This window comes from Bos javanicus, chromosome 7 (genome assembly GCF_032452875.1).
Source record: "Bos javanicus breed banteng chromosome 7, ARS-OSU_banteng_1.0, whole genome shotgun sequence".
Lineage (NCBI taxonomy): Eukaryota > Metazoa > Chordata > Mammalia > Artiodactyla > Bovidae > Bos > Bos javanicus.
In genome coordinates, this window is record NC_083874.1 from 100919525 (window position 1) to 101063703 (window position 144179).

A 144179-nucleotide genomic window follows, 5' to 3' on the forward strand; every position below is an offset into this window, starting at 1 on the left:
ACGCTTTCAGGGTTTTTCTAATGAATTTGGCTTTTCACATAAGGTGGCCAAAGTATTGGCATTTCAGCTTCAGCATCAGTCCTTCCAACGAATATTCAGGACTGATTTCCTTTAGGATGGACTGGTTGGATCTCCTTGCAGTCCAAGGGAATCCCAAGAGTCTTCTCCAATACCACATTTCAAAAGCATCAATTCTTCGGCACTGTTTTCTTTATAGTCCAACTCTCACATCCATACATGACCACTGGAAAAACCATAGCTTTGACTATATGGACCTTTGTTGGCAAAGTCTCTGCTTTCTAATACGCTGTCTGGGTTTGTCCTAGTTTTTCTGCCAAGAAGCAAGTGTCTTCATTTCAGGACCACAGTCACTGTCCACAGTGACTTTGGAGCCCAAGAAAATAAAATACATCACTGTTTCCACTGTTTCCCCATCTATTTTCCATGAAGTGATGGAACCAGATGCCATGATTTTAGTTTTCTGAATGTTGAGTTTTAAGCCAGCTTTTTCACTGTCCTCTTTCACTTTCATCAAGAGGCTTTTAGTTCTTCTTTGCCTTTCTGCCATAAGGATGGTGTCATCTGCATATCTGAGGTTATTGATATTTCTGCCAGCAATCTTGATTTCAGCTTGTGAGTCATCCAGCCCAGCGTTTCTCATGATGTATTCTGCATAGAAGTTAAATAATCAGGGTGACAATATACAGCCTTAACATACCCCTTTCCCAAGTTTGAACCAGTCCATTGATGGGAATACCAGACCACCTGATCTGCCTCTTGAGAAATTTGTATGCAGGTCAGGAAGCAATAGTTAGAACTGGACATGAAACAACAGACTGGTTCCAAATAGGAAAAGGAGTACATCAAGGCTGTATATTGTCACCCTGTTTATTTAACTTATATGCAGAGTACATCATGAGAAACGCTGGGCTGGATGACTCACAAACTGGAATCAAGATTGCCGGGAGAAATATCAATAACCTCAGATATGCAGATGATACCACCCTTATGGCAGAAAGTGAAGAGGAACTCAAAAGCCTCTTGATGAAAGTGAAAGTGGAGAGTGAAAAAGTTGGCTTAAAGCTCAACATTCAGAAAACAAAGATCATGGCATCTGGTCCCACCACTTCATGGGAAATAGATGGGGAAACAGTGGAAACAGTGTCAGACTTTATTTTCTTGGGCTCCAAAATCACTGCAGATGGTGACTGCAGCCATGAAATTAAAAGACGCTTACTCCTTGGAAGGAAAGTTATGACCAACCTAGATAGCATATTCAAAAGCAGAGACATTACTTTGCCAACAAAGGTCCGTCTAGTCAAGGCTATGGTTTTTCCTGTGGTCATGTATGGATGTGAGAGTTGGACTGTGAAGAAGGCTGAGCGCCGAAGAATTGATGCTTTTGAACTGTGGTGTTGGAGAAGACTCTTGAGAGTCCCTTGGACTGCAAGGAGATCCAACCAGTCCATTCTGAAGGAGATCAGCCCTGGGATTTCTTTGGAAGCAATGATGCTAAAGCTGAAACTCCAGTACTTTGGCCACCTCATGCGAAGAGTTGACTCATCGGAAAAGACTCTGATGCTGGGAGGGATTGGGAGCAGGAGGAGAAGGGGATGACAGAGGATGAGATGGCTGGATGGCATCACTGACTCGATAGATGTGAGTCTGAGTGAACTCCGGGAGTTGGTGATGGACAGGGACGCCTGGCATGCTGCGATTCATGGAGTCGCAAAGAGTCAGACATGACTGAGTGACTGATCTGATCTGATCTGATCTGATTGTTCCATATACAGTTCTAACTGTTACACTTTGTCCTGCATACATTATTCTCAGCAGACAGGCAAGGTTGACTGGTATTCTCATCTCTAAGACTTTTTCACAGTTTGTTGTGATCCATATACAACCATAAATAATAAATTATTGTATGTTATACACATTTATATATGTAACTTGAAATTTGGCATTTTTGTTCATTTTATTTTTAAATATTCATTTTGACAGCTCCACCTCAGTTTCACCATTTAATAGCAATTGGTTTCCATTATAAAAATATCACATAATGCATTTATGTTATCTTACCAATTACAATTTTTATTGTTTCCCTATTTCCTCACACAAATCATTACTTCTATGAACATTTCTTAGCATGTCTCTTTCTGAACATATGTAAAGGTTTTCTAAGATGTATACTCCTAGGAATGGAATTTTGGGGTTACATGGTATATACACTTTCAACTTAGAACATAAAGCAAATAAGTGTTCACAATGCTTCTACAGTTTCACACTTCCACCATATAGAAGTGTAAAAGTGTAAAAGTGAAAAAGAGAAACTCTATTTGCCCAAATTCTCAACAAGAGATCTTGTTATGTTTTTTAAATTTTTAATTCTGATGCATACAAAATGACTCAATTTTCAATTATATTTTCTCAGGGTATATGCCCAGGAGTGGGATTCCTGGGTCACATGGTAGTTCTATAGTGTTGTATCGGTTTACATTCCCACCAAAAGTGCAAGTGGGTTCCCTTTAAGATTTAATATTGTGTTGATGCCCATACTACCTAAAGCAATCTATAAATTTAATGCAATCCTTATCAGAATACCCATTATATTTTCTACAGAACTAGAACACACAATCCTAAAATTTATATGGAACCACAAAATGATCCAGAATAGCCAAAATAATCTTGAAAAAAAATAACAAAACTGGAGGTATCATGTTCCCTGACTTCAGACTATACCACAAAGATACAGTAATCAAAATCGCATGGGACTGACACAAAACAGAAAGTACAACGGAACAGGATACAGAGCCCAGAATTAAGCCCAAACACTTACAAACAACTAGTCTATGACAAAGGAGGCGTGTCATATAAAATGGATAAAAGATAGTCTCTTCATAAATGGTGCTGGGAAAACCTGCCATCAACACATAAAACGATGATATCTGAACATTTTCCCACACCATATACAAAAGTAAATTCAAATGAGTTAAAGACCTAAATGTAAGCCTCAAAACAAAACAAAAAAACTCCTAGAAGAAAACATGCAGAACACTCTTTGACATAAATCATAGCAGGATTCTTTTGAGTCTGTCTCCTGAGGCCAAAGAAACAGAAGCAAAAATAAGCTATTCCTACCTAATTAAATATGAAAGGTTTTTCACAGCAAAGAAAACCGTTGACAGCCTACCAAGTGAGATAAATACTTCCAAATGATATGGCCAATAAGGGGTTGATATCCAAAATGTATAATCATTTCATACAACTCAATACCAAAAAAACAAACAACCCAATTAAAAAATGGGCACAAGACCTGCATACACATCTTTTCCAAAGAAGACATATGAATGGCCAAAAGGCACATGAAAAGACACTCAGTATCACTAATCACCAGAGAAATGCAAATCAAAACCACAGTGAGACAGCACCTTGCATGAGTCAGAATGGCTATCATCAAAAAGTCTACAAACAACAAATGTTGGTGAGGGTGTGGGTAAATGGGAACTCTAACACACTTAGAAGGCAAGTGGGAGCACACCCTAGGAGGACAGTATGTTGGTTTCTCAGAAAAACTAAAAATAGAACTGCCATGTAATTCAATAACTCTACTTGATATATATCCAAAGGGAAAAAACAAAAAACAAATCACTAATTCAAAAAGATACCTTCACGCAGTGTTCACAGCAGTACTATTTACAACAACCAAGATACAGAAGCAGGGACTTCCCCGGTGGTGCAATGTTAAGACTCTGAGCTTCCAATGAAGGGGCCCTGGGCTCAATCCCTGGCCAGGGAACAAGATCCTGAATGCCATAATAAATAAAAAATAAAATAACTATACTATTTTTTTAAAGATATAGAAGCAAACTAGGTTTGTATCAACAGATAAATGGATAAAGAATATGTGTATGCATGTATATCCATATATACCATGAGGGATCACTCAGACCTAAAAAAGAATTCTGTCATTTGCAAAAACATGAACAGACCTAGAGAATGTGATGCTTAGTGAAATAAGTCCCAAAGAGAAAGACAACTATTTTATGTTATCACTTATATGGGATTTGAAACAAACCAAACAAAATCTAAAGTCATAGAAAAAGGATCTGATTTGATCAGGGGCAATTAAGATGGTCAAAGGCACAAACCTCCAGTCGTAAGATACAGAAGTACTGGGGATGTATGCCACGTGATGACTACAGTTAGCACTGTGTCACTGAGAGTTAAGAGGGAAGATCCTAAGAGTTCTCATCATGAGGAAAAAACATTGGCTCTTTCTTTGTTTTTCTTCCTTCCTTCCTCTTTCTTTCTTATCTATATTAGACGACGAATGTGACCGCGGTAAACTTACTGTGGTAATCACTATACCATACGTGTAACTCAAGGCATCGTGCTGTACACCTTAACCTTACACAGTGTGCGTTGTGCCCGGCTGTGTCTGACTCTTTGTGATCCCCTGGACTACTGCCTGCCAGCCTCCTCTGGTCGTGGAATTTTCCAGGCAAGAATACTGGAGTGGGTTGCCATTTCCTACTGCAGGCCAGCTCTTGTGTTTCCTGCATTGGCAGGCAATTTCTTTACCACTGTGCCACCTGGAGCCCAACCTTATACAGTACTGTGTGTCAATTATATCTTAAAGCTGGGGGGAAAGGGGGAATAAACTCTTAGTGCTGAAAAGGAAAATGTTCTGTTAATAAACCAGACCTTGATGCTTTTCTAGACTATATATGTAAGGTTAAATGCTAAATGTTAAATCAAGAAAGCATCAATCTAGTTTACATAAGAATCCAGAGAAGAAAAAGATTGAAGAGACAGGATAGTCATAGGTATTAAGACTTTGGTGAAAATGCAACTTAAAGAGCACAAATAAACTCATCAATTCTAAAACATAAGCACTCTGCTGTAACACCAGGTATTGTTGTTTAGTCACTAAGTTGTGTCCAACTCTTTTGATCCCATGGACTGTAGCCTGCCAGGCTCCTCTGTCCATGTGATTTCCCAGGCACGAATACTGGAGTGGCTTGCCATTCCCTTCTGCAGGGACAGAACCCTTGTCTCTTGCATCTCCTGTATTGGCAGGTGGTTCCTTTACCAATGAGTCACTAGGGAAGCCCAGTATTAAGTAGGCTTTGCTTAAAAATGTCCCTTCAGGCAAAATCAAGCACCCAAAATAATTAGGCTGATGGAGAAAATACTGCAGAGGTAAACCATTCAAAAACCTATGCAACTTTGTAACCACAGTCCTAACAAAAATAATCACAATCTTAATGAATTTTAGCTTAGCTAAATCTCTCTAGCATTTTCACCCAGCATCACAGTCAATCGGTACTTTAAGTTTTAAGGCTGGGGCTCACCTCCCTCCTTTGAAGAAGTAGTTCCTTGAGGGCACCAACTGTCAATAGAAAGCTGTTTCATCAAAAATTTAAATTTAAAATCTGATATTTAAAAATGTCTTTGCAGCTTCTTCATCTGCAGTTGCAGCTTCACTGGATACATTAACACTCTAGAATGTGTATTGATCCTTGATAGCATTAAAATACTCAAAACTGATTACAAAGAAAAGTATTTCAATAGGATTTTTAGCTGGCCTTTTTCCTTAAGACTAAGGTTTTCTCATTAACATTGAGAAGCTTCCACTGATTGTTTTAAAAGCTGCTAAATTGGTGTTAACCAGTGACTTTGGGGTTATATTTTCTCTATCAATCCTCTGTGAACTAGTTTGCAGCATAGAAACACATGTTCTATTGTAGCAGAATATTATATGCAAATTGAAGTCCTAACACTACTCTCCAAATTGATATAATCTTTACTTTTACTCTACTTACGCAAAAAATACATATATAGATATTTACACATAAACACAGAAACATACTACAAGTTCCTTCAAAATGGATCAGAATATTATTATCTTATTTCCTCTTTGCATAAATTTTCAAATAATATTTTTGGACAATATTAAGAAAGAATATAAATACCTTACAAGTATTAACCTGTAATTCTAGGAAAACCTATACTGTACATTGGTGTTTAAAATCCTACATACATTAAAAACATAAGAGAAACACTTTATAAGAAAGTACTTTATTATGAAAATACAAATCACCACAGATTACATTTCTACTACTTTTGCAATCACATGTGATTTTCCTTTTCTGAATGTAGCACAGCAACAGATCTTGTAGAATCTTTAAAGGAAAAACTTCTGTTTTCACATTCTGATCCTCAGATATTCTACTATCCTGCTGGTTCAAACAGAGAACAGTCAAGTTTCACATAAAGGCAAGTTTATAGATTTTCATAAACACATGTTACAGCTAGGTAGAAAAACGTATAGGAAGATATGAACACTCCCTGCTTCACATTTCCTTCTGCCAGCCAAGACCATGAATAGGGCCATGTCTGCCTTTACACACAGGGTCACTGACTAATATGAATAACAAAGGAGAAATTTTGTCAGTTGTTCATTCTCCCAAGAGAACAAAAGCAACATTGTAGAGAAGTTTTTGTTTCATAACAATTTTATTTTTTAATAGTTGGAAAATTGCTTTATAATTTGGATAGGTATTAAATCATGTATGAAATAATTATATCAACATTTTTCTATTGAAACACATTTAAGCTTAAGAAAAACTCCACAAATGGTTGGCACGTTTTCTGCATTCAGATTTGAACATTTCTTTAAGTGAAATGATTATGATTAATCATAAAATTAAATATAAAAACACAAAAATGGATATCAACTGAGGTATCAGTAGTCTTTACCAATAAAATTCAAGTCAAGAAATTAAGTAAAACAGAGAAGTATATGATCATATTGAATTTCATGTCTACTAATAGTAAAGAAGCGTGAAAATATGTATTGTAAACTGGCCAACTGACTGTTTGGATAAATTTTCTGAGAAAACCTTTCCATTACCAAATAAAGGAAAAATGCTAATTTTTAAATAGTTTGACATGTCTCCTTTTGGAGAGCAAATATGACTTTCATGTAAATATTTATTGTATGAACTGGATTGGCACATCTAGTCTTATTTTGAAAATTATTTATAAATATGCACAGCCCAAAGGAAAAGTAGCAAGAATAAACTACATGAAACCTAAATAATTCTGCACAAAAAAGGGAACGTGTTAGTTCTTCAGTTGTGTCTGACTCTTGCGACCTCGTTGAGTGCAGCCCTCCAGGCTGCTTTGTCCATGGAAGTCTCTAGGCAAGATTACTGGAGGGGGTTGCCATTTCCTTCTCAACAGGATGTTCCCAACCCAGGGGTTGAACTGGGGTCTTATTTCTGGGAAAGGCTGAGGGCAGGAGGAGAAGGGGACGACAGAGGACAAGGTGGTTGGATGACATCACCGACTCAATGGACGTGAGTTTGAGCAAGCTCCGGGAGATGGTGAAGGACAGGGAAGCCTGGCGTGCTGCAGTCCACAGGGTCGCAGAGTCAGACATGATTTAGAGACTGAACAACTCCCTCACTGCAGGCAGATTCCTTACCATTTGAGCCACCAGGGAAGCCCAATCCTACATAACCAAAGACTGATAATGAATATATAAGACATCACTGCAGTTACAATTAACTTTTGTGTATTTTCTACTTTCACGTCATCTTTTTCTTTCAGAGTATGACCTTTCTATTGTAAGTATTAAATATGTGTGATATCTTTTAAAAATGCAAAACATAGACTATATTATTATTTTATACTCTATAAAACTTATAAGATCACATGAGCTTATTAAACATGTAGTTATATTAAATTATTTTAAATTTTATTAATATCCAATAATATCCCATTGATAGATTGACAATTGTGTAATTCTTACATAATGTTGATTCTTCTCTTTCATTTTTTTTAACTCTTGGATTCTTCACAACTGTAGCCAAGACATCACTATTTTCCTGTGGTAGATTTCTATATAGGCTCAATGCAACAGCATTAAAGAAAATAGTAGCTACTTTGCAGGTAAAACCTGAATTTGAAAAAAAAAAATACAGTCATCAGATGCATCAATTTATGTAGAGCAAAATGTTTATGGAAAGAAAGATATTTACCAAAGAAAAGGTGAACATATTTCATCTCTAAAGTTACCAATTTTCCAATTGTAGAATGTAAGTAATGTCATAAACTTATATCAAGTTACTTAAAGGAAAATGTGTTTAAATGTTTGTAAAACTTTTTAGATTTCTTAAATGTATGACCCAAGAAAAATGCAAAGTATATTACTATTTCACAGAATGTATTAACTCTAAAACATAAAAATACATTTCTACTTTCAAAACTAATTATCAGTGGAAACTGGAAACTTTTAAAGTCACTTCATGCAACTTTACTCTTTTTTGAAATATATATAATTTTCTAAATGCCAACAGAAACATTTTAGAATAACTAATTGACTATGTTTAAGTTTTTAAATTCATTTTCATTTTTCAAGTTTCAGAAAAGTATAGGCATTATATCAAAGTACTTGAAATTTGGATGCAAATAACCCTGTTAAAGTAAAAAATATTTTATAGCAACAATATCAATTATAGTGGTTTCAAAGATAAAATAGGAAACATTAATGAGTCTATATCATTTGTAATGATACATTTCAAACATTTATTTATAACAGCCAAACAGGGCAAACAGCCCAAATATCCATTTATAAGAGCATGAATAAACTATAGCATATTCAAAAATGAAATCGTATTCAGAAATTTTTAAAAAGCACAAACTCCTGCATAGAGTAACATGGATGAATCTCCCCAAGGTGTAACATTAAGCAAGACAGGTGAAATCTGCCCCGCCCCCAGCATATATTCTATTCCATTTCCATAATTTCTAGAACCGGCTAAACCAAGGTTTTGTAATAGAAATATGAAAGTGGCTTATCTGTGCAGAAGGAAAACTGACTCGAAAAGGGCGTGGGATGAATTTCTACAGTTGTTTTGGATGCGGCTTGCACAGGTGCACCCAATTATCAAAAGCCTGACATGGAACACCCACGACATAACCATATGAACTCCTGTGTTAATTGTAGTGAACTCAATCTTATTTTTTTAAAAAACAGTACCACTTGATACATTTTTCACAAACTAAATAGCGTGACCAGCATTTGGATGAAGAAAATTAAGCATTGCCAACACACCAGAAACCCTTCTCATATTTCCTCAAAGTCACTGATGACAAAAGTTTAATCTTATTTGCTTTGGAAGAATATTTATAGCAGGTTAAAATTCTATAAGTGGAGTCATACAATACATATTCATTTGCATCTAGTTTCTTTCCTGCAACATTATGTGATTCATATTTTATGAAGTTGTGTGCTTTTAAATTTCACTGTCTCATAATATTCCATTGTTGATGTTATCACAATTTATCCATTCCATTGTTTTATGAATATGTATATATATTTAGCTTCCAGCCTCTAAGCCTCACATTTTAGATTAACTCAGTTCAGTTCAGTTCAGTGGCTCAGTCGTGTCCGACTCTTTGCAACCCCATGAATCGCAGCATGCCAGGCCTCCCTGTCCATCACCAAATCCCAGAGTTCACTCAGACTCACGTCCATCGAGTCAGTGATGCCACCCAGCCATCTCATCCTCTGTCGTCCCCTTCTCCTCCTGCCCCCAATCCCTCCCAGCATCAGGGTCTTTTCCAATGAGTCAACTCTTTGCATGAGGTGGCCAAAGTACTAGAGTTTCAGCTTTAGCAACATTCCTTCCAAAGAAATCCCTGGCACTCTCAGCCGCCGCCCCTGACCTCAGACGTGGAGTAGCTCCTCTCTGCGACTTAGATTAACTACTTAATAATATTATAAATGTGAATGCACAGCCTGATAACTGGGAATCTAAATGACATAGATTTACTTATTATTTATGTAACCATACAAAATTTTATATGCAGCAGGAGCTTTTATACTGTAAAATCTGACCTCACAAACTAGCTTACATATAAAACATAGTTACTCTTTACTCATCTGTCCTAACCTAGAAAGTGTTGCACCGATGCTTTTTAAGATGTTCTTAAAACAGATGAGTTGTCAACACAAGCTTAACAAATCTGAAGCACCACCCTAGAAATACAAACCCATGAATATAAAAATTGTTTTACCAGAAACAGGTTATGAGCACCTCTTACCAAAGTAGTACTACAGGGAGTTACAATGTTGACCCAAAGAAGACACTGGTTTCTCATTAAGCTTTTTATTAATGGGTCTCAAATTCTGTGACAGATTTTTGGTCAAGTTGTTTTCATTAAAAAGTACTGATTTTAAGAACTAATAACTTAAACTGCCACACACAAAACATATGGTCCACAGAACATTCTCCTTTCCTTCTGAAGGTTTTACAATGCATTGTTATCATTAACCAGTCTTTGGCTATTAAACATAAATGGCCAATTGAGACAAACAGTTCTGAGACCGTTCTTCCACCACTGTTAAGACTTGGGGTGGCAGGTATTGGGGATAATATTCATTTAGCCTTCTGAGCTTTCTGGGCAGACTTGGTGACCTCGCCAGCTCCAGCTGCCTTCTTGCCCACTGCTTTGATGACACCCACAGCGACCGTCTGTCTCATGTCACGCACAGCAAAACAGCCCAGGGGAGGAGAGTCAGAGAAGCTCTCGACACACATGGGCTTGCCGGGAACCATATCAACGACGGCAGCATCACCAGATTTCAAGGATTTAGGGCCATCTTCCAGCTTTTTCCAGAACAACAATCAATCTTCCCCTTCAGCTCAGCAAACTTGCAAGCAATGTGAGCTCTGTGACAGTCCAGCACAGGTGCATATCCTGCACTGATCTGGCCTGGATGGTTCAAAATAATCAGCTGGGCTGTGAAGCCAGAGGCTTCCATTGGTGGGTCATTTTTGCTGTCACCAGCCATGTTGCCATGACGAACATCTTTGACAGACACGTTCTTGGCATGGAAGCCCACATTGTCCCCAGGAATGGCTTCACTCAGTGCTTCATGGTGCATTTCTGCAGACTTCACTTCAGTCATTACACTGACTGGAGCAAAGGTGACCCCCATGCCAGGTTTGAGAACATCAGTCTCCACACGACCCACAGGGACAGTACAAATACCACCAACTTCATAGACATCCTGGAGGGGCAAACGCAAGTGTCTGTCTGTTGGGTGAGTTGGTGGCAGGATGTGGGCATTGCCATCCTTACGGGTGACTTTCCATCCCTTGAACCATGATTGCTGTTAGCACTTGGCTCTGGCATGTTGTCACCATTCCAGCCAGAAACTGGCACAAAAGCTACTGTGTCGGGGCTGTAGCTAATTTTCTTAATGTAGGCGCTGACTTCCTTAACAATTTCCTCGTATCTCTTCTGGCTGTAGGGTGGCTCCACGGAACCCATTTTAACTCCAACAATTAGTTGTTTCACACCCAGAGTGCAGGCCAGAAGGGCATGCTCATGCCCGCTCTTGGAGATGCCAGCCTCAAATTCACCAGCACCAGCAGCAACAGTCAGGACAGCACAGTCAGCCTGGGAGGTGCCTGTAATCACGTTTTTGATGAAGTCTCTGTGTCCAGGGGCATCAATGATGGTTACACAGAACTTGCTGGTCCCAGATTTCCACAGGGAGATAGCAGTGGTGATACCATGCACGTTCAGCTTTCAGTTTGTCCAAGACCCAGGCGTACTTGAAGGAGCCCTTCCGCCTCGGCAGCCTCCTTCTCGAACTTTTCCACTGTTCTCTTGTCAATCCCGCCACATTTGTAGACCAGATGGCCAGTCGTGGTAGACCTCCCTGAATCTATGTGCCCAATGAAGACACAACAATGTCGATGTGGGTCTTTTCCTTTTCCATTTTTGGTTAGGTTTAATGGTGGTTTTCAAGACACTTGTGTCCTGGAGGCAAACCCGTTGTGCAAGTGTTTTATGACTCTTTGATTATCCACTTTTCTAAAGAGTTCTTTCCAACATTTTGTTCATTTTTCTATTACGTTATATATCCTCTATTTATTGGTGTTCTGTGGGGTTTTTTAAAAAAGTATCCTGGACATTAGTTCTTTTTCACCTTTTTACTTTTTCCACTGTCTTCTAACATTGTGGTTATCTTTTCTGTCTCTCAGCTGTTTCTTTGGATGATCAAATTTTATTAATTTTATAGCTTGTGCTTTTTGTATCCTTCTTTATGCAGTCTTTTCCTACTTCAAGGTTGTGAATATATTCTACTGTTAATCTCTCACACTTGCTTCAGCGCATCTAGAAATGATTTTTGTGTATAATGTAAGGGAGGGATCAAGATACATTTTTCCAGATATGGAGATATAAAGTAATCTATTACCCTTTAGTTAAAAGACCACCTTTTTACCCGCCTAGTGTCTCCTTTGTCATTATCAGACGAGTGTGCAAGTGTGGGTTTACTTCTGGGTTCTCTACTCTGTTCTATTGGTTAATGTGCTGACACTCGCACTAATACCCTTTTGTATTGATTATTACAAGTTGATAGTAGGTTTTGCTATCTGGTGGCATATACCTTTCAATTTTGTTTCTTCTTTAAGATTCTCTGGATAGATCTTAGCGCTTTGGCTTCCCATATGAATTTCAATTCCCTTGTCAATTAAAAAATTTCCTTCTGGGATTCTGTGACCACACCAAGGCTATAAATTAGTTTAGGAGAGGTGGTATTTTTAAATCTTCTTATCTGTAATCGTGATACATTTTTTTCATTTATTTAGGTTATGATTTCCCTCAAATAAATTTTATATTTATCTGTGTAAAGGTTTTATACAACTTGCAACAAATTTTTTCTTGGTACTTGATTTTTAAATGTTACTGTATTTTTTAGATTATTTCTGTATTTGGTTGTGCACATGATTTGTGTATTGATTGTATACTAAGCAACTTTACTAAATTCATGTATTAATTCTAATATGCTGTGTTTCTTAATTTGAGTGCTAATGATACATATGCTAACTTTATAAAAATGTGTTCAGCTATACATTTATAATATGTGCTCTTTCTTTATATTTTCTATAAAAATTTTACCAAAAAACTCAAACTTGATGAAGTTGGTTGATGAATTTCCTTGCTACCAAAGAGAACCAACAGATTGATAAAATACATTTTTCCTAACTTTTTTGAGTGATAAAACTTTTGAGGATTTGATGAATGCCACAGTCTTCCTCTATAGAAGATTCACGACTGTATAAACAGAATTTTAGGATTTCAAAAATACACAAAGTTTAACGTGGGCTCCCAGCATTCCTGGATCCCTCTTGAATAAGTTTTGCCCTAGAACAGTGGTGTGCACAGAACTTTCTGTGACGATGGCAGTGTTCTACATCCGCACTCTCCTACAGGGGCACTGGATGTTTAATTGCATTAGATTAACAGAAAACAACTTTATATGTGATGCAGCATTTCAAATACTTACATAAATTCCATAGTAATTTAGTTTCTAAAATATTTTGTATATAATAAGGTTTCTTTAATAATTAAAGTATCCACTTGTTCTTAGTTTATTATGACTATGCCTTACTCCAAACAGCCATAAGTTTTAAAAAACAATTTTACTTCTTGACATTCTTCAATAGATATCACTTACATACTGCTACCAATAAGTAGGCCATTTTTGTCTTGTAATAGATCCAACAATTTCCAGTGCTTCCACAGCGCTCAGTATCCCGAAAGATGCAAGAAGTTTCTCTTATTATTTTAAAAATTACTGGTCCAGGTAGAGTCCCTATCAAAAATGCAATGATGATAAATTCTCCATGAAAACACTGTAGGCTGGAATCAGAATGATTTTTATCCCAAACTTAAACTTATATACTTAGCCATCATCACTCTAAACATACCATTTTAAATTATCTAAGAATTTATTTTTTAATAGGATTGTTAAAAAATGGAAACACAATTGTGTGTTTTTGAAAATCCTTATTCTTGTAGATATTTAAAAAAAAAAAAAAAACTAGCAGATTCTCATCTTCTTAGAATGGTATGCATGCTCTTCTTTAGTTCAGTGGTCCTCAACCTTTTTGGCATCAGGGACCAGTTTCAGGGAAGACAGTCCTCCCACAGATGGCAGCAGGGGATGGGCCTATGACTCAAGTATGTGACATTTACTGTGCCACCACTGATCTCACAGGAGGCAGAGCTCAGGTGGGCATGCGAGCAATGGGGTGTGACTGCAAATACAAAAGAAACTTCACTTGCTCACATGCCGTTCATCTCCTGCTGTGTGGCCCGGTTCCTAACAGGCCACCAAACAGTACTGGTTCATGCCCTAAGGGTTAAGGACCCCTGATCTAGTTGACATCTCAACATTTTTGTTAATTTCTGAATTAAAAGTTTAGGAGGAAGTATTTAAAACAGAGATTCTAAATACTGATTTTGTGAATCCAATGTATCTCCCAAAAGATTTAAAATTCTGAAATTTTCAATGACTGAAAAATTAGTTTTAAATGCAGTGTGTTATCTGTTATGTGTCAAGATATTGAGAGAAATAACTGAAAAAGTAAATTCTTAGGTATGTTCATAGCAGCCCTAGCTTCAGAAGACCCCAAATCTAGAGGCATACTTGTGTGCTGCCTGAGGGAAATCTCTGTATACTCATAGAGAAAACATCTTCCCAGCAACAGTATCACTTTCAGATAAAAGTGAATGAAATCTTTAAAAAAATGAATAAGTAAGTAAATAAATACCACTCCAAAGACATTAGAGATAGGTTCTCAGAACTAATATATCTGGGTTCTCAGAACTAACATATCTAATGACTAACCTTCTTGCTTAAGAAATTGTGAGTTCTCATGCGTCATGACTTTGATGCCTATCAAAGAAAGCTACCCATCACCAGATTTCCCAATCCCAGGGAGTGCCGGTACTCTGTCTACAATTGCTCAAAGTGAAATGAGGCCTATTAACTCAATTTTTTTATCTATTTCCCTCCATGTTTTTTCCAATCCATGATAAATCTTTGTAACACTAACTCCAAGTATATCTTGGATAAGTTGATTTCTCTTTTTCATTACAACCCCCAGAATCAAATTTAATATAACTCAGACTAAGACTTCAGCAAACACATTTATCTTTTATAAATACTTCTCTCCAGCAGCAAAGTTATCTTTTAAATGTAAATCAGGTAATATCTATCATCTGCTTAAATTTTCTGAGACCTAGAGACAGTCATATCTAAAAGATCATCACCTTGTCCCACCCTCTATCGTTCAAAAATGTACCAGCCTCACTGGCTTCATTTCTGAGGTAGGAAACTGTGCCCTTGCTCTTTCTTATGCTCCCTCTACCATTCAGAATCTATCTTTATCCATTGGATCATTGTCCACCATTAAAATATGATCTAATTTTTCTCAATCAAAATAGCTATTTTGAATTCTGAATACTGAGCTAAGAATTTCTTAGATTCCCCATTACAGCCACATTTAAATTTTTCTACATTCTTGATCCTAATTACTGTCTGTCTTTGTCTTCAACCCAGTCTAATCTTGTTTCCTTACCCCACCAATATTTTAAATCAACTTCTTGAATCAGAGCTCCTAATATAGTCTTTATGTGGACTTGAAAGCTAGTTTTTGCACTTTAAAAAAGCCTGAAGTACAGAGTGCATCACCATCACAAAAATAAATTTGTTCTTTGTATGTAAATCTTTTAAAACATCAGATACAGTATCTTTGGTAATGAAAAAAATTTAAAGCACTAATCTAGGTTAATGATTTCTCAAACACGCAAGAATGTAAAATATAGTTTCTGTGGTTATATGTGCTTTGTTTCAGCTTACCAAACCATTTGTATAAGCTTGAAGAATATATTTCTGATCAAAAAGATTTTCTTCTAGTTGAGTAACAAATTAATATACATTTTACATGACAAGATGGATTTACATTAAGTATTATCTTTTTATACTGTCTCCTAAATTCTGTAAAGCATCTCCCCATTCACTTGTTTTGTCAGTTTATCCTTATTATCATTATTATTTGTTTGAAATTCTATATATACATGTTGACACATATAAATCAAAAGAGAAACAATTCAATTCAATTCAATAATAGATTGCCAAAAATCCATACCACATATTCTCAAAATCACAAAGGTCATACCCATGGCCAGAGGACGCTGTTTGTCAGACACAATCCTGCAAGCAAATAGCAATGATATCATCAAAACAGCATTATAATTAGCTGTAGAGAATGCTTACTAGGTTCAGGGGTAATTTTTTTTTCCCCTGTGCATCCATTAGACTAAGAATCTTTAGCCAGTTGACAGAATTCAGTCTGGTTGAATTAATTACAGCTCTTCCCATTTCCCCATATTTTGCCAACCAACTTTAAAACTTCTTACACTTCTCAAGGAGGAAGCATTTATGGCCCAAACTCTCTGCTCCAGTCTTTGCTGGAAAAAGTGTAGCACTACCTTTCCTCCTCCTCATTTTTCATTCTGCGGGCAGTTGTCTCAGATGTCTTCCTTTTGGACCCATGAGATTCGTCCTCTACCTTTCTCTCCCTTGCTCTCTGCCTTGGGAATCTGACTTGAATGGACTTCATCAGCAGGTTCTCTTGCCTCTGGCTACTGATTGGGTTCTGCCAACGCTGTGCTCCAGAGTGAGAAAGGAAAGTGACGTCAAGGTCTTCAGCCCCAGGTTTCCTCCCTGAAGAGTTTCCCACGTTGACTGGGTCTCTAGGCAAAGCAGTCCCCGCTGCAGGTCTCTCCTCTTCCCACTTGTGTTCCCCTTGGGTGTGGGATGGTAAGAGACCTGAAGCTGTATACTTTGGGTTGCCTTATACCCTGCCCACATTTTAAATAGCCACTTTATTCAACCTTACTTGTTCTAACTGGAGAGTGCCATCTCTTTTCTGTTGGAAATCTAAATTTTACCCTCACTATTCAAAAGTTGAAATAAATGAAAAAATAACTTTCTAAAAATATATATAAAGAATGAAGATCTCTGTACTTTGTATGGGTCAAACTAAGTATTTGTTTTAAAAAGAAATCATAATGCATAGTGTCACATATTAGTAGTTAAGAAAATAAACTAAACTAAAATAAAAGTAATAAACCTTTGAACATTTTCAAAAGTAAAAAAATCAAAGCTACATTTAAATGGATATTTAAACAAATCCTATGCATATCCTTTATTTCCTTGTTCTGGAACTTGAATAATAAACAAATATGACCAAGATTGTCACCTAGAAATAACTCAGTGTATTAAAATTCAGCATTTGGACAGTATTTTATGACTTTTTTGTAAAAAATAACTCCACCTGTATCAACCTGATAAAATTACATACTCTTCTCTCAAAAGTTTACTACTGGGAATATGAAACCAAATTTACCAATTTTTAAAGGATTTAAAAATGTTTTTAAATAAAAAATAATTCAACTGTTAATATGAGTAGATTCATTAAAGACATATAAAGGAAGTAAAGTGAATTTTTTTGGTATTTTATCTAAGGGGTAAGGCTGTGATAAGATGGTTTAAGAATTTCATGGAATAAACAAAACATGTATTAGTACTCTTTCAAAATGGAACAGGCAGTTTCCAATATCTCTGATAACTTCTAAATTTATATTTTCAGCCCATATTTTCTTAAGTTCTAGACTTCAGTTCCTATCTTACACAAAAGTTGCATCCCCCTCATGCCCCCTATCACAAGAAGTAGAATCATCATCCATGCAGCTTTCAAGCCCAAAATCTAGAATGAGGCACGCTTAAAAAAGAGTATCCTTTCCCACTTTCATCAAATCAATAATAAAATACTGTGATTTTTAAAAATAACTTTTTCCCCATCTCTGATTTTCTTAATCTCTAATTCCACTAACCTACTCCAAGCATGTATTTTATTTTTTGCATGAAGAAAATGAAACAGTTTCCTTACTTATCTCCCCCAAATCATTTTTAATTCTTTCAGCCCACTCTCTACATAGAGCCATAGTGATTTTTTTAAGGTAAAATTTTGATTATTTCATTGCCCCCCTGGGATCCTTCAATGGCTCATCAGTCTCACTGCACGCCACCTCACAATTTTTGCCTTTGGCATCCTCTTTGCTTACATTCTATCACGCAACACTCTTACAAAGCTGTTTCTTGCACTCAGCTCAGAGTCTTGCATATATTGTTCCTACTGTGTGAAATTCTCATCCCTCACCTTGAGGACTTCGTTAAAATGTGATTTCTTTAAGGATACCCTCTCTGAATCTCCAGACTAATTAAGATTGTCCCATAATTTTCTCCTGGCATTCTTCTACATTTTCTTTGCAGTATATTTTAATGTTATAATTAAACACTTACAAGTGAAACTACTTTTTTTTTTTCCCCCGGCCTTACAACCCTCCAAAGTCCATCAGAGAAGCAGGGACCTGGTCATTTCTATTCCTCTTTCAATTCACCGTTTTCCCTGAAAGTGCTCATCCACCTTCTAGCTTAAATCCATGGTACCTGTCACAAGTGAGAAGAATACCTAGACATGCTAAAATAATGAGGAATGGAAGGGAAAGACATGAAGAACTCATTTTTCTTCATGAGCGCCTTGATGGAGAGAGAACTGAAAAATCATACTTCTCTGTTTAGACTTAAGCCTCACAGCTTCAGACGGGTCAAATTAGTCCAGAGGAAAAGGAACATTGTCTTTCTTTGTTATTGTTTTGTCGCCAAGTTATGTCCGACACTTTTGCAACCCCTTGAACTGTAGCACACCAGGCTCCCCTTTCCACAGGATTCTCCAGGCAAGAATACTGGAGTGGGTTGCCATTTCCTTCTCCAAGGGATCTTCCTGACCTAGAGATCAAACCTGCGTCTCCTGCATTAGCAGGCACATTCTTTACTGCTGAGCCACCAGGGAAATACTACCCCTCATCAAGAACTGTAGGGTCGGTTTTAGATCCCTATTACATCTCTAAAGGCCCTGCTCTCTCTGGAATTGTAATCCCTCTAGTCCTCTGCCACCTTGTGCCTTTAATATATTATCTCAGCTTTTCCAGTGATCTTCTGAAAGAGCACTGGCCTGCTGCAAAGTATTTCATCCTACATCACTTCCATGACATGAATTATCACTTGATAATGACGTCACAATCTAGGTATTTGACTCTATTATTATATTTTTAAAAAATAAATTTTGTTGAATTTGTATTATGATTATATGCTTTGGAAAGCTATAAAAAAGCACATACTAAAGAGACATGCTTGTTTATACCCCGGCTCTCATCTACTTCCTTTATGCACTTAATTAGAATTTTACTTTTGTTGTATTAAATTCCTACATGGGTTGAGATCTATTTCTAAGCTTAATGTCATTCTATTCATAAATCAACACTATACTGCTTCAGTGTTGAGGCTTTATGGTGCATTTTAGCTTATGAGGATAAGCCTCTGTTATTCGTGCCTCTTTGTTTCAGATTCCCAAATCACTCTTGCTTATTATTTTTCCAAAAAAACTTTAAAATCAGGTTTTACACTTCAATAATTCTATTGGTATTTTCATTATCACACTAAAATTACACATTAACTTAAGGAGAATTGATATATTGGTGGTGCTAGGTCTTCCTATTCAATAATAGGAGATATAACCTTTCAAATTGTTCAAGTCAGTTTTTGTGACATTCAAGTCTGTTTTGCTTTATTTTGAAATTATTATTTATCTTGAAACTCATAGGTGGTTGTAAAAATATTAATAGTACAAAACATCCTGTGTACCCTCACCCAGCATCAGTAAATGGTGAAATCTTATATAACTGTAATTATAATATTAAAACTAGGAAACTGACATTGGCTCATTGCTGTTAACAAAACAACAGACCTTAATTTATTTTCATTTTTCAGTTTATAAATGTTAAATTTTTAAACTGAATTCATGTGTTTGTGTGTGTGTGTAGTTCAATGTATCTGTTATTTTTTTATATTCTGTTACCTTACTAAACACTTAGCTAAAATGTACTGGCTATTATTTCTAATACAGTGTAAAAAAGAACTGGTAATATTGCTCTTAGAAGTTCTATTGTGGCTGGGTAGATAAGTACTGGAGTTCATATCTCATCAAAAGTGAAGGATTTTATATTTAACATACCTTTCTTTCAATTAAATTCTCCTGAAAGACTATACCCTAGTATCAGTCTTAGAATTGATAAGATCTTTAAAAAACTTACATGGACAAGGAAATGGCAACGCACTCCAGTGTTCTTGCCTGGAGAATCCCAGGGACAGAGGAGCCTGGTGGGCTACAGTCCATGGGGTCACAAAGAGTCATACATGACTGAGCAACTGATACTACTACTTAAAAAACTTAAACCTATCATCAAATCAGCCAAGTTTTTGCTTGGTTTACAGGGAACTGTTCCTATCTACCTTTCTTAATCAAGCTATTGTAAGATATTTTTGGAGTTATTAACATTCAGAGTCTCTATTATTTTTTGGTGCACAAAATCTCACATACGATTAAAAATAAGTACAGGTGTTTTAAGAGACAGAGTCAAGAGAAAAGTTGAAATTTAATAATCCTACAGAATATTCAGATACTAGATACCTGATAGATATTTTAAATTTAGGGGACTAATAAGTCCAAGGAAACAAATGACAAGGTAGGGAATATTATCAGAGAACTAGTCTATTAAAAAGAAATAATTCTATAACATAAAAGTGCACTAATTATAGTGAACTCATGCATGAATTTAAAAGCTAATAAGATACAGAGACAGCTAGAATTAGTAACCTAGGGTACATAACTGAAAAAGCAGGTGGAAATATGATTAATACATTGGAGATAAGTGAAAAAACTTAGGCTGAAGCGCAGAGCATAAAAACAAATGAAACTGAAAGTAACAGTGAGAAGATACACGGATATAGTGAAAGGTTTACAATTTGTGTAACTGATATCCAAAAGGTAAGCAGACTAAGAATGGAACAGAAGCAGTATGTGAATAGATAATAGTTAAGTATTTTCCAAAACCAGTGAAAGATACTGTGGTAGATAATTACCTGAGATGGCTATCATTGATTCTTTTTTCCCCTAAGACATGCACATTACTCCTGATCTCAAGAAGTGGAATCTAATCACCCTCCTTTTGAAACATGACTTTTTGGACAAACAGAATGCAGAAGAACAGCATTCTTGGACTTTCAACCTGGATCAAATGAAGCCTTGCAGTTTATACTTGTAGCTTATGCCTGTGTCTCTTAGAACACTAAAACTTGGGATGTTCCCTTTTGGAATTCTTGCACTTTGTTAGCAGACATTTAAGTTACATAGCAAAGCCACTTGGCAACAGCCCCACCTAGGCTCCTAGCAAAATTCAGCCTAAATTATCAGCCATCTGGGAAATCTAGCCCAGTCATGCTATCAGACAACTCAAATATTATGTGTCATCTGACCACAAGCTCAAGAGAAACCTCAAGCAAGAACTATTCTGTTGAGCCCAGTCAACTCACAGAACCATGAAATATGAGGAAAAATGTTAAGTGATCAAATTTGGGATGGTTTGTTACTGCTCTGGACTGACTTCCCTTCAAAATTTATATGCTGAAATTCTACCTCCAGTACTTTAGCTGCTGCTGCTGCTGCTAAGTCACTTCAGTCATGTCCGACTCTGTGCAACCCCATAGATGGCAGCCCACTGGGCTTCCCCATCCCTGGGATTCTCCAGGCAAGAACACTGGAGGGGGTTGCCATTTCCTTCTCCAATGCATGAACGTGAAAAGTGAAAGTGAAGTCACTCAGTCATGTCCGACTCGTAGCAACCCCATGGACTGCAGCCCACCAGGCTCCTCCGTCCATGGGATTTTCTAGGCAAGAGTACTGGAGTGGGGTGCCATTGCCCTTTCCACCAGTACTTTAGAATGTCGTCAAATTAGAGACAGGGTTTTACAGAGATAATTAAGTTAAAATTAGGTCAGTTGGATAGGCCCTAATCCAATAGAACTGACATTCTTATAAGAAGAGAGAGTCTGGACATAGACATTCACAGAGTGAAGATAATATGAAGACTCAGGGAAAGACAGCATTGAAAGGCATACTTGAAAGTATGAGAAAAAATATATATATCAAGACTTCTGGGATGCAGCTAAATTTATACTTGGGTAGAAAAGGCATATATACCAATACACAGAAGACATAGGTGAATAAAATAAAAATACTAAAAATGCAGAAGCAAAATGATAGAAATTATAAAGATAAAAGAAGAATGATTTATTAGCCACATACATACACATTCAAATTTTAATTTAAAATATTCTCACAAATTCTAGGCCCAGGCATATCACAAAAAATTTCTTCTAAAGATTTAATTAAAATACATAATAATAAAACCAGATTAATAATGATGCCCAAAGCTAACAAGCACATTGATAAGAAGGAAAATTCTAAGGCAAACTTCAAAAAAAAAGGCAACCTTATCCTTGAAAATGGGGCTTCCCAGGTGGTACAGTGGTAAAGAATCTGCCTGACTGAAGGAAACATAAAAGACGTGGGTTCGATCCCTAGGTCAGGAAAATCCCCTGGAGGAGGAAATGGCAACCCACTCCAGTATTCTTGGGGCTACCCTTGTGGCTCAGCTGGTAAAGTATCCACTTGCAATTCAGGAGACCTGGGTTGATCCCTTGGTTGGGAAGATCCCTTGGAGAAGGGAAAGGCTACCCACTCCAGTATTCTGGCCTGGAGAATTCCATGGACTGTATAGTCCACGGGGTCACAAAAAGTCAGACAGGACTGAACGACTTTCACTTTTCAAGGACACTACAAAAAAACCTGCAACCTGTCACAGTAATGAACTTTTATCTCCCTCTAGTGATAGCCTTTAGCAATCAATCATGTAAAGATAAAAATAGCTTCAGCTTGCCAGCAGGGAGCATAATTCTTCTGAAGCAACTTTGCAGCCTTGTGGGTTTTGCCTTTACAAACACCTGCATTTTATCTCTTTCTTGGAACACATTTCAACTCTTGCTCAAACCAATGTCTTCAGAACTGGAATTCTCAGACCACAAATAAAGCCTTTATTTCTTCGCAGTTCTACTGTGGTGAATTTTTTTCTACATTGTATACAAAATTGGAAGTAATCTACCAACTAACTATTAGAAATTAACATGAAGGCACTCACAGGATACAAGATAAAAGCACAAGAATAAATTGTATGTCCTTCAAATCAGTAATAAACAAGTATATTATATTATACTGCTGCTGCTAAGTCGCTTCAGTCATGTCCAACTCTGTGCGAGCCCATAGACGGCAGCCCACCAGGCTCCGCCGTCCCTGGAATTCTCCAGGCAAGAACACTGGAGTGGGTTGCCATTTCCTTCTCCAATGCATGAAAGTGAAAAGTGAAAGTGAAGTCGCTCAGTCGTGTCGGACTCTTAGCGACTGCATGAAAAACAGTTAGCTAGGAATGCACCAAAGAATTGATGCTTTTGAACTGTGGTGTTGGAGAAGACTCTTGAGAGTCCCTTGGACTGCAAGGAGATCCAACCAGTCCATCCTAAAGGAGATCAGCCCTGGGATTTCTTTGGAAGGAATGATGCTAAAGCTGAAACTCCAGTACTTTGGCCACCTCATGCGAAGAGCTGACTCATTGGAAAAGACTCTGATGCTGGGAGGGATTAGGGGCAGAAGGAGAAGGGGACGACAGAGGATGAGATGGCTGGATGGCATCACCAAATTGATGAACATGGGTTTGGGTGGACTCCGGAAGTTGGCGATGGACAGGGAGGCCTGGTGTGCTGCGGTTCATGGGGTCGCAGAGTCAGACATGACTGAGTGACTGAACTGAACTGAATGGCTAATGAATAAAAGAAAATATGTTCAATAATATTAGTCCTATGAATAAGGAAATTAAGATTACAATGAAATATCAACAGTTACACAACAGTAGACTGCTAGAAGAACTTATGCACTTATGCAAATACTTAAAAAATTTATTAAAATGCTTAACATACTATGATTCATAAATTCTGTTTATACATGGACTCAACAGAAATGTATTCATTTTTTCCAAAAGACAAGTAAAAGCATGTTCATAGAAATAGTAATCATATTAGCCTAAAGTGGGAACAACATTAACTATAGAAAGAATAAATTTTAGTATATTCACACAATGGACTACTATGCTGCTAAGTCACTTCAGTTGTGTCCGACTCTTAGCGACCCCATGGACTGCAGCCCACCAGGCTCCTCCGTCCATGGGATTTTCCAGGCAAGAGTACTGGAGTGGGTCGCCATTGCCTTCTCCCTATAAAACCATACTATACAATATGGTAACTATTACCCACATGTGCCTACTTAAATTTAAGTCAGTTAAAACTAAATACAATTAGAGTTCAGTGCTTCATTCACACTGACCGCATTTCAAATGCACAATAGCACATGTGGCCAGAGGCTATAGTGAACATCGGAGATACAGAACATTTCCATCATTTAAAAAAATCTGGATAGCACTGCAATACAGCAATAAAACTGAATTTCTGCTATATGCAACTATATGAATGACTCATAAGCACGTCATTGAGTAACAAAATGCAGACACAAATAATTATGTGCTGTATCCTCCTGTTTCTGCATAAAGTTCAAAAACAGGACAAATTAACCTATTCATTGCAGAAGTCAAGAGAATGGTAATCTAAGGGATTAAGGATTTAGATAAGAAAGGAGGTGGAGGCAAAGTTTTTGAAATAGTTGAATTATCTGTTTCTTGAGCTGGACTCTGGTTACATAGATGTCTTCACTTTGTAAAAATCTATCAATCTATACTGGTAATTTAGCACAGTCTTCTGAAAATGTATTATGCTTCAATAGAATGTCTGTAAAAATAATATCAATATTTCCTGCACATATCCATATACAAACTGTTTATAACTGTAGGATAGTTTTTTGATGATGAAATAATGAGCTAATGTTTTCTTTCCTTGAGGATTTTTGTTTGGCTAGTTTTCAGGAGATGAATGCTACCGATGAGAAATTTGACTGAAAACATTTTTGAGTTCTCTTTTTTTTTAGATGACAAAAGGACTTTTTCTTCATTTTTAAATCCAATAATTTTACCACAGTATATCTCAATGTTGAGATATTAGATACTCCTTAAGAACTGACAGCAAGGCAAATTATAACCAACCAAGATATAACTGGATAAACTTTGATAAAATGTCTGGTGACTAGCATCAAGTACGTTAAACTTCTTATGTTATACTACTTAGATTGACATAGATTTAACCACTTACATTAGCTGGTATACTTAATTAATTAATTAATACTAGAACTAAGACTAAGTGAACATAAGGGTGAGAAAATGAAATAATAATATCTCTTGTCTCCCCATCTATTAGGCAGCCATCAAGTTTTCCTTCTTTTGATCTTGACCCTGTTCACTTCTCCAATTTTTGTTAGTTGTATGTGTACACTGGATCTCCTTTTCCTTTCTTCTATATTTGTCTCTTCTCACTAATACATTTCTGACTCTTACTTTATATTCTCCATTCTCCCCCTTCTATGCCATATTTTTGTTCTTGTTCAGTAGCTCAGTCGTGTTCAACTCTGCGACCCCATGGACTGCAGCATGCCAGGCCTCCCTGTCCTTTACTGTCTCCTGGAGCTTGCTCAAACTCATGCCCATTGAGTCAGTGATGCCATCCAACCATCTCATCGTCTGTTGTCCCCTTCTCCTCCTGCCTTCAATCTTTCCCAGCATCAGGGTCTTTTCCAATGAGTCAGCTCGGGCATCCTCTGCCTTTTCTAAATCCAGCTTGTATGTCTGGAAGTTCTTGGTTCATGTACTATTGAAGTCTAGCTTGAAGGATTTTGAGAATTACCGTGTTCCATGTGAAATGAGCACAACTGTATCATAGTTGGAATATTCTTTGGCATTGCCTTTCTTTTGGGATTGGAATGAAAACTGACCTTTTCCAGTCCTGTGACCACTGCTCAGTTTTCCAAATTTGATGATATATTGAGTGCAGAACTTCTACAGCATCATCTTTTAAGATTTGAAATAGCTGCAATTCCATCACCTCCACTAGCTTTGTTTGCAGTGATGCTTCCTAAGGCCCACTTGACTTCACACTCCAGGATGTCTGGCTCTGGGTGAGTGACCACACCATCGTGGTTATTTGGGTCATTAAGACCTTTTTTTTTTTTTTTTTTTTTACTGTTCTTCTATGTATTCTTGCCACCTCTTCTTAATATCTTTTGCTTCTAATAGGTCCATATTATTTCTGTCCTTTATTGTGCCCATCTTTGCATGAAATGTTCCCTTGGTATTTCCAATTTTCTTGAAGAGATCTCTAGTTTTTCCCATTCAATTGTTTTCTTATATTTCTCTGCACTATTCACTTAAGAAGGCTTTCTTATCTCTCCTTGCTATTCTCTGGAACTCTTCATTCAGTTAACATATAGTTATGCTTATATTTTTATTGGATTCATGGTAACATTGTTCTCGAGCATTTTCACTGTCTATAGCAAAGTAATGCTTAATAATTTTAATTTATTTTACTATAATTATTTGGTATAGAGGAAGGAATTCTTCCTTTTTTATCCATTTTTACTTAACCATATTAGAATAAGATGCATTTTCTTAAACTAGAGGCAGAAAGTTATGGGAATGGAACATGCAACAGGTTTCCAAGCTTCAAAACTGAAGAGATCTTCTCTGTTTATGTAGAGGACGGGTTTTAATATAATCCCTATGTGCGGTTACACCGTCTCAACTCCTGCACACCTGGCCTGCTTGCAAAGAACTTCTGTTGCCAGCTCTGAGCTTCTGAGATCTCTTCATATTTCTTGCTTTCCAAGGTTATGTATTCATTTATAGAAGGTACATTTTGCTGGCACTTTTTGAGATCTGCTGTCTGGACCTCCCAGGCATTTGCAAAGCTTTTCTCCCATTCTTTCCAAAAATAATCTGCTCTGACTTATCTACCTAGGTCTTACTCCCAGAACTTTCATCTTAAGGTGGACCTCTCACCTTCCAAGAAACAGTAATATATGCTGGAGATATTGAGATCTGTCAATTCCGAGACTCTCTCAACATTTGCTGTATCTTTTTCTGATAACATTTGTGATATCTTTGTGAATCTACAATCTGGTTCCTTGTTCTACTTCAATTTTGGTAATATTTATATGCAATTACAACTCTTTTTTTTGTCTCGTAACTGTACTAAAACAACATTATAAGTGTGCTCATGTGTGTTTGTGTGTGCATACTTATGTGTTTTATTCTTCTTATTGCTTCGTATAGTTATCAGGAGAAGTGAGAAGATTCAGAACCAGACTTCTAGAAAATTACAATCATCTTTCTCATCTCACTGCTGAGAATATTTACTCAGAAGTTTCACATGAACTTTAAATAAGGCATGATCAATACTTTAATCATTATCTTCAATCTGAGCTTCCTCTTCTTGAATTTATCTCAGTTAATGGATTATCATTCATTTAGTTCCCAGACTAGATATCTGGACATCAGTTCAGTTCAGTTTAGTCGCTCAGTCGTGTCTGACTCTTTGCAACCCCATGTATCGCAGCACGCCAGGCCTCCTGGTCCAGTGAACTCCCAACTCCCGGAGTTCACTCAAACTCACGTCCATCGAGTCAGTGATGCCATCCAGCCATCTCATCCTCTGTCGTCCCCTTCTCCTCCTGCCCCCAATCCCTCCCAGCATCAGAGTCTTTTCCAATGAGTCAACTCTTTGCATGAGGTGGCCAAAGTACTGGAGTTTCAGCTTCAGCATCATTCCTTCCAAAGAACACCCAGGGCTGATCTCCTCTAGAATGGACTTGTTGGATCTCCTTGCAGTCCAAGGGACTCTCAAGAGTCTTCTCCAACACCGCATTTCAAAAGCATCAATTCTTTGGTGATCAGCCTTCTTCACAGCCCAACTCTCACATCCATACATGACCACTGGAAAAACCATAGCCTTGACTAGACGAACCTTTGTTGACAAAGTAATGTCTCTGCTTTTCAATATGTTATCTAGGTTGGTCACAACTTTCCTTCCAAGGAGTAAGTGTCTTATAATTTCATGGCTGCAGTCACCATCTGCAGTGATTTTGGAGCCCAGAAAAATAAAGTCTGACATTGTTTCCCCATCTATTTCCCATGAAGTGATGAGACCAGATGCCATGATCTTCGTTTTCTGAATGTTGAGCTTTAAGCCAACTTTTTCACTCTCCTCTTTCACTTTCATCAAGAGGCTTTTGAGTTCCTCTTCACTTTCTGCCATAAGGGTGGTGTCATCTGCATATCTGAGGTTATTGATATTTCTCTCGGCAATTTTGATTTCAGCTTGTGCTTCCTCCAACCCAGCATTCCTCATGATGTACTCTGCATATAAGTTAAATAAGCAGGGTGACAATATAGAGCCTTGACAATAATATATCCTTTTCCTATTTGGAACCAGTCTGTTGTTCCATGTCCAGTTCTAACTGTTGCTTCTTGACCTGCATATAGGTTTCTCAAGATGCAGGTCAGATGGTCTGGTATTCCCATCTCTTTCAGAATTTTCCACAGTTTATTGTGATCCACACAGCCAAAGGCTTTGGCATAGTCAATAAAGCAGAAATAGATATTTTTCTGGAACTCTCTTGCTTTTTCCATGATCCAGCGGATATTGGCAATTTGATCTCTGGTTCTTCTGCCTTTTCTAAATCCAGCTTGAACATCTGGAAGTTCACAGTTCACTTATTGCTAAAGCCTGGCTTGGAGAATTTTGAGCATTACTTTACTAGCAGTAATGTAGTACTACATTTTCCCACATTTTATACCAGGAACATCAAATTAATAACCTTGCCCTTTTATCCAAGCTAAATATTTCTCAATTATGATCTATTCTTTCTCTCTTTCAGTAGAGATAAATTCTAAAATGGTTTCCTAAGTTCTTTTCTTTGTTTCCAGTTTTCCACCATCAGCTCCAGCACCCAGACTATCTTCAAAGTAATCTATCTAAAACACATATTTGATAACTTTTACTTCTGAAGTCTGCTGTCTTTAATGGCTTTCTGGTGTACACAGAATAACATCATTCATGTTAACATGGCAGAGAAAGCCTTCCACGACCAGGCCCTTATCAAGCTCAAATCTCCCTGTCCAATTCACAATCATGGTACTCTTGCAACTAACTCCTTGCCAATATAGTTCACACACTTTTGCCTCTACATTCCCTACTCATTTTTCCTGTTGAGAACTGTCCCCCGTTTGCTTGCATTATGAGAGATCACTTATCTTTATGACTCAGTTCAAGTGCCACATTGTCTTAAGCATTTTCAAATCATCCTAGATAAAAATGACCATTTTTTCTCCTTTGTTCCCAGGTCACCCTGTACAAGCTTTAATCAAGGCATTCTAAGTGCTCACTGCACTCCTTTTTATGTGTTTTTCTCCTCCTATTAAACTCTAAGCAACATAAAGACAGGTCCATACAAGGTCCTTGTAGTTTCAGTCCCAGATACAGGTGAATAAACGAAAAGCCCATCTCATTTTACAGATATGTTCAAGTTTTGTCACCCATCTAAACTGCAAGTTCACCAAAGACAGAGACCATATATGCCCAATTTAGATCTTTCATTGGCATATATTTATTCATGTTTTCTAGTCTATTTTTCTAGCAGACAACAAATTGCTTCTCACAACCTAAGGATTTATGCTAGCCTTTTGAAAAAAATAATTTGAAAATAATGACCAATTATTCTGTTACTATGATAAAAATATCAAATGTACTTCATATATTCAGGAGGAACAAATGAATAACCAATGTTTGTTTACTTTAGAATAATAATCAACTTATATATTAAAATTCCAAAATTCTAGAAGCTATTTTATGTTCCCTTATTGATGACACTGGTGTTTTCTCATAGTCAAACTGGCTAATATAGAAGTAAGTAGGCAATAAACATCTATAACCGATGAATGAACATTGAAATAATGTGTTAAAATTAAGATTTTTCCTATATCTATGAAATTTCCAGGTGCGTAAAATTAATGTTTAGTTTTAAATTAAACTAAATCTGTTTTATACATACCTTCTGCAAATAAATTAGAGGATTAAGCACATACAAGAATTTTGAAAATATAACAATTTTCCCCTTGAGCAGTTGCTACCTTGAAAAAAAAGCTTAAATTATTTACTGCAATATTCTAAAAGCTTCCTAAAATTGTCTTTCACATGTATTAAATGAATAATGATTATGAATAACATATACACACCGAAGGATGGTCAGGATGCTTGGTACACCAGCAAAAGCAGAAAATACAATTGTAGCAAAGATAAAAGCAATGAACAAAGGTAATTTATAACACTTTGGATCACATGTCCCTTTTGTAGCATCAATAAAATCACCTTGATCATCTGAGGTTGTTAATCCTTCTTTAATGCAAGAACAATTGTAGTATGTCTATAAAAATGAAGATAGGAAACAATCTTTAGAAATATAATCATAAGGTAAAAGCTCTTATAGTCATAAAATAAAAATTAAATCATTAACTGTAGGGAGACTAGGCAGTTTTATTAGTAAATATTTTTTGCTGTGTTGCTGATATTTGTTGTTTTAGTCACTAAGTTATGTCCAACTCTTTTGTGACCCCATGGTCTGTAGCCTGCCAGGCTCTTCTGTCCATAGGATTTCCCAGGCAAGAATACTGGAGTGGGTTGCCATTTCCTCCTCCAGGGGATATTCCTGACCCAGGGATTGAACCCGCATCTCCTGCATTGCAAACAGATTCTTTACTGCTGAGCCACCAGGAAAGCCCAATTAGTAAATATGCTTACATTAGATCGTATGTTGTTAATTTATAAATTCAGGACTAATGATAAATAATATCAAGGCATTTTACCTAACAAAGAATTGTGTACATGAGAATATACAATTATAGTTACTTAGGAAATATTCCATTAATTTAAGAAATTTCACTAAAAATATTTATATTTAATTATACAATAACTGAGAGAGATATGGGTTGAGAATGAATAAGGAAAATATAATGAACAAAATGGAATTTTAGATGGGATTTGAAATATGGAGAATTACTCAATTACGGACAGTTTTAGAACTGTGCTGAAAAGATAAGACTTTACTCTGTATGTGATGATGACAGGGCTGTTATCTATTAGGCAGAGGAGGCAAAGTGTGCCTAGGGCCCACAATACTTTCAGGACCAAAATAGAGGTTTTAATTTTACTGTCTTTTAAAATCAGAGAAAAAATAAATGTCATAATAAAGGAATATATTATAATGTATCAAGCCTGGATCATATTTGTCTTTACACCATTGCAGTTGAACATTAAATCAAATTCTCTCTCTCTTTCTTTGTTTTAAGTGAAAGAAGAGGTTTACAAAGACAAAAGTGCCTAAAGTCAATGTAAGTCATAATGTAGTCCCTAATGAGAACCAATAAAACCTTCAGGTTGTTATTTTAGTACTGGTAATTCAAGAAAGATGAATAGGTGACATTTTCTAAGAAGAGCTAAACAGAGCTGGAGATACAAAAACTAGTAAGCAATTTGCTAATATATTGAGAAGATTCTAAATTAAATAATTTTGTTGTTCAGTCGCTAAGTCATGTCCAGCTTTTTGTGACTCTATGTACTGCAGCACACCAGGCTTCCCTGGGGAAATAAAGATGACTTGAACCTCAGTGATTCAGAAGATGATGGTACAAAAGTCATATCAGTTGTTTAGGGAAGCTGCTAAGTGGTTGCTGGATATGTTAAACAAAAATAGAAATATCCAAAGAGTAAATCATTCTTTCCGTCGTATTTTTTTTATAATGCCCTTGTACCAAACATCATTTTAGGTATTATTAAAACAGAGTAAACATACAACAGAAATCCCTGCCCTCGTGTAGAAAATTTACTTGCATAATATAAGTGATTTTTTTATATAAAAAGAACCTTTAATGGAGCACACAGTGATGAATACTACGGAGAAAAAAAATAAAGGAAGGAAAAATCAGAGAGATGATAAGGATGAGTTTTGCACAGTCAGGTAATGCCACAAAGATACAGTGATATTTAAGCAGAGGTTTGAAGAGGTAAAGAAGTGAGCCATTGTGGCTATCTGAAAGAAGTATATTCCAGGTAGGAAAAACAAAATAGAAATTAAAAAGCCTTGGGACTTGAGCTTGCTTGACAAGTTCAAAGAAAACAAGGTGGAAAATTTGGTTGAATCAGAGTGGACATAAAGAAAACTAAGAGAAAACAAGATCAGAGTAATGAGGAAAGGATTTATACAGAAATTGGTAGGTAATTGCAAGAGCAGTTTAGAACTTTGGTTTATATTCTTAGCAATATGAAACCATTAGAGGGGTATATGTATAAGTGATATATTTAAAAAGACTACTTTAGCAGCTATATTGATACTACTGAACTGTGAAAGCAGAGAAAAGTTAAAAGGCTATTGAAATAAGATGCAAGTCAGTGGTGATTGGGGCCCAGGTATCAAAGAAAATGATGAAGATAATCAGATCCAGCATGTATTTTAAAAGTAGATTTGAAGGGTCCTAGGGTAGGAATGCTTACCAGAAGGAGAAAGTCATATGGAGAAGGCCTCCCTGAAAAAAACTAAGATTTGCAGGAAAGGGCGGTCAGTCCAAGGCACAGAGAGGGAACCAAGAAAATAAACACAATGGCTTTACTTTCTCCTACCCCATCTTTCTGATTTTCTACTAGGACTTCTTACTAGCATATAGTCCAGTCAGAAGCTAGAGGGCAAAGGAACTCTCATCCTATAGTCCAGTCTTCTGGAACAATGAGTAGGGTAGAGAAGGTGCAAAGTAGAGATCTAGTGTAACAAACAATTGCAGACCATGGAACCTAAGCTGACCAACAGGAAGAGTGAAAATATGAAGAAAGTTTAGTGAACAGATGATAGAATTACAAGATATTAGGCTCTGTGGAGTTATAACCAAAGAGATATAACCAAAACGGCAAAAGTTAAATTAAAAATGAAACATTAAAAAATATTCAATCCAAATAATAAAAGAGGAAGACAGATCTAACTCTACAATATCAATAATTACAATAATTGTCAGTTGTCTAAAAATGCCAATTGAAAGACAGACATTAACAGAAATGTGGAATAAAGCAAAAGCATATTATCCATGGGCTATGGGAGACACTTTAAACTGTTGGAAAATAAAATGATAGAAATAAGATGCACCATGAAAACAGCAAGAAAATCTACAGTGACTATTTAATACACAAAACATACTTCAAGAAAAAGAGTATTATCAGAGTTGGAAAGGAACATTTTGTAAAGATAAAAGAAACAATTCATCAAGAAGCTGTGACAATTATTAATGTTACGCACACAGTGAGAGAGTCTGAAAATTCATGAAGCCAAAATAGAGAAATAGATGATGGTATAATTATGTTGATATATTTTTATATATAATGTTTAGGATTTCATATATCATTACAAAGTATGCAAAATGATAAGAATAATTGGCTTAAAACTAGAAGAACAAACATAAGTAGGCTACTACAAATAGTAGACCTGAAAACAAGAACTTTAAAACAGTTATAATTAATATTTTCCAGAAAATAGAATGTAAATAGATAAAATATCTTAAGGAATGTACAGTTTCTCCAGGGGTTTGGATTCTGCAAAAACACAGTGTTAGAACTGAAAAATACAATGAGTAAACTTACCACCTCAGTTAATGGGTTTGACAGCACAGCAGACATTGCAAAACACAGAAATAGCAACTGGAAGACAGGCCAATAGAAAATATCTAAACAGATAAAAGGAGATAGAAAATAGAAAAAAAAAAAAAAAAAAAAGGATGGGACGCAGTAGAAAAGTCTATTTGTAGTCTAGTGTTAGGCAGAATTCTAAAATGGCACCTATGAATCCCACCCCTCTATTTTATAAACCTGCATAATTACTAGGTTGATGGAAACTGGTGAATTTTAATCCTCTTACTAAGTTTATGTTACATGGCATTGCTAAGAGGTGGTAAACCTCACCCAATCAGATAGTGTATATAAGCAACTGGGCCTTTCCCGAACTCAGAGATTCAGAGCATGTGTCATAAGTGAGATTCCTTTGCTGGCTTTGAAGATGGAAGGAGTCATGTAGCAAAGAAGGGGGGTGGCCTCTGAGACCTAAAATCGGCCCTTAGCAGACAGCTAACAAGTAAAAGGAGGCTTCATTTTTTACAGTCCAAAGGAACTAAATTTGGCCCATAATCTGAATGAGCTCGGAAGTAGGTTTTTCCCCCCAGAGCCTCCAGAAAGGAATATATTTCAGCCAATACCCTGATTTCAATCTGTGAGACTCTGAGCAGAGGACTGAGTGATGCCATATCTGGACTTCTGATCCTGTCAGCTAATAAATGAGTATTATTTAAAGACACTAAGGCTGTAATAATGTGTTACACAGCGATATTAAGCTAATATACAGTGCTTCCCCCTCCAATAAAAGAGGAAAAAATGAGGGAGAAACAATTACCAAGAATTTTCCAACTGATAGACTATAAATCCAAAAACTAAAGACATTCTGTGAAACTCTAGCAAAATAATTATAATGAAAACCGCATCCAAGCACATCAAAGTAAAATTCTTGAAAATCAAAAATAAAGAGAAAATTTTAAAAGCAGCTAAGCAGCCAGAGACATAAAGACGACATAATGGCATCTTCCAAATGGAGGGGCGGGGCAGGATGTGGGGACAGCTCATTGCCAATATAGGATTCCATACCAAATGAAAACAGTTTTTCTTTTCAGAAATGAAAGGTAAAATATAGTTCTTCAGGAAGAAAGAAAATAACCTCATATGAAAATGCAAGGAAATGGGCAAACTGACTGTACAAAACAGCAACAAAAAGGGTGTGGTGTGTGCTGTGTCTGACTCTTTGTGGCCCCATGGACTGTAGCCCGCCAGGCTCCTCTGTCTATGGAGGGGGTGGCCATTTCCTGCTCCAGGGGATCTTCCCAACCCAGGGATCCAACCCAGGTCTCGTGCACTGCAGGCAGATTCTTAACCATCTGAGTCACCAGGGAAGCCCATAATTTACATAATTTATCAAAATTACATATGTCTGCAAGAATACTGAATATGTCACCCAAGAATACTGCAGTGGGTCGCCTATCCCTTCTCCAGGGGATTTTCCCAACCCTTTGATGTGGGGTTTCCTGCATTGCAGGTGACTTCTTCACCAGCTGAGCCACCAGGGAAGCCCAACAAAAAGGATATGTGTCCTTAAAAGTATATGGGGAAATAAAATATATATGACAAAAATAACACAAAGGAGGCAAATCAGTAAATGAAATTAAAATATTCTAGGGGTGTTTCAACTGGAAGAGACCCTAAGCCTGGCTTCTTATAATCCTTAACACTTTGGACAATACGGACTTCCCTTCTCTATAAATAATTAGAATGAGGCTCCTGTTGAATGAGAACAGTCTCTAGAAGAAGCCCCCTGAAACTGCTGTTATTTGTTGTTTATGATGAAAGCCGTATCAGCTGCTGAAAAGAATTGCTGCTAAGCTGCTAAGTCACGTCAGTCGTGTTCGACTCTGTGCGACTCCACAGACCGCAGCCCACCAGGCTCCCCCGTCCCTGGGATTCTCCAGGCAAGAACACTGGAGTGGGTTGCCATTTCCTTCTCCAGTGCATGAAAATGAAAAGTGAAAGTGAAGTTGCTCAGTCATGTCGGACTCTTAGCGACCCCATGGACTGCAGCCCACCAGGCTCCTCCATCCATGGGATTTTCCAGGCAAGAGTACTGGAGTGGGGTGCCATTGCCTTCTCTGACATGCTATGCTATGCTATGCTAAGTTGCTTCAGTCGTGTCTGACTCTGTGCGGCCCCATAGACGGCAGCCCACCAGGCTCCGTCATCCCTGGGATTCTCCAGGCAAGAACACTGGAGTGGGTTGCCATTTCCTTCTCCAGTGCATGAAAGTGAAAACTCAAAGTGAAGTCGCTTAGTCGTGTCCGACTCTTAGCAACCCCATGGACTACAGCCTTCCAGGCTCCTCCGTCCATGGGAGTTTCCAGGCAAGAGTACTGGAGTGGGTCGCCAGTGCCTTCTCCGGCTGAAAAGAACTAGTCCCAGTGAAAAGATCATGAAGAAAAGCTAGAGATTTCTCTCATATCTATGTAAGGATAGTTGAAGGTCTTTGATAGCATGGAAAATAGCAATACATGTGGGTCTCAAAGAGACAAAACACTTGGAATATTATCAACATGAATAGCAGACATCTGTTTTCAGTTTTGGTAAAGCTGTGAATCTCTACAGAAAATTAGAAATCTTCAGAGATGTAGTGTTTCCTACCACTCCTCTTGTAAATTTTTGCATAAATCTAACTGAAGGGCACTCAATTCTAACACATTTGACCCTGATCATACTTTGAATATGAACATTTAATCAGAATTATTTCAAAGTTGACATATTTCCATTGAAAAAAAAATTTCCAGAAGGAATTCCACTAACACAATTTAGACACAATAGTTTTTTATATATATTTAAAGTTTTTTAAATACTTCTCTTATTTAATTTTCATTTTGTTAAAATTATGTTTATTGGTATCAGTTCTTTCCCACTTGAAGTTAATGTATGTTTTATCCATTAATTGGCTTCATCTGTATCAAATGGTACTAATCATAACATCTGCTATGGTCAGTTTTCCTTTAGAGACTTTATTGCGTTTCAAAGCTAATTGTCTTGGGTAATTTGTAACATCTAATTTTTGGTCATGGAGAAGGCAATGGCACCCCACTCCAGTACTTTTGCCTGGAAAATCCCATGCATGGAGGAGCCTGGTAGGCTGCAGTCCATGGGGTCGCTAAGAGTCGGACACGACTGAGCGACTTCACTTTCACTTTTCACTTTCATGTATTGGAGAAGGAAATGGCAACCCACTCCAGTGTTCTTGCCTGGAGAATCCCAGGGACGGGGGAGCCTGGTGGGCTGCCGTCTATGGGGTTGCACAGAGTCGGACACGACTGAAGCAACTTAGCAGCAGCAGCAGCAGCAGTAACGGCAGCAATTTTTGGTCAAATATATTTCATTCTTTTAATTTTTATTCAGGATCAAATGTTATCACAGAGCACCAGCCTGGGCTCCCTGTATTATGTGGCAGCTTCCCACCAGCTATCTATTTTACAGATGATAGTGTATATATGTCAATACCAATGAGATAAATAAAAATGTTATCACACAGTTTGAGTCACTATTTTGTGAATTACTTCATTATTCCTTAAGAATTACTTATTCCTTAGACAAATTAAATATAAAGATTTTTATGAAATAGAAACAAATCCCTAAAAGGGATTCCCCAGAAAAAGAAAGAGGGGTTAGAGCATTTCAGTGAGTGGACTTTTGGGCTCTTGAATATCCCATGGGATCAAAACACCAAAGTCAAACAGTTCTGCTTTATACTGTGGTTACAATATGAACACTTAAAAAATCATTTTTTTAAAATAAGATTTTCCATAAGTTAATAAATTGTTGAAGATGGGTAACATATAGGAGTTCATTATGCTTTTCTACTATATTTAAAGTTTTCTATAGTAACCTATTTTGAATGATTTAAAATATTTTAAATATATTTTAAAATATATAAATCATTTAAAATATGTAATAGTTTTTAGAAAATATAATATTTATAAATAACCATCTTAAATTTTAAAAATTTAAAGAATCATTTTAAACATTTAAGAAAAAAATTTTTAAGGGTATATAATCTTTTCAATATAAATATTCAATAAAAACTGAAGATACATTGTTAAATCATAGGCCAGAAAAAATACAACAATGAGGAACTAAAGTTGGTCAGGTATGTTATTATCTTGTAATAAAATTATCTGTTTGTGACAGCAAAAAAGAATATTGTGGTGTAGATACGAATAAATAAAGTACTAGTAAAGTACTTTATTGCCTACTTGGGAAGATGGTATAATATCCATATGTGAGGAAAAATGCTCTTTGTTTTTCTCTTCCCCTCACAAAGACTAGCCAGAGAGAGAGGAGAGAGAACCATTGAATAAAATGATGGATCCCAAAGTCGTTCCTGGGCTTCCCTGGTGACTCAGATGGTGAAGAATCTGCCTACAATACAGGAGACCCGGGTCCCATCTCTGGGCTGGGAAGATCCCCAGGGGAAGGGAATCTTGAGTATTCTTGTCTGGAGAATCCTATGGACAGAGGAGCCTGGCAGGCTACAGTCCATGGTGTCACAGAGTCGGATTCCATTGAGTAACTAACACTTTCACTTCACTTACGGTTCTCCATAAGTCCTATGAATTGTGACCAATAAATCCACAATTTAAGAAAAATTTAAGAAAAGAGAAAATAAGGAGAAAAAAAGGATTTTATAGAGAGCAAGAGTAAAATGTAAACATCTATAAGATGCACTTCTTAATGGAGAGAGAGAAGCATAATAGAAGATAATAACCTTGCTAGCCTTTAATGTTTTAGACTGTGTACAACCTGCAAAGCAAGGAGAAAAATATCCAATATCATTTCTTCCACATGTAGCAGAATAAAATGCAGATGAGCATTTACAATGGGAATTGCAAGGAGCTGTCAGGTTTCCCAACTGCCCTATTCTGTAAAAAAAAGAGATTGAATGTAATTATAATACTAGTGTATTATACATATTAACACACACATCGAGATATCAATGAGACCAATAAAATATGATTCTTAATTTTAACAGATTTAGGAATAACTTATATACAATAAACTGTACATATACAAGGTATAGAATTTGCATACACTTGTGAAATCATCACTGCAATCATGTTAAAGAACACGACCATCACCCGCAACGGTTCCCTCATGCTCCTTTGTATTAATAGTTCCTCCACCCCATGGCATCTGCTGATCTACTTTCTGACACTATTCATTACTTTCAATTTCAAAGCATTTTATGAAATGGAATCATACAGTATGTGCCCTCTTTTTGTCTGACTTCTTTCATGAAGTTGGTCTTTACATGGTCTTTGTATGGTCATATGTTTCCATGTCTCTTGAGTAACATCAAGGACTAGAATTTTTGTATCATATGGTAGGTGTTCATTTAACTTTTTAAGAAACTGTCAATTAGTTTTCCAAAGTGATTGTGTTATTTCATAATCTCAGAAAGAGTGTATAAGATTTCAACTGTTTCCTATATTTCTTGCCAACACTTGGAAGAGTCTTTTTCATTTTAGACATTCTAACAAAGATATAGTTTGAGAGTCCCTTGGACTGCCGGGAGATCCAACCAGTCCACTCTGAAGAAAATCAGTTCTGAATATTCACTGTAAGGACTGATGCTGAAGCTGAAACTCTACTTTGGGCACCTGATGCGAAGAACTGATTCAATTGAAAAGACCCTGATGCTGGGAAAGATTGAAGGCAGGAGGAGAAGGGGACAACAGAGGATGAGATGGTTTGATGGCATCACTGACTCAATGGACATGGGTTTGGGTGAACCCAGGGAGTTTGTGATGGACAGGGAGGCCTGCCGTGCCGCAGTCTATGGGGTCACAAAGAGTCAGACACAAATGAGTAACGGAGCTGAACTGAATATGAGTTTCCCTAATGACTGATGCTAGACATCTTTCCATGCACTTATTTTCCATCTATATTTATTATTTGGTTAAATATCTGTTCAAATCTTCTCCCCATTTTTGTGGCTTTCTTATTAAGCATTGAGAGTTGTTAATATTAGCAAGAAATCTAGTTCTTTGTTAAACATATGATTTTCAAATATCTCCTCATAGTCTATGGTCTGTCTCTGCATTACTTTAATGGACTCTTTCAAAGAGCATGTGTTTTTAATTTTAATTAAGTCCAATTTATCAATATATTTCTTTGCGGATCACATATCTTGTGTCATATCTAAGAAATCTTTGCTGAACACAAGTTCACGTAAATTTTTTCTCATATCCTTGGAATTGTATATTTTACGTCTACAATCCATTTTAAATTATTGGCATTGTATAATATACAGATCAAAGTTTATTTGTTTAAATATAGATATCTAAGTGTTCCATAAACTGCATATGCACTCTATCATAAATCAATTATGTATATATGTATTTGTGTACTTTTGGACTTTATTCTGTTCCACTGACTTACTTGTCTATATTACACCAATACTACTTTCTTGATTATTGTGGCCTTATAATAAGTCTTGATATCAAATAGTGTTAGTCCTCCATCTTTGTTCTTTAGAATTGTTTGTTTGTGGTTTTTCTAGGTCCTTTGCATAACTATATGAATTTGAATGTCATCTTTCCAATATCTAAAGAAGGAAGCTCACTAGGATTTTGGTTGCGAGTACATTGAATACCCACATTAATTTTTGTATTAACATCTGAATATTAACATCTTAAAGATATTGAGTCTTTTAATCCACCAACATTGGATATCTCTTCATGTTAAAATTTAGGTCTTTAATTTCTCTCAGCATGTTTTACAGTAATCATTGTATAGAGTTTTTACATCTTCTATCATATTTATCTTTAAAATTTTCTTTTAAAATACTATTGCTAATGGTATTGTTGTTTAATATCAATTTCAAATTGTTTGTAGGTAGTGTATAAAATACCAAAGATTTTTGAATACTGATCTTTTCTTCTACAGAATTTTTTCTTGCTTAATAGTATTGTTAACGTTATTTTTTAAGCTTTTCTAGTTTTATTGAGATATAATTTACACTTTATAAACTTAAGGTGCATAGCACAATTATTAGACTTACATATGCCATGAAATGATTACCACAATAAGTTTAGTGAGCATCCATCATCAATATAAAATTAAGTAAAGAAAAAAAATGTCCCTGTAATGAGAACTCTTAGAATTTACTCTAACAACTTTCATCTATAACATGTAGCTGTACCCTACTCCAGTACTCTTGCCTGGAAAATCCCATAGACGGAGGAGCCTGGCCGGCTGCAATCCATGGGGTCGCTAAGAGTCAGACACGACTGAGCGACTTCACTTTCACTTTTCACTTTCATGCATTGGAGAAGGAAATGGCAACCCACTCCAGTGTTCTTGCCTGGAGAATCCCAGGGACGGGGGAGCCTGGTGGGCTGCCGTCTATGGGGTCGCAGAAAGTCGGACACGACTGAAGTGACTCAGCAGCAGCAGTGTCTATTACATCCCTAGTACTTATATATAAATGATAGTTTGTACATTTCCACTGCCTTCCTTCAGTTTCTGCTTAAAACCCTGCCTTAGTAACAAATTTGATATATTTTTCTGAGTTGTTAGTTGAGTGGTTGGTTGGTTTTTGAAGCATAATTGGCCTACGACACTGTTAGTTCCTATTACACAGCATGGTGATGTGGTTTCCTATGCATTTCAAACTTTCCATCACACTAAGTCTAGTTACAACACATCAGCACACACAGATATTACACAGTTACTGACTATAATGCCCACACTGCACATTTCATATCCGTGACTCACTTATTTTGCAACTACAAGTTTGTACCTCCTAACTCCCTCACCTATTTAATTCCTGCCCTCAACTCCCTTCTCTCTGGCAAGCAGTTGTTTGCTCTCTGTATCTATACCACTTTGTTTCTGTTGTGTGATGTTTGTTCATTCGTTTTTAAAGATTCCACACATAAGTGAAATCATACAATATTTGCCTTTGAACATATTTAACTTATATTTAAATACCCTCTATTTCCATCTTTGTTGTTACAAATGGCAAGATTTCATCATTATTTATGACTAATATTCCACTGCATGTGTGTTGCATCTTTTTTTATACATTCATCTATTCATAGGCACTTGGGTTGTTTCTATACCTTGGCTATTGTGAATAATGCTGTCATAATTACTGAGGTGCATACATCTTTTCTAATTAGTGCTTTTCTTCTCTTCACCTAAATACCCAGGAGTAGAAACTAAACTTGTACGTATGCTTTGTATATATTGGATATAAATCCCTTATCAGATATATCCTTTGCAAATACCTTCTCCCATTCAGTAGACAGCCTTTTACCGTTTGCTGGTGCTTTCTTTTACTGAACAAAAGATTTTTAGTTTGATGTAGTCCCATTTGTTTATTTTTTTATTTGTTTTCTTTGCCTGAGGAGACATCCAAAACTATCACTAAGACTGAAGTCAAAGAGTGTACTGCCTGTTTTCTTCCAGTACTTTTGTGATCTCAGGCCTTACATTTAAGTCTTTAATCCATCTTGAACTTATTTTTGTTTATGGTATGAGAGAGTAGACCAGTTTGATTCTTTTGCATGTAGCTGCCCAGTTTTCCCAACACCATTTGTTGAAGAAGCTGTCTTTTCCCCGTTGTATATACCTTCATTGTTGGAGCTTAATTGTCCATATAAGATTGCTTTTATTTCCACTGATTTATGTGTCTGGTTTTTGCCTGTGCTATACGTTTTGATGACTGTAGCTCTGTAGTATAGTTTGAAATCAAGGGAGCATGATTTCTTCTTTCATGAGATTATTTTGGCTGCTTAGGGTCTTTTGTTTCCTTACAAATTTTAGCATTAGTTGTTCTAGTTCTCTGAAAAATGTCATTGATATTTTTAGGGATTGCACTGAATCTGAAGTTCTCATTGCGTAGTATGGTCATTTTAACAATATTAATTATTTCACCCATTCAGTTCAGTTCAGTTCAGTCGCTCAGTCATGTCCGACTCTTTGTGACCCCATGAATCGCAGCACGCCAGGCCTCCCTGTCCATCACCAACTCCCGGAGTTCACTGAGACTCACGTTAACATGGTCTATCTTTCCCTCTGTGTATCATCTTCTATTTCATTCATCATTGTCCATTATAGTCTTCTGAGTACAAGTTCTTTACCTTCCTAGATTTACTTCTAGGTATTCTGTTCTTGTAATGCATTTAAAATGGAATCGTTTTCTTTTCCTTTTAATTTTTAAAAATGTATTTGTTTTTGGCTGTGCTGGATCTTCATTGCTGTGAAGTTGCGGTGAGTGTGGGTTACTCTTCACTGCAATGTGCAGGCTTCTCATCTCAGTGGCTTCTCTTCTTGCAGAGCACAGTCTCTGAGGCACACAGGCTTCAGCAGCTGTGGCCTCAGTAACTGCGGCTTGTGGACTCTCAGTGCACAGGCTCAGTAGTTGTGTCACAGCTTAACTGCCTCACAGCATGTGGGATTTTCCCAGACCAGGGATCAAACCGGTGTCCCCTGTATTGCAAGGTGGATTCTTAACTACTGGACCACCTGGGAAGCTGGAGATTGTTTTCTAAATTTCTGATAGAAATTAGTTAGTGTATAGAAATGCAACAGATTTCTGTGTATTAAATTTATACCCTACAACATTACCAAATTCACTGATGAGCTCTAGTAGTTTTTATATCCTGTTTTGAATCCTTTCCAGCCACTCTATATATTTTCATTAGAGTATTTAGAACATTTACATTTAAAGAAATTATTACTAGCATGTACTTTACCATCATTTTGTTCACTTTGGGGGGTTTGTTTCTGTGGGTCTTTTTTGTTCCTTTCTCTTCTTTCGCTCTCGTCCCTTATGATTTTGACTCTTTTTCGTGTTATGTTTGGATTCCTTTCTTGTGTGTGTGTCTGTGTAACTAAGAGATTTTTGATTTGCAGTTACCATAAAGTAGGTACCCACAGACAGAGACACATGTATCATTATTTTGTTATTTATCTCAAGTTCAAACACATTTTAATAACCCTGCATTTTTGCTCCACCCATGTTTCCTGTTTTTTACCTAGATTACATCTTTTTGTGTACCCCTTAACTATTTATTGCAGATATAATTTGATTAGTTTTGTCTTTTAGTCTTTCTACTGACTTACATGTGGTTGATTTACTGTCTTCCCTTCAGATTGCCGTCACCAGTGAGTTTTTTCCTTTTCTAATTTTCGTGTTTCTAGTAATGGCCTCTCCTTTTTCAGTTAGAGAAGTCCTTTTAATATTTCTTAAAAAGCTAGTTTGGTGGTGCTGAACTCTTTTAGCTTTTGCTTATCTAACTTTTTATCTCTCCATCACATCTGAATAAAAGCCCTGTTTGGTATAGTATTAGGTTTTTTCCCTTTCATCACTTTAAATACATTAAGCCACTCCCTTCTGGCCTACAGAGTTTCTGTTGAAAAGTCAATTGATAGCCTCATGGGAGTTAATAATACTACTTTTAATATTGATTTCTACAGTTGTAGGTAGCATATATAAATGACATAGATTCTTGTAGATTTATTAGTATCTTACAAACTTGCTAAGCTCATTTTATTACAGTGTTTTTTTGGATTTTCTACATAGGCAATGGTGTTGACAACAGAGTTTTGCTTCTCATACCTTTTATTTTTTTCTTACATTATTGCAGTGGTTAGAAGCTTTATTTGGATTTTAAAATTGTCTTCTACTTGAATTTTTATCATACGGATTACTGGTATAATAACTGTGTTAACATTCTTCTCTGATAAGCTTAACATATACATCAGTTATGGGTCTGTCATTTTGCTAATCATTATGGGTTGTATTTTTCTGCTGATTTGAATTTCTTTTAATTTTTCAAGGGTATTTAGGTCTTGTAAATTTCACCATTTTGGAAACTAGATATTTTTGTATTTTTATAAATAAGCTTTGTTCTGGAATGTAGCTAATTTATAGGTAAATGCTTTTTGCCTTTTTGAGCTCTTGCTTCCAAGATTTGTTAGAGCCAAAGTAGTGCTCAGTTTAGAGCTAATTATTACCCGTTACTGAGGCAAGATCCTTCTGTATTCTATACGCTCTGTGATTTTGGAGGTTTCCCAGTCTAACTGGTCAGAACAGGCACTAACCCCAACAGTGTGTGTGTGGTGGGTTCTGCTTGCTTTAATTTTCCTTTGTAGCCTTAGACTCAGGTACTTTACTCACATATATGCTAGTTAGTGCTCTGCTTCATACTTCATCCTCTGTAGATACGCTGTGTCTTCTCGTATACTATCCTCTGAACTCTAGCTGCACTGATTTTTTCTGGACTCTCAGCTTAATTGCTTCAACTCAAGGAGTTTGACAGAATCTGTATGGTTCCCCCTTCCTGTATCATGACCTCAAAACCCTCTTAAGGCAGTAAGCTGGAGGAATTATAAGGCTCACCTTAAATTTTTCCTACCTCTCATGTATCACTGTCTTTCACTGACCGAGTCCTCTGTCATGTAAACCACTGTCTCAATTTTTGTCAAAATTTTGGTTGGCTTTTGTAGTAGGGGAAATGTGTTATTCCATCTTGGCTGAAAGTGGAAATCCAGAACAATTGCTAAATATAAATTTATAAGGAAATAAAAGGATCTTAATTTACATTATTGTCATTTGAAAAAGTAGCTATGTTTAAAATCATTTTTAAGACTATCATTTTTTTATTTATAAACTATGTATTTGAACCAATATAGGCAGCATGAACTGATTCTTGGTAAAGTGCATGAATTTATTGAGAGAATGTCAAAGAGCTCATAGAAATATGTAAGAAGCCTCAAAAAGTAGATTCTAAAAACCATCGTGAACCCTAAAAAGGCAAGCAAAAGTACATTATAGGACTAATCTTCTTAGCGAGATGTCCCCCGTGCCTCCACCCCCGGGATCTGATGCACTGCAGTATCCAGTTTTACACTGGCTGCTGCAGGTAATCTCTGGCTGATCATGGGCTTTTTTCTTACTTTCTCAAAAATCAAAATCTTGAGGGAGCAGTCCAATCAGATGAGCCTAACTCATACACCTGCTCATGAGAAGACTAGTTTGTATCTCCTTTTGGTTGATTTAAAGGGCTTCCCAGATAGCTCAATTGGTAAAGAATCTGCCTGCAATGCAGGAGAGCCCGGTTTGATTCCTGTGTCGGGAAGATCCACTGAAGAAGGGATAGATGAGTCAAGGCCCTGACTCACATGTACACTGAATAAGCCCCAAACAGGAGAGAGGATGAATATTAGGCACCAGGAAGGTATAGTTTTTGTATAAATTTGTAATATATATTGTTGCATTTAACTTGCTAATGTTTTGTTGATGCTACTGCATCTAAGTTTATGAGAGATATAGTTCTGTGTGATCCTTTTTTTTTTTTTACTATCTTTGGCTTTGCTATCAGAACAATACCAGCCTCATCAATCAAGTTAGGAAGTATTCCTTCCTTTTATACTTTCTAGAAGATACTGTGTAGAATCACTGTTAATTCCTTAAATATTTGGTAGAATTCTCCAGTGAAATCATCTGGGCCAGCATATGTTTTAGGGGTACTTTGTAAACGGTGGATTCACTTTGCTTAATAGTTCCTTCTATAACTATTCAAATTATCTACTTCATTTTGGGTGAGTTTTTTTTTCTGTTTTCGAGAATTAGTCCATATTACCTGTCAAATTTATATGCATGGAGTTACTTTTGGTAGGCCTTTATTCTTTAAATATCTATGAAGATAGATATTGCCTATTTTATTCCTCATAACAGTAAACTGTATGTTTTCTGCTTTTTTTCTTTGTTAATCTTGATAGTGATGTGTCAATTTTATTGATCTTTAAAAGAATAAGGTGTTTTTTTTTTTGTTTGATTGATTTCTACTTGTATTATTATTTGCTTTCTTCTGATTCTTTTGAGTTTATTTTGCTCTTAAGTTCATGGGTAGGACCTTAAATTATTGAGGTATTTCCTATTTTTTTACTGTATGCATTTAGTACTATGAATTTCCCTCCCAGTCCTGTTTTAGTTTGGTCCCACAATCGCGGTATGTGGTATTTTCATTTTCATTCAGGTAAATGTATTTTCTGTTAATTTTTCTTCAGACTTCTTTGATCTGTGGGTTCTTAGAAGTGTGTTATGTGGTTTCCGAGTGTTTAGAGACTGTCTCATTATTGTTGTTTGATGACAGTTTGATTCTGCTGTGGTATAGTGCTCTGTATAGTTTCAGTTCTTTTATACTTTAAAGGTCTGTTTTGTAACCCAAAGTATGGCCTATTTTGCTATATATTCCATTTGTATTCAGAGAATAGGTATTCTGCTTCTGTTGACCGGAATGTTCCATAAATATAAATTTGTTTAAGCTGACTGACTGTGCTATTCAGTACTTTTTTATCTCCCTTGAGAGAGGAGTAATAAAGTTTTCAAGTATATTTTTGGATTTATCTTTTTTCTTTCAGTTTTACTAGCTTTTTCCTCTTAGATCTTGAGTCTCTGTTGTTAGCTGTACACTTAAGTATAATTGTTTGCTCTTTGTAAATTGACCATTTATAATTTTGCAATGTTTCTTTATCCCAGTTTCTTTATCAATGTTCTTTATTCTTGATTCTAAAGCCTGATACTAATATATTTATTTTAGATTTCTTTTGTTTAGTGTTTGTATGTTATGATTTTTTCATCTTTTGACTTTCAATATGTATGTCATTATTTACTGTAGATTTCATGTAGACTGAGTTTAGCTTAGGTTTACTTTTTTAAATAATCTGACAATCACTGCCTTTAAATAGGTAGGTTTAGATTAGGGATCAATGAATACACTCTATAAGGAGCCAGACAGCAAATATTTAGGCTTCACAAGACTTGTGCTGTTTCTTGTATATTCTCAGGTATCTGGGAGCCAACTGTGATCTTCCCAGAGACTGGGGAAGACATCAGACACCACCTTTGACTTCTCACTCTAGCCCACTACAAATGGCCAGTCTCCCTGGAAGGAGCAAGTACACATATCTGCCATCCCAGCTTTTCTGACTGCTGCCCAAGGAAGGAACAGGTCCTGGGATCACTTGGCTGTGATAGCCAAGGGGCCTTGTATTCACAGGACTGTAAACAAAAGAGCAGTTATTAATAGGCATAAGAACACCCCTCCTGCAGTGATAAACTCAAGCTTAGCACAGAGGGAGCAGGCAGGAAAAGCCTATCTCCCAGTTTCTCTCTAAAAGTAACCTAACTACATATTTTCTCCTCCACTGCTTAAGGATCCAGCTTCCCATCTGCCTGCATCTATGTGCCAGCTGCCATCCCCTCCCTTGGGCCACTGACACATCCCAGCCATCCTTAACTACTGGGGGTGACTACAGACAAAGAAGGACACCCGGGCAATCACAAAGATTTGATGAACAGCCAAGAACTCAGGGTTGGTTAAGTGATAAGGCTATTTAGTCAGTATAACTATAGATAAGGTTACTGTTATAGATATAGAGCTATGGGCTTCCCTCATATCTCAGTCGGTAAAGAATCTGCCTGCAGTGCAGGAGACCCAGGTTTGGTTCCTGGGTCAGGAAGATCCCCTGGAAAAGGAAATGGCAATCCACTCCAGTATTCCTGCCTGGAAAATCCCATGGACAGAGGAGCCTGGCGGGCTACAGTCCATGAGGTATCACAAGAGTCAGACACTACTTAGCGACTAAACCACCACTGTTATAGATAAGGTTCATCTAGTTATTATAGTCATTAAAATATAACTACAATAATTTGTTTATAGATATACAAGGTAAAAGGTACAAATTTTGACATCAAAAACATACATAAAATGCAGGGGGAAAGTCAAAGTGTAGAGCTTTATTATGCATTCAAGGTTAAGTTGTTATCAGCTTAAAAAGACTGTTATAAATATGCTTTCTATAAGCCTCATGGTAACCACAAAACAAAAACCTATAGAAAATGCACAAAAGAAAGAGGGAAAAGAGTCTAAGCACTAAATAAAATCACCAAATTACAAGGGAAGAGTAAGAACCAAGAAGAAACACAGGAACTACAAGACAGCCAGGAAACAGTTAACAAAATTGCAGTAAGTACATACCTATCAACAAAGACTTTAAATGTAAATAGACTAATTCCCCAATTAAAAGACATGGAGTATCTGAATGGATTAAAAAAACAAGCCCCATATTTATGCTGCATACAAGAAACTCACTTCAGATATAAGGACACATACAGACTGAAGTGATGGAAAATTATATTACATACAAGTGGAAACCAGAATAAAACTGGGATAGCTATACTCATATCAGACAAAAAAGACTTTAAGACAAAGACTGCACGAAGAGACAAAAAGGTCATTTTACAATAAAAAGGGATCAATCCAACAAGGATATAACACATGTAAATATTTATGCACCCAACACAGGAACATCTAAACACATAAAGCAAATATTAATAGACCTAAAGGGAGAAATAGATGGCAATACAATAATACTAGAGGACTTTGACGTTCCACTTTCAGCAATGGATAAAACATTCAGACAGAAAATCAATAAGGAAACACTGAAATTAAGCCACAGGTTTGAAATACAAGACTCACCAGACATTTACAGGACATTCCATGTGATAATAACAGAATACATATATTTCTCAAGTGCACATAAAAATTCTCCATATGTTATGTCACAAGTCTTCATGAATTTAAGAAGACTGGGATTATATCAAGCATCTTTTCCAACCACAACAGTATGAAACTAGAAATCATTTACACGAAGAGGACTGGAAAGTTCACAAATATGTAAAGATTAAACAACATGCCACTAAACAGCCAATTGGTCATAGAATAAATCAAAAGAGAAATTTTTAAATACCCTGAAATAAAATTGAAAGCATACCAAAGCCAATGGGACACAGCAAAAGTATGAAGGTTCTTTAAAAACTAAAAGCAGAACTACCACAAGATGCAGAAATTACCCTCCTGGGTATACATCCAAAGAAAATGAAAACACTAATTTGAAAAGATAGGAATACATACACCCCAGTAAATGTTGATAGCATTATTTACAGTTGCCAAGATATGGAAGCAACCTAAGTGTCCATCAACAGATGAATGGATAAAGAAGATGTGGTATTTATATACAATGAAATATTACTACTCAGTTATAAAAAAGAATGAAATTCTGCCATTTGCAACAACATGGATGGACCTAGAGGGTATTATGCTTTGTGAAATAAGTCAAACAGAAAACAAGTAACTCTATGTTATCACTTATATGTGAACTCTAAAAAAATAAAGAAAGCTGAGTGCTGAAGAATTGATGCTTTTGAACTGTGGTGTTGGAGAAGACTCTTGAGAGTCCCTTGGAATGCAAGGAGATCCAACCAGTCCATTCTGAGGGAGATCAGTCCTGGGTGTTCATTGGAAGGACTGATGTTGAAGCTGAAACTCCAATGTTTTGGCCACCTGATGCAAAGAGCTGATTCATTGGAAAAGACCCTGATGCTGGGAAAGATTGAAGGCAGGAGGAGAAGGGGACGACAGAGGATGAGATGGTTGGATGGCATCACCGACTCAATGGACATGAGTTTGGGTAAACTCTGGAAGTTGGTGATGGACAGGGAGCCTGGCATGCTGCGGTTCATGGGGTCGCAAAGAGTCAGACACAACTGAGAGACTGAACTGAACTGAACTGAAAAAATAAAATGAATAAATGTATGTAACAAAACAGAGAGACTCAAAGATACAGAGAACAAACTACTGGTTACCAGTAAGGATAAGGAAGGAGGGAGGGGCCAGATAGGGTATAAGACTGAGAGATACAAACTACCATGCATAAGAAAGCAATAAGGATATATTATACAGCACAGGGAAATAAGCTGTTATTTTATAATAACCTTAAAAGGATTATAATCTATAAAAATACTGAATCACTATTTTGTACACCTGAAACTAATATAATATTGCATATCAACTAGTTTTCAGTGAAAAAAAAAGCAATTCTAAGAAATTCATATCAATTAAACCTTAGACGAAGAAAAAAGAATGATCTCAAATAAACAATCTAACTCTATACTTCAAGAAACTAGAAAAAGAATAAACTAATAAGTCCAAAACTAGTACAATAAAGAAAATAAATATCAGAACAGAAATAAATGAAAAAGAGCAAAAGAAACGATTAATAAAACTGAGTTTTAAAAATAAAAGATAAATAGAATAACATAGCTAGACTTGCAAGAGAAAAAAGGAATTAAATAGATCTAATTATAAATGAAAGTAGAGACATTACAGCTGATGCATTACAAATATAAGGGTCATAAGAGACTATTGTGAAGAATTATACAACAAAAATTTGTTCTTTCTGGTTTTCATCTTTCCTGTTTTTTTGCTTTCTCTGGTTTTTGGTATGAGATTTCATCTTCTCTCACCTGTTAGCATAGCATTTATATTGCTTTTTAAAAATGTTTTAATGGTTTTTCCTAGAATTCCCAATATAAATTTACAAGTTATTTAAGTTTACTTTCAAATAACATTATAACACTTCATTGATATTACAAGTACTTTATAAAAATATATTCCCAATTCCTCCCTCCCCTTTTATAAGACTGCTGTCATTTATTTCACTACCCATAAATTATAACCACTGAATACCTTAATGCCATGATTATTTTGAAGAATTAACCTATCATAACAATTAAAATAATAAAAATAAAAGAACATAGTCTACCAACATTTATATTCACCTCTAGTGTTCTTTGTTTTATATGGATCTATTAATGCATCTAATAAATCATATCATTTTTTCTGAAGAAATTCTTTACACATTTCTTACAAAGCAGGTTTACTGGTGACAGTTCCCTTATATTTTGTTTAAGAATATTTCTCCTTCACTTTTGAAAGATACTTTCATTGTTTATACCATTCAAGATTCACTTTTTTCCAATCCTTTACATATTTCACTCCATTCTTTTCTTGCTTGCACGGTTATAAGTAAAGTTTTATTTCCTCTGGCTTTTATTCAAGATTGTTTTTGATTCTGCAGGTTGAATGTGATATGCCTACATGTAGATTTTTTTGTAATATTAATCAATTTTGGTATTCCTGAGCTTCCCAAATATATGGTTTGGTGTCTGTCTGTCATTAACTATGGAAAATTCTCAGCCATTATTACTTCACCTATTTCTTCAGTTCTTTTGTCTCCTCTTTCTGGCATTTCCGTTATAATTGTGTTACATCTTTGTAATTGCTTCATTGTTCTTGGATATTCCGTTTCTGTTTTTTTCATTCTTTTTTCTCTTTGCTTTTCAGTTTGAAAGTTTCCGCTGATGTGTCTTCAAGGTCGTTAATACTTTCTTCAGTTCAGTCCAGTTTACTGATGAATCAATGAAAGGAACTCTTCATGTTATTATACAGCCATTTTGCCTTTCTAGAATTTACTTTTGATATTCTTCTTAGAGTTTCCATTTCTCTGCTTGCATTATCTAGATTTTCTTTCATGTCCACTTTTTCCATTAGAACCCATAGAATATTAATCATAGTTACTTTATGTTCCCAGTCTGATAATTCCAAAATCTCATTTCTTTTAGAGCCAACAACAAATGTTATTAATTATCCTTAACCTGAGACTGTCTTTCATCTTCTTTCTTGAAGAATATTTCCACTGGATAATAAATTATGTGTTGAAAGTTCTTTTCTGTCAGGACTCTTAAGACATTGTTCTACTATCTTTTGAACCTGTGGCTTCTGATGAGAAATTCACAGTCATTGTCTCACCGCACCTATAATTATTATTTTAACATTCTCACTTGATAATGTCAATATCTGGATCCCCTGTGGGTCTGTCCTATAATCTGTTTTGTCTCATGATTTTGTGGCTGTCTGGTTTTTTTTTTTTTTTTAGTATGAGACCGTTGTCTACAACACTTTACAGCTTTGTATGATATTATCTTTCTTTCAGAGTGTCAAGTCTTTCTGCTGCTACAGTGCTGGCTGACCAAATTAATCCAATTAGAGAAAAATTAACTCCTGGCTGGTTACAGTACTAGAGGGAGCCCCTCACTCCTAGATCTTAACCTTACAGAGGTATCAGTTAAGAACATTGTGGTTACCATGGTTCTTTCCCAACAGCACATTCTAAAATTGAACTCTTATCTATAGGGCATCACAAGACCAGTGAAAATTTTCTTTGCTTTTTATATTATTTTTACTTTATCTTAGCCTCTTAGCTTCACTGTTATGTAAATGTGCTGAGTGAAACCCTAAAGAGTGTTATCTTATTTGTTTCCATTTCTTCTTACTGATGTCGTGTCCCATTCCATGGCCTAATTTTTGTCTCTTTAGGCTCAAAGTTCTGTCAAAGAATTGTGCCAGATTTTGGCCATCTTACTATTAGGTTGGTGCAAAAGTAATTGTGGTTTTTAGCATTGTTGAACTTCGCCCTTTGATACTGGAATACATTCTTAACTAAATGTGGTTAAACATTATACATCATTCTAATGTGCATCTCTCATTTTACATCTTTTGCTAATGAATTACTACTTGCTATTTATTTTGGAAATGATGTTAGACAAAAAACAAATTTGAGAAATTTTCTTATTCGAGTTCAAATAAACTCGGGTCATAAAGCAGCAGAGACAACTCACAACATCAACAATGCATGTGACCGAGGAGCTGCTAGTGAACGTACAGTGCAGTGGTGGTAAAGGAAGTTTTGCAAACAAGGCAGGAGCCTTGAAGGTGAGGAGTGCAGTGGCCGGCCATCGGAAGTTAACAATGACCAACTGAGGGATCATAGAAGCTGATCCTCTTACAACTACATAAGAAGTTGCCTAAGAACTCAATGTCGATCAGTCTATGGTCGTTTGGCATTTGAAGCAAACTGGAAAGGTAGAAAAGCTCAATAAATGGGTGCTCACGAGCTGACAGCAAATCAAAAATATTGTCATTCTGAAGTGTCATCTTCTCTTATTTTATGCAACAACAAACCATTTCTCAATTGGATTTGATGTGTGATGAAAAGTGCATTTTATACGACAACCAGTGATGACCAGCTCAGTGGCTGGACCGAGATAAAGCTCCAAAACACTTCCCAAAGCCAAACTTGCACCAAAAAAAGATCATGGTCACTGTCTGGTAATCTGCTGCTGGTCTGATCTCCTACAGCTTTCTGAATCCCAGTGAAACCATTATACTTGAGATGTTCAGCAAATCGATGAGATGCTCTGAAAACCGCAACACCTGCAGATGGCAGTGGTCAGCAAAAAGGACCCAATTCTTCTCCATGACAATGCCTGACAGTACTTTGAACCAATGCTTCAAACTTGAATGAATTGGGCTATGAAGTTTTGCCTCATCTGCCATATTCACCTGTCCTCTTGCCAACTGACTACCATTTCTTTAAGCATCTCAATAACTTTTTGCAGGGAAAATGCTTCCACAACTAGCAGGACTCAGGAAATGCTTTCCAAGAGTTTATCAAGTCCCAGAGCATGGACTTTTATGTTACAGGGATAAACAGACTTATTCCTTGTTGGAAAAAATGTGTTGGCTAATGGTTCCTATTTTGATTAATAAAGACATACTTGAGTCTAGTTATAATGATTTGAAATTTAGGGTCCAAACCGCAATTACTGTTGCACCAACCTAATAGATGCTTTTCACCCAGACCCTTTGCCAGAATTCCCCAGTTTCTTGCCAATGTCCAGAAATACTAAATGTACTCAGGGAAAACAGTAATTGCAGAAGGTTGCTTCTCCTTACAAGGTTTGCCTTTCCCCAGGATTTTGGTGCTTTAGCAGCTACTTGCCTAAGCAACTGTCTGATATCTTTAAACAAATCTTTTAAAACATTGTTTCAGCTTTTCCAGGTATACTCAGTGGAAGCACTGGCCTGCCATGTAGTTGAAGTAGAAGTCTAATTTTCTTTACTTATTTTATCTGCTTAGTTTTTCAGTTTCTAATCCCAGCTCTGTTTCTCTTCCTTAACATTGCTACTGCTAAGTCACGTCAGTCGTGTCCAACTCTGTGCGACCCCATAGATGGCAGCCCACCAGGCTCCTCTGTCCCTGGGATTCTCCAGGCAAGAACACTGGAGTGGGTTGCCATTTCCTTAACATTAGATAACATTAAAATAATCTGTGCCCAGTTCTTTGAATTTTTTCAGGTTTAACTAAAAGGAGACCTTACTCATGCATACTTTCAGATGACTTCAGTTCCATTCTTTGACAAGAAGGCTGACATACCAATTCAGACAAAGGTAAGCCTGGCTTCATACAGTTAGTATGGTCTCCTATTTGCTACTCACTTTAATACAGATTTCTACTTCTAGGTTCTGATTCATTTCAATATCTTCTTTCTTTATATGAATGCACAAGCTGTTACACCACAAGCTATCCTTATGATATTTCTGCCCTAACAGTTAAAGGTGAAACTATGCTTTATGTTTCTTTTACATGTTCAGTAATGCCAAGAATGTTATGAACCTATTAGGGTTACTGGGTAAATAATTATTAACTAATAAATATGTGATTGGTTTGGATATGAAAGTACAAAATTATACTTACCCACCATAATCTTCAGTGATCCCAGCAAACGGTATTGGATCACAGTGTACAAAAACTACAAATGCAAGCAGTACAAGGGATACAGCAGATGTAACTATTACAAATCTCATAAGGCCTTTAGAAGATATGTGTAACTTGGAAATAATGATACCTCCCAGAATCTGGCCAAGTGCACCTCCTGGAAGTAAAACAAGTCCTAAAAGAAAGGAGGAAGAGAAAACACAGTTAAAAATAGTAGATGTATGGCAGACACCAACACAATATTGTAAAGCAATTATCCTCCAACAACAAAAAATAGTCAGCTAAAGACAGGACAGAAAATTCACACATTGATGCAATCTCCTCTGCTCTAAACATGCAGCAAACGTAAGTTTAACTAAGAAGCCAAGAGAAAATTTAAAGACACAATAAACAACAAACCTTAACCTTAGGAGAAATACAAATTTGTGCATGGGGCTGATACTACAGGCCTAAAGGACCTAGAATAAGAGGTTCCACAAAGTGTTTTACAGCAGTTATGAGCAATACAATAAAATCAATGCCAGAGAAACAACATTTGAAAGTCTGCAGCCAACTATGATAAATTTAAATAATTAAAGTGATATTAGTCCTGGGCATAAACATGTACTATAATTATGGAGAAATGTAAAAATAAAAAATATTAAATCATATAAAGTAATAAGGTAAGAAAACTTTGTAACATCAAGACTAAAATGAAAACTGTAAAAGCTGCCAGAGAGTCTGTTACTTGCCAAGGAATTATAATTATAGTTTATTTTTAAGAAAGATAAAATTAATAACCTAGACATACATACACACATGCATACATACACACAATCCTGAGCAGTGGAGTTAGTGAACTGCAAGTGAGCAGCTAAAATTTCCTAAACCAACTGATGGGGATAAAATGAATAAAACATGAATCCACTGAGAGAAGACAGAATAATGGGGGAAGAGGTAGGAAGCAAAAGAGAAGTGTAAAAAAATAAAATATACAATTAAAAAATGAAAAATTAAATATGTCAGAATTCACAATAATGATATATGAATAAAACAACTATTAAAAAGACAGATGATGAAATTTGATATTTTTTAGAATGGAAAATTTGAAAATAAATAGTAAAAAAAAAAATGTACCATGAAATGTAGATCATGAACATGTTTATAACTAATGACATCACATTAAATAAATTATATAAATACTGCCTAGATTTCAAGGAAATTAAAAATCTATAAACAAAGTGTTTTAAATCAGCTGTCTCAGAGATGAAAATTTACTTTACAACACTGTTAAAGACATGTAAAATATTAATTGATTTGAACAGGAGTTATTAAAAAGAGAAATAAAAGCCTATGTCTACAAACAAAAAATCTCTGTTTTCAACAAAGCATGGCTTAAGTAAAAATATGCTGATGAGAATTTAAAATGCTTAGAACCAAACAATAATACAAATTACATCTAAATGTATGAGGTGCTATCAAATAAAATCTATAAGTAATGACATCTCCATCATAATTTGTTAGGAGAACTAAATGAGTTAATACTTAAGTGCTCAGGACAGAGTACAGTCATGCAGCAAACATTATATGAGTGTTTGTTTAAAGGTAGAATTTACAGACAAATGCATTTATTAGAAAAGCAAAAAGTACAAATAGTGTAGAGGCAATATTTATTAAGAAATTTGTGGGAACTTGAAGTGAATCAGAGAGTGAGCAATAAGGCTATAGGTAAAGAAGTCAAGAAGAAATAAACCACATTGCAACTCATAATCTCAGAAATTAAGGGTAGGTATTAATATGACTGAAAGCAAGAGTGAGTTAGACTTAAAAAAACAAGAGGTTTGGATGGCAGTCTACATAAAATGCTTGATCCCCAATTCCTATCCCTAACCACAATGCCAGAGGACCCTAGGTTTCTTCATTTTGAACCCAACAACCATAGAGTTGAGAAAGCCAAGTACATCTGTGAGCATAAAACTGAAAACACAATTTAACTGAAAAAGTATTGGCTGCCAGGCTCATTGCCCTAGGCAATAAGAAAATACTGAACACTGAAAGTTCAACAGTTAAAAACTGGGTCCTTGAGGACTGCCCTAAAAAGAAACAAAATGGTTGAAAATTGAATTGCAAAGCACAGAACTTCCAAGCAACTTTTTATGCAAATATTATATTGATGTACAGAAAAACACACAAATTGAAATTGTACATTTGATGAATTTCCAAAGTGGACTTAACTCTGTAACCACACCCAGGTTAAAAAAAATTAATCAAACATTTACTAGAAGGCCAGAGGCTTTTTTGTGCACTTACAAGATTTTATAAAATATGAATTATAAAGTATGCATACATTATAGCTTCTTTTATTGGACATGATATTTGAAAAATCCACCCATATTTTTGTATATAATAATAATAGTTCATGCCGTATCACTGCTGAATAGTATTCTAGTATGTGCATACAACACAACTTATTTACTCGCTGTAATGTTAACAAATTGTGCTGCTACTTTAAAAAATTCATGTATATGTTCTTTTTGTAAACATTTGCATTTCTGTTGAATATATTCTTTTTTTATATATATGATATTATACATGTTTCAATGCCATTCTCCCAAATCATCCCACCCTCTCCCTCTCCCACAGAGTCCAAAAGACTGTTCTATACATCAGTGTCTCTTTTGCTGTCTTGTATACAGGGTTATTGTTTCCATCTTTCTAAATTCCATATATATGTGTTAGTATACTGTAATGGCAGCCCACTCCAGTACTCTTGCCTGGAAAATCCCATGGATGGAGGAGCCTGACAGGCTGCAGTCCATGGGGTCTCTAAGAGTCGAACACGACTGAGTGACTTCACTTTCACTTTTCACTTTCATGCATTGGAGAAGGAAATGGCAACCCACTCCAGCATTCTTGCCTGGAGAATCCCAGGGACGGGGAGCCTGGTGGGCTACCGTCTACAGGGTCGCACAGAGTTGGACACGACTGAAGTGACTTAGTAGTAGTAGTAGTAGTAGTATACTGTGTTTTTTATGTAGTATGTTTTTTATGTAGCAGTATGTGGTGTTTTTCTTTCTGGCTTACTTCACTCTGTATAATAGGCTCCAGTTCCATTCACCTCATTAGAACTGATTCAAATGTATTCTTTTTAATGGCTGAGTAATACTCCATTGTGTATATGTACCACAGCCTTCTTATCCATTCATCTGCTGATGGACATCTAGGTTGCTTCCATGTCCTGGCTATTATAAACAGTGCTGCAATGAACAATGGGGTACACATGTCTCTTTAAATTCTGGTTTCCTCAGTGTGTATGCCCAGCAGTGGGATTGCTGGATCATAAGGCAGTTCTATTTCCGGTTTTTAAGGAATCTCCACACTGTTCTCCATAGTGGCTATACTAGTTTGCATTCCCACCAACAGTGTAAGAGGGTTCCCCTTTCTCCACACCCTCTCCAGCATTTATTGCTTGTAGACTTTTGGATCGCAGCCATTCTGACTGGCGTGAAATGGTACCTCATAGTGGTTTTGATTTGCATTTCTCTGATAATGAGTGATTTTGAGCATTTTTTCATGTGTTTGTTAGCCATCTGTATGTCTTCTTTGGAGAAATGTCTGTTTAGTTCTTTGGCCCATTTTTTGATTGGGTCATTTATTTTTCTGGAATTGAGCTGTAGGAGTTGCTTGTATATTTTTGAGATTAGTTGTTTGTCAGTTGCTTCATTTGCTATTATTTTCTCCCATTCTGAAGGCTGTCTTTTCACCTTGCTTAGTTTCCTTTGATGTGCAGAAGCTTTTAAGTTTAATTAGGTCCTATTTGTTTATTTTTGCTTTTATTTCCAATATTCTGGGAGGTGGGTCATAGAGGATCCTGCTGTGATGTATGTCAGAGAGTGTTTTGCCTATGTTCTCCTCTAGGAGTTTTATAGTTTCTGGTCTTACATTTAGATCTTTAATCCATTTGAGTTTATTTTTGTGTATGGTGTTAGAAAGTGCTCTAGTTTCATTCTTTTATAAGTGGTTGACCAGTTTTCCCAGCACCACTTGTTAAAGAGATTGTTTTTAATCCATTCTATATTCTTGCCTCCTTTGTCAAAGATAAGATGTCCATAGGTGCGTGGATTTATCTCTGGGCTTTCTATTTGTTCCATTGATCTATATTTCTGTCTTTGTGCCAGTATCATACTGTCTTGATAACTGTGGCTTTGTAGTAGAGCCTGAAGTCAGGCAGGTTAATTCCTCCAGTTCCATTCTTCTTTCTCAAGATTGCTTTGACTATTTGAGGGTTTTTTGTATTTCCATACAAATTGTGAAATTATTTGTTCTAGCTCTGTGAAGAATACCATTGGTAGCTTGATAGGGATTGCATTGAATCTATAAATTGCTTTGGGTAGTATACTCATTTTCACTATATTGATTCTTCCAATCCATGAACATGGTATATTTCTTCATCTATTAGTGCCCTCTTTGATTTCTTTCTGGCACCCCACTCCAGTACTCTTGCCTGGAAAATCCCATGGATGGAGGAGCCTGGAAGGCTGCAGTCCATGGGGTTGCTGAGGGTCGGACATGACTGAGCGACTTCACTTTCACTTTTCACTTTCATGCATTGGAGAAGGAAATGGCAACCCACTCCAATGTTCTTGCCTGAAGAATCCCAGGGATGGGGAAGCCTGGTGGGCTGCCGTCTATGGGATCACACAGAGTCAGACACGACTGAAGTGACTTAGCAATAGCAATTGATTTCTTTCACCAGAGTTTTATAGTTTTCTATATATAGGTCTTTAGTTTCTTTAGGTAGATATATTCCTAAGTATTTGATTCTTTTTGTTGCAATGGTGAATTGAATTGTTTCCTTAATTTCTCTTTCTATTTTCTCATTATTAGTGTATAGGAATGCAAGGGATTTCTGTGTGTTGATTTTATATCCTGCAACTTTACTATATTCATTGATTAGTTCTAGTAATTTTCTGGTGGAGTCTTTAGGGTTTTCTATGTAGAGGATCATGTCATCTGCAAACAGTGAGAGTTTTACTTCTTCTTTTCCAATTTGGATTCCTTTTATTTCTTTTTCTGCTCTGATTGCTATGGACAAAACTTCCAAAACTATGTTGAATAATAATGGTGAAAGTGGGCACCCTTGTCTTGTTCCTGACTTTAGGGGAAATGCTTTCAATTTTTCACCATTGAGGATAATATTTGCTGTGGGTTTGTCATATATAGCTTTTATTATGTTGAGGTATGTTCCTTCTATTCCTGCTTTCTGGAGAGTTTTTATCATAAATGGATGTTGAATTTTGTCAAAGGCTTTCTCTGCATCTATTGAGATAATCATATGGCTTTTATTTTTCAATTTGTTAATGTGGTGTATTACATTGATTGATTTGCAGATATTGAAGAATCCTTGCACCTGTGGGATAAAGCCCACTTGGTCATGGTGTATGATCTTTTTAATGTGTTGTTGGATTCTGATTGCTAGAATTTTGTTAAGGATTTTTGCATCTATGTTCATCAGTGATATTGGCCTGTAGTTTTCTTTTTTTGTGGGATCTTTGTCAGGTTTTGGTATTAGGGTGATGGTGGCCTCATGGAAGTTTACCTGCCTCTGTAATTTTCTGGAAGACTTGGAGTAGGACAGGTGTTAGCTCTTCTCTAAATTTTTGGTAGAATTCAGCTGTGAAGCCATCTGGACCTGGGTTTTTGTTTGCTGGACGATTTCTGATTACAGTTTCAATTTCCATGCTTGTGATGGGTCTGTTAAGATTTTCTATTTCTTCCTGGTCCAGTTTTGGAAAGTTGTACTTTTCTAAGAATTTGTCCATTTCTTTCACGTTGTCCATTTTATTGGCATATAATCGCTGATAGTAGTCTCTTATGATCCTTTGTATTTCTGTGCCATCTGTTGTGATCTCTCCATTTTCATTTCTAATTTTACTGATTTGATTTTTCTCCCTTTGTTTCTTGATGAGTCTGGCTAATGGTTTGTCAATTTTATTTATCCTTTCAAAGAACCAGCTTTTGCCTTGTTGATTTTTGCTATGGTCTCTTTTGTTTCTTTTGCATTTATTTCTGCCCTAATTTTTAAGATTTCCTTCCTTCTACTAACCCTGGGGTTCTTCATTTCTTCCTTTTCTAGTTGCTTTAGGTGTAGAGTTAGGTTATTTATTTGACTTTTTTCTTGTTTCTTGAGGTATGCCTGTATTGCTATGAACTTTCCCCTTAGGACTGTTTTTACAGTGTCCCACAAGTTTTGGGTTGTTGTGTTTTCATTTTCATTCGTTTCTATGCAAATTTTGATTTCTTTTTTTATTTCTTCTGTGATTTGTTGATTATTCAGCAGCATGTTGTTCAGCCTCCATATGCTGGAATTTTTAATAGTTTTTCCCCTGTAATTGAGATCTAATCTTACTGCATTGTGGTCAGAAAAGATGCTTGGGATGATTTTAATTTTTTTGAATTTACCAAGGCTAGATTTATGGCCCAGGATGTGATCTACCCTGTAGAAGGTTCCGTGTGTGCTTGAGAAAAAGGTGAAATTCATTGTTTTGGGATGAAATGTCCTATAGATATCAATTAGGTCTAACTGGTCTATTGTATCATTTAAAGTTTGTGTTTCCTTGTTAATTTTCTGTTTAGTTGATCTATCCACAGGTGTGAGTGGGGTTTTAAGTCTCCCACTATTATTGTGTTATTGTTAATTTCCCCTTTCATACTTGTTAGCATTTGTCTTACATATTGCTGTGCTCCTATGTTGGGTGCATATGTATTTATAATTGTTATATCTTCTTCTTGGATTGATCCTTTGATCATTATGTAGTGACCTTCTTTGTCTCTCTTCACAGCCTTTGTTTTAAAGTCTATTTTATCTGATATGAGTATTGCTACTCCTGCTTTCTTTTGGTCTCTATTTGCATGGAAAATCTTTTTCCAGCCCTTCACTTTCAGTCTGTATGTGTCCCCTCTTTTGAGGTGGGTCTTTTGCAGACAACATATATAGGGGTCTTATTTTTGTATCCATTCAGCCAGTCTTTGTCTTTTGGTTGGGGCAGTCAACCCATTTACATTTAAGGTAATTATTGATAAGTATGATCCTGTTGCCATTTACTTTATTGTTTTGGGTTTGAGTTTATACACTGTTTTTGTGTCTCCTGTCTAGAGAAGATCCTTTAGCATTTGTTGCAGAGCTGGTTTGGTGGTGCTGAATTCTCTCAGCTTTTGCTTGAGTGTAAAGCTTTTGATTTCTCCTTCATATTTGAATGAGATCCTTGCTGGGTACAGTAATCTAGGCTGTAGGTTATTTTCCTTTATCACTTTAAGTATGTCTTGCCATTCCCTCCTGGCTTGAAGAGTTTCTATTGAAAGATCAGCTGTTATCCTCATGGGAATTCCCTTGTGTGGTATTTGTTGTTTTTCCCTTGCTGCTTTTAATATTTGTTCTTTGTGTTTGATCTTTGTTAATTTGAATATATTCTTAAGAAAGGAATTTGTGTATATAACTAGGAGTTGAATTCTTGGGTCAGAGGATATGTATCAGATCAGATTAGTCGCTCAGTCATGTCCGACTCTTTGCGACCCCATGAATTGCAGCACGCCAGGCCTCCCTGTCCATCACCAACTCCCGGAGTTCACTCAGACTCACGTCCATCGAATCAGTGATGCCATCAAGCCATCTCATCCTCTGTCGTCCCCTTCTCCTCCTGCCCCCAAACCCTCCCAGCATCAGAGTCTTTTCCACTGAGTCAACTCTTCGCGTGAGGTGGCCAAAGTGCTGGAGTTTCAGCTTTAGCATCATTCCTTCCAAAGAAATCCCAGGGCCGATCTTCAGCATGGACTGGTTGGATCTCCTTGCAGTCCAAGGGACTCTCAAGAGTCCTCTCCAACACCACAGAGGATATGTATAGGTTCAGATTTTTATGACACTGCCAAACAGATTTATAAAGCGATAAACCAATTTACACTCTCACCAGGAGTTGATAAAATGGCAATTGCTCCACATTCATACCAACATATCTTTCCCTTACATTTCAGCAATTCTGGTGACTGGGTACTAGTTTTGCCTTGTGATTTTAATATGTATTTCCCTGAAAAACCACTGAAGGTGAGTACATTTTCACATGAATATTGGCCAACTGGTATCATCTTTTATATAATGCCTGTTCAAATCTTTTGTCCATTTTTATTGGATTATCTACCTTTTTATTACTGTCAGATTTTTAAATATATTCTGGACCCAAATGCTTTGTAGAATATTTCTATTGAAAAGATTGTTTTATATGCATTTTCACTCTTCATGCTGACCTTTGATGAATGTAAGTTCTTAATTTTAATGTAATACCACATTTTTTCCTCCATATTTATGTAATTTGTGTCCTGTTTAATAAATCTTTATCTTCTCTAAGACACGAAGATATTTTCCTACATCTTTCTAAAAAGCTTTATTGTTTTACCATACACATTGAGACCTGAAATCTACCTAGAATTGGTATCTATGTATGTAGTTACATAGAGGTCAAGATTTGTCTTTATTTAAATGTACCGATTTAAACAATAACTGTATTCAAATAATTTTAAATTAAAAAAATATTTAAATTTAAATTTTTGTATTTAAAAAATTACTACTTTATTTATTGGGCAACAATTCTCTACTACCCTCTGATGCTATATATCCTACAAGTAAATGCGGTGACTGCTTTTTGTCCTACATTTTCACAGATATTTCTATAGTATGCTATAGTTTCAATTTCAAAGTGTAGAATTGGTAACTGTATTTTGCACACTGGTACTGCATATGCTTCTAAATTCTAAGAGCGACAGAGGAGCACATAAATTGCTGTCCTTTTCCTCATGTATGGTCCAACAGGAACAACCCAGGACCCCAGGAGGAGAAAGGAAAGTCCCAGCTTCCATTAGGGACTTAAATGAAGCAGCGTCTCATCAACAGACCTTATGTCCAGTGAAAAAAAGTTTCCAGGGGCTTGAGGTTTACAGTGGATTAACCACCAACTGAATTCCATTGTCCCTACAGCCTTGAATGGCCTGTACATGGTGATGTCACTAAATTTTGGGCACAGACTGATGGCACTGGATACACTGTCTTGGACACTGCCAGTCTTCTTTTGCGCCCCACTAGCACCCAAAGAAGACTAATTTTCATTTGTGCTAGAAGGCCACAAACATACATCTGCAGTACTCCCTCAGGAGTACCTAAATTCCTCTCCCATTTACTACAAGGGGCAGATTTATTTTGACTGCCACTACCTACGATGCCCAAAGCTTTCAATGATAGAAGATACTCGGTTGTAAGGTGAGAGGCCTGACTCAATGGCTCTGACTTTGGTGTTATTGTACCATCATCAGCAAGGAAGACTGATCAAGCCTAACAAAATCCAGAGACTGCTCATCAGGTTTTGGGGCACTCTGCAGACAGAATCACAGCGCTCTATCCCTCTGGAAGTTAAGGAAAAACTGTCTCCCTTTCCACTAACCAAAAGCCAGTCTAGCATTGGATTTTGGATTTTTGAGTATTGAACACAGTAGACAACTCACTTAGGGTTTCTCTTTGGTCTATTATATTAGCTGACCCACAGACCTACACTGAATGCTAATCAGCAAGCTGTGGTATGCTCCATACTTTGAGGTGAAAGTGAAAAGTGAAAGTGAAGTCGTTCAGTCGTGTCTGACTCTTTGCAACCCTGTGGACTGTAGCCTACCAGGCTCCTCTGTCCATGGGATTCACCAGGCAAGAATACTGGAGTGGGTTGCCATTTCCTTCTCCAGGGGATCTTCCCAACCCAGGGATCAAACCCAGGTCTCCCGCATTGCAGGCAGACGCTTTAACCTCTGAGACACCATACCACAAACCTAATAAACCGATTTCAGCTGCAAGGCTCTGTGACTGATGATTTTGTGTGCTGGAGCCTCTGGAAAAAGGGAGGACACCCCCACTCAGAAGCATTATTGCTTGTATAGGAGTCACAGACTCCCTGAAACAGCTACATTTAAAAGTAACTCTTAGCTTATTCTGGGGAAGAAAATGGGAACCCACTCCAATATTCTTGCCTGGAGAATTCCATGGGGAGAGGAACCTGGTGGGCTGCAGTCCACGGGGTCACAGGGAGTCGAACACGACTGAGTGATGAACACTAACACTTAGCTTATTACTGGTCTCTTGGCATAATCAAAGTCCTGACTCACAGAAAACTTGATTTTATGGACTGATATTCTCATTTGGAGATGAACCAAAACAGACTCACCACTAACCATTTGACAAGCCTTACTTGTCAACTGGAATTGGTGTGGTCCAGCCACGGAGGTGGTCATAAAAGAGCCACAAATGTTTAAAGAAACACCACCACTAGACTGCATAGCCCTCAGAATACTGTGGGAATTTCTTTCAAATGAAGTAACTTTCTTTACTCTGGGAAGATTTTCAGAGGGACTACTGATACACTATCTGTACACACCTTGAAGGCAGTTGTCTCTACTACTCGACAAGTAATCCGACTAGAAAAGGTGGTACAAAAAAACTTCTCCCTAATTTTCGTTGAAAAATCAATGACACCTCATCCCTGGAAAGCACTCTGGTCAGCCTCAGTCACTGAGCAGCATTGTTATGGATGAGTGAATTGCCCAAAACTTCATCCTCGCAGGCCCTGGCAGAATATATGCAATTACTAACCCGTTCTGTTATGCCTGAATGAATACCTCAGGCTAAGTGGAAAAGTCAATACAGAAACAAGCAGAAATTTATCTTACTGTCTAAGGTAGATCCTGAGGACCAAGAAATTTGGTCAGCTGGCTGCATCCGAACTTTGCTAGCATGATTGAGGCCAATACTGCAGGTGCCTTATCCTGTTCTTTGGAGTCTTATTGATATTAGCTTTAATTAAGTACTGTATGAAAAAATACTGAATGATTAGTCCCTATCTGTTAATTATATTAATCATTGTCAAACAAAATGGTATACCCGTGGAAAAATCTGTCATGTGGCCCCTGAAACTGTGTCGTGTTTGGCTTTTGGACTATGTGCAATTCAACAATAGTGTGCCCTTTACCACAAAATCTACTCCACAATGGGCTGAAAGTCAAAACTTTTGCACGTATTAACATTTGTTTTTATTTGGCTTACATGTTTTATGTTCCTTTTTTTTTCCTTTCTTATTTTTTTAAATTGTTAATAACATATTTGAAGTTAATGTACTCTTTACTATTCTCTTACTGGTTACCTGCAAGTTACAGTGTGTATCCCTGATTTTTTACAACATAAAATAAATGATCACATTCACCATTTTCCCATTAATGCTAGAACCTTAAAACATTTAATTCCACTTGCACCCTCTTTTGGAGAACCAATTCTCAACATCTAATAAAACTGATGTACTTAATAGCAGTGTCTCTTTGATGTCTAAACTTAGATCAACTTTTACAGAGGTGCACAAGGAACATGTATACGAGTCTATTTGTTACTTCATTGTTTGGAAAAGTGAAATAGTTGGAGGCAACTTCATGTTGATGTATATGATACAGAAAAAGAAACAGCATTCATAAAATAGAATCCCATAGCAACCTTAAAATGCCTTAAATAGAGGTCAATATGAATCTGATGAACATAATTTCAGATAAAAGTAACAGAAGAGCACATACAAAATGATATATAGATTTTAGAAATAGACTGTATGTAGACAGGTACATAAGAGGTAACAATATACAAATGTGTGAGAAGGAAGAACTCCAATTTTAAAAGAGGTGTAAGTTACCTCTGCAGAGGGAGGAAAAGAAATGTGATAAAACAGAAATGCAGAAGTCCTACAAATTTCTATATGTTAAAAACTAGTGATGCAATGATGGGAAAATGTTCATATTTTAAAAATGTGAACAAGCAGTATTCAGATATTTAAAATTTAAGCAAACACTACTGCTCCTTCTACATCCCACTTAGTTGAAATTTTTCATAAATACATAAAAGAAAACTTTACATAAAAATTTCACAATGAGTACAATGAATGGAAATGTCTACCTGCAAGTGTAGTTGCCTCATTGGGTGATAATATAAACTGATTTTCTATATATATAGGCAAAAATTCAGATGCTCCAATCATAACTAAAGATTCTGAAGCTCTGGACAGAGATAGGTACACAAATATTGGATTCTTGATCAGAATCTGAAATAGAAATAAGTTATATATGAATTATTTTATTTTACTAGGTAAAGAAAAATAGATATACCCACCTGTATATTAGTGACTGATCCACAAAAAGTTTACTTTTTTCAATAACTGACAATACTATATGTATATAAAAATTGAAACAGAAACTTAAAATTCACCAATATACCATAAAAGACATGTAGTGTTTGAAGCATTTTTATTTGCTATTTGATCTCCATAGCACCTATAATTTTGATTTGTGACTCTGGCAGTGTGCTAGGACTGCTAGAACTAGAATATTAATTTTCAAACTGATTTCTATATTTCTTAGATATGTATATATCCTTGAGAATGTTCAGTGATGTTTTATATTTGTATATTTTTAAATAAACTTAAAATTTATTTTTCTATCCCTAAACACTATTTCTGAAATCTATCATTTTCTGCGTATTTGTCAAATTCATCTTCTGGGTTATATTTAACACATTACGTAGTGTAATACCACTCCCATAGGGTTAAATGCTTAAGTCGACTTGAGCTTCCTACTGGTGTGAACAAGGTGACATTAAACATCCCTGTGCAACCCTTAAAGAAATAGGACAGAGTGTCTTTGTAAATATATATACTAGACAGGGATTGCTAGGGCTCTGGGATTTGGTCTACCTCACGCCATTATTTCTCCAAATTTTTCTCCAAAATTATCAGTTTATACTCCCACCGTAATACAAGAGAATTCCATTTTCTTCACGTAGTGACTGATACTTTTCTAAAATTCATCAAAGCAATATTTCTGATTTCATATTCCTTTCCAGAACTTCGCCATTCTCCAAGAAAGAGGGTTGAACTTCAAAAGGCCTGACTGACTGCCTCACAAAGCAAGTAATGCTGCACAACTTCTGAGGCTGGGTCAAAATAATGACAGTACGACTTCTGCTGGGAACGAACTCTCTCAGGAGTCTGGCCGTGGAACGTGGTTACTGTGTTCTGAGAAAAACCAGGCCAGACGGGGAGGTCACGTGTGGGCATTCTGGCAAACAGCCAGAATCAAAAGCTAGTATCTGGAACAAGCCTTCAGATGACTTCATCACCCAGACTTACTTCACTACAATTGATCAAAACAGATGCTCTTTTATTTTAAGCCACTAAGTTTGGGAGTGGTTTGTCATGTAGCAACAGATAACTGGCATACCCCACATATTCACAAACACTTTAATATTAGTTGGCTTTCAAAATTTCACCATTCTGATGAATGTATATTATTACAGTGCTATTTTTTATAATTCTCTAACTTCAAATATAACTGAGCATTTCTTCATATAATTTCTTAGCTATTTAGTATTCACTTGGGAGTATGAACCAGCTGTTTATATGCTTCCTGAAATTCTGTAGATTTTCCAAGAACTCTCATTTATTCTAAATACTAACTTGTGTTGGATTTAGTTATCTGTCACTAACCTTTTAACACTGTCTACAGCTTCCTTCATTGAACAGAAATCTTAATGTAATGTACTTAAGAAATCTTAATTACATTAATGTCTTAATGCAATCTAATCCATAAACAAGCTCATATTTGACACTATTACAAATCTTGTCTATTATTTTCACACCCTTATATTGCAAGGTGTTTCTTTCATTTTAAACCTTGACTTTGTCATTTTTTATAGTCACATTCTACTAACCTAGAAATCATCTTTTTGCATAATATGAAGTAGACAGCCAACTTCACTTTACCACACAAAGAACCGAGTTAGTCATCATACCTACTGAACAATTATCTTCGGACTGCCTCCTCTATCATATGACAAGTTCTTATGTACACTAATCTGTAGCTGGGTTTTTTGTTCCACTGGCTTGTTTGTTTGTACTGAGGAAATACTACCTTTTCTTTTTTTAACCACTATGGCTTTATATCAGGTCTTATTGTGTACTAGAATAAATATTCTTTGTTTCACTTATTCATGCCCTTGCATGCCCAGTCACTCAGTGACTTCCCTGCCAGGCTCCTCTGTCCATGGAATTTTCCAGGCAAGGATACTGGAGTGGGTTGCCACTTCCTTCTGCAGGGGATTTCCCCAACCCAGAGAAGAGCATAACCTTGCACACCAGAGTAACACCCACTTTTCCCCACAGCCAGTCCCTCCCATCAGAAGCTTGTACGAGCCTCTTACCCTCATCCATCAGAGGGCAGATAGAATCAAAACAACAATCACAGAAAACTAACCAAAATGATCACATAGATCACAGCTTTGTGTAACGTAATGAAACTATGAGCCATGTCCTATAGGGTCACCCAAGACGGATGAGTCATGGTAGAGAGTTATGACCAACTGTGGTCCACTGGAGAAAGAAATGGCAAACCATTTCAGCATTCTTGCCTTGAGAACCCCATGAACAGTATGAAAAGGCAAAAAGGCATGATACTCCTGGAGAAGAGCAGAGAAATAGCTCCAGAAGGAATGAAGAGGCTGAGCCAAAGCAGAAACAATGCCCAGTTGTGGGTATGTCTGGTGATGAATGTAAAGTCTGATGCTGTAAAGAACAATACTACATAGGAACCTGTTAGATGCTTGAATCAAGGTAACTTGGAAGTGGTCAAACAGGAGATGGCAAGAGTGAACATTGACATTTTAGGAATCAGCAAACTAAAGTGGGTTGGAATGGGTGAATTTAATTCAGACGACCGTTATATCTACTACTGTGGGCAAGAATCCCTTACAAGAAATGGAGTAGCCGTCATAGTCAACAAAAGAGTCCAAAATGCAGTACTTGGGTGCAATCTCAAAAATGACAGAATGGTCTCAGTTCATTTCAAAGGCAAACTGTTCAATATCACATTAATCCAAGTCTATGCCCCAACCACTCAATGGCACCCCACTCCAGTACTCTTGCCTGGAGATTCCCAGGGATGGCAGAGCCTGGTGGGCTGCCATCTATGGGGTCGCAAAGAGTCAGACATGACTGAAGCAACTTAGCAGCAGCAGCAGCAGCACGCCCCAACCACTAATGCCAAAGAGCTGAAACTGAATGGTTCTATGAAGATCTACAAGACCTCTAGAACTAACACCCAAAAAAGATGTCCTTTTCATCATAGGGGACTGGAATGCAAAAGTAGGAAATTAAGAGATACCTGGAGTAACAGGCAAGTTTGGCCCTGGGATACAAAATGAAACAGAGCAAGGCTAACGGTTTTGCCAAGAGAACACCCTGGCCATAGCAAACACCCTCTTCCAACAACACAACAGATGACTCAACACATGGACATCACCAGATGGTCAATAGTGAAATCAGACTGATTATATTCTTTGCAGCCAAAGATGAATATGCTCTATACAGACAGCAAAAGCAAGACTGGTAGCTGATTGTGGCTCAGATCATGAACTCCTTATTGCAAAATTCAGACTTAAATGGAAGTGAAGTGAGTGAAAGTCGCTCAGTCATGCCCGACTCTTTGACCCCATGGACTATACAGTCCATGGAATTCTCCAGGACAGAATACTGGAGTGGGAAGCCTTTCCCTTCTCCAGGGGATCTGCCCAACCCAGGAATAGAACCCAGGTCTACTGCATTGCAGGCAGATTCTTTACCAACTGAGCTATGAAGAAAGTAGGGTAAACCACTAGGCTATTTAAATATGACCTAAATCAAATACCTTATGATTATACAGTGGAAGTGAGAAATAGATTCAAGGAATTAGATCTGATCGAGTGCCTCTGTCTATGGACGGAGGTTTGTGACATTGTATAGGAGGCAATGATCAAAACCATCCCCAAGAAAAATAAATGCAAACAAGGCAAAATGGTTGTCTGAGGAGGCCTGACAAATAAATGAGAAAAGAAGAGAAGTAAAAGGCAAAGGAGAAAATGAAAGATACAACCATCTGAATGCAGAATTCACAGAATAGCAAGAAGAGATAAGAAAGCCTTCCTCAGTGATCAGTGCAAAGAAATAGAGGAAAACAATAGAATGGGAAAGACTAGAGATCCCTTCAAGAAAATTAGAGATACCAAGGGAACATTTCATGCAAAGATGGGCTCAATAAAGGACAGAAATGGTATGGACCTAATAGAAGCAGAAGATATTCAGAAGAGATGGCAAGAATACACAGAAGAACTGTAGAAAAAATATCTTAATGACCCAGATAACCATTTTGTTGTGATCACTCACCTAGAGCCAGGCATCCTGTAGTGTGAAGTCAAGTGGGCCTTAGGAAGCATTACTATGAGCAAAGCTAGTGGAAATGATGGAATACCCATTGAGTTATTTCAAATCCTAAAAAATGATGCTGTGAAAGTGGTACACTCAATATGCCAGAAAATTTGGAAAACTCAGCTAAGGCCAAAAATTTGAAAAAGTCAGTTTTCATTCCAATAACCAAGAAGGGCAAGGCCAAAAAATGTTTAGACTACTGCACAATTGAACTCATTTCACATGCCAGTAAGGTAATGCTCAAACACTATTGAACTGAGGACATCCAGATGTACAAGCTGGGTTTAGAACAGGCAGAGGAACCAGAGATCAAATTGCCAACATACACTGGATCACAGAAAAAGCAAGAGAATTTCAGAAAAATATCTACTTCTGCTTCACTGGCTATGGTAAAGCCTTTGACTGTGTGGATCACAACAAACTGTGGAAAATTCTTTAAGAGATGGGAATAACAGACTACCTTACCTGCCTCTTGAAATATCTGTATGCCTGTCAAAAAGGAATAGTTAGAACTGGACATGGAACAACAAACTGGTTCAAAATTGGGAAAGGAGCACATCAATGCTGTATATTGTCACCCTGCTTATTTAACTTATATGCAAAATACATCCTGTGAAAAGCCAGGCTGGATGAAGTTAAAGCTGGAATCAAGATTGCTGGGGGAAATATCAATAACCTCAGATATGCAGATGACATCACCCTTATGGCTGGCTGAAAGCAAGGAGGAACAGCCTCTTGATGAAAGTGAAAGAGTCGAGAGTGGAAAAGCTGGCTTAAAACTCAATTCAGAAAACTAAGATCATGGCATCTGGTCCCATCTTTCATGGCAAATAGATGGTCAAACAATGGAAACAGTGACAGACTTTATTTTGGGGGGGCTCCAAGATCACTGCAGATGGTGACTGCAGACATGAATCTAAAAGATGCTTGCTCCTTGAAGGAAAAGCCATGACAAAACTAGACATCATATTAAAAAGCTGAGACATCACTTTGTCAACAAAGATTGGTATAGTCAAAGCTATGGTTTTTCCAGTAGTCACATATGGATATGAGAGTTGGACTTTAAAGAAGGTGAGAGCAGAAGAATTAATGCTTTCTAACTGTGGTGTTAGAGAAGACTCTTGAGAGTCCTTTGGACTGCAAGGAGATCAAGCCAGTGAGTCCTAAAGGAAATCAATCCTGAATATTCATTGGCAGGACTGATACTGAAGCTGAAGCTCCAATACTTTGGCCACCTGAGTTCACTGGGAAATACCCTAATGCTGGGAAAGACTGAGGACAGGAGGAGAATGGGGCGACAGAGGATGAGATGGTTGGATGGCATCATCGACTCAATGTACATAAGCTTGAGCAAACTCTGGGAGATAGTGAAGGACAGGGAAGCCTGGCATGTTGCAGTCCATGGGACTGCAAAGAGTCAACACAACTGAGTGACTGAACAAAAACAACAACAAATATTGTGTATCTTTCAACTTATCCTAGTCTCCTCTAATACCATTACATAGAGTTATAGATTTTTTCATGAAGTTCTTGAGCAGCTTTGTTAACATAGTTCCTGAATTGTTTATAGTTTTGTGATTACTTTTTACTTTGTCAATTTTAAAAGTACTATTTCATGAATAGTCTTGTTTATTTGAATATTTTATTTTGTTTTATTTTTTAATTTTATATTTCTCATGTTGCATATTCAGACACTGCTCAATTACTGGGTTACATCTCTTTTATAGGTCCTTCTAGTTCACAAATGTAATTTATTCATAATAATTATTGAGAATTGAACACTAAGAATAGTCCTTATTCTAATGAAAGTTAAAGCAATATTTCATGATTCTGGATGAAATGGAAGACTGTATTAGATATAACGAGCAGAACAAAAAGCAGAGAAATCTAGTTTTTGTCTGGGTCTGCAACTGATTTTTGAAGCAACAGTGAGCAAATCACAATCTCTATATGTCTCATTTTTAGCAAGTATTATGTAATAGTAGCCAGAGCAATGGCCTCAGAGCCAAATACATGAGGTATTCTTATGCTTTTAACCTCAGTTCAGTCCCCTGTACATGTGTGTGTAAGTGTGTGTCCAAAGTTATACAGGTCCTAGAAAAGTTACTCATCATTTCTCCCTTATTTTGCTCATCCTCTTTAAATTACTGGTAAAGTAGAAATTATAATATCTAACTTATGGTGATTATGAGAATTGAGTCTGTGTAATAATTTAAATAATATCTGATACATATTAATAGTAGGTGCCCAGTAAAGAATACATATCAATTTCATCATTTATAAAGTAAGAATAATCACATCAGATTACTAGATTTCTTACTTATAAACTTTAGTGTGTCTTAAATCATTTGGAGGATGGTTATAAAACATATATCGCCAGGTCCTACTTCCAAAGTTTCTGGTTCAGTAGATCTGGAATGGGGCCTAAGAATTTATGTTTCAGCAAACTCCCAAATAATGATGATGATGCTAATCTGGGAACAAGGGCATGAGACAATTTTTGTGTTTAGGCTGACATGAATGGACTCATTGGCTAACTCATAATGCAACTTATTACAGTGTTACACAGGAAATAAAGTCCAAGCAGACTCTCGGTAGCTCAACAATGCAGTGCTTGTAAAGATATAGGACATCATTCAGAATAAGATGGCAGCCCACCATGACTGCTCAACAGTGGGAGTTCCATTGCTTTGTCCCGATTGCTTCAAAGGCTGGAATATTCAGCTTCTTTCTGTCAGTTTATTGCATCTATGTCTACTTCTGTTTTGGCTACTGACTATTCTCTCTCCATTTGCTTCTTCATCTCAATGGCCTTTGATAACTCATCTTCTCTATGTCCATTTACCAAAGGCATGTTGCTCAATTTTCCCTCTCTTTCTCCTATGTATACTCCCTGAGAGAGAAATTGATGAGATAAGTTACTTCATAGCAAGGTGCCCCTACTGGTTATTGTTCTCAAGATATGATACTCAGTAAGTTTTAGGGAAATCTAAAGATTACTGACTTGGGCTCAAATGCTGAGCCAGATCTACTTTTGGCTAGAACAATCAGAATATATCATACAGAGTACAGCGACTAATGCACAAGGAAACACTTCTGGGCACCTTATTCAGAAAGGGACTATGAACAGAGAAAATCATCAGCATACCAAGGATTCTCTTACAGGTTTTCTTACCTAAAAAATCCAGCCTATTTCTTTTCTTAGGTATAACATATGGGGGGAGTGCAAAAAAGAAAGCCAGATATATAAATTGGTATCTAAGTGGTTTGCTGTAGCAAAATGAGGGTTAATTCTGGTACTGGTTGACACACAAAGGGAGAACCTGAATTAGTTCCACAAAATAGAGGACAGTTCTGTGCAATTAGCCATGTCTTGCGGTACTGTGGGTCTTAGTCCTAGTCCTTCTCAGAGTTTCTCAACAACCCAGGGTCTTTACTATACTAGAGGAAGCTCATGCTGGTCTGGAATTTCAAACTAGGTTCAGTTCAGTACTAGGTTCAGTTCAGTTCAGTCACTCAGTCGTGTCTGACTTTGCGACCCCATGAATCGCAGCATGCCAGGCCTCCCTGTCCATCACCAACTCCCGGAGTTCACTCAGACTTATGTCCATCAAGTCAATAATGCCATCCAGCCATCTCATCCTCTGTCTTCCCCTTCTCCTCCTGCCCCCAATCTCTCCCAGCATCAGAGTCTTTTCCAATGAGTCAACCCTTCGCATGAAGTGGCCAAAGTACTAGAGTTTCAGCTTTAGCATCATTCCTTCCAAAGAAATCCCAGGGCTGATCTCCTTCAGAATGGACTGGTTGGATCTCCTTGCAGTTCAAGGGACTCTCAAGAGTCTTCTCCAACACCACAGTTCAAAAGCATCAATTCTTTGGCACTCAGCTTTCTTCACAGTCCAACTCTCACATCCATACATGACCACTGGAAAAACCATAGCCTTGACTAGATGGACCTTTGTTGGCAAAGTAATGTCTCTGCTTTTCAATATGCTATCTGGCTTGGTCATAACTTTCCTTCCAAGGAGTAAGCGTCTTTTAATTTCATGGCTGCAATCACCATCTGCGGTGATTTTGGAGTCCAAAAAATAAAGTCTGACACTGTTTCTACTGTTTCCCCATCTATTTCCCATGAAGTGATGGGACCAGACACCATGATCTTCGTTTTCTGAATGTTGAGCTTTAAGCCAACATTTTCACTCTCCACTTTCACTTTCATCAAGAGGCTTTTGAGTTCCTCTTCACTTTCTGCCATAAGGGTGGTGTCATCTGCCATATCTGAGGTTATTGCTATTTCTCCCAGCAATCTTGATTCCAGCTTGTGTTTCTTCAGTATTCTTGCCTTGAGAACCCAATGAACAGTATGAAAAGGCAAAATGATAGGATAAAAGAGGAATTCCCCAGGTCAGTAGGTGCCCAATATGCTACTGGAGATCAATGGAAAAATAACTCCAGAAAGAATGAAGGGATGGAGCCAAAGCAAAAACAATACCCAGTTGTGGATGTGACTGGTGATAGAAGCAAGGTCCGATGCTGTAAAGAGCAATATTTCATAGGAACCTGGAATGTCAGGTCCATGAATCAAGGCAAATTGGAAGTGGTCAAACAGGAGATGGCAAGAGTAAACGTCGACATTCTAGGAATCAGCGAACTAAAATGGATTAGAATGGGTGAATTTAACTCAGATGACCATTATATCTACTACTGAGGGCAGGAATACCTTAGAAGAAATGGATTAGCCATCATGGTCAACAAGAGTCTGAAATGCAGTACTTGGATGCAATCTCAAAAACGACAGAATGATCTCTGTTTGTTTCCAAGGCAAACCATTCAATATCACAGTAATCCAAGTCTTTGCCCCAACCAGTAACGCTGAAGAAGCTGAAGTTGAACGGTTCTATAAAGACCTACAAGACCTTTTAGAACTAACACCCAAAAAAGATGTCCTTTTCATTATAGGGGACTGGAATGTAAAAGTAGGAAGTCAAGAAACACATGGAATAACAGGCAAATTTGGCCTTGGAATATGAAATGAAGCAGGGCAAAGGCTAATAGAGTTTTGCCAAGAAAACGCACTGGGCATAGCAAACACCCTCTTGCAACAACACAAGAGAAGACTCTACACATGGATATCACCAGATGGTCAACACCGAAATCAGATTGATTATATTCTTTGCAGCCAAAGATGGAGAAGTTCTATACAGTCAACAAAAACAAACTAGGTTAGGTACTCCTATATGTGCTTACTTAGCTGGGAGTTGAAACAAGAGCAGGACTAGTAAAATATAAAGTATTGGGTATAGAGGCCTGAGAAAAGTAGACTGAGATTCAGGACAGGGCTCAAGCAGCAGTGGGATACAAATGTTAATGAAGAAACCAACGCAGAGGAATGTTGCAGGGAGGAAACAGTTCCTAAAGATGGGTCATATAATATCCCAGTTAATTCTGGAAGTTTTCCTATCATGTGGTAGAAGCATTAATCTACTGCCTACCCTAATCCAGGTTGCATGATGGGAGACACTGGTCCTGCCAGTAAAAAGGCCTTGGTGTCTATGGACAAATAGAAGGAAAACAAGTTGAGGAGGACACCAATAAATGTTTAACTTCTCAAGAGTTTACTTGTAATTTACCTTCTCATGGAAGTCGTGGATCGGGAGGTGTCTGGAACACTGACTAATGTGCAGGGACCACCTTAGCAAGGCTCACACTGGGCACCTGCTCTGGCTGCTCTTGCTTCAGGACAACTACCCTCTCAGGTGAAGGCGCCACTGCAGGGAATGGGGGGAACACACACCTGTAGCGAACGGAAACAACTCAGACCTGATTCTCAGGGCTTCTCCTCCAGCACCTCGGGACCCAACCTTACCCCAGATAGGGCAAGGATGGTCACTGAGCCTAGGACAAGCCCTAGCTCATACCTGACTGGCTCTATCCATGCCAGCTCCAGCCCCACCTCCCACCAAGGTGATAGCTGGCCGGTGTACCCTGGGGGAATACATGACCCTTGCACATTTCAGATCCAGCTCTCCCACCAGAGGCCCTGGGAGCACACACACTGTACAGGGATGCTCTCACATAGGGACACCCTTTCGAGTCTGGGATAGTTAACTGCTTTACCTAATTTCATAGAGATATTCACAAGAAAGTTAAACACCATGAGAAGACAGAGGAATTTGTTTCAAATGAAATTATAAGAAAAAAAAAACTCTAAAAAAAGAATTAATGAAATTATAAATAAATAATTTCTCAGATAATGAGTTCAAAGCATTAGTAATAAGAATGCCAACTGAACTTCAGAAAAGAATAGATGAACACAGTGAGAAATTTAACAAGGAAATTGAAAATATAAAAAGAGCCAGTCAGAGCTGAAGAATACAAGAATTGAAATGAAAAATGCACTAAAAGGAATTAACAGCAGACTAAAGGACATGAAAGAATGCTTAAGTGATCTAGAAGGCAGAATTATGGAAATCACCCAATCAGAACAGCAAAAAGAAAAACAAGTTTAAAAAGTAAGGGCAGTTTAAGGGACATGTGAGATTTCATCAAGCATAATATTATGTATATGCAGGTCAGGAAGCAACAGTTAGAACTGGACATGGATCAACAGACTGGTTCCAAATAGGAAAAGGAGTACGTCAAGGCTGTATACTGTCACCCTGCTTATTTAACTTATACGCAGAGTACATCATGAGAACGCTGGGCTGGAAGAAGTACAAGCTGGAATCAAGATTTCTGGGAGAAATATCAATAACCTCAGATATGCAGATGACACCACCCTTATGGCATAAAGTGAAGAGGAACTAAAAAGCTTCTTGATGAAAGTGAAAGTGGAGAGTGAAAAAGTTGGCTTAAAGTTCAACATTCAGAAAACGAAGATCATGGCCTCTGGTCCCATCACTTCATGAGAAATAGATGGGGAAACAGTGTCAGACTTTATTTTTGGGGCTCCAAAATCACTGCAGATGGTGACTGCAGCCATGAAATTAAAAGACGCTTACTCCTTGGAAGGAAAGTTATGACCAACCTAGATAGCATATTAAAAAACAGAGACATTACTTTGCCAACAAAGGTCCATCTAGTCAAGGCTATGGTTTTTCCAGTGGTCACGTATGGATGTGAGAGTTGGACTGTGAAGAAAGCTGAGCACTGAAGAATTGATGCTTTTGTTCTGTGATGCCGGAGAAGACTCTTGGGAGTCTCTTGGACTGCAAGGAGATCCAACCAGTCCATCCTAAAGGAGACCAGTCCTGGGTGTTCATTGGAAGGACTGATGCTGAGACTGAAACTCCAATACTTTGCCCACCTGATGCAAAGAGTTGACTCATTGGAAAAGACCCTGATGCTGGGAGGAATTGGGGGCAGGAGGAGAAGGGGATGTCAGGATGAGATGGTTGGACGGCATCACTGACTCGATGCACATGAGTTTGGGTGAACTCCGGGAGTTGCTGATGGACAGGGGGGCCTGGCGTGCTGCAATTCATGGAATCGCAGAGTCAGACACGACTGAGTGACTGAACTGAATATTATGTACATTATAGGGGTCCCAGAAGGAGGAGAGAGAAAGAACAGGGTTAAAAATGTATTTGATGAAATTATGGCTGAAAAATCCTGAACTTCAAGAATGAAACAGGTAACCACGTACAAGAAACACACAGAGTCTCAAAAGAGATGAATCCAAAGACATCTACACTAAGACTTATCATAATTAAAATGGCAAAAGTTAGAGATGAAGAGAATTCTAAAGAAGAGCAAGAGAAAAATAAAGAGTAATTTACAAGGGAATCCCCCCACATTGCTATTAGTGATCTTTCTGCAGAAGCTTTGCAGGTCATGAGGGAGTAGCATAATATATTTTACTGTTAAAAGGGAAAAACTTACAACCTAGGATATTCTACCCAGCAGAGTTATTGCTCAGATTTGAGAGAAAGATAATGAACTTTTCAGACAGAAAAAACAAAAAGAAATCATGAATACTAAACTGACCTTAAATAAAAAGTGTCTTCTAAGTTGAAAAGAAATGATAATAAGAATTTATGAGAAAAGAAAAATCCCACTAGGAAAGGCAAATATATAGTAAAGGCTATGGACCAACCACTTAAATAAGCTAGTATGAAGATTAAAAGACAATGACTGTAATATCATCTATAACTACAATATCTAAGGGATAAATATGGAAATGTAAATATGACATCAACAACACAAAAAAAAAAATGGATGAGGGAAGTTAAAACCATAGATCTTTCAGGATGTGTTTGAGTTTAAATAGAGAACAGTTTAAAACAAGTAGAGTTACCAGTCAACATATATGAAGCCACATATATGTAATCACAAATCAAAAACCTATAATAGATACACAAAATTAGAAAGAAAAATACAAGTATACCACTAAAGAAAAATCATAAAAATACATGGGAAAGAACAAAAACAAGAAAAACGGAGAACTATAAAAACAATCAGGAAAAATAACGAAATGGCAATGAGTACATACCTATCAATAATCACTTTAAATGTCATCAGAAAAATGCTCCAATCAAAAGACAAATGTTGGCTGATAGGTAGGAAAAACAAGATCTATCTATGCACTGCTTAGAATTAACACTTCAGACCTAAAGACACATACACAAACTGAAGGTGAGGGGAATGTAAAAAGACAGTCATGGAAATGAAAAGAAAGCTGGGGTTAGAATACTCATATCACACAAAACAGACACTAAAACAGTCTATAAGAACAAACAAAGGCATTATATAATGACACAGATCAATGTAAGAAGATGACATAACATCCATTAACATATGTGCACCTAATATGTGAGCACCTAAATATACAAAGCAAACACTAACAAACATAAAAGGAGAAATGAACAAGAATACAAAAACAGTAGGGGACATTAATACCCCATTTGTATCAATTGACACACCATCCAGACATAAAGTCAATATGGAAATGGTGGTCTTACACGACACATTAGACTACTTGGCTTAACAGACATCCATAGGACATTCCATCCCCAAACAGCAGATATACATTCTTTTCAAGTGCACTTAAAGTGTTCTTCAGGTCAGGTCATATGTAGGCCACAAAATAAGTCTCAACAAATTTAAGAGGACAGAAACTATATTGAGCACTTTTTCTAACCACAGTGGTATGTAACTAGAAATCAGTTATAGGAAAAAAAAAAAAAATGGACAAAGCACAAATGTGGAGACAAAATAACATGCTACTAGAAAATCAATGGGCCAGTGAAGAAATCAAAGAGGAAAACAGAAAAGATACAGAGAAAAATGAAAATTAAAAAGACAAATTTCAAAAGCTATGGGATGCAACAAAAGCAGTTCAAAGAGGGAAGTTCATAGCAATACAGTCCTACCTGAAGAAACGAATCTCAAAACAAACAACTTAACCTACCATCTAAGTAGAAAATATCAACAAAATTAAGAGCTGCTTTTTTTTTTTTAAAGATAAGCCTTAAGCTAGGTTCATTAAGAAAAAAAGATAGAGGATACAAATAAACAAAATAAGAAATTAAAGAGGAAAAATTACAACTGATATCACAGAGATACAAAAATTATAAGAGAATACAGCAAATAGTTAAAGGCCAACAAATGGACAATCTAGAACAAATGGATAAATTTCTAGAAACATACAATCTTCCAAAACTGAATCTAAAGAAGAAATAAACAATCTGAACAGATCCATCACTAGTAGTGAAATTGAATTTGTAAGAAAAAATTCCCAGCAAACAAGTCCAGGACTGGACAACTTCATAGGGGAATTCTACCAAGCATATAGATAAGAGCTAATACTTATAGATAAGAGCTAATACTTCTCAAGCCATCTCAAAAAATTTTGGAGGGAACACTGTCTAATTCATTCTACAGGGTCACCATTACCCTCATACCAAAATCAGATAAAGACAAGCACATAAAAATAAAACTATGGGTCAAAATTTCTGACGAATATAGATGCAGAAATCCTCAAAAAAAAATAGCAAATTGAATACATGTTTGTTAGTTTTGTTGCTTTGACGTGTAGGTTCATAAAAGCAAAACTCAGTCATGACCAATGAGAAGGGCTGACAGGAACTTTACCTGGGTAAGGTCCTATAGGCCATTCTGAAATAAACATTTCTAAATGGAACAAAAAAAAGTTGTTTGTGAGAGTATTTGTTAACTTCTAAAGTTCTTTTCTAAGTTATTAAAATATAATAAAAAGATAATGCTAATACCTCTGTCATCTTATTAAATGGATTATTTATTTATATAGAGAAAAAATAAATCCATTATAATATAAAAGTTAAAAGCAATATATAAAAGTTAAAAGCAATAGAAGAAGGAAAAATACTTTGTATCAGTCTTTGACACTAACCAAGTTCATAGTGAAGCCACATAGGTGAAATGGATCCTATTTTCCATTACCCATAAAATGAGTAGGTTAATTAAGACTTCAAAAGTTCCATTCAGAATCAAGTTGAACACTTTATAGTTTTCTTAAATCCACAACAAAAATATCGTACATGTCAATTTAATTTGCTTGTTCATATAAAATACTTTACCCCAAAAGTAGCAAATAAGTCCTTGATACTAGGTCCAAATTCCTGATCTTTTGTTTGATCTCTGTCCAAAATATGAGGCTGTTTACGTTTTCCAGCTTTTATCCTTGCTGTGCCTATACGTTAACAAGGAGAAGAATGTTATAACATGTTCAAATAACTAACACACATATAATAAGCATTTATACACATTCCAACATAGACCCAATTGGTCCTGAAATGGTAAGTGAACTATTTTTGAACAAGCTAAAGTCAAGCTGGTGGCCCCTGGTGGCTCAGACAGTAAAGCATCTGCCTGCAATGCGGGAGACCCAGGTTCAATCCCTGGGTTGGGAAGATCCCCTGGAGAAGGAAATGGCAACCCACTCCAGTACTCTTGCCTGGAAAATTCCATGGACTGAGGAGCCTGGTAGGCTAAAGTCCATGGGGTCCCAAAAAGTAGGACACGACTGAGTGACATCACTTTCACTTTCACTTTCAAAGTCAAGCTAATAAACTAAAAGACATGCTCTTCTAAAACAGTACTGTCCTAAAGAACTTTGTGATAAGGAAAATTTCCCATATCTGTACTCTCCAATATCTCCAATACCGTAGCCATTAGCTATGATGTGGCTATTAAATATTTTAAAATGTAGCTCCTATGATTGAGTAAATGGATTTTTAATTTAAATTGAAATTTAAATAGCTACATATAGTGACTACAGTATTTGATAGCATAGCCCTAAAATATAAAAGCACAAATTTGGTATTACTAAAAATATTTTGTACCAATTAAATTTACTAGCATTAGGAAACTATTTGATTTCTCTAATGTTACATGTATATTCCAGTGTTTTCCAAAGACTTATAATAGTTAGTACTTTACCTTATAACGTAAATCATGATAGGTAAATAGGATTAAATATGCTTCTTTCATTAAGAAAATTTTAGATTGCATGAAGCATTTTTAGACAGGAATGACAAAAACAAAAATATGTACTAATGACAGTCTGGTACATAAATAAAATAATTACTTGGTGGCATGCTTTATTTGTTCAAATAATACTAGCACATGTCACTGTTTGTCCATCACAGAAAGAAATGTACACAGAAAGTAATGAAATTCAGTCATATTCTGAGAACTGGGGATCAGGGTAGGGTGAGGAATATACTCTCCTTTAATTTAATGAATTATATTTTTATAGTCACCTCGTAAACTCTGTGGAAAGCATGAAAATGGTATTAATGTAGACCATGCAATAACTGCAATAATTACAAAATAACTCCACCAACTCTGCTGCCAACGTTCTTTATCATCACTGTCTCCAACACTTTAATAGAGAAAATGAAAAATTTCAACTTTGTATAGTTTATTACAAAGCCATAATTAAACAGAGAGAGAAAGAGCATTTTCTGTTAATTTGTCTTTGTTATTGCTTTGTTTTGCTGATATTGAGTGGTTGTGAGTTCTCCAATTATGTTGTTCTCTTCTGTCATGTAGGATGCTAAATTTTGTCCTTTCCCCACTTTTCCCCTGTCTGCTCAGGTGGTGAACAGTAATTCTTTGTCCCTTTTAAACTTCTTTCTCTGACAGAAGTTACACATTTAGAAGACTCGCTTTAAATCTCATCTATTTTTTTTTAATCATTCTTACCCCCTTTAAATCATGTGCCAAATTCTTTAGAACAAGGTTGGCCCTTTAAATTGCACAACTAACACTTTACCTGGGTATCTGACTCATTACCATTTCTTGGTAATCTTTTTCTTATAGTCCCTTCTCTGAACTCTCAGATTGAGCATGTTTTAGCCTTCTAGTGATCCTAACTCATCACGCTTTGATAGCCTTTGTTTCTATCCCCTCTGTGGTTTTTCTTGGTCTGTCTTTGCAAACCATAAAGCTTTGCAGTGGGCAGAGCAAGATGGAAATGTGAAGGGTCCTCTGCTGGGATTTTGTTGATTTTTTTACCCTTTTCAGTCACAGTTGCTTTGTAGTTTCAACATTCTTTGTTTCCAGTTATGCTCAGGCCATGATTTTTGTGGGGAATTTTCATGTTACGACATTATTTTATATCATTTAGGGAGGAGACTTGGGGAAGCTGATTACCACATCGCTGCCATTATCTTCAGTTCCACACACATTTAAGATGCTGTCCAACCAGCTGTTGTGGGAAAAAGTCCACATCCACAGGAACCAGCTTTGGTGGTACTCTAATGCCAGCAAGATCTGCTGCCAACAGAACCTGGTGAGTAGCCTGCATTTAGGCCTCGACTTCCACAGAGTATGGAGAATATTCCCAGTTTATTCATTGATGGGACAACTTCCTATCCATTGTTACATTATTCAGGGATACAAAACCAACTTGCAATGACACAGGATTACAAATTTGATGTCCAGAGTTCAGTAAGGATATATGCATGTGGATATGTTATGCCCAGGGAGTTTCGACTCCAGATTATCATTGGGCTCTGTTTCCTTGTTAATTATAATATTCATAAAATTTATATTTTTCTCTCTTTTAAAGTATTTATAAAATTACAGCTTTTTGGAAATCTTTCTTTTTACGTTTGAACCCATCTATATATTCTAACTATATGTATGCATGGGTTCCAATTATTACCATGCAACTACTCTCATTTGACACACAAATCCAACTTACAAGTCAAAACATTTTATTATAACCCATAATTATCATACGTATCTGGAAGAGCAATTTTGTAAAAACAGCCCCTTATTTAATGAATGAGGACTTATTTAACAATATAGAAAATAATACAATAAAGCTTTAGTTATTGAAACCCTTCAGTATTGGCATGAAATAAAAAAAAATATATCAGGAAACATACTAGACATACAGAGGCAGGAAGAAAATCTATATATACAGGAAAATTTTATTTATCATAAAGATGGTATCATTAAAAATAAAATTAATATTTTAAAAAATCATGGACTGACTAAAAAATGTTATCAGTATAAATAAATATTCCTTTCAGGAAAAAATATAAATGTGTCCCATTTCTCATATTATATGCAAAAATAAACTGAAATTGATGTTAAATTTAAATGTACAATCAAATCCAGACAAGGACACTACAAGTAAAGAAAATTACAAGTCAATATCCGTGATGAACATCAGTGCAAAAATATTCAACCAAATACTAGAAAACTGAACTAAACAGTACATTAAAAGGATCACAACCATGATCAAGTGGGATTTGTTCCAAGGATACAAGGATGATTCAACATCTGCAAATCAATCAATGTGATTCACCACATTAACAAAATGAAGGATAAAATTCATATGATCATGCCAATTAAAGCAGAAAAAGCATTTGAGAAAATCCAACATCCATTTATGATGAAAGACACTCAATGGATTGGGTATACAGGGAACATTTTGTTGTTTAGTCTCTAAATTGTGTCTGACTCTATTGCAACCCCATGGACTGTAGCCTGCCAGACTGCTCTGTCCATAGGATTTCCCAAGTAAGAATACTGGAATGGGTTACCATTTCCTTCTACAGGGGATCTTCCCGACCCACAGATCAAACTGCATTGGCATGTGAATTCTTTACCAATGAGCCACCAAGGAAGTCCATAGAGGGAACATGGTGCTAAGTCTCTTCAGTCATGTCCAACTCTGTGCTACCCCATAGATGGCAGCCCACCAGGCTCCTCTGTCCCTGGGATTCTCCAGGCAAGAACACTGGAGTGGGTTGCCATTTCCTTCTCCAATGCATGAAAGTGAAAAGTGAAAGTGAAGTCGCTCAGTCGTGTCCGACCCTCAGCGACCCCATGGACTGCAGCCTTCCAGGCTCCTCCGCCCATGGGATTTTCCAGGCAAGAGTACTGGAGTGGGGTACCATTGCCTTCTCTGAGAGGAAACATACCTCAACATTAAAAAGGCCATACATGACAAACACACAGCTAACATCACACTGAACAGTGAAAAGCTAAAAACATTTCTTCTGAGATCAGATAAAGGCAAGGATGCTTACCTAGCCACAGCAATTAGGCAAGAGAAAGAAATAAAAGGCAACCAAATCAGAAAGAAATAAGTAAAACTGTTCCTGTGTGAAAATGACATGATATTACATATAGAAAACTCCAAAAACTCCACCTAAAAACCTGGTGAGGGCCCCAAGCTATGACACCATTCTATTAAGCCAGATATTTCTGGATAATAGTGTGCAGATTAAGACCAGTAAATTCTGTAATTGCCATGCTGTCATACTGCCTTTGTCTTGTCATACATCCCTAGTCAAAGACTAGAGAGATAACCACAGGAATGAGATACCAGAGGGATGAATAGGGCATCTATATGAATGGTAGTGATAGCATAAGCACTGTTGGTAGAATGAATATTGTTATGAATGAATATTTGTGTTCCCTTCAAATTCATATGTTAAGATTCCTTGTAATGGTTTTAAGAAGTGGAGCTTTGGGGAGGTGATTAAGTTATGATGGTAGATTCTGCATGAATGTGACAAAAAACCCCAGACAGACTTCTTGCCCATTCACCCATGAAAGGACACAGGGAGAAAATAGCTGTATCTATGAACCAGAAAGCAGGATCTCACCAGACACTGAATTTGCCAGCACCTTGATCATGGACTTCTCAGCATACAGAAATATAAGAAGTACATTTCTGTTTCTGTAAGCTCAGAGTATGAGATTTCTATTCAGTTCAGTTAGGTTCAGTCACTCAGTCATGTCCAACTCTTTGTGACCCCATGAACTGCAGCATGCCAGACCTCCCTGTCCATCACCAACTCCCGGAGTTCACCCAAACCCATGTCCATTGAGTCGGTGATGCCATCCAGCCATCTCATTCTCTGTCATCCCCTTCTCCTCCCACGCTCAATCTTTCCCAGCATCAGGGTCTTTTCAAATGAGTCAGCTCTTTGCATCAGCTGGCCAAAGTATTGGAGTTTCACCTGTCCAAATAGACAAAGACAGTAGAGAAGAAAATTCTTGCCTAGGATATGTGCTGTTGTTCCTGTTGTTGCTGAGTTGTATCCCACTCTTTGTGACCCCATGGACTGTAGCACAACAGACTCTTCTGTCCTCCACTATCTCCTGGAGCTTGCTCAAATTCCTGTTTATTGAGTAGGTGATGCTATCTAAGCATCTTATCCTCTGATACTCCATTCTCCTTTTGCCTTCAATCTTTCCCAGCATCAGGGTCTCTTCCAATGAGTCAGTTCTTCACATCACATGGCCAAAATATTGCAGCTTAAGCTTTGCCATCAGTCTACCAGTGAATATTCAGGGTTGATTTCCTTTAGGGTTGGTTGATTTGATCTCCTCGCTGTCCAAGGGACTCTCAAGAGTTTTCTCCACCATCATACAATTCAAAAGAATCAATTCTTTGGCACTCAGCCTGCTCTACAGTTCAACTCTCACATATGTATATGACTACTGGAAAAACCATAGCCTGGACTATATGGACATTTACCAGCAAGGTGATGCTTCCATTTTAAATACAATGTCTAGATTTGTCATACCTTTCCTTTTAAGAATTTCAATTCCATTCAGTTCAGTCACTCAGTCATGTCCAACTTTTTGCAACCCCATGGATTGCATCACTCTAGGCCTCCCTGTTCATCACCAGCTCCTTGAGCTTACTCAAACTCACGCCCATTGTGTCAGTGATACCATCCAACCATCTTATGCTCTGCCATCCCCTTCTCCTCCTGCCTTCAATCTTTCCCAGCGTCAGGGTCTTTTCAAATGACTCAGTTCTTCACATCAGGTGGTCAAAGTATTGGAATTTCAGTTTCAGCATCAGTCCTTCCAATGAATATTAAGGACTGATTTCCTTTAGGATAGACTGTTAGATCTCCTTGCAGTCCAAGGGACTCTCAAGAGTCTTCTCCAACACCACAGTTCAAAAGCATCAATTCTTCGGCGCTCAGCTTTCTTCACAGTCTAACTCTCACATCCATACATGACTACTGGGAAAACCATAGCTTTGACTAGATGGACCTTTGTTGGCTAAGTAATGTCTGGTTTTTAATAAGCTGTCTATGTTGGTCATAACTTTTCATCCAAAGAGCAAGCATCTTTTAATTTCATGGCTGCAGTCACCATTTACAGTGATGTTGGAGCCCAAAAAATAAAGTCTGTCACCATTTCCACTGTTTCCCCATCTATTTGACATGAAGTGATAGGACAAGATGCCATGATCTTAGTTTTCTGAATGTTGAGTTTTAAGCCAACTTTTTCACTTTCCTCTTTCACTTTTATCAAGAGGCTTTTTAGTTCTTCTTCACTTTCTGCCATAAGGGTGGTGTCATCTGCATATCTGAGGTTATTGATATTTCAAGGAGTAAGCATATTTTAATTTCATGGCTACAGTCAACATCCACAGTGATTTTGGGAGCCAAGGAAATAAATAAAATCTGCACTGCTCCAGTTTTTCCCCTTCTATTTGCCACTAAGTGATAGAACTGGTTTATATCTGCTCTATTGACTATGCCAAAGCCTTTGACTGTGTGGATCACCACAAACTGTGGAAAATTCTGAAAGAGATGGGAATACCAGACCACCTGACCTGCCTCTTGAGAAATCTGTATGCAGGTCAGGAAGCAACAGTTAGAACTGGACATGGAACAACAGACTGGTTCCAAATAGGAAAAGGAGTACGTCAAAGCTGTATATCGTCACCCTGCTTATTTAACTTATATGCAGAGTACATCATGAGAAATTCTGGACTGGATGAAGCACAAGCTGGAATCAAGATTGCCAGGAGAAATATCAATAACCTCAGATATGCAGGTGACACCACCCTTATGGCAGAAAGTGAAGAAGAACTAAAGAGCCTCTTGATGAAAGTGAAAGAGGAGAGTGAGAAAGTTGGCTTAAAGCTCAACATTCAGAAAATGAAGATCATGCTATCCAGCCCCATCACTTTATGGCAAATAGATGGGGAAACAGTGGAAACAGTGGCTAACTTTATTTTGGGGGGCTCCAAAATCACTGCAGATGGTGACTGCAGCCATGAAATTAAAAGATGCTTGCTCCTTGGAAGAAAAGTTATGACCAACCTAGACAGCATATTAAAAAGCAGAGACATTACTTTGTCAATAAAGGTCCATCTAGTCAAGGCTATGGTTTTTGCAGTAGTCATGTATGGATGTGAGAGTTGGACTATAAAGAAAACTGAGCACCAAAGAATTGATGCTTTTGAACTGTGGTGTTGGAGAAGACTCTTGAGAGTCCCTTAGACTGAAAGGAGATCCAACAAGTCTATCTTAAAGGGGATCAGTCCTGGGTGTTCATTGGAGGGACTGATGCTGAGGCTGAAACTCCAATACTTTGGTCACCTGATGCAAAGAGCTTACTCATTTGAAAAGACCCTGATGCTGGGAAAGATTGAAGGCAGGAGGAGAAGGGGATGACAGAGGATGAGATGGCTGGATGGCATCACCGACTCAATGGACATGAGTGTGCATAAACTCTGGGAGTTGGTGATGGACATGGAGGCCTGGCGTGCTGTGGTTCATGGGGTCACAAAGAGTTGGACACAACTGAGCGACTGAACTGAACTGAAGTGATGGAACTGGATGCCATGATCTTAGCTTTTTTCACATTGAGTTTCAAGCCAACTGTTTCACTCTTCTCTTCCACCTTCATTAAGACACTTTTTAGTTCCTCTTCACTTTCTGCCATTAGAATGGTATCATTTGTATGCCTGAAGTTGTTGATATTTTTTCCCTGCAATCTTGATTCCAGCTTGTGATTCATCTAGCCTGGCATTTCACATGATGTACTTTGCATAGAAGTTAAATAAGCATAGTGACAATAATTCAGTAATTCCATGGCCAGTTCTAACTGCTGCTTCTTAACCTGTAAATGGTTTCTCAGGAAGCAGGTAAGGTGGTCTGGTACTTCCATCTCTTTTAGAATTTTCCACAGTTTGTTGTGATATGCACAGTCAAAGCTTTCAGTGTAGTCAAGGAAGCAGAAGCAGATGTTTCTCTGGAAGTTTCTTGCCTTCTCCATCATCCAGCAAGTGTTGGCAATTTAATCTCTGGTTCCTCTGCCTCTTTGAAACCCAGCTTGTACATCTGGAAGTTCTCAGTTCATACACTGCTGAAGCCTAACTTGAAGGATTTTGAGCATAACCTTGCCAGCACATGAAATTACTGCAATTGAACTGTAGTTTGAGCATTCTTTGGCATTGCCCTTCTTTGGGATTGGAATGAAAACCGACCTTTTCCAGTCCTGTGACCACTGCTGAGTTTTCCAAATCTGCTGATGTACTGAATGCAGCACTTTAACAGGATCATCTTTTAGGATTTTAAATAGTTCAGCTGAAATTCCATCACTTCCACTAGCTTTACGTGACTTAACTCTGCAGGATGTCTGTCTCTAGGTGAGTGACCACATCAAGGTGGATATCCAGGACATTAAGACCTTTTCTGTTCAGTTTATGTGCTCTTGCCACCTCTTCTTAATCTCTTCTGCTGCTGTTAGGACCTTACCATTTCTGTCCTTTACCATGCCCACCCTTGCATGAAATGTTCCCTTGATATCTCCAATTTTCTTGAAGAGATGTCTAGTCCTTTCCATTCTGTTATTTTCCTCTCTTTCTTTGCTCACTTAAGAACGCCTTCTTATCTCTCCTTCCTATTCTCTGTAACTGCATTCAGTTGGGTATATCTTTCTCTTTGGCCCTTGCCTTTTATTTCTCTTCTTTTCTCAGCTATTTGTAAAGCATCCTCAGATAACAACTTTGCCTTCTTGCATTTCTTTTTCTTTGGGATGGTTTTGGTCACTACCTCTTATACAATGTATGAACCTTCATCCATAGTTCTCAGGCACTCTCTCTACCAGATCTAATCCTTGGAATCTATTCATCACCTCCACTGTATAATCATAAAGGATTTGATTTAGCTCATACCTGAATGCTGCTGCTGCTGCTAAGTTGCTTCAGTCATATCCGATTCTGTGCGACCCCATAGACGGCAGCCCACCAGGGTCCCCGTCCCTGGGATTCTCCAGGCAAGAACACTGGAGTGGGTTGCCATTTCCTTCTCCAATGAATGAAAGTGAAAAGTGAAAGTGAAGTCGCTCAGTCGTGTCCGACTCTTAGTGACCCTATGGACTGCAGCCTACCAGGCTCCTCCATCCATGGGATTTTCCAAGCAAAAGTACTGGAGTAGCCTAGATATTTTCCCCACTTTCCTCAATTTAAGCCTGAATTTTGCAATAAAGAGTTCGTGATCTGAGCCATAGTCTGTTCCAGGTCTTGGTTTTACTGTCTGTAAAGTTTCTACATCTTTGGCTGCAAAGAACATAACCAGGATATGTATCTTCCCCTATAAAGACAAATCTCTAGGTTAATGGAGGGCCAACCTGATGACAAAGTAATCAACCTGATAAAATCTTGTCTCCTGATGAAAGTATCATATCAGGAACTCACGGTCTACTGCTACTATTGATGAATTGGGCAATCAGCAGTATTCATAATTATATCCTGGGAAATATTCTTGTTGACAGATTGTCCTTAGTGTGAAGAAGTCCAAGTAGTGCATTTATGCAAAGTCATCATTACTCTCACCAGCTCTTTTTACATGAGCTTACTGAGAAAGAATTTAGAGTGGTTAGAAAAAAATGAGAGAGGCTGATTAACATTCACAGGATGGGTCACCTTGTCCAACTGCTAAAGAGCCTCTTACAAAATGCATACCATTTTCATGTGCTAGTTGCAAGAGGTTCATCTACATATTCTCCTGGTTACATAATTTTTATACTGCTCTAAGTCCCAACCATACATTAGTATAAATTTATACCTCAGTATAAATTTAGTATCAGAGGATAAGATGGTTGAATGGCATCACCGATTCAATGGACATGAGTTTGGGTGAACTCCCGGGGTTGGTGATTGTCAGGGAGGCCTGGTGTGCTGCAATCATGGGGTCACAAAGAGTTGGACACAACTGAGTGACTGAACTGAACTGAACTGAGTACCTATAAAAAATTAGTATAAATTTATACCTCCTGGGTGGCTCAGCTGGTAAAGAATCCTCTTGCAGTGCAGGAGACCCCATTTGATTCTTGGGTCAGGAAGTTCCCCTGAAGAGGGCTACCCACTCCAGTATTCTTGGGCTTCCCTGGTGGCTCAAAACGTAAAATATCTGCCTAAAATACAGGAGACCTGGTTCAATCCCTGGGTTGGGAAGATCCCCTGGAGGAGGGTATGGCAACCCACTCCAGTATTTTTGCCTGGAGAATCCCATGGACAGAGGAGCCTGGCAGGCTACAGTCCATGGGGTTGCAAAGTGTTGGACACGACTGAGCAACTAAGCATAGCATGCCTCAGGGTATCCCTTCTATGCTAAGTGGTCAACAGCCTGACATTCACTAGAATGATTTCCTGTATTTCAAGGCCACTGTTGAGCAGCCACTGTAATATAGTGGCTATCCTTTTTCTCATTTCAATAAGAGAACTTTATATTCACACATGTAAATGTTTCCTTTTCCCTGGAAATATTTTCTAGTATTATTAAAAGAAGCTATATGTATTACAGAATGCAAGAAAAATTCAACATATAATTATCAGTTAATGTGATATACCACATTAACAGAATAAAGGACAAAAGCACATGATCATCTTAAAGGATTCAGAAAAAGCATTCAACAAAGTTTAACACTGTTTCATTATAAAAAAACACTCAACAAACTATGAACAGAAGGAAATTACCCCAACATAATAAAAGCTATATATGAAAAGCCCACTTCTAATATTGTATTCAATGTGAAAAACTGAAAGTTCTCCCTCTAATATCTGGAACAAGGTAAAGATACCTAACTACTTTTACCACTTCTATTCAACATAATACTCAAATTCTAACCAAAACAAATAGGCAAGAAAAAGAAATAAAAGCCATCCATATTGGAAGGAAGAGGTAAAATTATCTCTGTCTGAAGATGATATGAACTTCTAAGAAACTGCTAAACACTCCAAAGAAAAAAAAACTGTCAGAACTAATAAATGAATTCAGCAAAGTTGCAGGATACAAAGTTAATACAACTCAAGTGTAGTTCTATACACTAACAATGAGCAATACGCAAGGCAAAGACTTGTACACTGAAAACTCCAAAACATTGCTGAAAGAATTAAAGAAGATACAAATAAATGTAAGAAAGACATGCTCATAGATCTGAAACTCAGTATTGCTAAAATGCCCTTAATACCCAGAGTGACCTACAGATTCAATGCAATGCCTATCAAAACCCCAACAGAATTCTTTACAGAATCAGAAAAAAATCCTAAAATTTCATATGGAATCTCAAAAGACCCCAAATAGTCAAAACAATCCCGAGAAAGAAAAAACAAAGTCAGAGGCTTCATATGTCCTGGTTTCAAAATGTATTGCAAAGCTATAATAAACAAAACAGTATGGTACTGGTACAAAGTATGGTACTGGTTCCAGAATCTAGAACAATGGAAGAGAATAAAGATCCAAGTAATATATTCTCATAAATATGAGACAAATCATATTTTATAAGAAGAATAAGAATATACAACAGGGAAAGGAGAACCTCTTGAATAAATGGTGCTGGAAAAACTGAATATCCATGTGCAAAAGAATGAAGTGGGATCCTTTCCTTACAATATATATGAAAATAACTCAAAATGGATTAAATATCTAAACACAAAACTTGCAACAATAAAGCTCCCAGAAGATAATATAGGAGAAAAGCTTCATGGTTTTGATTTTGGGAATTAATTTTTTATATGAAGCCAAAAGCACAGGCAACAAAAATAAGATTAGAGCAGTGGGACTACATTGAACTTAAGCTGGACAGCAAAGGAAACAACAGAGTGAACAGAGAAACTACAGAACAGGAGAAAATATAGGCAAACCATTTATCTGGAGTAAGGCTAATATCCAGAATATAGACAGAATTGTGTCAACTCGATAAGAACAAAAATCTGATTTTAAAAATGTGCAGAGGACTTGAATAGATATTCCTCCAAAGAAGATATACAAATGATCAACAAGTATTTGAACATCACTAATCATCAAGAAAATGAAAATCAAAACCACAACAAAATATCACCTCATACACACTGGTCATTTAAAAAAGAGAAAATAAGTATTGGCAAAGATATTGAGAAACTGGAAGTATTATGCACTATTAGTGGGAATGTAGAATGATACAGCCACTGTGAAAAACAATATGGAAGTTCCTCAAAAAATTAAAAATAGAAATACCATACAATCTAATAATCTGGGTATATATATATCCCCAAAATATTGAAGATAGAAGCTCAAAGAGATATTCACACATCCATGTTGAAGTAACCTAAAGGTCAACTGACAAATAGATAAATAAAATGTGGTTCATACATACAATGAAATATTATTTATCCTTAAAACAGAGGAGCATGGTAGGCTGCAGTCCATGGGTCGCAAAGAGTCAGACATGACTGAGCGACTTCACTTTCACTTAAAACAGAAGGAAATACTGTTATATGCCACAACATGGATGAGTCTTGAAGACATTATCCTAAGTGAAATAAGCCAGTCATAAAAAGAAAATTACTTCATGATTCTATTTATGTAAAGTATCTAAAGTAGTCAAACTCTTAGAAACAGAAAGTAAACGGGCTGAGGGGAAGAGGGAAATGTTGCATAATGAACATCATTTCTTACTTGTTTTTTTTAGATTTTTTTTTTTTTGGCTGTGCTGCACTGCATGTGGAATCTTAATTCTCTGACCAGGGATTGAACCTGTGCCCTCTAAAGTGAAAGCTCAGAGTCTTAACCACTGGATTGCCAGGGAAGTCCCAATTGTATAATGGATATAGAGTTTCAGCTTTGCAAGACAAAAAATTTTAGAGATATGCTGCACAATATTATGCATATAGCTAACATTATTGTATTACACACTTAAAAATGGTTAGAATGGTAAATTTTATACTATGTGTTTTTTAACACAATTTAAAAAACTATATGCAGAATTAGTAGTAAGGCTGTCATCATAAGCCACTTTTTAAATTACATTTCAAACAGCAAAGTGTATTTAGATGTATTTATATGTACCTATATGTGCATACTAGTCACATTTATATGCTTTTAAAAATATAATGATTATAAATGAAATATACATTTATAAGCTACAGTATCTATTCAATAAATATTTTATACAATGTAAACCAGAAAGAAAGGAAAAAAAAAAAAACAGCTTACCTTCTCCCAAAAGTACTATTCACAGTTAGCACAGAGACCTTAATTAGGGGTGCTCCTATAGTATAACCCAAAGAATATCCAAGTATTCCTACAGCTTCCACAATGCCTATAAAATGAATACTGAATGTCAAATAACTATATAACCCAGCTTTGTTGCAAAATGATAAAAATTATCTAATGGAAATGGGTTACTTCTGAAAGCTTCATTGCATACTTTGTTAGTCTCCAAAAAAACAGCACAAATAGAATATTGAGAGAGAAAGAGAGACAGAGACAGAGATTTCAAGGAAATGGCTCATGAAATTGCAGGGCTGCCAAGTCCAAATTTGTAGGACAGGCTCTCAGGCTGAAAATTCAGATAAGAGTTAATGTTACAGTCTTGAGTTCATAAGGTTATGCACAGGGCAGGCCAGTAGGATGGGAAAACTCAGACAGAGTTTGTACATTGCAGTCTGGAGACAGAACTGTTTCTTCCTTGGGAAACATGTCTGTTCTGCAACGCTTCATCTGAATGGATGAGGCTCACCCATATTATTGAGGGTAATCTTGACTCAAAGCGTACTGACTGTAAATACTGGTCACATCTAAAACATATCACAGAAATATCTAGCCTGGTGTTTGACAAAAGAACTAGTTGTCATAACCTAGCCAAGCTGACACATAAAATTAATCATGCATATTACTCAATGCACATAGAGAAATTCAGATCATTTTATGATTCACTGTAACATTTAATCTACATTTAATATAATTTAAATAAATATACATATATTCAATATAATTCAAAAGTATTTCACTTTAATTTGTGGTACTAAAGCAAGATGATATTTCAATATAAATGTCATTTTTGCATCCTTCACTTTAGCTGCCAGGGAGGCAGGAGGTAATAATAAAGTAATCTATTCTCTGTAATATATACATGTATGCTTTTAATTGCTATTCTGTAAAATTAAAAGCAAAACAAACAGATTTGTGCTACCATCAGCCAACACTAATAAACTGGTGCAATTTTGTTCTAAAAGCAAGCATAAATATGAATGTCATCTATTTTAGTTTATTGACATGACTTTCCTTATCTTGGGTGGAAAATTATTATTTTGGTGTAAAATGTTATTTTCTGTTAAGTCACCTTCACAACAGGTATGTAAAAACAACTTAATTTTTTTTCAAAAAGGAAAGTTAGATAACCCTGTACAAATAGATAATCTACCAGGACCAGAAGCTATTACAATATAAAGGAGTACAGATTACTGTGACATATACTCAGGGTTACTTTTTGTATGACACACTAGCATGAAATATTATAAAAGTGGATTCTACATTGTAGCTAATTAAATAGCATGTCACTCCTCTCCTTGATAGGATGAACAAGATTATAACAAGAACTGTTATAAATTCATTAACTTCAAAATGTCAAAGCCCTCCAAAAAGACTGAGTTGGTATATGTAGAGAACTTAGTTCAGTAATAATTATTTCAGCACTGCACTGAATCTAGTTCTGAGGAAGCATAAAACGATGTTTTCATTCCCTTAAGGACATGACGGCAGCAAATCCCACTATATCTTCAAAGTTTAAGCATACAAATATTCAAGCCATTTAATCTAGTAATTTGAGTTATTTATTTCCTAGAGAAATTAACTACAGCCTTTATAGTTTGATAGGATGAAAATACACAAAAATCATATTACAAGGGAAAAAAACTTGCCTAGATAAATACCAGCTGAGTGTGTGGCAACGCTGTTATAAATAAAGGTTACTCCAAGGATATAAAGAGGTATGGCTGCGATTCCCTGCACACTCTGCCCAAGGATGAAGAAAGTCATGTAGTTTGATCGGAATGAGAATGAAGCTTTCGAGCAAGGCTTGACAATCTTCACTTCTTGGCAAATATCTTTTGAAAAGATAATTACATTTTTGTTAAATGGGTCAAAAGTTAAACATACAACAAATATGCAGTGTCTTCTATGAAATGTTTTACCTTTTATAAGCTATTTCTACCATAATGCTTTAATTTTAGTTAACATCTCATTTATATTGAATGTAGTAATTCTACAGTAAATCATTATGTTCTCAGGAAAAAAAACAATGATAAAAGAAAATTTGTGGGAATACTGGAAAAGACGCACATATTATAAACCAAATATAAATCTTTATTGCATGATTATATGTGTATACACGTTTATATGTGCATAAGTATATATACATAGCCACACATACACACATATTCCTCTTAAATCTGGCATCTGGTACCCCTGAGTTTCGACCCCAGAAAAAAAGTATTTCTGATGTCCTAAGTTATCTGAATTACTAAAGATTACTTTCTGAGATTAATTGTAGATCAACTTTTTCAGCAATCTTCATGTTAACTTCACGTCACTAAATAGTTTTCCATTTTAAACCCCCTAATTCTAGACACAGGTGCATAAGGACAAGGCATTATACAATAAAATGTCTCTCTATTAGAGTTACTCATTATATAGCAAAGTACTATATTTTAAATTCTTTGAAGTGACATTCCATTTCTTATTCTTTCTCAAATTCACATGACTGTAGCTGAATAGTCAACAAATGTTTGTTGGAATTACATTTGTTGTTAGATTGGTAGATCCAAGCAATTAGATCATTCTGATTGTGTCTATTTTGATTCAAATGTGTCTATTTAACAAAATATTCTTAAAATATTAGTTCAGTTCAGTTCAGTCGGTCAGTCATGTCCGACTCTTTGCGACCCCATGAACCACAGCACGCCAGACCTCCCTTTCCATCACCAACTCCCAGAGTCCACCCAAACCCATGTCCACTGAATCAGTGATGCCATCGAGCCATCTCATCCTCTGTCGTCCCCTTCTCTGCCTGCCCTCAATCTTTCCCAGCATCAGGGTCTTTTCAAATGAGTCAACTCTTCACATCAGGTGACCAAAGTATTGGAGTTTCAGCTTCAACATCAGTCCTTCCAATCAACACCCAGGACTGATCTCCTTTAGAATGGACTGGTTGGATCTCCTTGCAGTCCAAGGGACTCTCAAGAGTCTTCTCCAACACCACAGCTCAAAAGCATCAATTCTTCAGCAGTCAGCTTTCTTCACAGTCCAACTCTTCCATCCATACAGGACTACTGGAAAAAACATAGCCTTGACTAGACGGACCTTTGTTGACAAATTAATGTCTCTGCTTTTTAATATGCTGTCTAGGTTGGTCATAACTTTTCTTCCAAGGAGCAAGCATCTTTTAATTTCATGGCTGCAATCACCATCTGCAGTGATTTGGGAGTCCAGAAAAATAAAGTCAGCCACTATTTCCATTGTTTCCCCATCTATTTCCCATGAAGTGATGGGACCGGATGCCATGATCTTAATTTTCTGAATGTTGAGACTCAAGCCAACTTTTCACTCTCCTCTTTCACTTTCATCAAGAGGCTCTTTAATTCTTCTTCACTTTCTGCCATAAGGGTGGTGTCATCTGCATATCTGAGGTTATTGAGATTTCTCTTGGCAATCTTGATTCCAGCTTGTGCTTCCTCCAGCTCAGCGTTTCTCATGATGTACTCTGCATATAAGTTAAACAAGTAGGGTAACAATATACAGCCTTGATGTACTCCTTTTCCTATTTGGAACCAGTCTGTTGTTCCATGTCCAGTTCTAACTGTTGCTTCCTGACCTGCATATAGGTTTCTCAAGAGGCAGGTCAGGTGGTCTGGTATTCCCATCTCTTTCAGAATTTTCCACAGTTTATTGTGATCCACACAGTCAAAGGTTTTGGCATAGTCAATAAAGCAGAAATAGATGTTTTTCTGGAACTCTCTTGCTTTTTCAAAACTGGTAAAAGCACAGATTGCAAAATAGTACACAAGTGGAATTTTTCAGCTAGTCCAGTATCCACATGTCAAATGGGAGGAGGTCTCTAGAACTGTGATCCAAACTACAAATGTTTCAATTTTACATAAATGTGTTAACTAGTGGTGATATCACAATCAATCTGACATTTTCAACACCCTAGCCTCTTAGTTTCTTGAATTTCACTCTGTCCATGTACTTGTACTCCATTTACCTTAGCTATTGATTTTAAACTTTTGGAAACAATAACTACAAACCTTCCTCAATCGCAATTCCAAGCATCCTACACTCAAACTATTTCCACCTTTCCAGATCACTCCTTCTAGCAACCAAGTTGCTACACTCCTTAAAACCCACCCGGATCTATAATCAACCCACTGAGCCCACTCTGTTTCACTATCTCAATGTCACTTCCATCGCCTTACTTTTTTCATAGTCATCTTAGCACTTTTAAAACCTTTGTTCTCTTTTATATCATGCAATCCCTTAGTAAAATTTCAGCCTTTCAGTCAAATTAAACTCTGTTCCCTACTCTACAGCTACATGTTTAAAGCTGAATGTGGCTGGAGGGAAACACACAATGAGGCAAATCTCACTTTGAATGCATGATTGTTAAATTCAACTAGGCCCTTCACCCTCCTGATAATTAAATATGTCCCTAATTGACCACTCTTGGCTTCTCCTAGGAAATTCAACTTGATTTCCTTCTCCTAAGGATCGTGGGCCTGAGATTCAAATGTCCAACATTTGAAAACAAATGTTTTTCTATCAGTAGGATACAACTAATCTTTTGGTACCCTTCTTCATCTTAAAAAATATCCTTTGATTGGACTATAATTTCAAGAAGCGTGGCAGGCAAGAAATGTAATAAATAAAACTTTTAATTATATTAAATAACAAATTATGATTATAGGTTGGTGGAAATATATCTGTTGCAGTGTTTATGGTGAGGGCCATGTTAAAGTGGGTTGAGTGAAGAATATGAGATAAAGCCAGAAAGCATTCTGGAATTCTTTCCAAATTTTTCAATGAAAATGAGGAAGTTGTGCTAAGGGATACTGTTGGTTATGTCTGTTGTTGTTTCAGTTGTTTAAGAATAGGGAAAAACCTGAGCACGTTTAAATGCCAATCATGAGAAGCAAAAGAGAAGGAGAAGTTGCAGAAAGAGGGCAAGGAGACCACCCATGGAATAAAGTCCGCATGAAGTTAAAACAGCACGGGATGTTTAGTGGGAGGACAGCTCTTCCATTTTAACAGGAAGGAAGAAGAGTGCCAATATGAAGTTATAGGTGAAATTATAGTTTCTATGGAAAAAATTTAAGGGAAATTTCTGTTATGGCAGTATTTCCCATCCAACACAAAAGGTAAGAGTTAAGTGAGATGTTATAGGCTGAATGTTTAGAGTTTCATATATTGAAACCCTAATCCCCAATGTGATGACATTTGGAGATGGGGGCTTTTAAATAGTAAGTAGCTCGTGAAGGTAGGACCCTCATGAGTGGGACTGGTACCCTTATAAGAAGAGAGGACACATGAGGGCTTGCTTTCTCTCTCTCTGTTATATGAGAACATAACCTGGAAATGAATCAGCTGGCACCTGGATCTTGAATTCTCAGCCTTCAGGGCTGTGAGAAATGTTTTTGCTATAGCAGTCTCTGATGTTTTTGCTATGGCAGCACAAACTAAGACATGAGGAAAATCGAAAATCTTTGTTGTGAATTACAGAAGGGAGTTAAAAAAAAGTCAGTGGAATAGATCCATTTGAGAATATAACTGAGGTTGAAAGTAGCAAATTCATTGTGGGACTAAGCAGTCCTCTTGTGTGATTTTTTCTCTCTAAAATACTCATCAGCAGGCCAGGTAGAGATATAAAAGAGAGGTATATGGTTGGATCAAAAGTTTTCCAGACCAGGAACAAGAAAGGACAATGCGGCAGAGAGCTTAGTATAATCATTAGAGTGTGTTTGAAATACTCTAACATGTCATATTAAGGGACACAAAACAAGCTACAAATGAAAGAAAGTAACAACAAGGAGAACCTGATAAAGGAATAAAGTAGACATCAATGTACTAAAAGTTTCAATGAAAGGCGAGAACTGAAGTCTCGGTTGCATGAATGAGCTAGGAGAACTAGTGGATATAATCAGAGAGCAAGACAAGAGATATTTAGGAAGTTCTTAGTAAACTGACAATGCACTGAAACCATTGATATGGTAGGTATTCAATTATATGTAGAGATTTAGAAACTAAAGACCAGAGTGTGATACAACTGTTTTCATGAACTAGAGGGGAAAATTAGTTTTTAACTTCTCAAGGATTTGGTGGAGTGGGATTTCTACATGTTAATTAGGACACAGGGGATGAGTACTTAAAACTGAGACAGGGTAGAGGGGCAGAGAAAGGGAGTGTGAGGTAGCGGTAAATGGACTACTTTAAGCTTCAGACCAGTCATACAGGAAGATAAGTATGGCAGGTGACTAGGGAATACAGAACAAATAGAACAGGAGAGATATTCAGAAAAGAGGAAGAGATGGACTGTCCCCAAAATAGGACGAAAGAAGATAAATTAAAAATACATACATGTGTAAACTGAATTGTGGGCATAGTGCAGAAAATTAGTTATGTAAAAACTAAACTTCTAAACAAAATGGGCAAAACAGCTACATAGATAGATAGATGAAATGAGCACTTCTACTTGCAAAGATCATTCTTTTACTTTATTTCTGTTTTTCTAATACCAAGCAAAGGGTTACCCAGTCAACACATTGAATGAGTGTTGTTAGATAAATTTCATGTTCCTAATCACAAGCAGAAAATAAAATATGTAGAATCTAGATAATATAAAGAAGACAAAGGAAGAACGACTATACTATATCTACTCTCATTACTCCTGAGGACTCATCAAGCAGCATTTTTAATATCTCAAGCAGTTCTTCCTAACTTTTCATCCTTTCTGACCAGAACAGGGTTAAAGGAAAAATAGGAGCAAAATGTTCTCCATTCCCTTCTTTCCATAAGTCTTATGGAAATTATGACTTATGGATGACTTATGGAAATTAGCTGTCTAATTCAACTAGCTGTCTATTCTATAAATACAATAAAGATATTACAAATATATCCTATAAAATAATAAATGTATTTATTCTATATACATTCTGTAAATATACAGATTATAAATATATGTGAACATTATATACTTCATAAATTAGTGATATATGATACATATTATTTATAATATGAATTATGGTATAATAATATCTTAATACATAAATTATATTTAATATGAACTATTTATTTATGTTATAAACACACAGCATAAACACACATCATAAACATACTTTTAAATATCATAAACATGTAATACACATATACACACATACACGTGCATAAAGATATCCTCATGCCTTTTCCATCATTTCTTGCTTAAGCCCAGTCTAAAGGTTACAAATGTGTAAATGCATTTCAACACTTTTACACACCTATACATAAGAGAGCATCTGACACAAAAATGTCAAAAATAGTGCTTTAAAACTTTAGTGTTTTTTATCTACTGGGGGTAGATTAAAAAAATGTGGAATAAATCAGAAAAAATTAAGAAAGCAAAGCTACCACCTATCTTTTCAAAGTCCTACACCAAAGGGCAGCACCCATTTTTGAAATGGTAGAAATAGCTAGAAAAGTTCTGGCTATTTGAGTACGTCTGTGTAAGTGTGTATCTTTGCCTTTGTATTTATATACATGTGTTGAGGTCAAACTAAAGGGATCAGTTAAAATATATTGTAGAAGATGTAAGAAAAAGTTCTCAAAAGATTTATAATATATATGAAAATTGACAGAAGAAAAACAACTTCACGAAATAATTATCCCAAATATTGTCCTAAATATTCTTTCATTTTCCTAGGCCCTTCTCCTAGATGAAAGGATATGTGCTCATGAGAAGATGGAAGAACGGCATATATGTTATTAGGGAGCCACCATTAATTAGCTAAGTAAACTTGGTCACATAAACAGATACAGATGAATGAATGTACAGACAAGTATGACTGTTTACATTAAATTCCTAGAGTCAACGGTTTAAATGAATAATGATTTGATGGATGACAGTATCTTTTAAAATCTTACCTTCAAATTCTACATTCATTTGAGAATCTTCAACACTAAAGTATGGAAAAGCAAATAAGAGTGATCCAGACCCTACTAAAAAGGAGGAAACTGTAATCCATCTTGGTATGTTTCCTTTTCCTCCATAGTATGCTATAAACACTACTACCAGGCAAGATGAAATATCATAAGTCAATGACAAGAATATATTCTCAATGATGCTCAAATTATTTTCCTTCTTAAAACTGTCGGTGCTCAGATCTACAAGACCAAACACAACACCTAAAATGTGAAAAGAAGAAAAGAAGCAATAATCTTCATTAAATAATCTTTATAAAGACAAAATAGATCATCATTATAATCATTAAAAAACAATTCACAATGATTTAAGTTTATTTTAAATTACTCTGAATGCTTAAGATCTATAAAAGCCTAATAACTTCTTTTCCAAAATACTAATAAGACTTCAGTTCAGTTCAGTTCATGTCTGACTGTGACCCCTTGGACTGCAGCACGCCAGGGCTCCCTGTCCATCACCAACTCCTGGAGCTTGCTTAAACTCACGTCCATCAAGTCAGTGATACCATCCAAACATCTCATCCTCTGTTGTCCCCTTCTCCTGCCTCCAATCTTTCCCAGCATCATGGTCTTTTCCAATGAGTCAGTTCTTCACATCAGGTAGCCAAAGTATTGTAGCTTCAGCTTTAGCATCAGTCCTTCCAGTGACTATCCAGGACTGACTTCCTTTAGGATGGACTGGTTGGATCTCCTTGCAGTCCAAGAGACACTCAAGAGTCTTCTCCTAACCTCTATGATTTGCTATTCAACTCTTTTTGTAACTATTTTTAAACAGTATTTATGAGTAATTTACTAAAAAATGTGTTCTTTTTAATCATTTCACTTAGTACTGATCTTTATTTCAATGTATTATGCTTCAATTATTTAAAAAACAATAAATAAAAATCTGATGAATACATTTTTATCTCCCATCCAGAATAGGAAATGAAACTTTACTGAAATAGTTGAAACTCCACATGTACTCCCTAAACACATTCTTTACTCGCATGCCACAATCCATATCCTATATTTGAAGTTTACCATTTCTGAACCATTTTAACACCTTTTTTGACAATGCATATACACATCCTTAGACAATTTAGAGTATCATTTGTCATGTCTTTGAACATTAAGTAAATGGTATCATATAGGTACATTTCTATAACTCAGCATCCAACTGGGGAAAATCAACATACTAAATATTTTAAACAGAAAAATTGATCTAGGGGTTGGTTACAAAAGTAATACATTTGTTGGAATGAAAAGAAGAAAGTTACTAATCAAAACTCATGAAATATATGCTACTAACTGGAGTGGTGACTGGAGTGGCAACAGCTACTGCTGCTGCTACTGCTGTTGGAACTGCAATCACTGCCTCTTGCAGGAAGCCACGACCCACACACCTAATAATACTATGAAAGCTGGCTACCTCATAGTCACGTGCTATTTCCATGGCTCTTGCAGTTGCTTGAGACAGTGCTCAAAAGTACCTGACCACTGCAGCCTCCACTATTGTTGCTGTTGGAGCTCTATTCACTGCTGACTATAAATCCAGGAGCCTCACTTATCCAGTACTGCTGCCGTTGCCAAAATTATCACCAGAATAGAGAGAGAGAAAAAAGAGAAAGGCTTCCCCTGCCCCTTTTTCAAATGTTCTGCAGCAGCCTCTTACTGGCAACACCTAAGTGGAAGCCAACTGTCAAGAAAGTCTGGTAAATGTAGTTTACCGGCTGCCAGTCCCCTTGGAAACGGGAGAGAGTCCAGAAGGGCAACAATGGAGTTTATGGGCAGCAGACAAACAACTTGAAGAGCTGTCTCCCTCTGGACTACTCAGGACACATTTTCACCCTTCTTTCCATATTTAAACTTCCATACCAAATTAGCAGCAACATAATCATGCTTCTGCCAAATGTGTCTCAATAATAATTCTTACAAACAAAAATGTTCTCACTCTTTCCCCAGAAAGGTCACTCTTACCCTTCTTCAATCCAATCACAAACCTGAATGCATTTCTTCACTATAAAAATGAGTTGCAAGGTATAAATGGTACGCTGCTGCTTTGTCGCTTCAGTCGTGTCCGAGTCTGTGCGACCCCATAGATGGCAGCCCACCAGGCTCCCCCGTCCCTGGCATTCTCCAGACAAGAACACTGGAGTGAGTTGCCATTTCCTTCTCCAATGCACGAAAGTGAAGAGTGAAAGTGAAGTCGCTCAGTCTTGTCTGACTCTTCTCGACTCCATGGACTGCAGCCCACCAGGCTCCTCCGTCCATGGGATTTTCCAGGCAAGGGTACTGGAGTGGGGTGCCATTGTCTTCTCCATAAATGGTATAATTAAATAAGTAAACAAAGATGTAGGCCTAACTAAAACTGTGAGGGAACGAGACTGCAAAAGAAATAATAATCGGACTTAGAACCACAGTTTAACAGACCTAAATTAGCAAGAAACAAGATATAAACATTTTTCTGTACCTAAAAGAATTTTTTCCACTCTCATTTTAGATGTGGCCAAGGAGGATAATGGCCAAGGCTAAGAATGCCCTGTTAGGAACTGTGTCCGTCTCTGGGGCTGGGGCATTAGTTCCTCCTCTAATTCATGAATATTTTGCAACCTAAAGTTCTCTTCCACAATACTATTCTGTTAAATAGTAAGGGAAAGACGAAGAGAAAAACATAAAAATTGAAATACACACAAATGTATATATGTTGATGGCACCCTACTCCAGTACTCTTGCCTGGAAAATCCCATGGACGGAGGAGCCTGGTTGGCTGCAGTCCATGGGGTCATGAAGAGTCGGACACGACTGAACAATTTCACTTTCACTTTTCACTTTTATGCATTGGAGAAGGAAATGGCAACCCACTCCAGTGTTCTTGCCTGGAGAATCCCAGGGACGGGGGAGCCTGATAGGCTGCCATCTATGGGGTCGCACAGAGTCGGACAGGACTAAAGCGACTTAGCAGCAGCAGCAGCAGCACACATAAAACAAGAGAAAAATGCACAGTTGCTACATATTTTATTTAAATCTGAATATACCACAGTTAAAATTCATAACTTCCTTTTTCCATTATTCACCCTTTCTTCTTCCTCTAGGTCTCAGATAACACATATGTAGGTTACTATCATAAAGTATATGCCTCCCTCTTTAGGATAGTACCCAAACTTTTGATTGCTGTCTCCTAGCTGAAGCCTCATCTGAGTCTTTAATAGGATAATATAACAATCTATAAAGCTAAGGGTTTCTAGTCCATGAGCTGTGTAGTAAGGCCAGTGAATTCCATGAACATGAACATCTTTGGCTGTAAGATGAGTTCCTTCATTAAAAGCAATGTGATAATACATAAGATGATTATGATGGTGCATGAGGCACAGTCCAATTATAGTTGTTCTGGCAGAACCGTGGTGCTAAAAGAACCCAGATCTAAACATCTATTTCAGTAGGGAGAAATTAAACAAACAACATAATCAACCTGCCTCTAGGTAGCTGGTTTGTTTCTCTAGGGAATGAAGTTATTTCCTGGATTGTATTGAATTTTCCTGGTGGCAATTCAGGCACTCAAAAACGCAATAGTCAGATCAGCTCTGATGAAGATAAATCCTTGCATTCAGCTCTCATATAAACTTTATCTCAAATGCAATTATCGCTATAAATATGAGCCCATTGAGAACACATACAATGGCAGGGAAAAGAGGCTGATTAATATTCACAGAATAGTTTATCTATCTACGTCATTATTGATAGCTTCCTCTGCAATGGATTTCTTTTGGTGAACCATTCAAATAGGATAACTTTGCCCATTCAGAGACACATACTACTTACCTAACACTTTCCTAGTCACCAAATGGTCAAACCATTAACAATGGCAGCATGGTATCTAAGCAATACAGACAATCAGACATACTCTCCAATGTTTTGCCCACTGGAAAGATTTCCTTTTTCCTCTGTTTTTCAGGGCTATGCTGCTACATATAACATTATATTGTAGCATACATTGGCCTTCAAAAAAACCACAGGTTCACCAAAGATTATGTTCTTTCTTAGCAGTAGATGGTAGAAATGAAGAAACTTTTCCTTCATTTTAGAAGAGGTAGCCCTGCAGCATATCAGTCATATGCTGATTTATCAGCATATCCCTAGAAGCATCGCTGAAGTGGCAGGCAAATTTTGGGTATATAAGATATTATCTCCCATGACAGATTTTATGTTAGTCATTCTAAGAAGGCTGGAATATGATTCTAGCTATTAGTCTAGTAGCAATGAGAGGTAGGATGGGTCAAGAGAGCAATCAGTATTCCCTTAACTCAGGTGAAGTAAATTCAATGTCTGCAAGCAAGCAATTGCTTTTTTGAGACATAGAAGAATGGTTGCCCATACTGGGAAAGGAGGTTCAGGATTCAGGGTTTATAGTTGTTGGATTCACGGAAATCCACACTAATGCTTTTGGCCCATTTCTCAGGGTTCCACTCCCCTCCAATCAATGTCCCAACTCTCACACCTGAGATCACATGAATTTATGAATTCAACTTATGCTGTAATTCTGCAAGTGTGGATAAGGGTTGCTCCAAACACACAGTATGAGGCTAAAAGGGAAAATTCTCACAGGACCATCAGAGAACCTCACACATTTTCTAATCGTGCCCTAAAATTCTCATTTTCCTTCTGTAACTTTTTCAGTGAAGTGAGAAAACAGTCAATCCCAAAACCTTGGCAGTCAATAATACTGCCGTAGGAGTTAACTGCAGAAGCTATTGGTCTCCCAAAATCTTGACTCTAATAATAACTTTACCCCAGCAACATTTTAAATAACTCTTTTAAGTCACTTCATGTCTTGACTTCCAGTGTACCATTTTCCACAGCCACAAATACTGTTTTTTTCATTACTTTCAAGCCCAGTAAGGTCAGATAATCAATTTTGGATTCCTATCTTTGAGGGTTGATTTGTTTGTATTTTTCCTGCCTCAATGCCTGGTATGGAGTACTACATTTAAAAGCCATATAATTTTTGCATTTATAGACAAGCTAGTTTTATTACATTAATGAAGCCAAAAATTTAGTAAAAACCCTTTTCAAATATGTTTATACATCATGATATTTACAAGATAAAGGAATATTATTCCCGTTGCACATCAATACCTTAACTGATTTCTTAGCCACCTTAATTCATAATTTTTCCAAAGAATATGTTTTTTAATGTGATCTTATTTCTAACTGAAAGAAAATGGACTGGAATGGCTGAATTTAACTCAGATGACCATTATATCTACTACTGTGGGCAAGAATCCCTTAGAGGAAATGGAGTACCCATCATAGTCAACAGAAAAGTCAGAAATGCAGTACTTAGATGCAGTCTCAAAAATGACAGAATTGATCTCTGTTCGTTTCCAAGGCAAACCATTCAATATCATAGTAATCCAACTCTATGCCCCAACCAATAACATTGAAGAAGCTGAAGTTGAATAGTTCTATGAAGACCTACAAGATCTTTTAGAACTAACACCAAAAACAGATGTCCTTTTCATTATAGGGGACGGGAATGCAAAAGTAAGAAGTCAAGAAACACCTGGAGTAACAGGTAAATTTGGCCTTAGAATACAGAATGAAGCAGGGCAAGGCTAAGAGAGTTTTGCCAAGAGAACGCACTGGTCATAGCAAATACCCTCTTCCAACAACACAAGAGAAGACTGTACACATGGACACCACCAGATGGCCAACACCGAAATAATATTGATTATATTCTTTGCAGCCAAAGATGGAGAAGCTCTATACAGTCAGCAAAAACAAGACTGGGAGCTAACTGTGGCTCAGATCATGAACTCCTTATTGCCAAATTCAGACTTAAATTGAAGAAAGTGGGGAAAACCACTAGACCATTCAGGTATGACCTAAATCAAATCCCTTACGATTATACAGTGGAAGTGAGAAATAGATTTAAGGGACTGGATCTGATAGAGTGCCTGATGAACTATGGACATAGGTTTGTGACATTGTAGAGGAGACAGGGATCAAGACCACCCCAAGAAAAAGAAATGCAAAAAAGCAAAATGGCTGTCCGGGGAGGCCTTACAAATAGCTGTGAAAAGAAGAGAAGTGAAAGGCAAAGGAGAAAAGGAAAGATATACCCATTTGAATACAGAGTTCCAAAAAATAGCAAGGAGAGATAAGAAAGCCTTCCTCAGAGATCAGTGCAAAAATAGAGGAAAACAATAGAATGGGAAAGACTACAGATGTCTTCAAGAAAATTAGAGATACCAAGGGAACAATTTCATGCAAATGTGGGCTCAATAAAGGACAGAAATGGTATGGACCTAACAGAAGCAGAAGATATTAAGAAGAGGCAGCAAGAATACACAAAAGAACTGTACAAAAAGATCTTCACAACCCAGATAATCGCAATGGTGTGATCACTCACCTAGAGCCAGATATCCTGGAATGTGAAGTCAAGTGAGCATTAGGAAGCATCACTACGAACAAAGCTGGTGGAGGTGATGGAATTCCAGTTGAGCTCTTTCAAATCCTGAAAGATGATGCTGTGAAAGTGCTGCATTCAATATGTCAGCAAATTTGGAAACTCATCAGTGGCTACAGGACTGGAAAAGGTCCAGTTTACATTCCAATCCCAAAGAAAGGCAATGCCAAAGAATGCTCAAACTACTGCACAATTGCACTCATCTCACACGCTAGTAAAGTAATGCTCAAAATTCTCCAAGCCAGGCTTCAACAATACGTGAACTGTGAACTTCCAAATGTTCAAGCTGGTTTTAGAAAAGGCAGAGAAGCTATAGATCAAATTGCCAACATCTACTGGATCATCAAAAAAGCAAAACAGTTCCAGAAAAACATCTGTTTCTGCTTTATTAACTATGCCAAAGCCGTTGACTGTCTGGATCACAATAAACTGTGGAAAATTCTTCAAGAGATGGGAATACCAGACCACCTGACCTGCCTCTTGAGAAACCTATATGCAGGTAAGGAAGCAACAGTTAGAACTGGACATGGAACAACAGACTGGTTCCAAATAGGAGTTCCAAATAGGACTGGTTCCAAATAGAAGTACGCCAAGGCTATATACTGTCACCCTGCTTATTTAACTTCTATGCAGAGTACATCCTGAGAAACGCTGGGCTGGAGGAAGCACAAGCTGGAATCAAGATTGCCGGGAGAAATATCAATAACCTCAGATGTGCAGATGACACCCACCCTTATGGCAGAAAGTAAAGAAGAACTAAAAAGCTTCCTGATGAAAGTGAAAGAGGAGAGTGAAAAAGTTGGCTTAAAGCTCAACATTAAGAAAACTAAGATCATGGTATCTGGCCCCATCACTTCATGGCAAATAGATGGGGAAACAGTGAAAACAGTGTCTGACCCTATTTTGGGGGGCTCCAAAATCACTGCAGATGGTGATTGCAGCCATGACATCAAAAGACGGTTACTCCTTGGAAGGAAAGTTATGACCAACCTAGATAGCATATTCAAAAGCAGAGACATTATTTTGTCAACAAAGTTCCACCTAGTCAAGGCTATGGTTTTTTCAGTAGTTATGTATGGATGTGAGAGTTGGACTATAAAGAAATCTGAGTGCCAAAGAATTGATGCTTTTGAACTGTGGTGTTGGAGAAGACTCTTGGGAGTCCTGTGGACTGCAAGGAGATCCAACCAGTCCATCCTAAAGGAGACCAGTCCTGGGTGTTCATTGGAAGGACTGATGTTGAAGCTGAAGCTCCAATACTTTGGCCACCTGATATGAAGAGCTGACTCTTGAAAAGACCCTGATGATGGGAAAGACTGAAGGCAAGAGGAGAAGGGGAGAACAGAGGATGAGACGGTTGGATGGCATCACCAACTCAATGGACATGAGTTTGGGTAAACTCCAGGAGTTGGTGATGGACAGGGAGGCCTGGCCTGCTGCAGTCCATGGAGTCGCAAAGAGTCGGACACAACTGAGCAACTAAACTGAACTATTTCTAATTGTTCTTATAAGATTAACTAATTCAACAAAGATGCTTTTATAGCTTTGCAGTGAGTTAACTCAGAAGGCCTGGGTTACACAAACAAGGCCTGGCTTCAGGACTGGTCTTTGGCGGGCTCCTGGGAGAGGACTCTGAGCCCTTGGAATATTCTGCCATATAAGAGTACTTTTTATATGCTGGAGGCTTTGGGCCACAAAGTACCATTTTGGTCAGATAGTTTATGTTAGCAACATGACTTGCAGTGAATGCCTTTTCTGTTGTGTGTAAGGGGTGGGATAATAGAGTCTGAGTAGCTGAGGTCAGTCACACAGATATTGCATGTGTACATGACCGAGACCTCCCTTCAAAAAAAAAAAACAAAAAAAAAAACCCTGAATACCCAGGCTCACATGGTTGAGCTTCCTTGGTTGGCAGCTCTTTGCAAGTGTTGTCATATACACTGTTGCTGAAAGTATTAAGCAGTCCCTGTGAGTCCACTGGGAATGGACAATGGAAGCTTGGCCTGGTTTCTTCTGGGCATTGTCTCATGTGCCTTTTCCCTTTGTTAATTTCAATCTGCATACTTTCACTATAATAAATGATATTCATGAGTATAACATCTTTCTCTGAGTCCTTCTAGTGAATCACTTAGCCTGAGTGAGGTTTTAGAGATGTCCAAAGTAATAGTTAATAAATTTTAAAGTGGTTAAGGCCTCCAAATGGCTCTTTATTGCAAAGCATAATATTTTCATTGAGAAAACACTCTTTATAAGTATGTAAGTATCTAACAAGCTAAAGAAAACACTACTAAATAAAGAATATCTTCAGTTATATCTTTGCACTGAAATATTTCAGCCTAACACTCAGTTAGAAAATCCTTCTTTGACAAATACTTTACAAGACAAAGTTCTTCAAATAAGTTGTCTCTGTTTGTGATTATTTTGAATATTTCACCAAGTTTAAGTGTCCAAAGTAATAGGTCTCCTTAATTTCAATTCAATATATGAAAATGAATCATTGTAACTTACTAAATTTTAAAAACAAAAGCCACATGAACAAATGCATTGTCCCCAGTTTATATAAACATGTGTGTGTGTATATACAAAATCTAATTTCAGAAGATGGAAAAGGGTGTAAGCAGCATTCTAATTTATGAGATCAGGGAGTAAACATAAAATTTACCTTTGTAATTCTGCTGAAGTGTATAGCAAAATATCCTTCTTGAGGTTTATTAAACTCTAATCATTTTCTTGAAAGATTAGCAGCAATTATCATTAAGGTTTAAGCATTTAACTGTGACTACTGCAGTAAATCTTATTAAAATAACTGAAAAAAATTGACAAAATCTAACACCTTTTCGTAATAAAAACACTTGATGAAAACATGATTCAAAAACACATGAAACTCTCCTTTGAGAGAAAGGAGAAGGAGAACTTCATAAATTGATGAAGTACGTATATGCAAAACCTACAGCATACTGAAAAATTTAACTACCACCTGCGCTATGTGTGCCGTCGCAGCCACATGCGCTATACAGAGGTAGCATGTGATCCAGCAATTTCACTCCTATAAATTCCAGGGAAATTAAAACATGTGTCCAGGAAAATACTTACATACAGTTCCAGTTCCACGTTTAAGGAGCTAAGAGGTCACCACTATATCCTAAGTAACAAACCGAATAGACTGCAAAAATAACACTCTTCTTGGATACATACAAGATGGGAAGACACAGGGCAAACTTGACAAAACTTTGAATTCAAATGTCATCACAATTCATTAACCCATACATTTAATTTTCTGTTGATTTCCAGAAATATGTGGTTAAAAAAAGTGATAGCTTATTTCTGGGCTTTCATGGAGGCCCTCAAATTTTCAGACAAAAACTTGAGCTGAGAGTTAACAAACCCAAGTCTGTCATTTTTCCTTCACAAGTGCTTCAGTTCAGTTCAGTTCAGTCACTCAGTCATGTCCGACTCTGTGACCCCATGAACTGCAGAAGGTCAGGCCTCCCTGTCCATCACCAACTCCCGGAGTTTACCCAAACTCATGTCCATTGAGTCGGTGATGCCATCCAACCATCTCATCCTCTGTCGTCCCCTTCTTCTCCTGCCCTCAATCTCTCCCAGCATCAGGGTCTTTTCAAAACAGTCAGCTCTTCACATCAGGTGGCCAAAGTATTGGAGCTTCAGCTTCAACATCAGCCCTTCCAATGAACACCCAGGACTGATCTCCTCTAGGATGGACTGGTTGGATCTCCTTGCAGTCCAAGGGACTCTCAAGAGTTTTCTGCAACACCACAGTTCAAAAGCATCAATTCTTCGGTGCTCAGTTTTATAGTCCAACTCTCATATCCATCACATGACTACTAGAAAAACCACAGCCTTGACTAGACGGACCTTTGTTGACAAACTAACGTCTCTGCTTTTTAATATGCTATCTAGGTTGGTCATAACTTTCCTTCCAAGGAGTAAGCATCTTTTAAAGTCATGGCTGCAATCACCATCTGCAGTGATTTTGGAGCCCAGAAAAATAAAGTCAGCCACTGTGTCCACTGTTTCCCCATCTATTTCCCATGAAGTGATGGGACCAGATGCCATGATTTTGTTTTCCTGAACACTGAGCCAACTTTTTAACTCTCCTCTTTCACTTTCATCAAGAAGCTCTTTAGTTTTTCTTCACTCTCTGACATAAAGGTGGTGTTATCAGCATATCTGGGGTTACTGATATTTCTCCCAGCAATCTTGATTTCAACTTGTGCTTCCTCCAGCCCAGCATTTCTCATGATGTACTCTGCATAGAAGTTAAATAAGCAGGATGACAATATATAGCCTTGACATACTCGTTTATTTGGAACCAGTCTGTTGTTCCATGTCCAGTTTTAACTGTTGCTTCCTAACCTGCTTACAGGTTTCTCAAGAGGCAGGTCAGGTGGTCTGGTATTCCCAAAGGGCACTCAAAACATTCCATCCAACACGTGGGTCCTTATAGTCATCACTACTATCATAAGGTAAACTATAGCATCCACTCAGCTTTCAAGGTACATGCTTCACCTGGCATTTTATCCCAGTCAAGCACAGGTAATACCTTAATTATGATACCACCACATGCCAAGAACTACTACCCATTTTCCACTGGCAAAGAGCTCAGCATTTCACTCAAGATTAAAGGCCCAAAAAAACCAACCCTAAAATTCCAGCTTATGAGTATGTATCTTCTGGCACTACTCTTGATACCAATTCCATACTATTCTGAATCCGATCAGAAGAGAGAAACCACACAGTAATTTGAACAAGAAAAGTTTAACATAAAGAATCATTAGCTATAATGGGGGATTTGCAAAACAAGGCATTAGGTAGTTACAAGTAAAGTGAAGTAAAGTGAAGTCGCTCAGTCGTGTCCGACTCTTTGTGACCTCATGGACAATAGCCTGCACCAGGCTCCTCTGTCCATGGGATTTTCTAGGCAAGAGTACTGGAGTGGGTTGCCATTTCCTTCTCCAGGGAATCTTCCCAACCCAGGGATCGAACCCACGTCTCCCACATTGTAGACAGACGCTTTACCATCTGAGCCAATATAGAAACAGCCAGTATGAGGAACAGTCACTTCCCTTAGGACTGAGAGAGAGCATTCAAGGGCTAAAAGCCAGACCTTGTGAATAGGGCACAGCTGTGGCTTACTGAATGACCAAGAAGTCACTGTGATGCCATGCTAACAAAACTAGCAGGAAATCTATACTCTAAAACTTCATGGTAGGTCTCCTTCTATGTGCTGGGGAGATCTCTTCACGAGAGATGCCAGAGGGAGCTGCCAGCCACTGAGGGCTTCTGGCCACCGTGTACTACAGGAGAGGGATACCAGAGAAGATGCAAACACGCAGGAGCCTGATGCTAGAGAAAGCTGTACACACTGCAGAGGCTCGCCAAGCAAACACCCTGGAACCAAGAAGCAATATTTCCTGTGCAGTGGCTCTCCAGTACCTCCGACTGCCAAAGTTGAACACTGTTACAGCTTGGGGGTAGGGGGTGGAATTTAGAGGGCCCAGGTCCATTTTCACAGAGTAGGCAAAATGGATGTTTGGAACTGAGAGGCAATCAATTGACAAATTGATTCTGAAAGACTCAGGTAGGTACCAAATCTTACATAAACTCTTTCAGAAAAAAAGAAGAGAAAGGAATGCATCCAAATTTAATGAAGCCAGTATAACCTGATACTAAAGACAGGCAAAAACATTCCAAGAAAACTACAAACCAATATCCTCATTAAAAAATATTCTTAGCGAAATTTTCACAAACTGAATCCAGCAATCTAGAAAAAAAAGAAAATAAGATAGCAATAAGGGTTTATCCCAGGAATACAAGGTTGATTAAACATCCAAAAATCAAAAAACACAATATATAATGTTAGTAGAATAAATAAATAAATGTGATGGCCTCAATTGATACAGGAGAAAAACACTTGATAAAATTCAACACCATTGATGATAAAAAAAATTCCCAACTAACTAAAAATAAAAGGGAACATCTGCAAACCGGTAACAAGTATCCACAAAAATTCTGCAGTAAATATATTTAATTGTGAAAGGCTAAATGATTTCTATCTAAAATCAGGAAAAATAAATGAATATCTATTTCAAAACGTCTATTCAACACAGTACTGGAGGTCCTAGTCACTGTAAGAAAGCAAGAAAAAGAAATAAAAAGCATACAGACTGGGAAGAAAGAAGTAAAACTGTCCTGATTCACAGATGACATGATCATGTAGTTAAAACTTCTAAAGAATCTGCCAAAAGGCTCCTAAAAGTAATAAATTACTATAGCAAACCTGCAGGAGCGAAGACCTAAGTAAATAGGTATACAACAGTCAGGTATCAGAACACTCGATGTTGTTAAGATCTCAATTTTGTCACTCACCATTCTGAAGCAAGGCTTTCCTGTATCTGTTTGTTTACCAAAACACTCATTCATTCATTTCCTTATTCAAAAAGTACTCTACATCCCCAGCTATTATTGTACCTATTTGTCAAGGCATAATTTAAATCCTTCTTTCCCAAAGAAATGTCTTTGATGATTTCTCAAGACAAACAAATTGATGACTATTTATCAATCTTTGTTCCTCTCATATGGTTCTTATCATATACAGCCTCTTTACTGAAGTTATTTAGATACAGCATTTTAGAGCAAAAAGAGACCATGTTTGGCAGCCTCTGTGCTGTGATTCATGGGGTCGCAAAGAGTCGGACACGACTGAGAGACTGAACTGAACTGAACTGAATATCATCAGTGTAAAAAGGTTTGTGAAGAATATACATGTCATGGGAGTGGTGAGTGTTGTGGCCAAGTAGAAAATATATGCCCCCTCTATTGTTTAGTTGCTAAGTCGTGCTCAATCCTTTGCAACCCCAAAGGCTGTAGCCTGCCAGGTGCCTCTGTACATGGGATTTCCCAGACAAGGATCAGATCAGATCAGATCAGATAAGTCGCTCAGTCATGTCCGACTCTTTGGACCCCATGAATTGCAGCACGCCAGGCCTCCCTGTCCATCACCAACTCCCGGAGTTCACTCAGCCTCACGTCCATCGAGTCAGTGATGCCATCCAGCCATCTCATCCTCTGTCGTCCACTTCTCCTCTTGCCCCTAATCCCTCCCAACATCAGAGTCTTTTCCAATGAGTCGACTCTTTGCATGAGGTGGCCAAAGTACTGGAGTTTCAGCTTTAGCATCATTCCTTCCAAAGAAATCCCAGGGCTGATATCCTTCAGAATGGACTGGTTGGATCTCCTTGCAGTCCAAGGGACCCTCAAGAGTCTTCTCCAACACCACAGTTGAAAAGCATCAATTCTTCGGCACTCAGCCTTCTTCACAGTCCAACTCTCACATCCACACATGCCCACAGGAAAAACCATAGCCTTGACTAGACGAACCTTTGTTGGCAAAGTAATGTCTCTGCTTTTGAATATGCTATCTAGGTTGGTCATAACTTTCCTTCCAAGGAGTAAACATCTTTTAATTTCATGGCTGAAGTCACCATCTGTAGTGATTTTGGAGCCCAGAAAAATAAAGTCTGACACTGTTTCCACTGTTTCCCCATCTATTTGCCATGAACTGGTGGGACCAGATGCCATGATCTTCGTTTTCTGAATGTTGAGCTTTAAGCCAACTTTTTCACTCTCCACTTTCACTTTCATCAAGAGGCTTTTGAGTTCCTCTTCACTTTCTGCCATAAGGGTGGTGTCATCTGCATATCTGAGGTTATTGATATTTCTCCTGGCAATCTTGATTCCAGCTTGTGTTTCTTCCAGTCCAGCGTTTCTCATGTTGTACTCTGCAGACAAGGATACTAGAGTGGGTTGCCATTTCCTTCTCCAACGTGACCCTCTAAAGGCATTCAGATTCACATTTTTCATCCATCTGTGCGGACAAACATTAAACACCTTAGAGTTTGGGTTCTCTGATATCGTCTGATGTCCCACACCACCTCTTTAATTCACACACGAGGAAACAAGATCCTGGAGGGAAGTGGCTCCGTCAGGGCGTCTCAAAATTGTGGGTAGAAGCAGAAACCACCTGGTGGTCACATTCTTTTCAACCTTATTTTAATCCTCTAAGTGACTCAGCCTTGAGTGAAGGAGGTTCTCTGGGTTGGTAACCAAACACACCTGGCGAAATGACTCAACGACACCCTCATCCCGTCAAGCTACCTGGAGGCCAGGCCCCACTGCGAGGAAGAATTACGTCAAATCGGGGCCTGAGTAGCTGAAGTAAACCAGGGCGGGGCCCTGTGAACCTCCGCTGATTTCAGATGCTCCTGGAGAACGCTGGCGGGTTCATCCACATGGAGCTGGGCCTCCCCACCACACCCGGACCTCCCCACCTCGCCAGGGTAGGGGGCTCTCTGCCCTCTGGCGCCCCCCTCAGCCCTCCCCAGGCGCCTCGCCCCTCATCCGCCTCCTCAGTGTAGGGGGCCCTCTGGCGCCCCCTTCAGCCCTCCCCAGGCGCCTCGCCCCTCATCCGCCTCCTCAGTGTAGGGGGCCCTCTGGCGCCCCCTTCAGCCCTCCCCAGGCGCCTCGCCCCTCATCCGCCTCCTCAGTGTAGGGGGCCCTCTGGCGCCCCCTTCAGCCCGCGCCAGAACGCACTCTCCTCAACGCAGCCCCCTCGGCGGGCTTACATTGAGCAGTGACCAGAATGCAGAAGAAAATCAGGAAGCAACGAACGTTGTTAAAACGCTGACACCAGGGGAAAACCAGACAGCTCCAGCCGCAGGGCCCCTCCAAACTCCCTTTCCGGTGTCCGAGTCCGGTCTTGGCGCCGCGCCGCGTGGCCCCGGTCTGGCCGCCTCCTTGTTTGCTGAAAGCGCCGAGCTTCAGGAGGCTAACCGGAAAGATCCTGAGGTGCGGGCGCTTCGGCCCGGCCTTCTCGGCCTCGGCCGCCGGTGGCCCGGTGCTCTCGGAGGGCGCGCCCTGCTCGGCCTGCGACTGCACCTGCTCTGGGGCCTGTGCCACCTCCGGCTGCACCTGCACCAGGCCCCGCTGCATCGCGCTGAGCCGGGGCCGTGGCTGGTCTCAGCCAGAAACAAGCCTGCCGGGCCTGGAGGTCGGGGACCTGTTGGCCACCAGGGCCTCCTGCAACCCCAGCCTTCAGGGGGAACGTTTCTTCTTGGGCAGGAGGCAAACGTCCCGCGGGGAGGTTGGCAGTTGCCCCAGGAGAACGTCCGGGGCTGCTTCCTGCTTTGCTTCCACGTGGGGCAGGGGGTGGGGTGGAGGGAACGCTAGTCCTACTGCGTGTGTGTGTCTGTGTGTGTGAGAGAGAGAGAGTAACTCAGTCGTGTCCGACTCTGCGACCCCATGGACTGTAGCCCACTCACCAGCTCCTCTGTCCATGGGATTCTCCAGGCAAGAGTACTGGAGTGGGTAGCCATTTCCTTCTCCAGGGGATCTTCCCAACCCAGGGGTAGAACCCACAGTTTCCTGTTTTGAGGCCGATTCTTTACTGTCTGGGCCATCAGGGAAGTCCCCTCAGTTTTGCTAGATTCTTATAACTGCTCACATGGACAGGGGCCCCCAGAGGAACTCGGATGAAAGAGATCCATTAGCGCCTTCAATCCACAACGATCCAAGGATACTGCTTCTTAATACTTAACTCATTAGGAGGCAAGGGAAGGGGAGTTCTGTTTAGTGATGAGACAGTGAAACCATCTCCTGGTCTCCTCACTCTTATTTTATCCTGGTGTTTTGTGAACTGGGTGACCTCACTAGAAACAACCTGCTGCTGCTGCTGCTGCTGCTGCTAAGTTGCTTCAGTCGTGTCTGACTCTGTGCGACCCCATAGACGGCAGCCCACCAGGCTCCCCCGTCCCTGGGATTCTCCAGGCAAGAACACTGGAGTGGGTTGCCATTTCCTTCTCCAATGCATGAAAGTGAAAAGTGAAAGAGAAGTCGCTCAGTCGTGTCCAACTCTTCGCGACCCCATGGACTGCAGCCCACCAGGCTCTTCCGTCCATGGGATTTTCCAGGCAAGAGTACTGGAGTGGGGTGCCATTGCCTTCTTCGAGAAACAACCTGAACATTGTTAAATAACCGGGGAATCAGAAGACATGGGGTGGGGGAAGAATTTTCTTTTCCATTAGAGCGGGCTGGTTTTGTACCTGGAAAATAAATCACATGCTAGGTCCCATCCCCCTATGTAGGGAAGAAAATAATAATCCTTTCTGTTCTTAACGAGGTATTCAGATTCTGGGACAATGATTTCTGTGTGAAAAACACCTAGCAAATGGATGACAACCAGCAAAGATGAAAAGACAATGTACTTTCCCAGGTATAAATTTTTTTCTGAAAAGAAAGGAGGTAAGAGAATATTACCAGGATAAGAAATATGTTTTTATGTAAAAATGCAAATTCTAACTGGGTTTTTTTTTTCCCATAGGCAAAAATATAAGTTATTTGGGATATAACATTTGGGGAGGATGACTTTCCAGGAGAAAATTAAACTTTCTTTCCTCCCATGGATTAGATGTTTTGTTATCAAAAACAACCCACATGGACAACAAGTTTTTGTGCTGCTAGCATGGTACTGGGGCTGCTGTAATGGTACTGAGGCTCTGAGAAGAGCTGGGAAGAAGGCAGCCCAGACACCACTGCTGACCTGAGGCCAGGCTTTCCTCAACAGATCTATATGCATATGGGTGAACGGAAATGTTATTTTGCCTATACTAAGAAACTTACCTTGTCAAATGTGTAACTCCATACAGAAGAGCAATGTCCTAGTTTTCCCATCTTCATCTCAATGATGAATATTCATTGGAAGGACTGATGCTGAAGCTGAAGTTTCCATACTTTGGCCACCTGATGTAAAGAGCTGACACATTGGGAAAGACCCTGATGCTGGGAAAGATAGAAGGCAAAAGGAGAAGAGGGCAGCAGAGGACACAGTGGTTAGAGAGCATCACCAACTCAATGGACATCAGTTTGAGCAAACTCTGGGAGACAGTGAAGGACAGGGAGGCCTGGCGTGCTGCAGTCCATGGGGTTGCAAAGAGTCAGACACGACTTAGCAACTGAACAGCAACAATCATACTCAAATAGAATTCTCCCTTCATATTGCTTCATGACATTAATAAGCATAAAGGAAATAGGAGGTAGGAAAGGGGTACTCTTTTTCTTGTGCTTTGGTACCAGACTGGGCACTGCCTGAAAGAAGGAAAAAGTCAACACTGCTCAAAATAAATGATGCTAGTACTTTTGCTTCTACTCAAAATACAAAGAGCCATACTGAATGTTACCCCCACGCTACCAATGACAATAACCAAAAGAAAAAAGTAAAAAGAAAACTAGAAATAATATTTAAAAAATTATCACTTTTTTGAGCCTATCAGAGAACTATATATTTCCAAAGCAATCAGGTGAAATGACTCCAAGGGTAACATACCTGGGAAGAAGGATGAGGCTCACAAACCGTTTCATCTTTGGCAGAGTTTGAGAACCACTGATGCAAGAATGTGGCCACCTGTATAGATCCCTTTGAAATATGATATCAGTTCAGTTCAGTCGCTCAGTCCTATTTGACCCTTTGCCACCCCATGGACCGCAGCACTCCAGACCTCCCTGTCCATCATCAACTCCCAGAATTTACTCAAACTCATGTCCATTGAGTTGGTGATGCCATCCAACCGTCTCATCCTTTGTCTGTTAAGAAAAAGAGGGTGAAGAGCCTCAAGAATAATGTTTATTTATGACACGTACCATCCTGTAAACTTTCTTCCCTCTCCTATGGTCTTGATTCCTGTGCTTTGAGTAGTAAATATGAACTGTAAACCCTGAAATATCAAAGTCCTAAAAGAACCCTATAAGAACTACACAACAGAAACTTTCTCCATACTTCTTACTGATTTGATGTTTTGGTCACAAGTTAGTTGAGAGAGTGAAAATGAAGTGGAAAGGGATGGATAAAGTAATGAAATGTAGGTAGACAGCTCCTGAATGGCAATATCAGCTTTCAGAATTATGTGAAGTATCAGCTTTCAGAATGTTACTTGTCCTTACATTTAATACTAAGAATGAAGTTGATGCTTACACTACCTCATAAAGACATACCATCAACACTCTGAGTGTACAGAAAACAGTGAATATATCCTTTAGAACTCAACTGATCAACTGCCTTCACCCTGTCCCTTTATTTCTTTTTCCCTCCTTCTTTCCCTTTCTCCCACTGTACTCGTTCTGGATCATTTTTCATTTGACATCAGTCATCTTTAGAGAGAGTTCTAGACATTTAGCTCCAGAAACTTCAAGAGACTCACAAACTGTTTCACCTTTGGTATGGTAATCTCCACGCAGATTACCATAAGAGTTGTCGAATTTACCTTTATTTTATTAGAATTCCCGGGTAGTATTGTTTAAGGAGTTTTCTCCTTTTCCTGTCTAATAAAAGGAATAGAATAGATCCCAAGCTAGTCACAAGGGGAATTCTAAAATTCTTCACTTAAACTAAAATTAAAGCACAATAATCTTTTCCTTGTGTCAGTGAGCTTTGAGGTTAACTAGTTAGACCTTTCTCATCAGTCTTTATTTTGAGAACAAATACCATTTTATTTTCCATCCTTCGTAACTTTTCCAAAGTTGTACAATTTTGACTTAAGGTATTTTTTTTTAACTTCAACGTTTTTTCACATAATATCTTAGTATTCTGTCTCCTAATATTTCTCATTTGATTCCAAAAACCTCTTCTAAGACTTTCAAGTGTGTCATAATGGTAAATTATAAAAATAATACCACAAGTTGTTACTATGCAAGTGACAGACTGGTTTCTTCTTAGATAGGAACATTTTTAACTAGTGATTTGAAAGCTCTTTTCCAAACAATTAAAAGCATGTTTTCATTGTAGAGTCTTGGCTTAGTACTAACAGGTTTCAAAAAAAAGGAAACCTGTCCATGAGTTTGTACAGAGAATTGTACATTTGGACAAAGTCTATTTCACATTTCTGTGTGATTTTTTTTTCATAACTTTTATTACATGGAAAATGAAGTTCAACCTGTATAAATTTAAAAACAATCAAAAAGAAATATTTAAAAAACAAATCATTCTGCTCTTCATAACCCTCAAATTTTGAACTAGATTACATGATGATAAGTAAATATAAAAATCTTTAAATTAAGATAATAATGTGATGGAACTAAATATGCAGCAAATGTATTCAAATAAAATATATTTAAGCTAATATATTTTAACAGAAAATAGTTATTATAATAAATGGAAAACATACTACATTTGAAATCAGAGACCTAGGTCAATATCTATCTTCCTTACTTATTTACATTGTCTTTGACAAGTCACTTAAATTCTCTTAACCCAGGAATCTTTATTTATAAAATGAGATTCTTCCTATCCTACTTATTTCATATGGTTGTTGTGAAAATCAGAGATGACAATATAAATTAAAATGAATTATAACTACAAAATATATACATTGTAAATTTAAAAATAAATATTAAAATAAAAATTTTAAGTAATTTAAATTTAAAAATATAAAAAGAAAATGTTAACAAAATTACCACAATTCTTTCTTCGATGTCTACTGCCAGGATTTACTTCTAATTTAAAATAAAGTCATTATTTACCACACTAAGATCTTAAAGGGTAATAAACTGCTTTGTTAGGATATGTTTCCATTTCTAGAGTCTAGGATAACTTGTTGGATTTTCAAAACTGAAAAGAAGAAGGAAGCAAAAAGAACTGTAATTTGTTGCCTGCCTACTCTCTATCAATCACTGTGCTAGGTATTTAGCATTTCACTCAGTTTTTCAGATATACTGGCTCAGGAAAGTTAAGGCTTTTGCTTAAAATATCATGTGAAATCAGGAGGAAGTATTTCTATATTTGATCTAATTTCAAGGGTTCTTGACAGGGGCTATTGTGCCCCTGGGGTTCACTTGACAATGTCTAGAGACATGTTTTTCTGTCGCAACTCAGGGTAAGGAGTAGGATTCTGCTGAATATCCCACAATGCACAGGAATAGCTTCCACAACAACTATCAAGCTCTTAATGTCAATAGTGCCAAGATTAAAATGTCTTGCTCAGATTTCAAAGCTCATGTTCACTCTACCATGTAATGTTGAAAATAAAAGCTATTTCCATGTTTCTTCCACAACACTGAGCTGTCACAGATGTACCAGGTTCAATCTTAGATACATTCTTTCTATGTTTTGAGTCTGTTTGGGAAGCTCCATTTTAAGATCCCACTAAATTATCTTTTTATTCAAGCAGCAAAGAAGGTTTCTGGAAAATGTTCATGCTAATCAGTCCAAGGAAAATGACTTGAGGTCAGAGAGCAAGGATGATTTGGGGAAAGGCTGGAGGCCTGTTACTCAAATCACATCCTGGCTTCTTCTCCCTCGCCCCCACCACTCAGCACTGTGTCCTAGTGAGAGAGGAATGCAGCAAACACTAAAGGAGCTTTTCATGAAACTTGAGGGCACTAGGAAGCTCTGTAGAAGTATAATACCAAAGAGAGGAAAGAATACTCTTCCTATTTGGAGTTGCTTCTCGGAAAATGATGCCGAAACACGAAAAAAGCAGTACTGTGCCCGAACCTAAGTTTGGGTCAGAAGAACTTCATATTTACGAGCAGATCACATTGGAGCTTAATGGTGTTCAAAAATTTGTAGCTTCAAAATACTTTTATAGAGGTTTGGCAGCCAACAATAATTCTAGAGCTAGAAAAGAGAGGTCTATAAGGCCAATATTTTTGTATTCCTTGACTCTGTGAATGGTACCAACATCCACTCAGTTACAAGTCTCGGTGAAAAAGAAAATGAAAGTGTTAGTCACTCAGTTGTGTCCAACTTTTGCAACCCCATGGACGATAGCTGTCAGTCTCCAGGAAAGAATGGAATTCTCCAGGCAGGAATACTGGAGTGGATAGCCATTCCCTTCTCCAGGGGATATTCCCGACCCAGAGATCAAACCCCAGTCTCCTTCACTGCCGCCAAATTCTTCACCATCTGAGCCACCAGGGGACAAGTCTTGGTAGTCATCTGTAATTTCTTCTTCTTTGTAACTCCTCGGAACTCTTCAAACCCAGTGATAGAAGAGGATTTCTAGTATTGCAATCTATTTACATGCTTTACTCGCAGAGACTCTATGTAATATTTAATTTGAATAAAGGAGTCCATGGTTGAAAAGTTATTTGAAACCTGTGATTTTCCAGGTTGAGATCTGCAAGGCACTCCCTGCTCTGACTGCTGCCTTCTGACTGACTTTATATGACTTTGATCATCAGGTTCCAGCTCTACTCAGTTCATTGTGACTTCCCAGAGAGTTCATGCTACCATTTCAGTTTGACATAAATCTCCATTAAAACAAGCATCTCAGGGACTTCCCTGTAGGTCCAGTGGTTAAGATTTTGCCTTCCAATGCACACGGTATGGGTTCGATCCCTGGTTGGAGAGCTAAGATCCCATGTGCCTCGTAGCCAAAAAACCAAAACATAAAACAGAAGCAATACTGTAACAAATTCAATAAAGTCTTTAAAAATGGACCACATCAAAAAAATTACTTAGCACAGAGATCCTGGTACATAAGAAGCATGCAGAAAATATTAGTTAACATTACAAAACAACAAAACAACCCAAAATCAAACATCTCATTGTTTTTGTATATATGTTTCTCCACTAAACCAAAAGCATCTTGAGGGCACAGTATTTAGCACTTTGGAGAATTTAATTAATATTTGATTAGCAATTGATTAATTAACTAATTAAAAGTGAACGCTACATGAAGCAAATGACCAAACCAGTGGAAACTATTAGTAATAGTTAAGAAAATCTTTAACGGAGCATGGAGCATATTACTGGGGTGAAGATAAAATCAGAGAAATATTGTCCTTGGATTGATTTACCCTGGAAAAGCTGTGCAGAAAACAAAAGAACATTCATTCCATGAACAGAAGATTTTATAAGAACCATTTTTAGCTAGAAATATTAGACCAGCTATGATTCTACAAATACCATATTAGCCTTTAATATCTGCATATATCTAGATTCTCAATTGCATTGCTGACTTGGATAGCAATGCCTTATCAAGGAAACTAACAGAGATGATCTCTTTTCTTTTGATGCTGATTTATTGATCTTTGACTTGTCTTCAAGGTCATTTGAGTCACCCTTTATGCAAAGATACAACTGTATGATCATGCAGTCATATTTCAAATAGCCAATGATGTTTAAAGTATCCATGGAGGAAAAAAAATGATTTACCCCGTTAATCTGGACATCACTACTGAAAGCAGTAGGACAGACTTAAAGAGATACGTCCTTTTCACTGTGCAAGACAACATGTGTTAGAAGGTCATTGCAACAGCACCAGTGTTATTTATTAGCACAACTGAACCCTAAAGGAAAGAGGAAGTCCAAGGGGGAAGTTCTGCCCATGGCTTAACTTTTGTGGTGGGTGTTCTGACTACAAAATTTTTTAAGTCTAAAGGAGTGTCAAAAAGAAATAATGATTCCTTACAAATTCTTTTTTAACTTTAGCCAGAAAATGAGACCTTTTAAGTTTCTAAGTCTCTAAGAAACAAAAGTTATAAAGCAGTGCTGTCCAATAGAAACAACATCTCAGCACATGTGTAACTAAAAATTTTCTAGTTGAGAGGGAGGGGACTTACATGTACCTATGGCTGGTTCCTGCTGATGTTTAGCAGAAACAAACAAAATTCTGTAAAGTAACTATCCTTAAATTAAAAATAAACATTTTAAAAAGATTTGTAAAAGAAAAGTACAAAAAAGAATTTTCTAGTACCACCATTAAAAATAAAAATGAGTGAAATTCATTTGAATTATATATTTCCTTTAACCAAATATGCACAAAATACTGACCTTTCAGCATGTAATCAATATTTTTAAGGCATTAACTATAATAAGATAATTTACACTCTTTTATTCCTACTAAGACTTCAGTATTTAGTGTGTATTTTACACTTGGAGCACATCTCAGTATGTACTGGCCACATTCCAAGCGCTCAGTAGCCACATGTGGCTAGTGGCTACTATGGCGGGGAGTGCAGTTACAGAGGTTCATTTTTAGTTTGAAAAAGCTAAGTCTCTAAGTTATTTTAGGGCTAGAATTTAAATCACAGAATTAACAATATTTTTTTTAGTTATTCATTATTTAACCGATGCTTTTGTGTTCTTTCATAATTTAACATAAAATGAGGCTTTTTCCATTTTTATAAATGAATTGGTTTTTCAAAGTCAAGCTAAATTACTTAGTTGTGTCTTTTTTTAATCTCAGGGTTTAGTCAAGTCGAGAAGTGTCTAATCACAAGATTTATTACGTAAGAGAGGGCATTGCCATCCAGTTGCAAGAACTGTAGCCAAGTATTTAAAAAGAAATAGTGGCTCTTTCCTGCCTTATCGATTTAACCTCAGTAAATATCATACTCAGAAGTCCATGTTGATTCTGTTTTTATGGTGGCACAATATCTACAAAGAATTTCATTGTATGAATTTAATATAATTTATTTAGCCACTCTCATATTGACGAAATAAGCTTGTTTCCAATTTTTGCTCTGACAGTACTGAAATGAATATCTTCGTATGTAGAATATTTTCCCAAAAGACAGATTGCTGACTTAGTAGCTTTTCATAGAAAATGTAAATAAGAATTATAAAACATATCCCAATTGTAGTAATACTAAATATGAATAAACTATCTTTGAACCTATAAAAGTATGGATATTAAAATTCTTTTGCATGTTTTCTAGAAGTTAACAAGTTACTATTGCTTAAAATTTCAATATAGGTATTAAAATATAGCTGCTGAATAAAGCAGCCCTTGATAAATTTAGCAAACCAAGACCTTGAGATATTTCAAGATATCAGCTTGAATAAAACAATGAATGTTTATAATGTGCTGTTAAATACCTCCCATATAAGATTTATTTTGGCTAAAATCTCTAAACCTGTATATAGGAAGAACTAAGGAAAGTTATGACCAACCTAGATAAGCATATTGAAAAGCAGAGATATTACTTTGCCAACAAAGGTCCATGTCGTCAAGGCTATGGTTTTTCCAGTGGTCATGTATGGATGTGAGAGTTGGACTGTGAAGAAAGCTGAGTGCCAAAGAATTGATGCTTTTGAACTGTGGTGTTGGAGAAGACTCTTGAGAGTCCCTTGGGCTGAAAGGAGATCCAACCAGTCCATTCTAAAGGAGATCAGTCCTGGGTGTTCTTTGGAGGGACTGATGCTGAAGAGAAACTCCAATACTTTGGCCACCTGATGCAAAGAGTTGACTTATTGGAAAAGGCCCTGATGCTGGGAAGGATTGGGGGCAGGAGGAGAAGGGGATGACAGAGGATGAGATGGCTGGATGGCATCACTGACTCGATGGACATGAGTTTGAGTGAACTCCGGGAGTTGGTGATGGACAAGGAGGCCTGGCGTGCTATAATTCATGGGGTTGCAAAGAGTTGGACACAACTGAGCCACTGAACTGAACTGACTCACTAAAGTAACCTGTTAAGAGTAATTCATATAACTCTTTTTGACAAATGAATCATAAATCAGATACGTGATGGTACAGATTACTGTAACATAGTTTAATACAGGAATGACCTCAACTATTAAGGGACATAGAACTGTGTTCAGTTCAGTCACTCCTTGCAACCCCATGGACTGCTGCACGCCAGGCCTCCCTGTCCATCACCAACTCCAGGAGCTTACTCAAAATCATGTGCATCACGTCGGTGATGCCATCCAACCATTTCATCCTCTGTTGTCCCCTTCTCCTCCTGCCTTCAATCTTTCCCAGCATCAGGGTCTTTTCCAATGACTCAGTCCTTTGCATCAGGTGGCCAAAGTATTGGAGTTTCAGCTTCAACATCAGTCCTTCCAATGAATATTCAGGACTGATTTCCTTTAGGATGAACTGGTTGGATCTCCTTGCAGTCCAAGGGACTCTCAAGAGTCTTCTCCAACACCACAGTTGAAAAGCATCAATTCTTCAGCACTCAGCTTTCTTTATAGTTTAACTCTCACATTCACCCATGACCACTGGAAAAACCATAGCTTTGACTAGATGGACCTTTGTTGGCAAAGTAATGCTTTGCTCTGCTTTTTAATATGCTGTCTAAGTTGGTCATAGCTTTTCTCCCAAGGAACAAGTGTCTTTTGATTTCATGGCTGCAGTAATCATCTGCAGTAATTTTGGAGCCCCAAAAAATAAAGTCTATCACTGTTTCCATTGTTTCCACATCTATTTGCCATGAACTGATGGGACTGGATGCCATGATCTTAGTTTTCTGAATGTTAAGCTTTAAGCCAGCTTTTTTACCCTCCTCTTTCATCTTCATCAAGAGGCTCTTTAGTTCTTCTTCACTTTCTGCCATAATGGTGTCATCTGCATATCTGAGGTTATTGATATTTCTCCCAGCAATCTTCATTCCAGGTTATGCTTTATCCAACCCAGCATTTCTCATGATGTACTCTGCATATCAGTTAAATAAGCAAGGTGACAATATACAGCCTTGACGTACTCCTTTTCCTATTTGGAACCAATCTGTTGTTCCATGTTCAGTTCTAACTGTTGGTTCTTGACCTGCATACAGATTTCTCAGGAGGCAGATCAGGTAGTCTGGTATTCCCATCTCTTTCAGAATTTTCCACAGTTTGTTGTGGTCCACATAGTCAAAGGCTTTGGCATAGTCAATGAAATGAAAGTAGATGTTTTTCTGGAACTCTCTTACTTTTTTGATAATTCAGGGGATGTTGGCAATTTGATCTTTGGTTCCTCTGCCTTTTCTGAATTGAGCTTGAACATCTGGAAGTTCACAGTTCACGTACTATTGAACCCTGGCTTGGAGAATAGAACTGTGTGCTCCTTTAGTAAACTGCCTTCATTTGCTTAGCTTAGTAAATGATTCTTGCTTCCTCTCTGATTAAGAGTAGTGAATTTTCACTACTTTTTGTTTCCAATATGTTGCCTTTCATAGTTTATATAATCAAATTTATTACATATTCTGCACAAAATATAACATCCTCAGGTTCTACATTGAAAAATGCAATGTACTGTTAAAAATATTTAAAATGTGGGTGCTATTTAAGTACTACTTTTCTCACCCATTGAAGATATATTGTCAAAGATATAAGGTTAATAAGCAAGGAAGATAGATTTTTGACCTAGGTCTCTGATTCCAAATATAGTATGTTTTTCCTTTACAACTATCTTCTACTGCTCTGTGCTAAGTTGCTTCAATGATGTCCAGCTCTTGGTGACCCTATGGACTGTATCCCACCAGGCTCCTCTGTCCATGGGATTCTCGGGCAAGGATACTGGAGTGGGTTGCCATGCCCTTCTCTAGGGTATCTTCCCAGCCCAGGGATTGAACCCATGTCTCTTGTATCTCCTGCATTGGTAGGTGGGTTCTTTACCCCTAGAGCCACTTGAGAAGCCCCATCTTCTACTAGATGAAATATATTATTTGAACACAGTGCTGCATATTTAATCACAGCACATATTATCTTTATTAAAAGATTTTTGTATTTACTTGTCATCATGTAATCCGTCTCAAAATTTGAGGATAATGAGCAGACTGGTTTGTTTTTAAATGTTTCTTTTTGGTTGTTTCTATATTTATACATGTTGTATTTAATTTCCTATGTAATAAATATATTTCAGTATATAGGAACTTTGAAAATAATTTCTTAATAATTTGATAATCTCATGTCTCATTGATATATTGAAGCTCATCAACCAGTACCAATAGGAACACCTCCATAAGTCTAACTGAAGCAAGAGAGAATGCATACCTAAAGGGGTAGGCAAGGGTCCCAAAAGGGTTTGGAGTGCTAGAGTTAGTCACAGTAAAACTTGGCAAGGATCACTCAGAATCTGCAAACTGGGCCAGCCTCTGTCACAGTCAATAACCGTATTTTCAGAACTCAGAAGACGATGGTGGGTTGGATCACTTGGTCTGTGGTACTTTCGTATAACATAAGTGTTCAAAGGAATTGGTATTAAAAAGAGTTTAACCTTGGGAGACCAATATAGATAGTCTGTAACCACAGTTTGATAGTGTTAGTCAATCAGTCATGCCTGACTTTTTCCAACCCCGTGGACTCTAGCCCACCAGGCTCCTCTGTCCATGGGATTCTCCAGGCAAGAATCCTGGAGTGGGTTGCCATTTCCTTCTTCAACAATTTGATAGAGTTAATCTGATTTACCACTGCATTTTACAAGTCAAAGCTTTTGTCTAATGCCTACTTCTCCCCTAACAACTTCACAGCCAGCAGGGACTCCCTTTGCCCCTCTACTTCATGCTTCCATGCTTAGTCACTCAGTCGTGTCCAACTCTTTGGGACCCTTTGGACTGGAGGTCACCACGCTCCTCTGTCCATGGGATTTTTCAGGCAAGAATACTGGAGTGGGTTGCCATTTCTTCTTCCAGGGTATCTTCCCGACCCAGGGATCGAATCCGTGGCTCCTATGTCTCCTACATTGCAGACAGATTCTTTACCTGCTGAGCCATAGGGAAGCCCGACTTCATCAGAGGCACTGCACTCCAGTGTTCTTGCCTGGAGAACCCCATGGACAGAGGAGCCTCGCAGGCTGTGGTCCATGGGGTCGCAAAAAGCGGGACCCAACTGAGACGAATTCGCACTTCTGCACAGGTTTTGAAAGATTTAGTCTGCTGCCATCTAGTGGGCGTATACTTTCATTTTTATATTAAATGTTAAAGGGTTTCGACGTTTAAAACAGACCACATGCTGTCACATTTTTAACTTACCTTTCTTTGGAGAAAATATCTTCAATTCCTTTCACAAAATGATTTAATGTTCCTAATCATGCCCCCAGGATTCCATGAGAGCTGAACTGGAGTTACTGAATATATTCAGGGTAAAAGAGTATATTTTTGTTTACACCATGCCAGCTTTTTAAACAGCACACAGTGTATTTAAAACTTGAGTTTTAAAGCAAAACATTTTTAAAGAAAAAATTTTAACTCTTTGAATCAGGATTTTAAAATTCTTTTAATCAGGAATACCTGATTTGCACAACTTTAAGGCAGGGATTGATTACATACATACTGATAAGCAATGGGGCTAAATTGGCCCATAATTAGATTTTAGCTCATTGATTGACATTTTATGAAACTGATAATTTGACAGGAGGAATATCTATCACCATCACCCTTCTCTCACGTCTACAAAAAGAGAGGTCTCCTATACTCCTCGGGAAAGAAACATCGAGATTACTTCTGCTCACTCCTGTCACCTCATTCCTTGACTCTCCCCCAAGAAGGACTGACTTATCAAACTGGTGAAAGTAGGGAAAGGACACTGAACGTACAGAACCCTGACCTGCAATGTCCATTCAGTCTGCCTACAACAATATAGCAAGCTCAATTCAGTGGGAAGAACAAGATGCATATTTCACTTTGCAGTTCCAGCTGTGCTCTTCAATATGGCTTTTCCAATAGTACAGCTAATATTCTGTTCCTTACTGTATTTCTGCATCTTCTTTACTGTATTCAGAACTCAAAGGCAAAAGAGGGTGGAATTAGTACTACCACAAAACCCAGTATTTGCATTTATATGTGTGAAAAAGTGAAAGTCACACAGTCATGTCCAACTCTTTGCAGTCCCATGGACTGTAACCTGCCCAACTCCTCTGTCCATGGGATTCTCCAGGCAAGAATACTGGAGTGGGTTGCCATGCCCTTCTCCAGGGGATCTTCCCAACCCAGGGGTTGAACCCAGGTCTCCTGCATTGCAGGCAGATTGTTTACCAACAGAGCCACCAGGGAAGCCCCTTATATGTATGAAATGGGACAACTGAATTAGAGGAAGAGAAATCTATGGTAAAATGCTTCTTTCTGTGGGATTTAAGGATGAGGCAATGGCACCCCACTGCAGTACTCTTGCCTGGAAAATCCCATGGATGGAGAAGCCTGGTGGGCTGCAGTCCATGGGGTCACAAAGAGTTGGACATGACTGAGCGACTTCACTTTCGGTTTTCCCTTTCATGCATTGGAGAAGGAAATGGCAACCCACTCCAGTGTTCTTGCCTGGAGAATCCCAGGGATGGGGGAGCCTGGTGGGCTGCCGTCTATGGGGTCGCACAGAGTCAGACACGACTGAAGCACCTTAGCAGCAGCAGCAGCAGCATAAATAGAGAAAGATCATCTTTGGGAGGCCAAGCGAGAATTACTGTAAAAGTACTGAAGTTAATGTAGAATCTGAGAGAGTGGCTATTTATTTAGCTTGACAAAGGTGACCATCCTCAAATACAGATATTTTCAAGAAATTCAGAGCAAAACAGAGATTTGTATTCCTAGAAAGTTTTTCCCCTGACTCAGTGTCCTGGAATATATTATAAAAGCACAAATTGGAAGGAATAAAAACATAACATTGTTGGCCTAATATGTATTTTGGGGAAACAGACTCTTGGAGGAGACAAACAGAACCTTGTGTGCATCAGGACCCAGGAGAAAGGAGTAGTGACCCCACAAGAGACTGACCAAGACTTGCCCGTGAGTGTCCAGGAGTCTCCAGCAGAGGAGTGGGTCGGTGGGGTCTGGCTGTGGGGCTGGGGGCACTGAGTGTAGCAGTGGGTGCATGGGACCTGTTGAAGGCAGTCGCCATTATCTTCATTACCTCCACTGTAGTTTGGCTTCAGGTCAAATAATGGGGAGGGAATATATCCCTGCCCATCAACAGAAAATTGGGTTAAAGATTTACTGAGCATGGCCCTGCCCATCAGAACAAGACCCAGTTTCCCCCTCAGTCAGCCTCTCCCATCAGGAAGCTTCCATAAGCCTCTTATTCTTCTCCATCAGAGGACAGACAGAATGAAAATCACAATCACAACCAACTAGCCAAACTGATCACATGGACCACAGCCTTGTCTAACTTAATGAAACTATGAGCCATGCAATGTAGCGCCACCCAAGAGGGCAGGTCATGGTGGAGAGTTCTGACCAAACAAGGTTCACTGGAGAAGGGAATAGCAAACCACTTCAGTATTCTTGCCTTGAGAACCCCATGAACAGTATGAAAAGGCAAAAAGATAGGACACTAAAAGATGAACTGTCCAGGTCGGTAGCCCAATATGCTACTGGAAATCACTGGAGAAATAACTCCAGAAAGAATGAAGAGACGGAGCCAAAGCAAAAACAATACCCAGGTGTGGATGTGACTCGTGATGGAAGTAAAGTCCGATGCTGTAAAGAGCAATATTGCATAGGAACCTGGAATGTCAGGTCCATGAATCAAGGCAAAATGGAAGTGGTTAAACAGGAGACGGCAAGAGTGAACATTGACATTTTAGGAATCAGTGAACTAAAACGGACTGGAATGGGTGAATTTAACTCAGATGACCATTATATCTATTACAGTGGGCAGGAATCCCTTAGGAGAAATGGAGTAGCCATCATGGTCAACAGAGAGTCAGAAATACAGTACCTGGATGCAATCTCAAAAATGACAGAATGATCTCTGTTCGTTTCCAAGGCAAACCATTCAATATCACGGTAATCCAAGTCGATGCCTTGACCAGTAATGCTGAAGAAGCTGAAGTTGAACGGTTCTTTGAAGACCTACAAGACCTTCTAGAACTAACACCCAAAAGGGATGTCCTTTTCATTATAGGGGGCTGGAGTGCAAAAGTAGGGAGTCGAGAAATTCCTGGAGTAACAGGCAAATTTGGCCTTGGAGTGCAGAATGAAGCAGGGCAAAGGCTAATAGAGTTCTGCTAAGAGAATGCACTGGTCATAGCAAAACCCTCTTCCAACAACATAAGAGAAGACTCTACACATGGACATCACCAGATGGTCAACACCGAAATCAGATTGATTATATTCTTTGCAGCCAAAGATGGAAAAGCTCTATACAGTTAGCAAAAACAAGACTGGGAGTTAACTGTGGCTCAGATCATGAAGTCCTTATTGCCACACTTAGGCTTAAATTGAAGAAAGTAAGGAAAACCACTAGACCATTCAGGTATGATCTAAATCAAATCCCTTAAAATTATACAGTGGAAGTGACAAATATATTCAAGGGATTAGATCTGATAGACAGAGAGTGCCTGATGAACTATGGACAGAGGTTCGTGACATTGTACAGGAGGCAGTGGTCAGACCATCCCCAAGAAAAAGAAATGCAAAAAGGCAAAATGGTTGTCTGAGGAGGCCTTATAGCTGAGAAAAGAAAAGTGAAAGGCAAAGAAGAAAAGGAAAGATATTCCCACTTGAATGCAGAATTCCAAAGAATAGCAAGGAGACATAAGAAAGCCTTCTTCAGTGATTAATGCAAAGAAATAAAGGAAAACAACAGAATGGGAGAGAGGCACCCCACTCCAGTACTCTTGCCTGGAAAATCCCATGGACGGAGGAGCCTGGTGGGCTGCCGTCTATGGGGTTGCACAGAGTCGGACACGACTGAGTGACTTCACTTTCACTTTTCACTTTCATGCACTGGAGAAGGAAATGGCAACCCACTCCAGTGTTCTTGCCTGGAGAATCCCAGGGACAGGGGAGCCTGGTGGGCTTCCGTCTATGGGGTCGCACAGAGTCGGACACGACTGAATCGACTTAGCAGCAGTAGCAGCAGCAGCAGAGATCTCTTCAAGAAAATTAGAGATACCAAGGGAATATTTCATGCAAAGATGGGCTCGATAAAGGACAGAAATGGTAGGGACCTAACAGAAGCAAATGACATTAAGAAGAGGTGGCAAGAATACACAGAAGAACTATGTAAAAAAGATCTTCATGACCCAGATAACAATGATGGTGTGATCAGTTCCCTAGAGCCAGACATCCTGGAATGTGAAGTCAAGTGGGCCTTAAGAAGCATCACTACGAACAAAGCTAGTGGAGGTGATGCAATTCCAGTTAAGCTCTTTCAAATCCTAAAAGATGATGCTGTGAAAGTGCTGCACTCAATATGCCAGCAAATTTGGAAAACACAGCAGTGGCCACAGGACTGGAAAAGGTCAGTTTTCACTCCAATCCCAAAGAAAGGCAATGCCAAAGAATATTACAACTACCACACAATTGCATTCATCTCACATGCTAGCAAAGTAATGCTCAAAATTCTCCAACCTAGGCTTCAGCAATATGTGAACCATGAACTTCCATATGATCAAGCTGGATTTAGAAAAGGCAGAGGAAAGAGAGATGAAATTGCCAACATCTGTTGGATCATTGAAAAAGCAAGTGAGGTCCAGAAAAACATCTACTTCTGCTTTATTGACTATTCCAAAGCCTTTGACTGTGTGGATCACAATGAACTGTGGAAAATTCTTCAAGAGATGGGAATACCAGACCACCTGACCTGCTTCCTGACAAATCTGTATTCAAGTCAACAGTTAAAACTGGACATGGAACAACAGACTGGTTCCAAATCAGGAAAGGAGTACATCAAGGCTGTATATTGTCACCCTGCTTATTTAACTTATATGCAGAGTACATCATGTGAAATGCCAGGCTGGAATTAAGATTGCCGGGAGAAATATCAATAACCTCAGATACACAGATGACACCACACTGATGGCAGAAAATGAAGAAGAACTAAAGAGCCTCTTGATGAAAGAGGAGAGTGAAAAAGCTGGCTTAAAACTTAACACTCAGAAAATGAAGATCATGGCATCTGGTCCCATTACTTCATGGCAAATAGATGGGGAAACAATGGAAACAGTGACAGACTTTATGTTTAGGAGCTCAAAAATCACTGCAGATGGTGACTGCAACCATGAAATCAAAAGATCCTTGCTCATTGGAAGAAAAGCTATGATCAACCTAGACAGCACATTAAAGAGCAGAGACATTACTTTGCCAACAAATGTCTGTCTAGTCAAAGCTATAGTTTTTCCAGTAGTCATGTATGGATGTGAGAGTTGGACTATAAAGAAAGCTGAGTGCCAAAGAATTGATATTTTTGAACTGTGATGTTGGAGAAGACTCTTGAGAGTCTCTTGGACTGCAAGGAGATCCAACTAGTCCATCCTAAAGGAGATCAGTCCTGAATATTCATTGGAAGGACTGATGCTGAAGCTGAAACTCCAATACTTTGGCCACCTGATGAGAAGAACTGATCACTAGAAAAGATCCTGATGCTGGGAAAGATTGAAGGTGGGAGGAGAAGGAGATTACAGAGGATGAGATGGTTGGATGGCATCACTTACTAAATGGACATGGGTTTGAGTAAACTCCGGGAGTTGGCAATGGACAGGGAGGCCTGGCTCACTGCAGTCCATGGATTCACAAAGAACCGGACACGAATGAGCAATTAAACTGTAACTGAACTATCTCCTCTCAAGGGTGCTGGTTCTGCAGGCTGCAGTTCCCAGGCTTTATATCCACTGCTCTCTGTTCGGTTTGGCCAGTGGGAAGGTGGGAGGAAAGAGGAAACCACAACATTTCTCTCCTTCTCTCTCTACCTTGGCAGTTCCTCTGCCAACAGCTGCCTCTTCCCCCATGGATCCAGTGTGTGCCATTTAAGCCCAGCCCCTGGGCTTCAGGAAAGCTGCCTCTTTGTCTCCCTCCAGGGCTGGCGCGGCTTCCTGCTGGTGCGAATCATGTGCCTCACTGTCCGCTATTTGGTTTCTCACTCTTGCCATCACCTATTTAACCAATTCCTGGTATTAACTTCTTTCAAAAGAAACTGTTGAGTGGTCTCAGGTTTCCTTTTTTTTTTTGCCCCCCCCTTGGGACTCTTACAACATATAAAATATGTGCATATGCATATATGTGTGCATATGTAGTCTGATTTTGATTCTGAGTCTATCTCCAACTTCCTTCTGGGAAAGCATTTTTGGTGAGGCTGAGGAAAGTAATAGAAACTCTTTGGGGATCATAATGTGGTATAATTCAACATTAAGAAGAAGTTCATCTCAGTGAGAGAAAAGATGTGACTTGCAGATATTCTGGTTAGAAGGCTGTAAAGAAACTGTCAGCTGTCACCCCACCACATTTATAGAATCCACGGACTAAGAGGAGGAACCCTCCACAAACGGGAGAAGGCCCAGGAGGACAGACAATGAAGACGGACAGACAATGAAGACGGACAGACCGAGAGGCTTCCTCACTGTAGGCACACCCGGTCTCTTCTTCATATTCATTGTCTCCTTAACCCAGGTAGAGAGAGAGGATGTAGGAAAACCAGGCTTTTACCAGGTTCATTCCCTCCATGAATTTCGAAGACATCTTTAAGTAATAATAACACTTTCTACAAATCTTCAATGTCAAAATATAATTTTCAAAACAACAAAAGCATCACTTACTCAAATAAAGTCCCATATTTGTTTTACCTCATTAATGAGGGCACCAGAAAGATGGTGAAGCTAGTGCAAAAAGAATTGGAAAAAAATCCCAGTATTTATAGTGGTTTATAGAGAAGACAATAATGGGGCTAATTTCAATACAAAACTAGTTAATATCCTACGTGGCAACAAACCCGCAACTTCTGAGGTTCATCTTTTTACAAGGTAAAAGTCATTTCATCTCTTGAACAAAATTCATTTGTATTGCTGTCAAAAAAAGAAATCATGTGTGTCAGCTTCTACAAGTCAGCAACAATTTCTACAGGGATGTAGAATGTCCTAATCACTATTAAAATAGCAGTGAAAATAGTTATTAACTCCTAGAGAGTTAGATCACAACTGAGTGACTTCACTTTCGCTTTCACTTTCCTGCAATGGAGAAGGAAATGGCAACCCACTCCAGTGTTCTTGCCTGGAGAATCCCAGGGACCGGGGAGCCTGGTGGGCTGTCATCTGTGGGGTCACACAGAGTCGGACACGACTGAAGCGACTTAGCAGCAGCAGCAGCAGCAGCAGAGAGTTAGATAATACCTCCATGGGCCAGCTAGACAATTCCTAACATAACTCCAAAGAAATAGTAATCTCTTTTTATGTGGTTCTAAGATTTGGATACTTTTTCTTAGCGTTTTGCTAGTTACCTAAGTTGCCGCCCCATTCATGCAAAGAAGATATGGTATACCTTTTCTGGAAGTTACCACTAACTGATCTTTAAGCAGCTTTCTCCAAGCTGTTACACTTCACTCTCAACAAATAATTTCAAGTACAGACTCCAGCTAGAGGGACCACGAACCATTCCTATTTGCCTGAATCTGAGCAGTTTCCTGAGACATGGGACTTTGGTATTAAACCTGGGTGAATCAGACAAGTTGTTTATCCTAACACAAGCTCATCCCCTAATTCCACAAGGTAAAAAAAGATGTATATCATGTAACATAAACCAAAATGCCACTAAAGTCTGGATATCAGAAGACAGAAATATCAAAGAACTCAAAACCATACATTACACATTCCTGCTGGTTAGAGTCCCCTGGTCAAACCATCCCAGTGCAAGTGCACGTGGACACCTCTCCTTCAGCCCCTAGTCTCCTGTCACATTTGATCCAGCTCCTGACTTATGAATCGATGATTTCAGCATCAACACTCTTGCCTGGAATTCAGGACCAGGACTCCCCTAAGTCTCCAAAAAGGGAGAAAATGGGAAATTTTTCTTTCTGAAAAGGAAACAAACTTCAGAGATATGGTTCCAATTCTAAGTAGAAAAAAAAAAAAAACTTTTATTGATAATGCAGAGTAATTTCACTGCTTACTATATTAATAACACATCCCTTCACTTCAAACTGGGATATTGGCTTACCATAGGAAAAGCCCTATTACACTGCTTAAATTTCTTCCCTGAAACAAAGATTGCTGACCTCAAAGGTAAATTCAAGCTTCTCCATCTATAGAAAAAAAAAAAACTGTCTTCAACTTTAAAGTAGTAGAATTTTTTCCTTCCTAATATGAGATAGTTCATATTTTTTCAGTGATAACTGCAAAAATACATGCTACCAAGCAAGCTCCATCACAATGCATGTATGTATCACTTACAATGTATGTATGTATCACATACAATGTATGTATGTATCACAATGTATGTATCTTCCCCTTGGATGGTCTGTGACCGCAACAGTGATACCTTCTGCCTTCTGAGGTTAGGTCATGAAGCCTTTTGATACCTACCATCCCCAATGCAATAGATTATATTCAGGTGTGTGTGTATACATACGTATGCAAATTATATATATATTTATTTATTTAAAAACTTGTTTAAATTGTGACCCAGGACACGTAACAGCTAGAAATTTGTTCAGAGGTAGAGAGGAAGAGAAAAATCCCCTGTTCTTGTCAACCTTAATTATTTCTAATGATCTGTCAGCTAAAAACTCTACTAGGTCTTCCTTCAATTTTGTTGAAAGCAAAGAACTGGAACTCACCAGACTTTCAAAAAAACATAATTTTGCTCATTAGCATCACTCAACAATAACAACACTGTTTCATGTAGTCACTTCATTTGGCCCTGGAGGATTTCCGCATTAAATGAAAGCAGCCCCATAGCATTCTGGATGGCTAAGAAGTGTACCTAGTTTAGAATGTGATAAAGAAGAGTTGTGGGAAAAGATAGAAAATAGGCATGACACTCTAACATGATCACTTTTGGAGCCACAAGGTCTCGGGCACAGCACTGTTGAGTTCAGGATCAGGAAAGTGATTCCTTTACGACTGTCCACACTCTTTGAAGGGTTCATGCAGCTGGTGCAGGCCACCATATTAACTTACTTTATCCTTAGAACCACACCATGAAGTAAGTGCTATTAGAAATCCATTTTACTCATTAGAATATTTGGAGAAAAAGATGTAATATCACTTGTCCAAGGTCATAAAACTTACCAGCTAGCATAGCTGGGATTTACATTCAAGTTGTCTCTAAAGCCCACATTCTCAGGCACTCTCTTGAATATCTCTTATACACACTGTAAATACGTGTATATAACATCTTGCTTTAAAGCCACATATCAGGAAAAAACAGGAAGGAAAAATTAATGTTAGCTGAGAGTAAAGGAAACTTTTAATGAACTCAAAGACTATTTCTTCTAAATGCCTAATACTGTATACTGAATTTAACATTACTATTTATTTAATTCATAGAAATTTATAACCACGAATATTATATCATTTGGTTGAATTTTCCCTCTTTATCTCGTACTATCCTTTGGTAATAATTTTTAGAGCCTACAGTTTTTCTACTTGCTAAAATCTTTATTTTACTCTTCCTTCTTGCTGGCACCAGAAAAGGCTTCCAGGAAGGAAAACATGAATACAAATCACTATCTCTCTTTCCCAGTTCTTGATTCACATTTGTCCCATTGTCTCAAGAGCAAAAATAAAGAAAATGTGCAATTACTGTCTTTGGAAGATATGAATTCCTGAAACTATGTTATTGCAATTCTTGGAAGAATTTTTTTTTGTTTCTCTTTTGCTCACAAGAAAAGGAATAGATCAGCTTCTTGTTATTTTTTTTTTCTCAAATAGGGAGTGAGTGACCATTTCACTTTGTATCATATATGATTTATCAATTTTTCTTAGCAATATCCCAACAAATTTTTTATGAAATACTTTTGAAAGAATCCATTTAAAGTATACTTAATGCTTACAATTGAATATTTGAGCAGTAAATTAAACTAAATTCCCATTGAGAGTAATTTATTTTTTCTGCACGACAATAAAAGCCAAGCTGACTTTTGGAATTGTTATCTTCAGATTCATGCTTCCATTAATTTCTAAATGTGTGTTTTGATTCATAAATTTATGAGGGTATCTGTAGAAAGAATCCAAAACCTAGATTGGAACCGTGCCATAAATCTAGGGTATTCCATATTGAAGCACAATCTCTGGGGAAATCATCTTACTGCGAGTAATGTTAACTTTATGAGCTTCAGGAAACTCCATTTCCCACAGACACAAAGACAGTAGATTTAGCCACAGTCTGTTGCATTTCAATAGTAACTCAACAGGCTACTAGAGTTCCAGTAAAGAGTCACTTGTCAGAGATAATGGAAACAAGAAAAAGGATAATAACGGTATGAGCCACATACTGGTAAGTACTGCCTATATTGTACATTCTGTCTGCTCTTGTCGTGATGGTTCAGGCCATGACCGTACCCCTGCTTGGGGATGGAGAGAGGGACTAAACACAACAATTTGACCCTGAAGTGGGGGAAACTGTCATTGAGAGTTTAGTATCTTAAATACACAGAGAATCAGGCTCATTATTCTGTTACTTTCAGATGTGAGATGCTATTGATCATTAGTGCATCCAACATGGTAATAAATCTCTTTGACTATAAACCATGTAGTAGAGACTTCTGCTGCTGCTGCTGCTGAGTCACTTCAGTCGTGTCCGACTCTGTGCGACCCCATAGATGGCAGCCCACCAGGCTCCCCCGTTCCTGGGATTCTCCAGGCAAGAACACTGGAGTGGGTTGCCATTTCCTTCTCCAATGCATGAGAGTGAAAAGTGAAAGTGAAGTCGCTCAGTCGTGTCCCACTCTTTGCGACCCCATGGGCTGCAGCCTACCAGGCTCCTCCATCCATGGGATTCTCCAGGCAAGAGTACTGGAGTGGGGTGCCATTGCCTTCTCCAGAGAGACTTCTACAGCCCATTAAATTTCCACTTTGAGGGGGAGGAGTTAGTCTTTTCATGTTTACAACTTCGTCCTAGATTCTCAGGCCATGAATCTTGGTGGGCAGAAGTCCCACTTTGGCACTGTAAATATTTGACATCTCTGAACCTCAGTTTCCTTATCTGTAAAATGTGGAGAACAATACCTGGCTGACTTCATGCTGGGTGTGAGTTAAAGCTGAGTGCATTAAAAATTACTGTGTTGTAAATGCACTGTGTGTACTGAGTAAACCAGGACAATGGTGGATGTTATCAGAATCAACTAGAAATCTTTAGCCAAATGCCTGGTGCAGAACACAACGCAAACAGTTGGAACTCAATATACGCAAGGTGCTGTTATCATTCTAGAGGCATGGAACTTCTCATTCAATGTTATTTAAGTTGGAAACACAGGTCACACATGAACCCAAGTATTAGTAACCATTGATCTTTTTGTCAAGGAACAAAAATGTAACCCCATTCTTTCACCTTGTCAGTTTTCTACGGGCACTCTCTTGTTCATGTGTAGATCGCTAGAACCAAGGCTACATATCTCGCTGTAAAGATAATGATGATGGCATGAATAAGGCAAGGTTTGGGAACCATCCAGTGGATCAAACACAAGAAAGGAAGGCAGTGGGCAGAACTGTGACAGACTGAGTTTTACAAAAGCCGAGAGCAAAGGAACCTTTGTCAGGAGTCCCGGAGAGGCACATCAATAATATTAACAGCACAGGTCTGAAGGGTTGCTTCAGCACTAAAATCCTAACATTAAAGAGGCTGTTGGAGATTACTGGCATTCTTTCTGGCTGCTAGGTCGTAAGTATAGGCTTTGCTGAGTTTGAAGAATTCACCAAATGGTAACACTCAGTTGGGGGTGGGGCCAATTGGAGAAGCACTTTAAGATTTCCACCAACTGTCCATTCTAAGAGTCTGTGTACGCCTTTTGTATTAGTTTTCTATGGTTTCTTTAACAAAAGACCACAAACTAGGAGACTTAACTCACAGAAATGTTCTGTCTCAGCATTCTGCAGACCAGAAATCTGAGACCAAGGTGTCAGTAGAGTTGGTTTCTTCTGAGGCTGTGAGAGAATCTATTGCATGTCTCTTTTTAGCCTCTAATTGTTTGCTCATAATCTTTGGCTTATTGCTTGGCTTGTAAAAGCCTCACCTTGAGCTCTGCCTTTATTTTCACAGGGTTTTCTCCCTTTGTGCACATATGTATGCAAGTTCCCATGTTTATAAGGGCTCCAGTCACACGGGATTAGAGGCTGACTCTACTACAGTCTGACCTCATCTTATTTAATCACATCTGCAATGACTCTAGGGCTTTCCGTGTGGCTGAGTGATAAAGAGTCCATCTGCCAATGCAGGAGATGTGGGTTCAATCCCTGGGTCAGGAAAATCTCCTGGAGAAAGGAATGGCAACCCTCTCTAGTATTCTTGCCTGGAGAATTCTGTGGACAGGGGAGCCTGGCAGGCTACAGTCCATGGGGTCGCAAAGAGTCTATTTCCAAGTAAGGTAATACCCTGGGGTGCCAGGGGCTAGAATTTCAACGTATGAATTTGGTGCTGCGAGATAAAATTCAACCCTTAACAGGATCCTTGGAATTATCACCTACTGCTATGTTTCCCTGGGCAAACCCATGGGCATACATCATGTATGGGAAAAGGAGTGTGAATGCACTGAAATAGGAATATATGTGTGAGTATAGTGCAGACAGCCAGTACTAGTATATCTTTGCAGTGGGACAGATTAGCCAAATAATGAAGGAATCATTGGAGAACTTTGTGGGAAAGCAACCCTGAGTGTTGGGAGACAATTTTCCATGGGTCTCTCTCATGCCTGCTTATTTTATGTGAGGTGAACAGACTAAGTAAACTTTAAATGTTGAGTTTTAACAAGCAAAGTATTTAGAGACATGATTTTAAAGACTTGGTATTTGATGAAGATGATTTTTTTAAGCACCTAAGTAAAATTATTCTTCTTTGACCACTTATTTGCCATTTATCTCAAAATATATAACATGAAGAGTCAAAATTAGAGTGACTTATTTAAAGAATAAGGAAAAGGCAATGAAGCT

At 37.8% G+C, this 144179-nt stretch overlaps 1 protein-coding gene and 1 pseudogene across 6 annotated transcripts; both read right to left on the reverse strand.

Moving 5' to 3' along the window:
- Positions 1 to 6065: 6065 nt before the first annotated feature.
- Positions 6066 to 118799, reverse strand: SLCO6A1 (solute carrier organic anion transporter family member 6A1). 6 transcript variants are annotated; one of them, XM_061424476.1, is made up of 14 exons: positions 118254 to 118794; positions 103107 to 103367; positions 96857 to 97042; positions 95151 to 95256; positions 83154 to 83275; positions 81969 to 82081; positions 67077 to 67221; positions 55061 to 55256; positions 38313 to 38466; positions 30121 to 30308; positions 16056 to 16090; positions 13547 to 13684; positions 7820 to 7966; positions 6066 to 6242 (listed from the first exon to the last, which is right to left on the reverse strand). In XM_061424476.1, exons 1-14 carry the CDS (start codon positions 118618 to 118620, stop codon positions 6235 to 6237), a joined length of 2166 nt encoding a protein of 721 aa, XP_061280460.1. In that variant the 5' UTR covers positions 118621 to 118794; the 3' UTR covers positions 6066 to 6234. The 6 variants fall into 6 exon arrangements, with proteins under 6 accessions (XP_061280460.1, XP_061280461.1, XP_061280459.1 ...); XM_061424477.1 differs by having other exon boundaries at positions 16026 to 16090; positions 38313 to 38347; positions 55212 to 55256; positions 118254 to 118792; XM_061424475.1 differs by having other exon boundaries at positions 6066 to 6239; positions 16026 to 16090; positions 118254 to 118792.
- LOC133251717 (elongation factor 1-alpha 1-like) lies at positions 10179 to 12554 on the reverse strand (annotated as a pseudogene).
- Positions 118800 to 144179: the final 25380 nt, after the last annotated feature.

Excerpts from the sequence above, each read along its gene's own strand:
- SLCO6A1 (XM_061424473.1), bottom strand. The coding sequence starts at position 118,620 with ATGCAGCGGGGCCTGGTGCAGGTGCAGCCGGAGGTGGCACAGGCCCCA. Across the intron at positions 95,257-96,856 it reads CTCAGCTGGTATTTATCTAG|GCATTGTGGAAGCTGTAGGA; the intron begins GCAAGTTTTTTT and ends TTCATTTTATAG. Across the intron at positions 16,091-30,120 it reads AGCATCCTGACCATCCTTCG|GATTGTGTCTGACAAACAGC; the intron begins GTGTGTATATGT and ends ATTTGCTTGCAG.